General features: G+C 36.4%; 1 protein-coding gene across 3 annotated transcripts; it reads right to left on the bottom strand.

Annotated features, from left to right (window-relative positions):
* Positions 1-21,220: 21,220 nt before the first annotated feature.
* On the bottom strand, positions 21,221-111,900 carry LOC119827261 (complement factor H-like). 3 transcript variants are annotated; one of them, XM_038348731.2, is made up of 22 exons: positions 111,709-111,899; positions 98,691-98,876; positions 98,276-98,381; positions 95,756-95,832; positions 93,710-93,901; positions 82,136-82,306; positions 79,405-79,578; positions 75,332-75,526; positions 74,777-74,953; positions 65,669-65,851; positions 64,323-64,499; positions 50,642-50,815; positions 49,738-49,920; positions 49,469-49,648; positions 46,983-47,159; positions 43,820-43,999; positions 43,420-43,629; positions 42,631-42,804; positions 41,844-42,020; positions 33,773-33,949; positions 29,912-30,094; positions 21,221-21,904 (listed from the first exon to the last, which is right to left on the bottom strand). In XM_038348731.2, the coding sequence occupies exons 1-22, from the start codon at positions 111,764-111,766 to the stop codon at positions 21,687-21,689; spliced, it is 3,729 nt and encodes a 1,242-aa protein (XP_038204659.1). In that variant the 5' UTR covers positions 111,767-111,899; the 3' UTR covers positions 21,221-21,686. The 3 variants fall into 3 exon arrangements, with proteins under 3 accessions (XP_038204659.1, XP_038204660.1, XP_038204661.1); XM_038348732.2 differs by having other exon boundaries at positions 43,820-43,996; positions 111,709-111,898; XM_038348733.2 differs by lacking the exon at positions 74,777-74,953 and having other exon boundaries at positions 111,709-111,900.
* Between the last annotated feature and the right edge of the window lie 25,443 nt (positions 111,901-137,343).

Below are 137,343 nucleotides of genomic sequence, written 5' to 3'. Positions count from 1 at the left end.
ATTCTCTTTTTTGAGACCGACAAGGTGATGTTTGATACCATGAATGCTAATTCTCAAAGAGGAGACTTTCAGGGCAGCTCTAGTTCAGGGTGCTTTAAGTCAATGACGAAGTAATTGTATCTTCAACAATATGAACTAATCTTTTTCCTTTTGGGGGATAATCAAATACAGTCAATAGCACTAGTTTATAATATTTTGAATACTGTAAGATAAGCCTAACCAAAAACTCAAAAGCGTGTGCATCTCTTGCCTATTATTTGTGTGTGTGTTAGTTGGTTTTAGTTTTTAAATATCCTGTAACTGTGTCCTTGATCATCTTCTGGGGAGGAACTGGCCTTTGGTGGGTTTTATGAGGGTCATGGTCTGGAATGGACTGAGTGGGGCTTGAGTGGAGATTCCCAGCATATATGTCAGGCATTTCTATGATCCATTTATCAGTTGAAGGACTTTTAGGTTGTTTCCATTCACGTGATGCTGGAGCTGAGAGTCCTACATCTTGACTCACAGGCAAGAGGAAGTTGACTGTCACACTGAGGGAAGCTTGAACAAAAGAGACCTCAAAGCCTTACCCCACAGTGACACACTTCCTCCAAAAAGGCCATACTTCCAAACAGTGCTACTTCCTTTAGGGTCTACTTTCTTTCAAACCTCTACATTATACTCCCTTTTCCCAAAAGTTGCGCAGCCATGATATAATGCAAAATACATTTAGTGCAATTTCAGAGCTCCCTGTAATAATAAATCACAGTTTAAATTCAAAGTTTAAAGTCTCTCCTGATATTCATTCAATCTCTTAACTGTAACTCTCATTAAAATCAAAATAAAAAATCAGATCTCGTATTTCCAACATATAATGGTACAGGATATACACTACCATTCCCGAGTTTAGGGAAGAAAGCACAGTGAGGAAATCCTGGATGAAAGCAAGATTGAAAACCATCTGGAAAAGCTCCAAACTTTGCATCTCCGTGTCTGATATCAAAATGCTCTTCAGATCTCCATCTCTGTTCAGGTTTGACTGCACTGTTTTATTTTCTCTTGGGCTGGGTTTACTCTCTGTTAGCAGCTCTCCTTGGCAGGTATAACACAACTCTGGCATCTCAAACATCTTGTGTTCTCCAAGGCAAATCAGATTTCAACTTCACAGCTTCACACAATTTTCTCTCTATACTTCCTCAGTCCAGGAACACCCATGAAACAAGTTTAGCCTTAGTGGCTTTATTCCATAGCTCCTTTCTTCTATCCTTATCTTTAAAGTCAGAACCATGCGGCTGAAGCTGTCAAGTTCTGCTGCTTACTAGTGCTGGAATATGGCCCCCTCCTTTAATTACACCTTCATCAGTTTTCTGTTTTTCACTGCTTAATTATGACTGTTCTGAAACTTGCTTTGTATACCAGGCTACCATGCCAGCTTTAAACTCAGAGATCTGCCATCATATCTTTCATTAAACAAATCAGAAGGCATTTTGGCAAAACTCATCTTCACAATGTACAAAAAGTTTATACTTTAGAATTTCTCCTTTTTTGTCTAATTAAAAATTATTTTAACTTTAACATAAAAACTATATATTATATTATACTTACTTGATAAAAACAGTTATCAAGTTAGAATTACATTTGTAATATTCAGTCCATTTGTATTTGGAAAAATTAGAAAAAATGCTCTAGCTCTATTACCTAGCTCTATTACCTATCTTATTATAAATCTTATTATAAAGATTTATACCTAATATAATTTTTATCATTACTAAGGAAAAGTATAAGTTAGCCTTTTACTCCCTCGAAGGCCCCAGAAGGGAATAACATGACCTAAGGACAGGGACAGCTAGCTGCAAGGACATTCACCCAAAATTTTTTTGTAACTTGGGCATTCAACTTTGGTCTACAAGCATAGTATTATCTGACAGACATTTCTGAGTAATAGGGAATTTTGAAGGACTGTCATATCTCATCCTTGCAAAGTTTGGCACTATTTTTACATATTATTTGTCCAATTTGGACAATATATTAACAGAAACTGCCACAAGGACAGTTTCTTTGACCAAATGACTAACTTTTTCATAAAGAAAACTCTTTACAGAGGTTCTTTGATGCCCACTATACTCTTTTGAATTAAATTGGTGCTATAAGAAGCAGATGTGTCTCACTGTCATAAAAAGTGTTAGACTATTAAACATATTATATGCCATATTCTGTTAGGCTTTGTAGTGTCTGAAGGCCATCTATCTATCTAAATATATCTGTGTATGGCCTACAAAACAAACCTAACATCTCTACTATTTTGACTATTGTAGATGACTTTTAGTCTGTATTTCTTAGTTATACATTGCATTTTTAAAAGAGCTGCACAAATACAATACCTCAATTAGGAGTAGAAAAATACATACAGTGTAACAAAATTAACTTTAAATTTGTATTGACAGGCAAAAATTCATACCAATATAAAATATTTTGAGATTAATGGTTGTTTTATGGATTAAAGTAGATTCAATATTCTGCCCTTTTATCTCATAATTTCTATATCACAACCCCTTTTTCCCTTTAGAAAGAGATCTTTGAATTCTTTTGTTTAGCTTTGTTTTACTATGAACATTTTATGTCTTACTTTGAATTCTTTAGTTTGGCTTTGTTTTACTATGACCAATAACAACTTTTGACCAACCCCACTCTAAAAAATGACAAAAATCTATAATTCATTGGATTACCCCAAACTACCTATACCCCATCTCTTGGGAATGTGTACATCATTCTCTATGCTGCAGGAGCTCCTTCTGCTCCTTCAGCCAATAGCCTTTGAAATACCAGCCCACTGGGGCGTGGTCTCTTTCTTTTTAAAAAAACAGCGGCAGTGCTCCTCTCGCTCTCTTGCTCTGGACTCTGGTTCCGGCTACTAGATTTCTTTCCTGGTCGTGTAGGATGGCATTCTGTAAGTTTTTTCCCCTCAAATAAATAACACTTTTAATAATAATTCCAAACTGGTGTGGGATTTTTTTGCGCTTTATCTGGCACCCAACATTTGGTTTCAGAACCACTCCTCCCATCCCCTCACCCCTCCCACCCACCGGCTCAGCTGCCTGCCGCCAGCTCGGCTTGGCACGAGCCCTCCCTCAGCTGTGGCCCTCCTCAGTGAGTGGAGTCAGTAGCTAAAATTTCCATGCCTCCCAGGATCCACGGGCCCAGACAGTCTCTGCCTGCCTGGTTTGATCTTTTCTGGGCAGTTGCTTTTCTAAGCACAGTGCTTGGGCAGCATGAGTCAGAGTGCAAGCTGTTGCCACATCCTGAGGAAGCTTTGTTTGAAATCCCCACCAAAGCGTTTGCATTTGCACCATTACCCTTTGGACACTGGGTGGGCAGTCAGCCGTTCTCACAGCTGTTTCATGATTCCCTGTATTAGGTCAGAGCAGAGTGGGTGCCTGGAGTGAGTGGTGCTGTTTATCAGCCACTGGAAGTTCCCTGGATTTTTGTTCTTTGTGCCTGGACTCTGGGTTTTTTTTTCCTCTGTGTACATCTAACTTCTTGAGTACCACAGGATCTATCTTGACACGGTTCCATTGATTCCAGTTGCGACTTGGAAACAGTGCCACCTGCTGGTTAGCACGTAAAATGGCAGGTTTCGTTTTTAATGGGACTCTAGCCAAGGTTTTTGCTGAAATCACACGAGGCCTCTATGACCTTGGAGGTACCTCAATTTACTGGTTATTAGGTTTCAGTTTTCTTCTCCATATTATGTCATTAAGGAAGTATATGGTGTTAATTGATAAGATTAATACCATGATAGGCAAAATTGACTCCATATCGAAGGGTACTAGGAACTTACCTGAAAGGGTCCACGCTGTTGAATTTGACATTCAGAAGTTATCACAGAGTTTTAATAAGGTAATACAGAATACACCTCCAGAATGGCAACTTACACAATATCCGGGGGGCAGTTCAAGGAGGAGATGTTATCTTTGAAAGGAAACATTAAGACCTTGGAATCACAGGTGTAGAATGGGGACCAGAAAATTAATACCATAGGGAAATCACTAGAAATCTTTGAAGGTCAGGAAATTCAGGCTTTATAGGAGATAATGATTAAGAGATTTGAAATGACTGAGGAAATTATTGGAGCTGATGAACAGGATGAAAAGACACAAAGGCAGGATACAATGCCACCACCAGCTGTCAGAACTGGTTTACCCACGGTTTTAGCAACATACCCTGTAATTTATTCTGACAAAGTATCAACTTCTGAAGGCTCAAAGGGAGCCAAAGAAGGTAGATGGATGCCAATAGGACTGAATGGTCTAAAATAAATTAAGTGTGCCGTCATTACTTATGTCTTGCACTCTACATTTGTTAAGGAAATAAGAACTTGGGCTTCTAATGTCAGGGCTACACCCCATTATTTCTCATAGTTAGCATCCGTGGTGTTGAAAGGTGGCCCTTCCTTGATGTTTGGAGTTCATTTCAGAGAAGAATCCAAACATATGGAACAGCAAGGAAGAACAAAAGGTGTAGAGGTTTCACAGGATCAAATTCTTGGTGTAGGAGCATGCACTGATTCACAGGTCCAAGCTCTTTATGATGAAGAGGTACAAACATAGACTGCAAAAAGATAATTGGGTCTTTATAGTATAGATCGGCACCTATGGATGAATGGATCCAGCATACTATGAATTTTCAGATCTTTAATTACGATGATAAATCTTGGATAGGAGAAGTGATTTCCAAAGCAATGAGGGGACATCAACCTGCCAAATGTTTTAATTGTTGTAAATTAGTATATCTGAAAAGGTATTGCAGGCAAGGAATTTCTAGGAATAAAACCTCATCTGGGAATGGCAGGAATAGGAAACCTCAGCCTTCAGGAATATGTAGGAGGTGTGGTAAAGGATGACATTGGACCAATGAATGCAGATCAACAACAGACAGACAAGGCATCCTTATACCGTTGGGAAACTTCTTGAGGGGTCTCTCTCAGGCCCCCAAGCCAAAAGTGGCCCTTGAATAACAATCAGAAATTCTAAAGTTAGCATAACATACAGATTCTAGGCTTCTCGTGTATTTTATATATTTATAGGCTTTTAAAAAATATTTGCTTTCAAAAGACTTTACTTTCATTTTTAAACTTTTTTTATTCTATACTTGTATATATATCCTTTCTCATTTCTGCCCCAAGCTATGTATATTTTTAAACACATTGTAACCTGTTGAGAAATTTTGAGATCAGTCCTTTGTCTGATGTGGGGTTGGTGAAGATTATTTCCCATGCAGTAGGCTAAATTTTTGTCTTATTGACTGTGTCCTTTGCTTTACAGAAGCATATCAGTTCCAGAAGGTCTCATTTATTTATTGCTGTTCTTGTGGTCTGTGCTACTGGGGTTATATTTAGGAAGTGGTTTCCTGTGCTCATGCATTGAAGGCTACTTCCTACTTTCTCCTCTGTCAGGTTCAGTGTAGCCGGATTTACATTGAGGTCTTTAATCCATTAGGACTTGAGTTTTGTGCATAGTTATGGATATGAATCTATTTTCATTCTTTTACAGGTTGACATCCAGTTGTGTCAGCACCATGTGTTGAAGATCTTTCTTTTTCCATTGTATAATTTTAGCTTCTTTCTCAAAAAGCAGGTGTTCATAAGTGTGTGGATTAAAATCCATGTCCTCAATTAGATTCCATTGGTAAACATCTCTGGTTTTATGCCAATACCAAGCTGTTTTCATTACTGTAGCTTTGTAATAGAGCTTGATATCAGGGATGGTACTGCCTCCAGCATTTCCTTTATTGTACAGGATTGATTTGGCTATTTGGGGTCTTTTTGTTTTTTTGTTTTTTGTTTTTCCATCTAATAAAGTTGATTATTGTTCTTTCATGATCTGTGAAGAATTGTGTTGGGATTTTGATGGGGATTGCACTGAATCTATAGATTGCTTTTTATAGGATATCCATTTTTACTACATTGCTCCTTCCTATCCAAGAGCATGGGAGATCTTTCCATTTTCTGGTTTCTTATTCAATTTATTCTTCAAAGACTTAAAGTTCTTGTCAGATAGGTCTTTCACTTCCTTTGTCAGTGTTACCCCAAGATATTTTATGTTATTTACGGCTATTGTGAAAGGTGGTGCATCTCTGATTTCCCTCTCAGCTTCTTTATCCTTTGTATATAGAAGGGGCACTGATTTTTTTGAGTTGATCTTGTATCCTGCCACATCACTGAAGGTATATGTCAGTTGTAGGAGTTCTCTGGTAGAGTTTTTGGGGTCACTGATGTACACTATCATATCACCTGCAAATAACGAAAGTTTGACTTCTTCCTTTCCAATTCAAATCCCCTTGATCTCCTTATATTGTCTTATTGCTATTGCTAGAACTTCAAGCACTATATTGAAGAGATATGGAGACAGTGGAAAGCCTTGTCTTATTCTTGATTTTAGTGGAATCACTTTGAGTTTCTTTCCACTTAATTTGATGTTAGCTATTGCCTTGCTGTATATTGCTTTAATTATATTTAGATATGATCCTTGTATCCCTAATCTCTCCAAGATCTTTATCATGAAGGGGTGTTGAATTTTGTCAAATGCTTTTTCAGCATCTAATGAAATGATCATATGTTTTTTTCCTTCAGTTTATTTGTATGATGAATTACATTGACAGATTTTTGTATGTTGAATTAGTTTTGCATTTCTGGGATGAAGCCTACTTGATCATAATGGATGATTTTTTTTTCCCCGCTAGCCATCTTTATTTATTGCAGAATTCAGATTTGGTGGGAGCTGGGGCCAAAAGGTTTGCTGGGGAACAGGCCAGGTTGGCCCCTGCCACACTCCCAGGAGATCCAGTTCCATGCTGGCTTCACTGCCCCTCCTGGCAGCAGGGGCCTTAAGGGCAGCACGTAGGGTTCTGGATGTCATCTGGACAAATAGCCTCCTCTCGGGAAATGGCCTCCCTCAGACCTTGCAGTTTGTTGAGCAAGACAGTCAGGGACCCTTTCACAGATTCTCCAGAAGATGCAGCTGTTGGAGACTCGGGATCTGGGGACCCTACAAGCTGGGAGCTGCACGCAGCCGACTTCTTATCCATTCCTGAGGGAAGTACAGCTAACAGGCGCTGCAACATGAGGTTCTTGTCCCTCTCCAGCTCCTGCACTTGCTGGGCCAGCCACTGCCCTCCCTCCTTGCAGGCCTCTGGATGATATTTTTATGTGTTCCTGGATCCAGTTTTCCAGTATTTTATTGAGAAGTTTTGCATCAATGTTCATGAGTGAGATAGGTCTGTAAATCTCTTTCTTGGTTGTTTCTTCGTGTGGTTTTCGTATCAGGGTAACTGTAGCCTAATAAAAAGAGTTTGGCAATTACCCCTCTGTTTCTATTATGTGGAACACTTTGAGAAGTATAAGATATTAGCTTTTCTTGAAAGTTTTGGTTGAATTCTGTACTAAAGCCATCCAGCCCTGGGCGTTTTTTGGCTGGGAGGTTTTTGATGACAGCTTCTATACCTTTGCAGTTTATAGGTCTATTACATTGGTTACTTGGTCTTGATTTTATTTTGGTATATGGTATCTAACTAAAAAACTGTTCATTTCTTTTATATTTTCCAATTTTGTGGAGTAAAGGTTTTTGTTTAGGACCTATGGATTCTCAGAATTTCTTCATTGTCCATTGTTATGTCCCCCGTTCATTTCTGATTTTGTTAATTTGGATGTTCTCTCTTTGCCTTTTGATTAGTTTGGATAAATGCTTATCAATTTTGTTCATTTTCTCAGAGAACTAGCTCTTTGTTTCATTGATTCTTTGTATCATTTTCTGTGTTTGTATTTTGTTGATTTCAGTCCTCAGTTTGATTATTTCCTGTCTTCTACTCCTTATGGATGATTCTGCTTTTTTTTTCTAGAGCTTTCAGGTGTGCTGTTAGGGTGCTAATGTGAGCTTTCTCCATTTTCTTTATGTGGCCATTTAGTGCTATGAACTTTTCTCTTAGTATTGCTTTCATAGGTTTGAATATGTTGTGCTTTCGTTTTCATTGAATTCAGGACAGGTGGTGGTGGCGCACGCCTTTAATCCCAGCACTGGGGAGGCAGAGGCAGGCAGATCTCTGTGAGTTCGAGACTAGCCTGGTCTACAAGAGCTAGCTACAGGACAGGTTCTAAAGCTGCAGAGAAACCCTGTCTCGAAAAGAAACAACAAAAAAACCAAAAAAAATTTTCATTGAATTCAAAGACATGTTTAATTTCTTTCTTGCCTTCTTCCTTGACCCAGGGTTGGTTCAGTAGTTGACTGTTCAGTTTTCATGAGTTTGTAGGCTTTCTGGGAGTAGTATTGCTCTTGAATTCTAACTTTACTCCATGGTGATCCAATAAAACACAGTGGATTGTTCCAACTTTTTTTGTATCTGTGGATGTTTGCTTTGTTACCGAGTGTGTGATCAATTTTAGAGAAGGTTCAATGAGGTGCCAAGGAAAACATACATTCTTTTTTGTTTGGGTTGAATGTTCTAAAAATGTCTCTTAAGTACATTTAATTCATTACATCCATTTGTTCTCTTATTTCTTTGTTAAGTTTCTGTATCTTTGACCTGTCCATTGGTGAGAGAGGAGTGTTGAAATCTCCTACTATTAGTGTGTGGGGTTTGGTGTGAGATTTAAGTGTTAGTGTTTCTTTTACATATGTGGGTGCTCTTGTGTTAGGGGCATAGATATTCAGGATTGAGACTTCATCTTGATGAATTGTTCCTGTTATGAGTATAAAGTGTCCTTCTCCAACTTTTATGATTGATTTTAGTTTGAAATCAATTTTGTTAGCTATTAGAATAGCCACATCTGCTTGTTTCTTAGGTACATTTGATTGAAAAACCTTTTCCCAACCCTTTACTCTGAGTTAGTGTCTGTCTTTGAGGCTGAGGTGTGTTTCTTGTGAACAACAGAATGCTGGATCCTGTTTTCATATCCATTCTCTTTAGCCTGTGTATTTTTATTGGTGAATTAAGATCATTGATATTAAATTATATTAATGACCTGTGGTTGTTAACTTCAGTTATTTTTCAGTAGTAGTGTATGTGTGTTTCTCTTCTTTGGGTTATCAAAGATGCTGGTGGTGGGTTATCAGATTTCTTTGTTATTGTGGTATAGTTAGCTTCCTTGGACTGAGGTTTTCCTCCTAGTATTTTCTGAAATGGTGGGTTTGTGAATACATATTATTTAAATTTGTTTTTGTCATTGAATACCTTATTTTCTCCATCAATGATGAATGCAAGCTTTGCTGGGTATAGTACACTGGAATTGCATCCATGGCCTCTTAGTGTCTGCAGCATATCTATCCAGGACCTTCTGGCTTTCATGGTTTCCTTTGAGAAGTCAGGTGTAATTTTAATAGGTTTACCTTTAAATATTACCTGACCTTTATCCTTTGCAGCTCTCAATATTCTTTATTCTGTATGCTTTGTGTTTTTATTATTATATGGTAAGGGAATTTTTTTTTAAATCCAATCTATTTGGTTTTCTTTAAGGTTCTTGTAACTTCATAGCAACAGCCTCCTTTACATTGGGAAAGTTTTCTTCTATAATATTGTTGAATATATTTTCTGTGCCTTTGACCTGGAGTTCTTCTCCTTCTTCTACCCCTATTATTCTTAGGTTTGATCTTTTCATTATGTCCCAGATTTTCTGAATATTTTGGGTTAAGATTATTTTGGCTTTAATGTTTTCTTTGACCAATGATACTATTTTTTAATAGTATCTCCAGTGCCTGAGATTCCTTCTTCGATCTCCTATATTCTGTTGGTTAAACTTGTCTCTGTAGTTACTCTTTGTTTACCCTGATTTTTCATTTCCAGTATTCCCTCGGTTTGTGTTTTCTTTATTACCTCTGTTTCAGTCTTCAAGTCTTGAACTGTTTCCTTCACTTGTTTGATTGCTTTTTTCTTTGAGGGATTTATTAATTTCTTCCAGCTTTTTGTATGTCTTTGCTTCCATTTTTAAGGGAGTTTTTTACTTCCTCTTTAAAGATCTCCCTCATTTTCATAAAGTTACGTTTAAAGTCATTTTCTTCTACTTCTTCTGAATTTGGATTATCAAGTCTTCCTGTTGTGTGGTTTCTGGTGTCTCTTCCTTCAAATGAGGCAGGTAGTGTCTTGGCTTCTTGGTCCAATCCTTGCTGTGCCTGTCACTTTGGTCCACTCAGTATTGGAGCAGACTGTGTTACCATGGAGCTCACAGGGAATGATTGTTTTGGTGTGGGGTGGGTTGAGTGCTAGCAGGAAAACTTCCTGCTCACAGCTAGAAAGCCCAGGGAGCTGGGGAGCTGACCCTGTTTTTTCTCCCACATGGATGTCCTAGGGAGTTGGGCATCCAGGGCCATAGGACCACTGTTGACTCACCTCTTAGGTCTACTCATTATTGGAGCAAGCTGTGTAGCAGGATTTTACAGAGCTTGCAGGGCTGGGGCATCCATCTTCAGCCTACTGGCCCAGAGTAACCAGCAAATGTTTCCATGAAGCAGGAAATTTCAAAGACAGTTCCACCTATATTAGCAGTTTGCCAGTTGCTTTTTCTGTATTGTGAAGAATGTCTCGTAGACTATTTCATGAAGCAGGAACCCTGGTGGATCATCTCACCTATAGGCAAGTTCAGCAATCATTTCTCTGTGGATTCTGCATGTCTATTTCATCTAACAAACTCCACAAGGAGGCTCAAGCATGCCCATCTTTCTCTTGATGTAGATTGGTGCTACAAGGAGCAGATGTGTCTCACTGTCGTGAAAAGTCCTAAATTTTTAAAACATTTAAATACCATATTCTGAAGGTCTTTGAAAGATTTGAAGAATACCTATCTAACTGAAATATCTATTTATACATCTAGAAAATCTAACCAACATGACTATAATCTTGACTATTATGGATGACTATTTATTAATTTGTATTTTTTAATTATACATTACATTTTCAAGTGAGCTACACAATCACAAATGCCCCAATCAAAAAAGAAGAAACAATGAAAAAAAGAAGAATCAATCAAAAGCAGAAATAAACAGATACAGTATAACAAAATTTACCTTATATTTGTATCAATAAACCAAGATCCATACTAATGCAAATTATTCATATCTATATCATATCCCCTTTTAAAGGTAAAAGAATATTTATAAGCAATATTTGGGAATATGTATGTAGTTTTGTCCATACTGCTTCCTGCAATTTGGGGGCACTGTTAATCAAGTCTTTCATGATGTATCCCATGTGCTAGGTTCATTTCAGTCAGCAGTTGGGGGAAGTAATTTTTTGAGCGTGTTCATGGCAACCTTTCATGGGGACATGGTTTATCAAACCATATTTGTCTGGAAGTAACCAAACAAAGAAAAGAAAAGCCTCTTTTTCAAAACAACATATCCTTAGACTCAAATTTTAGAATCAAAATACCTTTAGAACCCATATGCTGGTTTAGCGTAGCAGTTCATAAAATGAAGTATCTCTCTGTACTTAGCTCCTTCACAGTCAAAAAATTTAAAGAAAACACAAAATATACATAACCCAGACTCTCTGTAAATTATCCATTTTTACGTGGCTTCTTTTTATTTATTCCTTTCAATCTATGGCTATCTGTACTCTGTCTCTTTAAAGACTTTACTCTATTTTTAAAGGATTAAATTTATTTTGACTCTCTATACCCTTTTGCTCTCTCCCAAGCCTATATACATTTATCCAATCCTGTGATCCATTCAGAGTTCTTTTAGGCCTGAATCTGTCCTTATTGTGTTGCAAGGAGGACCCACTGCTTTTTCATCCTGGCCATTCTGCTAGCTTAGCCCCTAAATAACCACACAGAATTTGTATTAATTAAAACACCGGTTGGCCCATTAGCACTAAGTTCTTATTGGCTAATTCTTACATCTTAATTTAACCAATTGCCACATGGCAGTGGCTTACTGGATAAAATTCCAGCTTCAGCAGATTCATGATGTCTCTCTTACTCTGCTTCCTTCCTCCCAGAATTCAGTTATATTTTCTCTGCTTACCTAATTTCTGCCATATAAGGCCAAGGCAGTGGTTTTTTTATTCATTAACCAATATAAGCAACACGCAGAGGGACTCCCACATCATTATTGCATTATCTGTAATTCTTCACTGTCTAGGAGTGCTTTTGCTTTGCTCTTTTAAAATGGTAAGCACTTAACAATCTAAGGTGTGATAGTCCTTGGTTAAATACAGGTACTGCCCGCTTGCTCTACCCAGTCTAGCATGGTGGAGCTACTTGTGCCTCTGAAAGCCAAGCATACTGCCTCACTTCCAAGCAAGGTGTGAATGATCAGTGGAGCACAAAGAGTATAAAGCAGCACAGGAGTTCATATTATGCTGTCAGTGTCTCAGAAGGTAAGAGGAGGCTGAACAGAGTGCTCATTTATATGTACCGGGGTTCAAATTCATGTCCTCATGAAGTCAGAGTTGTAATGCTATAATTAATGTAAATCTTTAGATGGCAGGTGTTTTGGATTCGGAAAATTATTTTTAAAGACTATTTTTATTGTGTAGCACATGATCTATCCTGGAGAATGTTTTTTGTTTTTGCAAAGGATGTGTGCATTATTTTGTTAGGCAGCATACAATCTGCATATCTGACAGGTTCACTCAATTAATTTCATTATTAATGTGAAATGTGCCACTTTGCTTTTACATGGTTTTGAAGTAAATCAATTTTGACTATTAAGAAAATATGTCTAACATATCCTTCAAGTCTAGTATTGATTTGTGTTTCTGTTTATCTGACCAATTCACACTTAAAATAGTGCTAGAGAAGAACACAGTGGGTACTATACCTATGTTTACTTCTTCTGTCAGGTCTACAAATATGTTTCTTATATTAAGTTAGTTAAACACTTACCTAATTGATATATGTGTTTAGAGAAATGGCTTTTATCATTACACAATGACCTTCATTTTCCTTTTTCCTTTATTAGCTTTTTTTGGAGCCTGTCCTGGAACTAGCTCTTGTAGACCAGCCTGGTCTTTAACTCACAGAGATCCACGTGCCTCTTCCTCCCAAGTTCATGTGCCACTACCATCCATTGCTTTATTAGTTTTTAAGCTCTATTTTGTCTGATGCGAGTCACATCCTGTCTTTTGCCTCTTATGTCCATGCACTCTGTGTTTTCATTCCTCTGCTATGTCTTAATGTGGTTTCTCCACAACTTTTAAATGATGGTGGAGAGATTGGGTGCTTAATAAAAGGAATTCCATGCTAGTTCAGAACTAAGAAAACAGATCAGTGTTTAGTGTTTATTAAAGGGTAGACATACAAAGTCAGGATTTCTGCTTGAATGTGGATAAAGATCAGATCTAAAGCAAACCAAACAGCCAAAACAGGGTACTGGGGGCAGGCAGAGAGAGGAAGGAAGGGGGCCAGACGTGCTTCCACATCCAGGTAAATAGTCCATAAGGCCATGACCCAGTAAGCGGGTAGGTATTAGCTGTTAACATTCTCACAGAACCTCTCCCTTTTATTTAAATAAGAGAGTTTGAAACCTGCTATAAAACTATATTCAATAAGAACAGATATTCTATTCTTACTAGTTTAAGTCTAGTATAATAAATAACTTGGCCAAGTAATGAGAGAAAAGTAACTACATTTATCTAGTCTTCAACCCTATTGAAGATCCAAGAAGGGAAATAACATTACCCAAGTAATTAGGAAGTATAATCAGACAAATTCCAAAACATGCAACAAATCACAGAGACAACTGGCTACCTGGGAAATCAACCAAAATCATGTTTGCAATGTTGAAACAACTAACTTTGGCTAAGGCCTAGAATAACTGACAGATTATTTTTAAAGGCAAGACATTTTCAAAACTGTCTTACCCTGTCTTGGCAAGATTTAACAGTTCTGCTTATCCATTTCTGGATACTATGTATTCTGTCAGTGGTTGCGGTATGGGCAGTTCCTTGCCCAAAGGCCTGTTTTGCCAAGAAGAAGAAAAGCTGCAAGTGGAGTGTCTTTGTTGCTCGACAATCTCTCGGGGATAGTTCGGTGTTGCCAGGAGCAATTGTGTCTCATGATCACAGAACTCTAACTTAAATTAAATGCCATTTTCTACAACTCTTTGTAGAGGTTGAAGATTATCTATCTATACAGAATATAATCTCTATGTATCTAAAGAACCTGATTAGTCTAACTAAAAGTATGACAAGCATAGATGACTATTGATCTATAATTCTTAATACCTATATAACTTAAAGACTAAGACAATAAACAACTGTGCAATAAATGAGGACAATGACCTCCAAATGTAAACAATGTATAAGTATCTTGATCAAAGGTAGAAATGTACACTGCAATATGGTATATATATATATATATATTATATATAAATACATAAATAATATGTAAGTATCTTAATCAGAGGTAGAAATGTACACTGCAATATGGTATATATACATAAAAATGTTTTAAACAGAGGTAGAAGCATGCATGCATATAATATTCAATATAATTTAACTTTGTATCCATATACAAAAATCTATACCAATGTAATTGTCTATAAACAATAACTCACAAATATCGATCTATTATCCCATCATCCAATTTTTCCTTTTTTTGATTTTCAAAAAGATCCCCGAGCTTATAAAATTCCTCCCTCAACCATCAACTGTATACCAATTATAATAAACACCTAAATGATGTCCCTAAGTCTGAGGACAGACTTTGCTGGGAGAGGGGACGTCGTCCTCTAGAATTACTTACAGCTGTCATGGGGGTGATGTTCTTTCTAGGGGATCCTGTGAAGGTAAAATGATGGTTAAATTTTAAGATTAATGTCTGGTAATATTGCAAATAGTCTCTGAGTATTTTGTGGAGGTCTGGCCAGAATGTTGTAAAAGATGTGCACCATTTCAGCTAACCAAGTTGAAACCATCTGGTACCCCAAAAAAGGTCTTGTAGTAGTGGTATCAGTATTATGACATCATATCAACCAGGTGGAGTTTTTGTTATGGGGCCCCAACTTCTTCCTGGAAGCTTCAAAGATTATTGCAGGAAAATTCCTTGTTCATTGTGGAAAACTTAAACATTAATTATATAGACATGCACAGACATATATATTTAATGATAGGTATGAAGAAAAGCAAAGATGTTTTCTAAATTCTTTTTTCCTTCTGTCCCATATTATGGCTCCTGATATGAGACAGAAACTCTGAGTTTTTCTCTTAACAACAGGCTTGGAATTAGAGAGGGACTGAGCCAGAGTCCAATTCCAAAACCAGCTCTTTATACTTATGAATAGAAATACACAAATGTATATATTTTTTGAACATTTTTTTACCTATGGAACATAGTTGATTTTCTTATTTATTCTTATTGTGTAGTAATGTTTACCATCTGTCTGTATTCAAACATCAGGGTAATCCAGGCACTGTGTAAAGGTATAGTGAAGAAGCAATCCTTTAAATCAATTACTATAGGAGGCCATCCTTTTGGCAACAGAGAAGACAAAGGAATTCCAGACTTTATAGGGCCCACAAATTGAATTACCATGTTGACATCCCTATATCTGTCACCATTCTCCATTTACCAGATTTATTTTTTACAACAAACACAGGAGAATTCCAAGGGGTAGTTGATTCCTTAATATCAAGCATCTAATTGCTTCTGTACCAATTGTTCTAAAGCCTGCAATGTATCTTCATTTAGAGGTCATTGCTTAACCCATATTGGCTTCTCAGTTAGCCATTTTAAAGGCAGGGAGGGCTGTTGGTACCTCTAAAGGTTTAAACGTTAGCTTTATGTTCTTGTATAGCCTGAATGGCTGGTGACCTTTGTGCATAGTGCCTTATTACATCCTTCCCAGAATTATGAGTTCCTGGGACTGCAGGAATGTTAATCTGTGTATTCCATTGCTGTAGCAGGTCATGGCCCCATAAATTTATTGCAATATCAGCTACATATGGCCTTAGCATTCCTCTTTGACTTTCTGGCCCAATACAGTCAACCCATCTCGTGCTTTGTTTAACTCGAGATATAGTTCCAATTCCTAGTAATTGACATCACTTAGAACCTTATGATCTTTCACAGAAGGTTCTAGAGATTTTAATTTTCCTGGTGTGACATATCCTCCACGGTTACTGGAAACAACTGGGCCACTCTTGATTTGGGGGCCTGTGAGAAGTCCCCCAAGGAGTTTCCTGATGGTATCAAGTTGCCTTGTCTGTCTGTTGTTGATCATCATTTATTGGTCCAATATTGTCTTTTACCACACCTACTACATATAACTGAAGGCTGAGGTTTCCTATTCTTGCCATTCCCAGATGAGATATTATTCATAGAAATTTTTTGCCTGCAATCCCTTTTTAGGTGTCCTAATTTTCCATAATTAAAACATTTGGCAGTTTGATTACCCCGCATTGCTTTGGAAATTGCTTCTTCTACCCAAGATTCATCATCATAATTAAACGTCTGAAAATTCATGGTATGCTGAATCCATTCTTCCATAGGTGCTGATCTAGACCGTAAAGTCCAATTTATCTTTTTAAATTCTAAGTTTGTGTCTTCAAAATCTAGCAATTCAAGAATTATTCATCTAGCATCTGGTTCTGTTACTCTTATGTGCAGAGCCTTAATTATTCCTAGCAAAAAGTCAGTATAGGGTTCTCCCTGTCCCTGCCTAACCCTGGTATGATGTGGGAAGGTCTTCTGTTTGAGTTGATTTTATTGGTTAATACAGAAACTGCCTGGCTCATTTGATTGGCCAGCCCTTAGGTGGGCGGAGTAGACAGAACAGAATGCTGGGAAGGGAAGTTAATAAATTGCCCTGCCTTTCCTCTCTGGGACAGACCACCATGCCTTTCCTCAGAGAGAGAGATGCTATGAAGCCAGCTACCAGGTCAGACATGCTGAATATTTCCCAGTAAGACACCGCTCATGGTGTTACATAGATTATTAGATATGGGTTAGTCAAGATGTGAGTAAAGGCTTTAACTAATGGGCCAGACAGGGTTTAAAAGAATACAATTTGTGTGTTGTTATTTCGGTATATAACTCCCCCTTCTCCCCTAGTTCTGGTATTCTATCCCAGGCATTCAAGGCTGCTTTGTGGCATAGGGACAATACCTCTTTGTCATAAAGAGCTTAGACCTGTGGATCAGCAGATGCTCCTATGCCAAGAATTTGATCCTGCGACGCCTCCACACACCTTTCTCTCTCTTGCTGTTCCATATGTTTGGATTCTTCTCTGAAATAAATTCTAAACATCAAGGAAGGTCCATCCTCTAACACCACTGGTGCTAACTGGGAGAAATCATGGGGCATAGATAGCCCTGACATTAGAAGCCCAAGTCCTTATCATTTCCTTAACAAATGTAGAGTCCAAACCATAAGTAACGACAGCTTCCTTAATTTCTTTTAGATCATTCATTCCTATCGGCATCCATATACCTTCTTTGGCTCCCTTTGAGCCTTCATAAGTTGACGCTTTGTCAGAATGAATTACAGGGTATGATGCTAAAACCATGGGTAAACCAGTTCTGACAGCTGGTGGTGGCATTGCATCCTGCCCTTGTGTCTTCTCACCCTGTTCATTAGCTCCAATAATTTCCTCAATCATTTCAAATCTCTTAATCACTGTCTCATGTAAGGCCTGAATCTCCTGACCTTCAAATATTTCTAGTGATTTCCCTACAGTATCAATTTTCTAGTCCCCATTGTGCACCTGTGATTCCAAGGTCTTAAAGTATCTTTTCAAAGATAATATCACCTCCTTAAAGTGCTCCTGGATATCGTGTAAATTACCATCCTGGAGGTATATTCTGTCTGTTACCTTATCAAAACTCTGTGATAACTTCTGAATGTCAAATTCAACAGCGTGGACCCTTTCAGGTAAGTTCCTACTACCCTTAGATATGGAGTCAATTTTGCCTATCATGTTATTAATCCTATCAATTAGCGCCATATACTTCCATAATGATATAATATGGAGAAAAAAACTGAGACCTAATAACCAGTAAATCGAGGTACCTCCATATTCATGGAGGCCTTGTGTGATTTCTTCCATTGTGGTAGCAAGGAGTGTGGCAAAAGTCCCATTAGAAACGAAATCTGCCATTTTACCTGCTAACCAGCAGATGGCGCTCTTTCCAAGTTGCTACTCTAACCGATGCAGCAGTGTCACAATAGACCTTGTGGTAAAATCTGCCCTGATATTTGTTTAAAAACTGGGGAAAAATGAGTCACTTGAGAGGCTAGATGTAGTACACAGAGGGAGAAATCCCAGAGTCCAGGCACAGAGTACAAAAACCCAGGGAGCTTCCAGTAGCTCATAAACAGTGCGACTTGCCACAGGCTCCTGCCCTGCTGCTCCACTGGGGATCAAGGCTCTGACCCAATGCATTTGGTTGTGACACAGCCGCTCGGAGAGAGACTGACCTTGCACCCAGCGTCCCTATACTGCATTCGCTGGGACAAAGAGTCATGCTGCAAATGCTGCAGTGGTGGTGCTCAGCTCTGTTGTGGCAGGGATTTCAAACAGTGCTTCTATTTTAGCTGCTAGTACATCCCAGGGAGTTTTACAAAGAGTTGCCCCCGGGAGTAGTTAGCGACTAGCAAACAGCACATCGCTTTTAATCACGCTCCAACTCTCATGCTGCAAACTCTCTGGTAATGGGTATTTTACCAATAAAATACCGTTTAGGAAAAAGCAAATCTGTCCAGGCTGTGTGAGGGCTCAACCTCTAGCCCAGAGGGCGGGGGGTTCAAACCCACGTGGCGCCAAGTGATGGCGGAGAAATTGGGCGCTTAATCAAAAGAATCCCACACTAGCTCAGAACTAAGAGAACAGTGTTTATTAAAGGGTAGACTTACAAAGTCAGGATGTTCTGCTTGAACGATAGATGAAGATCAGATCCAAAGCAAACAAAACAGCCAAAACGGGACTTCAGGGGCAGGCAGAGAGAGGAAGGAAGGGGGCCACATGTGCTTCCGCATCCAGGCAAATGGTCCTTGAGGCCACACCCCAGTAGGAGGGTAGGTATTAGTTGTAACCTTCCTACAGCATATAACTGTGTCTTCCACAACACCTTCATGATGATAAAGCTAATGGGTTTTACTGGTGATTGGATTGGTAGGTTCTTTCCTCTCTACTGGGATTACTTCCATTGTAAAGAAACCAGTGTTTCCTTGCCAAAGTGCTGTCAGGAAGATGCATCCAGGAAGGAGAAGGCGAGTCAGACACCAAATCTTTTTTTTTTTTCTTTTTCTCATTTTTTTATTCAAGATTTCCATCTCCTCCCCTCCTCCTCCCTCTTCCCTCCCCTCCCTGCCACCCATACTCCCACTCCACCCCTCTCCAAAGACAAAGAGCCATCAGGGTTCCCTTCACTATGTTAAGTCCAAGGTCCTCCCAGCTCCCCCTAAGTCCAGGAAGGTAAGCAACCAAACTGACAAGGCTCACAGTGAGCCCGTCCATGCTGTAGAGTTCATGTTCATTGCCATTGTCCTTGGTTTCTCAGTCCTCCTCCACCGTCAGCCATATTCAGAGAGTCTGATTTGGTCCCCTGTTCCATCAGTCCCATTCCAACTGGACTTGGTGGTCTCCTGTTAGATCTGTCCCACCGTCTCAAGGGGTAAAAGCACTCCTCGCGGTCCTGGCTTCCTTGCTCATGATCTCCCTCCTTTTGCTCCTCATCAGGACAAAAAATTGGGAACATGTGGGTGGGGTGGGATGGGGGATGGGGGGATGGGGAGAGAAAAGTGTGAAGTGGAGGATGGGAAGAGCTTGGGGGAATAGGATGGTTGGGATATAGGAAGGGTGGATATGGGAACAAGGAATTATATATCTTACTTAAGGGAGCCATTCTAGGGTTGGCAGAGACTTGACTCTAGAGGGGTTCCCAGGTGTCCAGGAAGACTCCCCCAACTAGTTCCTTGGGAAGCTGAGGAGAGGGTGCCAGAAATGTCCATATCCTATTGTCATACTCATGAATATCTTGCATATCACCATAGAACCTTCACCTGGCATTGGATGGAGAAAATGACAGAGCCCCACATAGGAGCACCAGACTCCAAATCTTATGTGATTATCTTAGATATACTGTCCTTTAGATTCTAAAGGACATTTTTAACATGAGTGCTTTTTAAGTTAACACATGTGGTTTATGGTAATTTGTTACAGGGTGCTGACAGACAACTATCTTCACTAGTGTTAAATACAATTACCTTTGTGTATTATTTTTACTAATAAGTATTTCCTTGATGTTTGAGTAATCGGTCTGGCAACAATCCAAATCATGTAATAGAAAGGTATAAGATAATATGTTCAATTTTCACCTTGTTATTTATAGCTATATTTTCATCTTAAAGATCCCAAACATTTGAAAAGTTAAAAAAATATTTAGACATCCTTTTCTTAAAATAGCCTATTTTTATGATTTAAAACCTATTATGTTAGTGATAGAGGTACTGAAATATAAACTTTAAACTCTACTGTTTACACAGGAATTGCATCCTGCATAGCCAAGGTACACAGAAAATACTGTCAGTTTAAATCCCTTTTAAATACCCAAGGTTCTATTCATCATAATAAACCAATATGGAGCTTTTGCAATGTTGCCTGATTACCTTGATCAAAAGGAGCTATGATGAGTTACTAACACCCCTTTTCACAGTGCCTTATTACATACATATAGAGAACCCAGGAATAAAGATAAAATCTTAGCAGTATTTTCTGAATAATTATCACTTTTTCACTATCATAAACTTAAAATGTACTTCCACTGTAAACTAGAAACTGTCTTTTTTTTCTTTTTTTTTTTTTGAGACAGGGCTTCTCTGTGTAATAGCCCTGGATATCCTGGAACTAGCTATTGTTGACCAGGCTGGCCACAAACTCAGAGATCCACCTGCCTGTGCCTCCCGAGTGCTGGGATTAAAGGCGTGCGCCACAACCACCTGGCTAGAAACAGTCTTTAAAGATATTAAGTAGAAACCGTTAATACTATACATTTTAAAGATAAATACAGAGGACTTTTTTGATAAATTTGATTGTATTTATTGTTATTTTCCTTCATTAATTTGGGCATAATGTCTGGATGCTCTTATTGCTCCTTTATGAATTATTATAGGTTTATATAGGTTTTTATAAAGAGGTTTTATAGGTTTATATCACTGACAGAATACTAGGCCCAGTTCAATTTTAACTTCTTTGTATAATTGCTTGAATATTTTAATGTGTTAAATTAACATGTTCAAAAATTCATACACAAAATGTTTCTTTGATTTATTTATTAATACAAAAGCAGTATGTAGCAATTCCTTATATTCATAAGTAATGTTAAGTGTGACAGTTTGATTATTAAATATTTGTGAGAGAATACTAATTTGAAGATGAAACAATATGCTTTGTTTTCACATTGAATCAGAACCTTTGATCAAAATATATTGAAGATTGGAGTGATTTTGAAAAGTTATAGGTAGAAATAGACACTGAAGTACTTGCATCTATTTTCTTTCCATTGGTTATTGTGCTACTATATACCACATTCTGGTTTTTAAGGCACATAAAAGTTTTTAATGCACTGTTTTGCATTTATGGCAGTTGTCTCTCAGGCTCCAAATTAATCACTATATATCAACACGAGTTTATACTTATGAGAAGAAATGAGTTAAATAATACTTCAAACACAAATTGAAACTCTATTAGAATATGCATGGATATTTCTAAATAAACAAAGGTTCATCCCCAACGCCAACTTGCTTTTATGCAACTGGGATAATTGATGTGACCATCAATGCACTTTGTACGAAATGGAGGTGATTCATTTGCCTTTTTATATCCACTTATACAATCAAATTCTATATAGTCTCCTGATTTGGAATAGAGCTTCTGATCTCTTATCCATTTGTAAGTTATGTTGTGTCTTTTTGTGATCTCTTCTGATATTACACATGCCTCTGAAAGAAAAATCAACAAGAGTTTATCAATACATACACTTATATAGACTCAGTTTTCAAGTCCAATTCCTCAAAGTTTTTAAAAACCTCTGTTCAACAATCACGTAGAATTAGTTCACATTTGATAGCAAATAGTGTCAAAACAATGTTTTTAATGAGATAGCTATATTTCAACAAAAAGGATTCCTAATATCAATGAAAGAAGACACTTAAAATTCAGAACATCCATGGTTGTTTGCATTTATTTAGGTATTGGGCAAAGGTAAAAAATTTGAACCTTGACCTGTACATGATATTTAGACCTAACATTTAGTGAGATGAGTATACTGAAAACTACTGCTCTTACCAAACCAAATCATAATTACAATCATAATATTCATCATTCAATCACAAAGCTACAACTATGAATAGTTATTGTTGTATTATGAATTTGATTTTCATAGTTTTAAAATTATATCTATCAAAAAACCACACTAGACAAGTGACTAACCTGCTGAGAAAGCAGCTCCTGCAACCACCACCTGGGACCCTGGCCTTCCTTACACTGCTAGAAAAGCAAGAGGACTTAATATTCAAGTTCATGCTGTCTCCAGCCTTTAGTGTTGCCATCCTCCCCCACAGTGCATCTAATCATACATTACTGTAAAGGCTGGGACTAAGTGCTACAGAGTGGTTACCAAATTCTCCAAACCACCCTCCAGTGCAGCATCTGATCTCGTACTACTGTCTAGTCAGAGGCAAATTCTACTGATCATTCTATGCTGAGGTTTCCAGGAAAAAAAAACCTTGAGAGTAGCAAATTTGTCCATCAAAGATCCCGAGAAAACCTGCATCATCTTCTATGAGCCACCATACACAGTGTAGGAGTTTGACATAACAATCACACTGTACCCTATGCTGTCTCTACCACCTCACCTGAGCTAATAAGTGTCCCAGTTTCATTATAATTCACAGAAATCTTGGTTCACATTGTGCCCAAAGGTGTTAATTACAAATAATCCATAGGTCCTTCAATAAATTTACTCCTGCACTGTAGCTCAAGATACATCTCCAGTAGAAAAGTGTCTGTTAATGTAGTGCATGAAAAATTGATCATACTGATGTGCAAAGACCACAAGAAATATGAAGAAATAGAGGGAAACAAGACCTAAGAATAATAGGGCCAGAAGAAGGAGAAGAACTCCAGCTCAAAGGCACAGAAAACATATTCATAAAAATCATAGAAGAAAACTTTCCCAACTTAAAGAAGGATATGCCTCTGAAGGTACAAGGAACTACAGAACACCAAATAGATTGAACCAAAAAGTTCCCAGTCTATGTAATAATCAAAACACTAAACATACAGAATAAAGAAAGAATAGTAAGATCTGCAAAGGAAAAAGGCCAAGTAACATATAAAGCCAGACCTGTCAGAATCATACCTCACTTCTCAGTGGAAATCCTGAAAGCCCGAAGGTCAGGCATTCTCTATACACTAAAAGACCACAGATGCAAACCCAGAATATTATGCCCAGCAAATCTTCCAATCATCACTGATGCAGACATCAAGATAGTCCATGACAATACCAGATTTAAACAATACCTATCCACAACCCAGTCTTCCAAATTGTACTAGATGGAAAATTCCAACTCAAGGAATCTTGTTGAACCCACAAGCACACAGGCAACTGATAGATTCACACCAGAAAACCCCAAAGAAGGAAAACACTGAAACTCTACCACTGAAAAATAACAAGGATTAACTTACTGGTCATTAATATCTCTTAATGTCAATGGACTCAATTCCACCTACAGAAAAACACAGACTGACAAGATGGATATGAAAACAAGATCCACCCTTCTTCTGCATATAAGAAACACACCTCAAAGACAGACATTACCTGAGTGTAAGGGGTTGGGAAGAGATTTTCCAGTAAAATGGACTGGTGTGGGACAAATGTCTATATTCTGTCAATTATATTTTAAATAAACACTGATTGGCCAGTAGCCAGACAGGAAGTAGAGGTGGGTCAATGAAAACAGGAGAATTCTGGGAAGAAGGAATTTCCTTCTGCAGTTCTAACCTGATCAAAGAAGAAGCAGGATGTGACTGCCTTGCTGAAAAAGGTACTGAGCCATGTGGCTAACACAGATAAGAATAATGGACTAATATAAGTTATAAGAGTTAATAAGAAGCCTGAGCTAATGGGCCAATCAGTTTATAACTAACGTAGGCCTCTGTGTGATTTCTTTGAGACTTAATGATTGCGGGAACCCAGCAGGATAGAAACCCTGCCAACAATGGACCTAAGAAACAAGCGGGTGTAACTATCCTAATATCTAGCAAAATAGAATCTCAAACGGTTGAAAGACACTTAAGGAAATGTTCAACATCCTTAGCCATCAGTGAAATTCAAATCAAAATGTCTCTGAGATACCATCTTATACCAGTCAGAATGGCTAAGATCAGAAACATGAATGATAGCTTATATTTGACAAGATGTAGAGTAAGATAAAGGACGCATCCATTACTGATGGGAATGCAAACTTGTACAGCCACTTTGAAAATCAGTATAGCTTTTTTTTGTTTTTTTTTTTTTGTTTAGTTTAGTTTTGTTTTGTTTTTAGAAAATTGGGACTCAACCTAACTCAAGACCAAGCAATAAAACTCTTTGGCATGTATCCAAAGAATTTGCAATCATACTAAAAGGAAATTTGATCATCTATGTTCATAATAGCATTATTTTGAATAACCAGAAACTGGAAAACCTTAGATGTCTTCAACCAGGGAATGTATAAAGAAAATATGGTACATTTACACATTGGAGTACTACTCAGTGTTAAAATATATGACATCTTAAAATGTGCATGCAAGTAGACGAAACTAGAAAAAACCATTCTGAGTGACGTAATCCATTTCCAGGAAGATGAGCACAATATGTACTCACTCACAAGTAGATATTAGACATAAAGCAACAGACAACAGGCCTATAGTCCATGACCCCAGAGAAGCTAGGTAACAAGTAGAACCCTAAAAGAAACATACATAGATCCCCTTGGAAAGTGGAAATAGATAAGATCTCCTGAGAAAATTAAGAGCATCAGGGTGAGGGAAGAAGGAAGGATGACAGGGGAGATGGAGAATAGAAGGGGAGAGGAAAGGAGAACTCGAGAGAATGGGTGTGAAAGGTCCTTCTGTCTATGTGTTGCTTTTATTGGTTAATGAGTAAAGAAATTGCTTTGGCCTATAGCAAGGCAGAATTTAGATAGGCAGGCAAAACTAAACTGAATGTAACAGAAAGAAGGCTGAGTTAAGGAGAAGCCATGTAGCCCCACTGGAGACAGATGCCAGATACTGGATGAAACTTTACCCAGTAAGCCACAGCCACATAGCGATACACACATTAATGGAGATGTGCTAGTTTAGGATTTAAGACCAAACCAATAAGAAGCTAGAACTAATAAGCCAAGCAGTGATTTAATTAATACAATTTCTGTATGGTTATTTTTGGTCTGAGCATCCAGAAACAAACAAGCAGACTCCTACAACAGAACGGAATGATCAAAGAAGGACAGAGAGGGATATCAAAGAAAGAGATATCTTGAGGGAGGCAATATGGGCTATAAAGAAACCTGGCCCTGAAGAAATTCCCAAGAACTCACAAGGATTACCCAAGCTAAGACCCTAAACAATTGTGGAGAGGGTGCCTGAACTGGTCTTTCCCTGTAGTCAGATTGATGATGATCTTAAATGTTGTCATAGAACCTTAACCCAGTAACTGACAGAAATAAACATAGAGATCCACATCAGGGTACTGAGCTGATCTCCCAAAGTCCAGTTGAAGAGAGGGAGGAGCAATAATATGAACAGAAGGGTTAAGACCAAGATGAAGATACCCAAGGAAACAGCCAACCTGAGCAAATGGGAGCCCACCAACTCTTACCTCACAGTGAGGGAACCAGCATAGGTTCAGACTAGGTCCTCTGTATGTGGGTGACAGTTGAATGGCTGGGGAAGAATGTGGGGTCACTGACTGTTGTATGGCTTTTTGGAACTCATTCTCTTTGGAAGGATACCTTGCTAAGCCTAGTGGGGAAGGCCTTGGTCCTGTCTCAAGGCAATGTGCTAGACTTTGGTGACTTCTTATGAGAAGCTTTACCCTCTTGGAGGAGTGGATGGGGAGTAAGGGGAAAGTTAGATGGAGTGGGAGGAGAGGAAGTAGTAGGAACTGGGGTTGGTATGTGAAATGAGAAAAGATATTTTTATAAATAAATAAATAAATAAATAAATACATAATATTTCTGTAGTAATTCTTAGAAAAGGTCCACCAGAATCAACTTTATTGTCTCCAAGAAAGTAAGGATAATGCAACCCATATATATTAGCATTGAACTGCATTACATCAATGGGGATGAATAGTTAGTTAAGAGATCATTTCAGTAGAAACAGGGAAAGCATCTGAGAAAACTTGATGTATCTACAAGGCTAAAAATGAGTGAACAGTTTAAGCATATAAAAGAGAGTACAACAGATCCCATAAAATGTTGGTACACCTGATATACCATTTCCTTGCTATATGTAAAATGTACTGAAAAATTGACTATATGCATTGTTTGAATGGTTTCCTCCAGTACCAGATAGGAACAGATGCAGACACACATAGATGTACACTATGGAGAGAGAGAGAGAGAGAGAGAGAGAGAGAGAGAGAGAGAGAGAGAGAGAGAGAGAGATTAACTGAAGATCTCTATTAAGTCCCTCACCTGAGAGCTGAAGTAACTGCACAGAAAAGGAGTTGGAAAGATTGTTAAGAGTTAGAGGGGATAGAGGACAACAGGAAAACAAGATCCTGAGAATCAACTAAGCAAGGCCTATGTGAGCTCACAAAGACTGAAGCAGAAAACACAGGGCCGACATAGGTCTTAACTAGGTCCTATGCATATTTATTATAGCTATTAGCCTAGTATTTCTATGGGACTTCTGAGTATGAGAATGAGCAGATCTCTTTTCTGTGTTCTTGGGATTCTACTTCCTGTTGGGCTGCCATGTCCAGCATCTATGAAAATTTTTACTTCATCTAATTATATTTCAATTTGTAATGCTTAATTTTTATTTTCTAGAAGCTTGTTCTTTTCTAATGAGAGACAGAAAGGAAGTAGATATTGAGGTTAGGTGTTATGAAGAGGAACTTAGAGGAGTAGAAGAAGAGGAAACTATAATAATGATATATTGTATTAAAAACTATTTTCAATTAATAAAAATGATTATGTGATCAGCAATAAAAAGATAGTCTCTCTAATTTTGCTACAGTATCAGAATTTGAATTATTATAATAAGTAAGAAGATAAAATATACAATTATTGAATTAAAAGTCAAATCATTCTTACTTGAGCAATATATCTTTCTATATATGGTAAATCTTAGAGACTTATCCAAAATATGAAAATTGAAACCAAAACTGATTAGGTAGTTCATTCATTGTCAGTATACAAAATTGTCAATATTCATTGTTATTATATGAAAATAAGTTCTTTCCTGTAGACCAATATTTTTTGTGAACTACCAATAAATGCAATCTCATTATCATTAACATCAAAAACTTAATTTAGCAATAAACTTAAAACTGAAGTACAAGACTTTAACCATAACTATTAGTTAACTGGTGAAAGAGACATAAAAGACAAAAATGGAAAAATCTTGTATGTTAAATTTTTGGGAGACTCAATATCAGTATTAATGTAAAATGTACATGATTCCCATGCCAATTAGCATACTCCATGAAACCCCATTGAAATACTAATACCATTTTCATACAAATGGATGGAGGATCCTAACTCTTCAATGGAAGTACAATAAAAATGTATAGACAACTAGAACTTGAATAAAAATAAAAATCCAGGAGATATCACAATACCTTATTTCGATATACACCAAGAACCCCTCAGTAGCCAGAACACTTGGATGAACAATAAATTGAATGAGAAAAGAGATTTGAAAAATTGAACTATGTGTCTATATTTAGTTTATCTTAATAGAGTTTCCAACGTATGTTGGAAAACTGATAGTATATTCAATAAATGATACAAGAATAATCACTATCCACATGGAGAGAATTGAAATTTGATTCCTATGTCTCCTTCTTGGCAAAAATCAACCTAAAGTTAATTAAAGACATAAATGTAAGAACAAGATGTTGAAACTACAAGGAAAACAACAGAAAAACACTTCATTGGGTTTGGACACTGAATGTTTAGATGGGATCCCAAATCTCAAGGCAAAGAAAAACCCTTGATGAATGGAGTTTATCACAATGAAATGCTTGTGTATAGCAGAGAACATAATCAATACAATAAAACAGTGACAGCCTATAGAATTGAAGAAAATTTTTGTGTTATTCATTGTCAGGGGTTTATAATTGCTTCATATCTCAAAAATACAAATGGAATTGAAAATATTTTAAAAACAAAAAGAAGACTACCAAAATGGGGTAAAATGAAGAGATACTTCTGATAGGAATAATATACATGTGGGTGAGGGGGGGGAAGATGCTTAATATCATTAGCTTTCATTTCACTGCCAGATTTCCAACCTTATCACCCATGTATAATGGCATTGCAGAAAGAAACCCTAAAAAATTACAAATGTTCATGACTGTGTAGTGGAAAAGAAACTCGAAATCAATAAATGGGAATATGAGTTTGAGTAGTTACTATGGACAATAATATGGAGTTTCCATATACTATTTTTAGATCTCTCTTTTTGATATATACCCAGAAGAAAAGAAACCAACCTAATCAACTTGCATATATATGTTTATTGCACATTGTTATGTCATAGTAACTATGATGGGATAACTGTCTTTGTCCCCACCAATTGATGAACTTATAAAGATAACATAATATATTTGTATCAAATATGGTTTGATATTGTTTTAGTTAGAAAAAGAAATTGAGGGATTTTAAGTGAAGTGAGCCAAACACAGGAATACAAGTCCTCCATGTTCTTTCTCACATGATGAAAGAAAAACTAAAATTCCTCTAGACTGCCTGACAGTGATTAGTAGGAGTTAGATCATTTATCTAAGGGAAGGGGAGCTTCTATGAGGGACATGGGCTTAATAACTGCAAGGCCTGTACAAGTGTAGAAGAGTGGTCTCTGTATTGAATGGTTTTCTGTGTCAAACTGACACTTGACACAAGCTGGAGTCATCAAAGAGAAAAGAATTTCAGTTGAGGAAATGCCTCCATGACATCAAGCTGTAAGGCCTTTACTCAATTAGTGATCAATGTGGGAGGGACCAGTCCATGGCCATCCTGGAGTCTAAAAAAGGCAGTCTTAGAAAGCCGTGAAAAGTAATCCAGTAAGCAGCACCCCTCCATGGCCGCTACATCAGCGCCTGCCTCCAGGATCCCGTCCTGTTTGAGTTCCTGTACTTACTTCCTTTGATAATAGGTAGAAATATGGAAGTGAATAGGTGTAGCCTTGTTAGAAATGTTTCTCTGGGTGTAGGCTTTAAGGCTTCAAAAGACTAAGCCAGGCCCAGTTTCTATAGCATCCTGCTACCTTCAGAGTCAGATATAGAACTCCCAGCTATTTCCCCAACACAAAGTCTGCTTGTGTGCAGCCATGCTCCCCCCACATGATGATAATGAACTAACCTCTGAAACTGTAAGCAATCCCTACTTAAATGCTTTCTTTCATAAGAGCTGCTAGGGTCATGGGGTCTTTTCAAAACAACAGAACATCAACTGAGTCATTAGGTAGGGAAATATTATGCTGCCACCAAGTTTTATGGGCATCAATACATGTTAGTAAAACACAATAATAAAGAATAAGTTACATAATTATATTTGTCAACTATTTCTATATAAAAAGAATCTAATAATCTTGCTTTCCTCACATGTGATATTTGGCAATGAAGCACTAAGCAACAGAGTGCCTTTAATCTGTGGATGTTCTTTATTAAGAGAAATATATACATATCATGAAACTGAATTTCCTATGATCTATGAGAAAGAGGTACTTACGTAAACATTTTGGTGGCTCAGACCACTCTCCATTTCTACATGTTATTTTGCTTTCACCCTCCAGTAGGTAATAAGACTGGCACCGATATTCTACAAATGATAATGGTGCATATACTTGTAATGGGAAGGAGGTGATGTCTCCATTTTCAATAGGTGGAGGACGCCCACATTTCCCCGTTGAATCTAAGAATGAGAAGAACATTTGAATGTTTGAGAGATCAAATAAAAGTACAGGCTTAAATAAAACCAATGAAAGCACACTTCCAAACAAGACTTTAGTGACTTATGGCTACAGAAATAATTCCTTAAAGAAATTTCAATAAAAAAACCCTTAGAGTTACAAGTTCTTCCTTCTTACCTAAAACACTTACTGAAGTCAAGAAAGCATGTCTTTTCTGAAGCCTTCCCGTGTTAGTATATGTCTTAACAGCTCCTAAACATACAGACTCCAGTGAAGTCAGGCAGGATTTATTGGCTTTAAAGCACTGGAATATCTATTGTTCTATATATTCCTAATCTTCATTATCATTTTTAGAAATATATTTATCGACCAAAATTTAAAGCTTTTAAAGTTACAAAAGAAAAATGAGGCATTCTTGGTCCCTAATAGAGGTAAAGTAAATATAGTTGTCTATATGACTATACTTTTGCTAGTTATAACAGAAATTCATATACATAATATTTTTAGTAGGCAAAATAGGAATAGGGAGACATTGAGAAGTATAATTAAGAGATTCAGGACTCAACTAACTGTACAATACTGTGTGATCTTTCTTTCTTTTCTGTACTGCTGATTGTCCTGCTGAGGTCACAGGAGAAGACTGAAATGAAGTACTAATATTTTTCCAGTTGAATAAGATCACAACAGGAACATCATGACACTGAATTGAACTCCAACATTGTTTAGACAAAAAAAAATTGTTCCAGATCCAAACAAAATATTTCTGTGTGGAGGAAAATGAAAACAAGTTGGTCTTAAAGCAGCATGTACATGTTTTAGAGATGATTAAACTCAAACTGTACAAGTCCCATGAAGTCCATGAGGATACATATATTGAAACTGCTTAAAGAAAACATCTTGAAACACAACTTTATGAAATCACCATCCACCCTGGATTGAGATCCAAAAGAAAGTAACTCTCCCTCTACCACCATGAGGCCATAGGAGGTAAAAGGAGAGGAGTGTCAGCCTTGAATTCTACGTCTGGTGGAGCTAGCCTTTTGAATTAATAAATTCGACATTAATTAAGACATCAAATTAAAGAAAGTAAAGAGGATTTATCTCCAAAGAGAATTCCTCATAAAAACTAAGTAGGAGAATTCATCACAGAAATAAAAATAACAATTAAAATTTTAGGAGAAAAGTAACTGGTAAAAGTAACTGGCAAAATAATAGATGTCTTTCTGCTAATAAAATTATGTTTATATTTGAGATGAAACCCAGCATTTGAGAATGGTACTCAAGATATATAACAAGAAATCCTAAAGAAATTTTTAAGTAAAACATAGAAAATGGGAACCATAAATAGATTTTAAAGGTAAGTACAGTTTCCAGTTTTTCTTAGGAATATAAAATATCTGCATCAGTAAAGGATATCAAAATGTAGCATGAATTATAATTGGTCTTAATAATAAAAACTTGGAATCATATATCAGGGCAATGCTAAAAGAGCAGAAAAGTAATTGAGTCAGCCACTAGTTCTTACCTCTACTGAATCCTCAGATTGAAGATCCCTATGCATCCTCCAACTGAATGTCCTGAACACCCTTCTCCTCTGGCCCTATAGTCCTCTCCCTGTCCAGCCATATCACTCCTGACTCCACCTCCCTAGTGCTGTGCTTAAAGGAATATGATACCAACTGCTGGGATCAAAGGTATGAGCTTTGTTTCTCTTTTAGACTGACTCGATCTCATGTAGCCTAGGGTGTCCTTGAAATAACTGAGATCTGTCTGCCTCTGTCTCCCAACTGCTGGGATTAAAGTTGTGTGTCACCACTACGTGGCCTCTATGGCTAACAAGTGTGGCAATTTCTGCACTCTGATCTTCAGGCAAGGTTTATTTGTTACAGCATATAAAATATCACCAGAGGCAAGCACGTAGAGATCGCATACTTAAATTGTGTACTCAAAATCAAGAAAAGAAACATGACAAAATAAAATTTTTAAGAACCATTCTTCCAAAGCAAGGGGAAGAAAGGAGAAATAGGACTGATAATCAGAGAACAAAGACACAAATTGACAAAGGAACAGAGATATTAACTATACTAGAACTTGCTTCACATGCAAAAGATCTGAATGCAGAGATCGAAGTCTCTCTATAGATATGATGTAAATATGAATCAACAATATAGAGTTCATATTCAATAAGTGACTAATACAGTTTCAATATTGAGATTTGGTTTCTTTGGTTTTACTTTTAAATTTTGTTTTTGTGGGGAGGATGTTAGGATAGAGGGCAGATACAAGGGAACAGGGAGATGAGTGGGAACAGAATGTGCAATGTAAAATCCACAAAAAGTCAATCAAACATTAAAAAAAAAGAAATAAGGAATCTAATGATGAAGAAAATATATTTAACTACATGAAAATATTTTATTACACTACTCATTTGCAAATTTCAAATATTTCAAAGTAAATATTTTGAAAATCTTTTGTCCAACCTCATATAAGTGTATTTTATACATTCAATATTTAATAAATAAATGAGCGGCTTAAGATTTAAAGTGACAATTTTTTCCTGTGTGGCAATGTTCCTAAAATCTGATAGAATCTTTGTTGAAAAATTTCAACAATAATTCTTCAATAAATTCACCAAAAGAATTGAAACTTTATCAATATTGTTTTATTTTCACTTTCCTATTATTTTGGTTGTGAGCTTTTCATTTAATGACTGAGCCATCTTTAAGGGACATCTGCCTCACACTACATAAATCACAAAGAACCAAAGAAGGGACTGCCTAGAGAAATAGAATCAGTTCCTTGACCAGTCACCATAAAAGAGGCTTCCTCCAAGAACAGATGAGAGTGGGTGCAGAGACCCTCACTCAGACATTAGGAGTTTTCTAAATTGGTGGTCTATATTGGATCCTTCACTTGGAGAATGGGGAAACCAAAGAAAAGGAAAGGAAATATTGTAGAAATCAGAGTAAATGAAGGAAATCAGGAGAACATGGTCCATTGAGTTACCTAAGCAGAGCTAACATGAGCTCCGAGACTGAAGCAGCAAACATGGGGCCTGCATGCGTCTACAGGAGGTGCTTTGCATATACATTATGGCTGTTAGCTTGGTGTTTTCCTAAGACTCTAACAGTGGCAATGACTGTCTCTCTAACTCTTTTCTTCCTATTGAGTTACCTTGAACAGTCTCTATATGAGAGGTTTTTGACTTGTCTTATTTTATCTTGTTTTGTCCCATTTGATTGTTATCTCTTGAAGGCCATTTTCTTTCTGAAGGGAAATGCTGAGGGAGTGGATCTGGAGGAATATGTTGGGGGAGGGAGCTCAGAGGAGGATGGAAGAATGTAATAAATTGCAGAAGGGATGTATTGTATGAGTAAAGAATCTATTTTCATTATTAAAAGAAAAAAAAGTTAGAAAAATGATTCTCATAAAAATTACTTTACTTTATCTTCACTAATTTACAGTAACCAAATTACTTTACTAAATAAGCATTGGGGCTTAGTGATGGTAGCACATACCATTAATCCCAGCACTCAAGAAGAAGAAGCAAGTTGATCTCTGTGACTTCAAGGCCAACATGGTCTACAAGAGTTAAGTCCACGACAGGCTCAATAGCTACAGAGAAACCCTGCCTCAAAAAACAAACAAACAAAAAAGCATTGGGAAATATGATGACCTACCTTTGCATTTTGGTGGTTCTGTCCAAATCCCATTTTGACACATTACTTCTACTTCCCCAAATATTTCAAAAGGTTTATTACATTCATAACGTACTCTCACACCAGATGAATATTTAGTCATGGCCCTTGTTACTATAGTAGCATTTTCTACATGTGGTGGATTCCTACAGGAATTATCTTAAGAAAAAAATAAAGTATCATTAGCTATTTGTTCATCTTAAATACCCAATCAACACATAAGATTCCAAATGTATTTCTTATATTTTTGGTTGTGAGCCTGGCCTTTAATGGCTGAGCCATCCCTCCAGGCTGCAAATGTATTTATTAATAGATGAATAGATATAAAATATGGTACATTCACACACACACACACACACACACACACATTGAATTCATCAAATTCACAGGTAAATAGATGAAACTAGAAAAAATTATTTTGAATGAGGGAATCCAGACTCAGAAAGACATACATATGTATTTTCTTATATGGATACTAGCCTTTAAGTCAATGATAGATAAGCTATAAACCATAGAATAAGAGATATTAGGTATAGAGCAAAAAACCTGGGGAAGGAATAGTTTTCATAGGATGGCAAAGTAGAGTATATAGTTATAGGTGGAGAAGGGGAGAAAAGGAACAGAATACAGGAAAGGTCAGCTAAAACTAAGTATTGTTTGAAGGCTATTATGGAAAAATAATACAGTAGAAGCTTCCTAAAATGCATACAAATATGAAGGCAATCTGTATGAAACAAACAACAACGTGGGGAGACAGAACCCCAATGAACAACCCTTGACATCAAAGAAAGCTTCCATTACCGAAATTGGGTTAAATCTGGTTGAATTAGTTCCCTTAGTTCCCAAAGAGATTACATGAGAATGTTCAAAATATCTAGGATGTTGGCAAGTTTTACATAAACTGGAGGCAAGGCTACATTATGAAAGATAATACCTTTACAACTCACTGGATACAGCAAAGTTGAGCTGTAACTACATATAGCAACTTCAGCCCTACAGGTTAGTGTCTTTGGTAAAGGAAAGTACTTTGCATGTTACTAAAGTAGAAACATAAATATCACCCAGCCACAAACCCTTGATCTATGATATTCTGCCTGCATTGTATGATAGGAAAATAGAGATTCCTAGCTTGTTAGATTTATCAAGGAATATCTAATATGAATTATGGGCTACTCCATGAGATAAAACCCATATGTGACACTGCTTGGGTGACCAAGCACCTGAGATCAGATAGCCAGGGACCTAATTCTACTGAGAAACCAAATAACTCTTGTAAAAACAAACAAAATAAAACAAACTATAGCACAAATTCTAATTGATCTTAATAACAAAAATCTGGAAACAGATATTGGGGTTCAAGCTGAAGACCATAAAAGCAAAGTAGCCAACCAGTAGTGAGCTCTTCTCTCTACAAGATCTTCAGATTGACAAGAGAGCAAGTTCTGTCTTATCCCAACTTATATTATTCTCTAGTGATAGTGGTGTGAACTACCACCGCCTGACATCTGTGGCTAACTAGTATTATTAGTTATTAACTAATGTTATTAGTTATTTGATAGAATAATTAGTTATTCTATCTTGATGAGTCAAAATTTTTATACCTAACATACTTTCTGTCATAACTTGCCTTACCATACAAAACTATCTTTTTATATCTCTCAGTGTTATATGCTTTGTACTTCTTTAGTAAATTTCTTTTCCAGGTCTCATAAACAAGAAAACTGTAACTATAACTATCAATTCTTCAACGTTCTCAGAGACCAGAGACTGAAATAATAGTAATTGATAAAGGATGAAGTGCAAGAAAGTGACTTCAAAAAAAATGTGAGCAATGACAGAAACAGCTGGCTGCCTGGACATCACCCAAAGTTTCTCTGCAATGTTGGAGCACTCATCTTAATGCTATCTGCCTAGAATATTCTTCAGACATTTCAATGAAGCGAATTTTTTTGAAAAACTGGCCTGCATTTTTTGAGAAGGTTTGGCAGTCACTGTTTATTGTCTCCTGCTTGTCCAATTAGGACAGCATACTGTCAGCAGTTGAGACAAGGGCATTTTCTTGCTTTGTGGCTTACTTTTGCAACAAAAATGGTAAACTCTATGTGGAGTTTCTTTGATACCCATCATCTTTTTGGAAATAGATTGGTGCTGCTAGGAGCAGACATGTTTCATTGTCATAAAAAGGAAAAGAATATATGTTATTAAAACATTTTAAATGCTATTTCCTGTAGATCTCTGAAGTGAAGATGACCTGTCTATTTAAAATATATTTCTCTTTGACCTTTAAAACATACCTAATATGACAAGTTTGATTGTAGTAGGTGACTAATTGCTAAACTGCATTTCCTTATTATCAATTAATTGATCAATTTCTACATTACTTTGTGCCAGAAGCTGGCAGACCTGTATAGGATTAGATATGTGTTATGTATATGGATTATTCCTATTTCTGATTGCATCCTGTAACTGAATAAATAATAAAGTTAATTCTGTGTCATCTGGTAGAAACTTGGTGATTTCAATATGCAAAACAACTCTTTCTGCATATTGAGAATTGGTGTTAAGAGGTTCTTTAAAATTCTTAGAACCCTGAGAATAGCATGTAATTCTGACTTTTGGACAGAATCATAATGGCTTTGATCCACTTTACTTAAATTTTCTGATTTGTAACGTGCTGTTCTTGATCTCTTTGCAGTAGTGGCTCCGGCTATTGGTGTTTCCACACAATGTAAGGATCCAGTTAGTTGTCTTTATAAGTTGAATTCTCTAGTTTTTGAGATATTTTATGTTAATCTGTCTCAAAAATTACTATAATCTCTTTGCAAGTGTTCACTTTGCCCACAGCCTTGGCAGCGCCAGTGGATGCAGGGGTGATGTTCTGGACAGCGCCATGGCCGTCTCACCACAGCTTCCCAGAGGGGCTATCCACAGTCTTCTGGGTGGCAGTGATGGCATGGACTGTGGTCATGAGTCCTTCCACGATGCCAAAGTTGTCATGGATGACCTTGGCCAAGGGGGCCAAGCAGTTGGTGGCGCAGGAAGCATTGCTGACAATCTTGAGGGAATTGCCATACTTGTCATGGTTCACACCCATCACAAACATGGGGGCATCTGCAGAAGGGGTGGAGATAATGACCCTTTTGCCCCACCCTTCAAATGGGCTCCAGCCTTCTCCATGGTGGTGAAGACACCGGTCGACTCTACAATGGGCGTTGGCATCACCCCATTTGATGTTGGCGGGATATCGCTCCTGGAAGATGGTGATGGCCTTCCCATTGATGACAAGCTTCCCATTCTAAGCCTTAACTGTGCCTTTGAACTTGCCCATGGGTGGAGTCTTACTGGAACATGTAGACCATGTAGTTGAGGTGGATGAAAGGGTCATTGATAGCAACAACGTTCATTTTGCCAGAAGTGAAGGCAACCCTTGTAACCAGGCATCCAATACAGCCAAATCTGTTCACTCTGACCTTCACCATAGTATCTCTGGAATGAGGCTGGCACTGCACAAAAAGAAGTGGCTATCTCTAGAACAGGGAGGAGCAGAGAGCACCGGGGAGGGCATCAGTCCATATGTATAGAAACCGGGGCAGATATGCTTTGTTTCTGGATGCTAATACGAGAAATGTTGGACTTAAATCCAGAATAGCAGGAGTTACTTCCTTCTGAGCTAGTTAGAAGGGAGAGGATACCCTACTCGCCACTGTAGGAGTTGCTAGATGCATTTACAGAACTGAATAGTTATAATCAGTCAGAGCCTAATGACTTAGAGAACTATGAAGAGGAATCTTCCTTTCCCTCATTAATAATCATCAATGCTGAGAGACAGGGACATGATGTTGAGATTCAGAAGGAGCTAAAACGCTTGAAAAAGTTGGTAACCTCACCATCGTGGAGACCAGAAACTCTGGATCCAGGACACTTGCCAGAAGAGTAATTCTCTTCCTACCATAATAGCTAGTTTAGATCTGCCTACAGTACAAAGACCTCTGAAGGCAAAGCAGACACCTAACATTAGTAATGAATTTTCTTTACAAGTTTGTGATTTAAAGTTCTTGTCATACAGGTTTTTCCACTTGTTATGGTTAGAGTTATTTTAAGATATTTTATGGTATTTGTAGCGATTGTGAAATTTGATGTTTCTCTGTTTTATTTCTCAACTCATTTATCATCTGTGTACAACAGGTGCATTTAGACTGTTTTCAGATTCAGGTTAAGGCAAAATAATTCTGCTTTGAACATAGTTGTGCACATATCCGTATGGTATGATTGAGTGTCTTTTGTGTATAGGACCAAAAGTGGCATTTATGAGTCTTAGATTGCTGCCTAATTTTCTGAGAAATCACCATAGTGGTATCCAAAGTAGCTGTGCCAGTTTATACTTCCTATGGAGCTATGGAGGACTTTTTCTTGATCCCACATTTTCTTAAGCATAAATTTTCAGCAGTGTTTTTAATCTTGACCATTCTTACAGGGGTAAAATGGAATCTCAGAGTTTTTTAATTTGCATTTCTCTAATGGCTAAGGATATTGAGCATCTTTTAAATGTCCTTTAGTCATTTAGATTCATCTGTTGAAAGTTCTCTGTTTAGGTCTGTACCATATAATTTTATTGATTATTTGTTCTTTTGATGACCAATTTCTTGTGTTCTTTGTATGTTTTGGAGTGGATTAGTAAAGATCTTTTCCCATTCTATAGATTGATGTTTAATCTTGTTGATTATATCATTTGTTTTACATAAGATTCTCAGTTTCAAGAGATCTCATTTATTAATTGTTTCTTTCAATGTCTGCCACTAGGGCTGAGTTTGAGATGTGTCAATGCATTTTAGTGTACTTCCAACTTTTTCTTCTGTGAGGCTCAGTGTGATTAGTTTTAGGTTGAGGTCTTTGATCCATTTGGACTCGAGTTTTGTGCATAATGACAAATATAGATCTATATTTCATTCTTCTACATGTTAATATCCAGTTATTCCAGCATTATTAGTTTAATATGCTTTCTTTTTTCCATTTTCTATCAGCTAGACAGACTTACAATTTATATTTAAAGGAAGATAGTTTACAAAATTTTAATTAGGCATACAATGGCTAAAGCCTATAGATTGTAGGGTCTGAATTATATAGGCCCATATTCCTACATAGTCTGGTGATCATAGAATTATGAGTGACCTTCAAGACTCAATTTGCACCTTGACACAGAAGGTGATTGCCTAGCCTTTTGATATTAAAATTAATCAGATACCATCATAAACACGTGGTCGGGTTATACTAATGTCGTTTTGCTCCTTCTGTTGTAATTTAGAAGGTTGCCTGGAGAAGAGGTGTTTTTCAGTCCAAGTGGCAAAATGAGCATGGGCATGGATGTGACAAAATTGGCATAGATGTGACCTACATCAGTTCCATTGCTACCTAGGAAACAGAATGATAATGAAGTTCCCTCTCAGTTTACGTTTTGACATTACATCTGTTTGGATAATAAACATAGGTGATCTTCAGGATTTGAACAAATGCTGAGACTCTGACCTGATATTGTCATGTGAACTGTGCTTCATTTATTCCCACACCTCCACTCTGGTACGAGAAATGGTTTATATCTGGGATGGTCCCTAATGATACCCAAAGATACTCAATCATACTACAAGGAAATTTGTTCATCTCTGTTCATAGCAGTATTATTTGTAATATTTAGAACATAGAAATAACTTAGATGACCCACAACCAAAGAATGCATAAAGAAAATGCGGCACATTTACACATTAGACTACTTCTCAACTGTTAAAAACAATGATATCTTAAAATTTGCATACAAATAGATGGAACTAGCAAAAACCATCCTGAATGAGGTAACCCAGACCCAGAAAGATGAACATGATATATACTCACTCATAAGTGCATACTAACTGTAAAGCAAATGATATTGAGCCTATATTTCATGATTCTAGAGAAGCTAAGTAACAAGGTGAACCCTAAGAAAAACATACATAGATTAACCTGTAAAGGGTAAATAGACAATATCACCTGACAAAATTGGGAACATGGGAGAAGGGAGGGCAGAAAAAGAGGAGGAATGTAGAAGGGGAAAGCAGAAGACAACTTGGAGAAGGGTAGTCGAGATGGAGGAAGGACAGAAATGAGAGAAAGGAAAGAGATATTTTCATTGAGGGAGCCATTATGGGGCTCCCTGGCACTATAGAAATTATCAGGAATACACAAGGATGACCCCAGCTAAGACCCTAAGCAATAGAAGAGAGGGTACCTGAACTGACCTTGCCTTGTAGTCGGACTGAAGAATATCTTTTTTTTTCCAGACAGGGTTTCTCTGTGTAGCTTTGGTGACTGTCCTAGAAATAGCTCTTGTAGACCAGATTGGTTTTGAACTCATGAAGAAAGATCTGCTTGTCTCTGCCTCATGAGTGTTGGGTGCCACCACCACCAGAAAATATCTTAAATATAACATAGAACCATCATCCAGCAACTGATGAAAACAGACTCAGGGACTCACAGTGGAACAATGGGTTGAACTCCCAAAGTCCAGTTGAAGTGTGGGAGGAGTGAGAATATGAACAAAGAAGTCAAGACCATGATGGTGACACCCACTGAAATAGTTTACCTAAGCTAATGAGAGCTTACCAACTCCAGTCAGACAGTGAAGGATCTGGCATAGGTCCAAACTAGTCTATCTGAATGTGGGTAACAGTTTGTGTGGGTTGGGCAGACTGTGGGACCACTGGCACTTGCACCAGGATTTATCTCTACTGCTTGTACTAGGTTTTTGGGAACCTATTCTCTTTGGATGGATACTTTGTTCAGTCTTAGATATAGTAGGGAGGGCCTTGAGCCTTCCCCAAGGCAATGTCCCATACCATTTCTGAGAAATGGAGGAGATGAGATAGAGGGGTAGGTGGAGGGTGTGAGAGGAGGGGAGGGAGTGAGAATTGGGATTGGTATGTAAAATGAAAAAAGATTGTTTTTTATTAAAAAATAAAGTAAAAAAAGAAATGATCAAAATGACAGCAAGGATTATCAAAATGATAATTAATAGTATATCAATTCCAGTTGATTATCCCTCCATTTAAATCATGCATTATATACATGATTTAATTAATTGCACAGAGACCTAACTTTCTCTATTGTAATTGTACTTCCAGTTTTTTAAAGTGGAAAAAAACTGTCTCTTTTAACTAATTCCTGACTTAATGAATTCCCAATTTTCTCACCAAATCTGCTGCCACTGATGAATGAGATGTAAGATTTATTGCTGCTGTGTAGAACTGTAAAACCTGACTGAGTTTTAAGGTAGCTACCTAGTTTCGTAGCAGCCCAAGAAGGAAGTTCAGGGAAAACCCATGACCAAACTACTAGGGCCGTGACCTTGGCCATGTGTAGATATGTCCTATGCTAGTGGCAAATGGGACAGTATGTGAGAGGATCTCAGAGGAACAGATGGAGCAAAAGACATAATCAGGATATATTATGTGAAAAAAATGTTTTCAACATAAGGGGGGAGGACAATGTTTCAAGAATAACATAGGTAGAAGAAAATGATGACCAAACAAATTATCCTAATATTCTAATGGATTAGAAAAGATGAGATATAAACAAGACCATAGTTGAAAGGTGATTTTTTTTTTTGTTTTTCGAGACAGGGTTTCTCTGCAGCTTTTTTTTTTAGAAAGGTGATTCTTTAACAATGTATTTATAAATGCTTACAGCTACAGCAATCGTTTCCAGACTGAGTTTACACAGAATCTATGGAGGATGTTATAGTGAACTCAATTTCTCTCCAATAGATGTTTTTTTCTATGTAATATCTCTAGGATGAGCTCTTCAGTGTTAAATTTACATCTATAAACCTTGTCCGAATATACTGATGATTTTGGCCATGGAACCACTCTGAAGATCATCACTCTATTAGCTTAGACATTGTGTTTTTAAATTCCAGTTTCATCATGCTTTTAAAAGCTAACCTTTGCCCACTTTTAAATTTCACTAGACCTTTTTCATTAGTCCTTTAAATCTTTAACGAATACATTTTGAAGGTGCATCAAACTACCTTTGCATATTATCTCTCCAATCCACTTGCGATTAACACATGTCACGCTGTTGGACCCACTAATATGATAAGAAGGTTCACATTTGAACGTCACTTGTTCACCTGACCTATATGAATTCTTTTTCTCTTCTGTGGGTATGGCATTTTCAAACCTGGGTAACTCGTAACAATCAGTTTCTGAAAGAAAAAGAATATACCAGGTTTTATTTTCAGGAAATTCTAGGATATACAATATATAAAAGAATAGTTGGCTTCGTAGATATAATAAATACTACAGGTTTCTCATTGGATTTAGCTACATTAAATTGTTCTAAATTTTTAAAATAAATGAGGTGGAAATGACACTGGATACAGAATACTGATGTATATAATTCTTGAGATATTTTCACTTTTGCTTCAGTTTTTCTCCCATATGAAAATATGATATATTTCTACTTTTTAGGTTCACCAAATGTAAATTTAGTTTATATTTTATAATAATAATTATAGTTATTATTTCAAAATGTTAGAGCATATGTAGTTGTAACAGCTAAAACCATTACTGTAGTATTGAACATTTTGAACAGAATGTTCTGGAAGTCTGAGGATGCTGATAGCTCAGACTACATGAAGTGAAAATGAGTAACAGGGCTCAAAGATCAAACTATGTTTTACCAGTACTGTGTTTATCTGCCAGCATCCAGCAAAATCTTGTGATATGCTTGAATTACAGCTTACTTTTTTATTCATACCATATGTAACTTGAAGTACATAATCTATTACACAAATAATGAAAATAAAACTATACTTTTGCACTCTGGTGGCTTGGGCCACTTTCCTCCTACACATTTAATAAATTCTGGTCCATCAATTCCAAATCCTTCAAAACAACTGTATGTAACCTCTTCTCCATGCTGGTAACTGTCTCGTACATAAGGCACAAAACCATAATCGATTGAAGGTGGAGGTCCACAAGGAAGTCCTGAAAATGACACAGTGAGAGGAACAGAGTGAAATTATTCCAAATTGCACTAATTCGGAAACTTGCATTTATGTGTTAGGCCTATGTTTAGTAGTACTAGAGGGAAATGTTAGCAAGGAAGATGTGCCATCATAGCAGAGGTGGACAGTGTGTCTGAAGTCCACCTTCTTTTTCCTTGTATCTGTTAAACTTATTAAATACTGAGCAAGAACTTAACATAAACATTTCTGATAAAAGATGAGTGACAAAAGGAATTAAAAAAATAAAAATCTTGGGAAACATAGCATTTACTCTTGGGGGGAGACACTGAGGAGTTTAATAGCTGGTGACAAATTAAACAGTACAACTCACATGAGGAGTTGAAGTCAGTAGATATGCATCATATTTAAAAGGAGAAATGCAAGAGTAAAGGTAGATTTCAAAACAGCCAGTACAATTAACAAAAGCAGGATAGATTGAATTATGCAAGCATAAATTTATGGAAATATATATATATATATATATAAATGATTATATATGTCAATATAAATAATTCTTTCTTTGGTTTTGATGAGAGTAGATTATTGTTAAAAGACTTGTTCTAAAACCAGAATTGAATTTTCATGCTGCTCTCACCAACACAATGAGGTGGAGCACTCCACTTCCCCATGTGGCAGGTTACACCATGTTCTTCAGCCATTCTAAATCCATCATCACAAACATAGCTGAGTGTAGTGCCGTGTTTATAACTTCTGGACTCAGCTGTGTCTCTCCTTTCTTCTGATGGTCTGAATAATTTAATAGATCCATGGTCTATTTCAGGGGGCTGAGAACATGGAATTTTTGCTACATGAAGAACAGAAATTAAATAATGAAGCATAGATTCAAAAGTTTATGTTGGAAAATAAAAACTAATGGCTTCGATTATATCTCCACAGTTTTTGTTAAGCTCTATTTTTTCCAATATCCCCCATTAACTTGATTTCTCTTTGGTATTTAAATAAAGAATGTCATATAATAAATCATAGCTACTCACCAACACAGCGTGGTAATGACTGCCACCTTCCATCTCTACACACCATCTCTTCTGTGTTCTGTATTATGTAATTATCTTGACAAATAACAGATACTTTTTCTCCATCCAAGTATTTCACTGTGGTTTCCATCACTTTGGCATTTGGAATCTGTGGTGGAGGAGGGCAGGAATCTTTCTCTGCTTCCCCAAAAGTCAGAAAACAAGAGTGGCTGACTAAATATAGTATTGTAAATCAATGAAGCAATATTTTTATAAAATTGCAAATTAATTATGACCACATAATTGTTGGGGATTATTTTCAGGGTTGTTACTTTTGTTTATGCTGCATTTGATTAACTGAAGTCTTTGCCTGTCTAAAATACCTGATGGTCCTAATAAGGAGATGAACGGCCAATAGCAAGGCAGAAGCAAGAATAGGTAGGGCGGGCAGGCAGGTAGTATAAAAGGAGAAATTAGGAACACGAGGTGCAATGTGAGAAGAAGGAGAGGAGGGCATCAGGAGCTAGCCACCTAGCTACACAGTAATTCATGTAGAAAGAAGTAAAGTATGATATACAGAAATAGAGAAAGATAAAAATCTAGAGGCAAAAGGTATTCACGATAATTTAAGAAAATCTGACAAAAATCAAGCCAAACTAAGGCTAGACATTCATAACTAATAATGAACCTCTGTGTGATTTATTTGGGAGCTCAGTGGTGGGATCCTCAAAAAAACTAAAAGAAAAAAAATCACACAGCACATAACAATTATGTATATTTTATATTTTTCACCTTGTATAGTAATTTAATAACTATTCTTGTCTTCCTTTGAATTTTTCTCATTTATTTGTTTTTTAAATGTTTGCAGTATTTTTATAGAACTTATTTCAATTTATTCTAGCATTTATGATGTTTTAAATGAATTTATAAACTGAAATATATTAAATTAAGGTTACATGGAGATTTCTGTAGAACTTTGTGAGAATATCTTTGATGTAATAATTTGGATTAGGTTAGAAGTTTTGAGAGAGTGTACTGAAGAAAGTGATACTTACGTTTAGTTAGTATAGTAGTGACTTTTCTCATAGTTGTAACAAAATACCTGACAAAAGCAACTTTAGAAAGGAAGTAAAAAAGGATTTGGCTTAGCTCATTAAGAGGGAAGTCATGGCAGCTACAGTGTGGAACAGTTTGTCATACTGCATCTATAGTCAGGACATACAGAGATTCTAATGCAGATGTTTGGCTTCCTTTTCCTTTTTACTTATTCCAAGATCCTGACTATAAAATGGTGATGCCTACATTTGTTGTGAATCCTCCCACCTTAGCTCATCCAAATTAGAAATGGTCTCTCAGTCATGCTCAAAAGTGCTTTTCTTAAATGACTGTAGATTCTGGCAAGTAAACAATAAGTATTAATCATTACACTTTGATTAACAATTTGGCATTGACTCTTGGTCATGAGAGTATAGAGTATGTTCACAAATGGCTCAAGGTATGTTATTCAAAATGTCAACTCTTCTGAACTGGTTAGAGATGTGGAAACTGCTGTCATGCATCCAGGATAATGAGCAGTTAGCACTGGTATTGACACTATTTGAAAAGTTTTGTATAAGTCACTACAAAATAAAGACATTTCAGATTTATCTTTCAGACTCATAACATCATAGTTTGCTTTACTAGTGATTATTAATAATCATTTTTATTTTGCTTAAGTAGGGTGGAAGGACTAGAAGGAAATGAATGTTTGTGTAGTAAATATATTTTTCTACATTCTTTAAACAACTAGCTAGCAATACAGAAAAGAAAAAAATATCACCTTACTTCATACTAATCAAAATGAAATCAGACAGGATTAAAAATGAGAGACAACCACGGAATGGCATGTGCCCTCCATTACAATGTATACAATAGTTTTAATTTTGAAATCAAATACTTTCAGTGAATTTTAGTCTTTAAGAAATAGTTTAAGATATTGAGTGAGGCAGGCATTCTAGATAACAGTGATAAATACATATAGAGAAGCAAAACTAGTGAAATCAACTCATTGCCTATTTATTTGGAATTGGGGGTATCATATGAGTCAGAATTTTCTAAGTAAACAGGTTTATTGTTACCAGAATAAATAAATTGTTAAATTGATAGTACACATAACTGTACAGAATTGCATGGTGATTAAGCATAAGCATAGGAAGCAAACATTGCATTTATAGTGATAAAATGGTTAGATATAATGGAACTCTGTGAGTAAGGGACCATTAAGACAAGGAGGTAAGTTCCTGTTGATTAAGTTTGCTTGTATGCTTTAAACTACAGTTCACTAACAAAGGTGATAACAATCTCTAAATCATCTTATGTATTAAAAAGTATATTTCCAGGATGTCTGTTATGATACAGTATCTTCTTTCGTATATGACAGGGTATTTGAACCCATGAAATCTGAAAAGCATAGTCACTTATACAAGACCTTCATGATAGCAATACCAGCTGACATGTCAATGTGGATAAATAAAAACTTTACAAGCCCCTTCTTCTACATCAGAGGTTCACAACCTGTGTTTCAAGTTACCTTTCCATCAAGGTTGCTTAAGACCTTCAGAAAACACAAACCTTTATATTACAATTCATAACAGTATCAACATTACAGTTATGGAGTAGCCATAAAAGCAATTTTATGGTTAGAGTCAACACAACATGAGAAACTGCACTAATGGGTCTTAGCAATAGGAGGGTAGAGAACTACTGACCTAGGTGAAGAGTTACAGGCAATTAATGTCTATCTAGAATCAATTTTCTCCACGGCTGGGTGAGCCAACAAAATTCTTAGTCCTAATCACATATTCATAGGGAAAACAATAAAGAGATTCATCAGCCTGAATTCATATATACAAGTTATATATATATATATATATCCACATTTATATATGTGTGCATGTGTATATATGTATATTACATATATGTGTGTGTGTTTTTGTGTGGAGAAAGAATCACAAATTGAACAGGAAGTACAAGGTCACAGGAGGTGTTAGAGTGGAAGTGGAGAGGTAAAAATGATAAAAGATACAGGATTTACATAGGAAATTCTGAAGAACAATTACTGTTTTTTAAGAACTCAAGGCTACAATTATCACAGGTGAGAAAAGACTGGAATAACTACTAGAAGACAGTGCAAACAAGAGCTTACTTGTACAGTTTGGTTCAGGAACCCATCTTCCATTGATGCAGATTGACTGTTTATCCTCCTTCTTTTCTTCACATTTGTAACTCATGCTAAAATTATGATTAAATTCATTCTTATTGGTATAAAGTGCTTTCACATCAATTGATACTGGTGCTTTACACTTCTCCAGTTGATCTGTAGCTATGTGAAAATAATTTCAGGAAAAAATAAAAACAATTACAAGAAGTGAGATAGTTGTAATATTAAAATAACTACAGAGTCAATGTACATGGTACTATGATTTATACCTATAAATTGTGCCAATTAAAATGCTAAGGTCACCATACAGAGTGGTCTATGGTGCTAGAACTAGATCTAATTCCAAGTTTGCTACCTCTCAGAAACAGTGTTTCAATAAGAGATTTGGGTACTAAGCAAATACAACAGCATAGGAAATCATTGTCTCAGATGCTCTACGTAGGAAATAATTATGACATGACAAGCTTTGACCCCCTACTTGAAAGCTGTGAAATGTTCACATCTGTTACTTCCTTCTTATCTTAATATTAGTCCATAATGTTAAAAATATTAAAATAAAAACATGAGCTGATAGATTCTAATAGGTTGGTTAGTTTGAATTACCTTTTTTGATATATGTGTTATTAGAAGAGAATATCTAAGATATATTGTGTATAAAACAATTATTTGAGAGCTAGATTTGTATAAGATATTAGATGCTTGTAGTCACCATCTCTTTCTTTTTTATTCTCTTCATAAGAGTCTAGAAGAAGTTATTTCCTAAACTAAATCATCCTATAATAAAACAATACTATGTCATAAGAATAAAACTGTTTGGCTCTGTTATGACTTAAGTAAGGGTTATATATACACCTTTTAATATATTGTTTGCTATAATTACCAACTTAAGATGAGAGTCCTTTTTGAATTTGAGAAAATTTCAGTATAAGTACTGGGTAATATTTGTTAGTAATTTGAAATGAAGAATGAAATGTTTATGGATTAGAGTAAGTAAATGTAAGTTATTAGCCAAAGTTCTATAATTTTCTTTTAAAACAATACTTAAAATATTTACCAGAGTACTTAAAAAACTCAAAACACCTGAGAATTAATCCCTTACTTAAGATTGGTTCATAGGAAGACAAAAAATTGCTGTAAAGGGAAATGAAGACAGACCAATCATTGGGGGAGGGGAGGGAATGGTGACTCTGTGATTGATTTGTATCATAAAAATCTCTTATTTGTTAAGAGAAAGCTACAAACATGTAGAAGACTAAGAATGTATATTGGAAGAATAAAATGTTTATACTGTAAGCTTACTACTGTTGTATCACAGCTTGCAATAACTGAGGGGGTCATATGAAGGTCACTATAGGCAGACTAACCATCAGAACAAAATCTCAGAAATCTGAAGAAATGATAAAATATAATTTTGTAACAGAATATATTCCTGATATGTCTGAATTTTATGCTATATGAATGCATTTGTTATAGTTTTAAAACAATTGTGTGAATGTTTTAAAGTACTGAAGATATAGATATAAAAATATTTTTTAGCAAAAATATAATGATTCATTGTAAAACCATTGATTTATATAGCAAACTGTTTTTGAGTTGATTGGTATTCTGTGTATAGAGAACATAATCACTAAACAACACAGGTATAAATGTCCTTTCCAAAGGAGCTCCATGTTTCTCTGGCATTAACCAACACTTAAAGTTCAAATGAAGAGTAAATATTGGGTATCAAGGATATTCTGAAGTAATGATTTAGGAACACTCTACGTAAAATCTCAGTTTCAGAGAAAAGTAAATGTAGGCACCAAGAAGCTTTTAGCTACTCATTAAATGTTCAGTCACCAAAATAATGTGGAGGGTAATTACAGAGTGACATCACCAATGGAATAATGTTGTCTACCTAACCCCAAGAGCTCTCTCTCTCTCTCTCTCTCTCTCTCTCTCTCTATATATATATATATATATATATATATATATATATATATATATATAGACAATGAGAGGACCTATGGCCCCACCTTAATCACAATGGCTTTAGCTTGCAACATGAGAAATAGACAGAAGCATAATAAAAGTTCTGGGAGAGGAAAGTTTGTTATGGGAGAGTATGAAATGGGTGCTCTACAAACCTGATTTCTTAGCTGTCCATGATATAAAAGGAAAGTGCCATATAACAGCAATGCTATTTTGTAACATTATCATATCTTCTTGGGTATTATTAGTTACATTTTACTTACATGAAAATTTATAACTAGCAACTGGATTTAACCTAGGATAAATAGCCATTTATAGATAATATTAATTTTCATTCATTGATAAACACAAATAAGATTATAAATAATAAAAGTTTGGATACATATTGTTTAAGACTAGATTGTTCTAAGAAGATTTCTAACTAAAAGTATATATGTAAATATCACCGTCACCAAAATATTACACTTTATGAAGTATCAATTTGAGGCACATAATCTTACCAAAACACTGGGGAAGCTGGGTCCACTTTCCACTAATGCATGAAACTGAACCATGTCCAATCATTGTGAAATTTTCTGTGCAGTTGAACTCCACTGATTCTCCATGATAGTAGGGAGGGACAAAAAGCTGCACAAAGCCATGCTCAAGTTTAGGAATATCTGTACATGTTCTCTTCTCCTCTGTAGATAGATGTTTCACAAATGTGTATTTATTATTAAGACATCACATGAAATGCAAAACAGTGTCTAAGTATTAGTATTTTCATTACCGACACACGTTGGCAAAGTTGTCCAATTTCCATCCATGCACTGGATTTTATTGGGTCCCTTCAGTAGAAATCTAGGCTTGCAATCATATTTCACCACTTCACCATGGCTGTACTGTTCTTTCTTTGTTCCCATCAATTCCCCATTGAGAAGTTCAGGAGGTTGATCACATGATCTCACTTGATCTATTGCAGAATATTGTATACATCTAAATAAAAATGCTCATCTTGCAATTTAAAAATCTAGTTAATGAAAAATCTTCTAAGAATTTATTCACCATATCACTTTTTATAACATTTTCTTAAATCAATTTTATAAATATTAGGTTCACATTTCACTGTTTTAACGTGTCTATTGAATATCATTGAAGCATATTAAAGTGGTACAATTTTTGGTAAACCTGATACATTGAAAGTGCATGAAAACCAGTCAGCAATTGTAGTTTTTGACAATTATAGTGATTCTTCTCACTCAATATTTTTAACATACAGTTATCCATTTGTAAAAAATATTCACACTGTAGAAGGCATCTGATTAATGCATTTTATTTTTTGAATAAATGATATTGAATTAAACAAAATCTGTTGTGATACAGTTTAGACATTCTCTATGCAATGTGAAGATAATGCTTAATATTCCAGTATTAATGGAAATACAGACAAAATGAGAGATATCTTTGTACTCTAAGCTATCATATCTACATGTTTAAACACATTGGTAACAAATTTTAAGTTAGCCTGGAACTAGCCATGTAAATAACTGTGTATTAGTCACACAACACACAGCTTGATCATTGTTGTCTATGAATATGCTAAAAATTGTAGATACAATGTAAGACTGGGAGATATTATGAGAAGAAAACTAAACCTCTGATTTTCATTCACCAAATGTAAAACAGATACTGACCTTTACATGTTGGAAAACTAGGAGACCATCCAAAGTAGTAACATTGCACTGAATCTGGTCCAACTCTGCGTCCCCGTCGGCAAAAAATTTTCAACATATCTCCAACTTTATATTTGTCTTTATTGGGACTGACAGCCAAGTGTTGGTCTAGGAAGGGAATACTGCATTCTCTTTCTTAAAAAGTAAAATAATTAGAGTACATATTTAATCAACAAATAATTTTATCTCTCTCCTGTATATTCTCAGAGTAACATTAGAAACTCTCCTCTTTGTGAAAAATGCTCATATTGCATATTATAGCTCCTCTGAATTCATATCAAATTTTGAGAAATGTATGTTGCTATAATATATTAAAGAATTGAATAATTAACTTATTTTTACTAGATCTGGAAATCAGCAAAGCATTATTAATGTTAAATTCAGAACTGTCCTATTCTTACCATATAGAATCATTTTTTCTTTTTTGAAATTAAGGTTATATAGTAAGTTTATGACATATTCAAAATATATTTCAGTTTAATACACTTGAGATAGTAGAACAAGTAAAATAATTTCTTTATTAATTTTTCTTTTTTATTGATTTTATTGAGATATACATTTTTCTCTGCTCCTCACCTTGCCTTTCCCCTCCCCTTTAGCCCTCCCCCATGGTCCCCATGCTCTCAATCTACTCAGGAGATCTTGTCTTTTCCACTTCTCATGTATATTAGATCCATGCATATCTCTTTTAGGGTTCTCATTGTTTTCTAGGTTCTCTGTGATTGTGATTTGTAAGCTAATTTTCTTTGCCTTATGTTTAAAAACCACTTATGAATAAGTACATATGATAATTGTCTTTCTGGGTCTGGGTTACAGAAAACAGTCTGCTATTGGCATAAAAACAGACAGGAGGACCAATGAAACTAAATTAAAAGACCCAAATATTAATCCACACACCTATGATCACCTAATTTTTGACAAAGAAACAAAAAATATAAAATGAAAAAAGAAATCATATTTAAGAAATGGTACTGACGTACCTGGATATTAACATGTAGAAGAAAGAAAATAGATCCATATCTGTCAACATGCACAAAACTCAAGCACAAATGGGTCAAAGACCTCAACATAAAGCTGGACACACTGAACCTTATAGAACAAAAAGTGGGAAGTACACTTGAACGCATTAGCACAGGAGACCACTTCCTAAATATAAACCCAGTAGCAAAGACACTGAGAGAAACAATTAATAAATGGGACTTCCTGTAATTAAAAAGCTCCTGTAAAGCAAAGGACACAGTCAACAAGACAAAACGGCAGCCTACAGAATAGGTAAAATAATTTCTAATGTATCTGAAGTTAGAAAAATAAAATTAGTATATTTAAAAATAAAAAACCATAAGAAATATGTACAAAACCATAACATTAGTTGAGTATTTAAATATTTATGACCCACTAAGTTATTTTGTTGTATTTTCAATTTTTATTATTAACTGTTAATCATTCTGACTCAAATTAAGAATATGAAACATTCTCCATTACAATAAATTTTTTAAAAAAATGTTGACACTGTTAACTGTTAGAAACATTTTTGAGTACCAGTCCATCCATCTGGAGGGGTAAGTGTATCCCCACCTGGCTGGCCGGACACCCTTGGAAGGGAGCATAGTCACCCTCCAATCCCCTAAACTCTCTGGCCATTCAGTGGGGCTTCACCCTGGCTACTGGCTTTTTCTATGTACCCACCCCTGCTTGCCCCCGCACCCTTTTCCATCTGCGGAGTCCTAGGATCCCCTAACTCAGCCTGATTTAGGGCTGAGGGTCTGGGGACACAGTGGTGAGTGCAAGGCTACAAGGGTTTCTTTGTTCCACTCAGCCGGCGTCTACCAAGCCTGCCGTTTTGTCTGAGAGGTCCTTCCTCAGCAAGTGGCCCTGATCCAGTACCAGTAGATCCATCTGGAGGGATCCACCACCACAGCCTACTTCAGGGTGGAGAGGATCTGAGAGCTAACTCCAGTGCTGAGGAGACCTAAGAGAGGGCAGACCAAGAAAAACACCCAAGTACACCGTTAACCACAACAAAGATCAGACCAAGCTGCCAAGACTCTCCTAACAGCATTTGAAGGAAGAGATAGGCAGGCGCCCATGCAAGAATTCCTCTAACAATCTGAAAAGCAACATGATAACACCAGAATCCAGTGAATATACAACAGGAAGACTTGAACACACTAATCCAGAAGAAGTAGAAGAAATAGACTTTAAACGTAACATCATGAAAGTGATAGAGACCATTAAACAGGATGTGAAAAACTTCTTTAAAGATATGGATGAGAAGACTAACAAAAAGAAGAAATTAATAAATCCCTAAAAGATATCCAAGAAAACCAAGAAAAAGCAACCAAACAAGTAATGGAAACAGTTCAAGACTTGAAAACTGAAATGGAGGCAATGAAGAAAACACAAACCACGAGATGGCAGGATATGGAAAATCTGGGTAAATGAATATAAACTACAGAGAAATGTATAACCAACAGAATAGAAAAGATAGAAGAAAGAATCTCACATGCTGAAGATACAATAGAAGAAATAAATGCACTGATCAAAGAAAACAGCAAATCCAATAAATTCTTAACACAAAACATCCAGGAAATCTAGGACACCGAGAAACGTCCAAACCTAAGAATAATAGGGATAGAAGAAGGGGAATTACAGCTCAAAGGCCCAGAAAATATATTCAACTAAATTATAGAAGAAAACTTTCCCAACCTAAAGATGGATATTCCTATGAAGGTACAAGAAGCATACAGAACACTGAATAGACTGGACCAAAAAAAAGTCCCTTTGCCATATAATAATCAAAATACAAAACATACAGTATAAAGAAAGAATATTAAGAGCTGCAAAAGAAAAAGGTCAAGTAACATATAAAGCTAAACCTATCAGAATTACACCTGACTTCTCAATGGAAACCATGAAAGCCAGAAGGTCTTGGATAGATGTGCTGCAGAAACTAAGAGACCATGGATAAAAATCCAGATTGCTATGCCCAGCCAAGCTTTCTTTCACCATCAAAGGAGAAAAAAAGATATTCCAGGATAAAAACAAATTTAAACAACACATAGCCACAAACCCAACCTTACAGAAAGTACTAGAAGGAAAATCACAACCCAAGGGAGCCAACAACACCCACAATAACTCAAACATCTAACAGACCTCCACCAGCACAATTCAAAGAAGGCAAACACACAAACTCTACCACCAAAAAAAATAATCGGAGTTAACAATCACTGGTCATTAATATCACTTAATATCAATGGACTCAATTCACCTATAAAAAGGCACAGGTTAATAGAATGGATATGAAAACATGGTCCAACATTCTGCTGTTTACAAGAAACACACCTCGACAAAAAAGACAGACATTACCTCAGAGTAAAGGGTTGGGAAAAGGATTTTTCAAGTAAATGGTCCTAAAAAACAAGTGGGTGTGGCCATATTAATTTCTAACAAATATGACTTCAAACTAAAACCAATCAGAAGAGATGGAGATGGACACTTTATACTCATAACAGGAACAATTCATCAGGATGAAGTCTCAATCCTGAATATCTATACCCCTAATATAAAAGTACCCACATATGTAAAAGAAACATTACTAGAACTCAAAGCACAAATCAAACCCCACACACTAATAATAAGAGACTTAAACACTCCTCTCTCACCAATGGACAGGTCAACCAGACAGAAACTTAGCAGAGAAATAAGAGAACTAACAGAGGTAATGGATCAAATGGACTTAACAGACATCTATAGAACATTCCACCCAAATAGCAAAGAATATACCATCTTCTCAGCATCTCATGGAACCTTCTCAAAAACTGATCATTGTACTCAGTAAAAAAGCAAACTTCCATAGATAGAAAAAAATTTAGTAACCACCTGTGTCTTATCGGATCACCATGGAATAAAGTTGGAATTTACGAATATTTCTACCCCCAGAAAGCCTACAAACTCATGGAAAGTGAACAGTCAACTACTGAACCATACCTGGGTCAGGGAAAAAATAAAGAAAGAAATTAAAGTCTTCCTTGAATGCAACAAAAATAAACACAACCATACCCAAACCTATGGGACATGACAAAAGCAGGGCTAAGAGGAAAGTCCATAGTACTGAGTGCCAACACTAAAGAAACGGGGAAAGCTCACATTGGAGACTTAACAGCACAGCTGGAAGCTCTAGAAAAAGAAGATGCAGACTCACCCAGGAGGAGTAGAAGACTGGAAATAATCAAACTGAGGGCTGAAATCAACAAAATAGAAATACAGAAAACAATCGAAAAAATCAAAGAAACAAAGAGCTGGTTCTTTGAGAAAATCAACAAGATTGAAAAACCCCTACCCAAACAAATAAAAAGGCAGAGAGAGAACACACAAATTAACAACGTCAGAAATGAATAGGGGGACATAACAACAGACACTGAAGAAATTCAGAGAATCATTAGGTCTTACTACAAAGGCCTATATGCCATGAAGTTGGAAAATCTAAAAGAAATGGACTTGTTTGTAGATAAATACCATATACCATAATTGAATCAAGACTAGGTGAACAATCTAAATAGACCTATAGGTCATGAGGAAATAGAAGCTGTCATAAAAACCTCCCAACCAAATAAAAGGCCAGGATCAGATGGTTTGATGCAGAATTTTACCAGAACTTCCAAGAAGAGCTGATACCTATAGTCCTTAATGTATTTCACATAATATAAACAGAAAAGTCATTGCCAAACTCTTTTTATGAAGCTACAATTACCCTGATACCAAAACCACACAAAGACTCAACCAAGAAAGATAATTACAGATCAATCTAGCTCATGAACATTGATGCAAAATCCTCAATAAAATACTGGCAAACCAAATCCAAGAACACATCAAAAAATTATCCAATATGATCAAGTAGGCTTCATCCCAGAGATACAGGGCTGGTTCAACACATGAAAATCTATCAATGTAAGTCATCATATAAATAAACTGAAAGGAAAAAAACATCATTTCTTTGATGCTGAAAAAGCATTTGACAAAATTCAACAACCCTTTATGATAAAGGTCTTGGAGATGTTAGGGATATAAGGATCATACCTAAATATAATAAAAGCAATATACAGCAAGTCAACAGCTAATATCAAATTAAATGGAAACTCAAAGCCATTCCACTAAATTCAGGAACAAGACAAGGCTGTCCACTCTCACCATATCGCTTCAACATAGTGCTTGAAGTTCTAGCGAGAGCAATAAGACAACATAAGTAGATCAAGGGGATTTGAATTGGAAAGGAAGAAGTTAAACTTTTGTTATTTGCAGATGATATGATACATCTGCACATCAATGACCCCAAAAACTCTACCAAAGAACTCCTACAGCTGATAAATACCTTCACTGATATGGAAGGGTACAAGATCAACTAAAAAAAATCAGTAGCCCTCCTATACATAAAAGATAGAGAAGCAGAGAGGGAAATCATAGAAAATTCATTTTTCATGACAGCCACAAATAGCATAAAGTATCTTGGGGTAACACTAACCAAGAAAGTGAAAGATCTATTTGACAAGAACCTTAAGGCTTTGAAAAAAGAAATTGAAGAGGACACCAGAAAATGGTAGGATCTCACTTGCTCTTGGATGGGTAGAATCAACATAGTAAATATGGCAATTCGACCAAAAGCAATTTATAAATTCAATACAATCCCTATCAAAATCCCAACAAAATTGTTCACAGACCTTGAGAGATCAATGATCAACTTTATATGGAAAAACAAATGACCCAGGATAGCCCAAAACAATCCTATACAATAAAGGAATTTCCAGAGGCCTTACCATCCCTGACTTCAAACTCTATTACAGAGCTACAGCAATGAAAACCACTTGGTATTAGCATATAAACAGAGACATCGACCAATGGAATCGAATCGAAGACCCAGATATTAACCCACAAACCTATGAACACCTGATTTTTGACAAAAGAGATGAAACTATACAATGGAAGAAAGAAAGCATCTTCAACAAATGTTGCTGGCATAACTGGATGTCAACTGTAGAAGAATAAAAATAGATCCATATCTATCACTATGCACAAAATTCAAGTCCAAATGGATTAAAGACCTCAATATAAATCCAGCCATACTGAACCTGATAAAAGAGAAAGTGGGAAATAGACTGCAACACAGGGGCACAGGAGGCCACTTCCTATGTATAACCCCAGTAGCACAGACAATGAGAGCAACAATGAATAAATGGTACCTCCTGAAACTGAGAAGCTTCTGTAAAGCAAAAGACACTGTCATTAAGACAAAAGGCATCCCCTTGAATGGGAATAGATCTTCACAACCCCACATCAGACAAAGATCTGATCTCTAAAATATACAACTCAAGAAACTAGACATTAAAATTCTAAATAACCCAATTAAAATGGGGTACAGACCTGAACATATAATTCTCAACAGAAGTTCAAATGGCTAAAAGACACTTAAGGCCATGTTCAACTTCCTTAGTGATCAGGGAAATGCAAATCAAAACAACTTTGAGATACCACTTACACCTGTCAGAATGGCTAGAATCAAAAACACAATGATAGCCTATGCTGGAAAGGATGTAGAGTAAGGGGAACACTCATCCATTGCTGGTGGAAATGCAAACTTGTACAACCACTTTGGAAATCAGTATTGCAGTTTCTCAGAAAATTGGCAGTCAACCTACCTCAGGATCCAGCAATTCCACTCTTGGGTATATAGTCGAAAGATGCTCAATCATACTACAAAGACATTTGCTCAATTATGTTTATAGCAGTATTATTTGTAATAGCCAGAACCTGGAAACAACCTAGATGCCCCTCAATGGAAGAGTGGATAACGAAAGTGTGGAATATATGCACTCAGAGGTAAAAAAACAATAACATCTTGAATATTGCTTGCAAATGGATCGAAATAGAAAACACTGTACTCAGTGAGATAACCCAGACCCCAAAAGATGACTATGGTATGTACTCACTCATTAGTGGATTCTAGCCATAAAAAAAGGACATTGAGCCTCTCGTTCACAAGTTTAGAGAATCCAAATAACAAGGTGAACCCAAAGAAACACATATATAGATCCTCCTGGAAATTGTAAACAAACAGGATTGCCAGGAAAAAGTTGGGAGCATGGAGGTGGGTTGGAGCTGGGATTGGTGAAGGGGAAAGGGGAGAGAGGGAGGGAGAAGGGTGAAGGGAAAGACTGGGGAGAGCTGGGGGGAGTGGGAGGGTGGAGATGGAGGAAGGGCGGATATAGGAGCAGGGAAGAAGATATCTACATTAAGGGAGCTATTTTAGGGTTGGCAAGAGACTTCGCTCTGGAAGGTATCCCAGGTGTTCATGGGGAGGTCTCCAGCTAGGTCCTTGGGCAGCAGAGGAGAGAGTGCCTGAACTGTCCTTGCCCCACTATCACACTGATGATTATGTTGAATATCACCATAGTATCTTCATCCGGCGATGGATGGAGATAGAGACAGAGACCCTCATCAGAGCAATGGACTGAGCTCCCAAGGTCCAGTTGAAGAGCAGAAGGAGGGAGAAGATGACCAAGGAAGTCAGGACCATGAGGGGTTGTTCTACCCACTGAGATAGTGTGCCTTATCTAATGTGAGCTCACCAAATCCAGCTGGACCAGGACTGAATGAGCATGTGATCAAACCGGACTCTCTGAATGTGGCTGCCAATGGGGGCAGACTTAGAAGCCATTGATAATGGCACTTGGACCTGTTTCTACTGCATGTACTGGCTTTTTGAGACCCTAGTCTATTTGGATGCGCATCTTCCTAGGCCTGGATGTAGTGGGGAGGGTCTTGGACTTCCCACAGAGCAGGGTACCCTGCCCTCTCTTAAGGAGGGAGAGGGAGGGAGGAGAGGAAGTGGGGAAGTGGAAAGGGAATGGGAGGAGAGGAAGAAGTATAAATTTTTGAATGGAAAAATAAAAAAAGAAAATGACATTTTGCTTTCAAAATGAGAATTAAAAATGTCTTAATTCTACAAGCTGACATCCAGTTATGCCAGCACCATTTGGTAAAGATGCTTTCTTTCTTCCATTGTATACTTTTAGCTCCTTTGTCGAAAATCAGGTGTTCATAGGTTTGTGGATAAATATCTGGGTCTTCGATTTGATTCCATTGGTCAACATCCCTGTTTTTGTGCCAATACTAAGCTGTTTTCATTACTGTAGCTCTGTAATAGAGTGTAAAGTCAGGGATAGTAATGCCTCCAGAAGTACTTTTATTGTATAGGATTGTTTTGGCTACCCTGGGTTTTTTGTTTTTCCATATAAAATTGATTACTGTTCTCTCAAGGTCTGTAAAGAATTTTGTTGGGATTTTGATGGGGATTGCATTGAATCTATAGATTGCTTTTGGTAGAATTGCCATTTTTACTATATTGATCCTCCCAATCCAAGAGCAATGTAGTGAGGAGCTGTAGGCAGACCTGCTTTTTAGCCTACTTGGCTAGCTTTACACCCGAAATAATTACACGGAAACTGTATTCATTTAAATACTGCTTGGCCCATTAGTTCTAGCCTCTTATTGACTAATTCTTACATTTTGCTTTAACACATATTTAGTAATCTGTGTAGCACCACGAGGGGTGGCTTACCTGAGAGATCTAAACCTGCGTCTGTCTTGGAAAGGAGAGGCATGGCAACTGTCTGAGCCATCTGCCTCACTTCCTTCTTCCTCTTCTGTCTCCTCCACCCACCTATGTTCTAACCTATTAGGCCAAGTAGTTTCTTTATTAATTAACCAATGGAATCATCAGATAGATAGAAGACACACCTACATCAGAGCAAGGGAAATCCTTCCATTTTCTGGTGTCCTCTTCAATTTCTTTCTTCAAAGACTTAAAGTTCTTGTCAAATAGATCTTTCACATTCTAGGTTAGAGTTACCCCAAGATACTTTATACTATTTGTGGCTATCATGAAAGGTGATGTTTCTCTGATTCCACTCTCTGCTTCTTTATCCTTTGTGTATAGGAGGGCAACTGATTTTTGGAGGTGATCTTGTATCCTGAAAGTAGATCCATTTCTAGAACCATGCACAAAACTCAAGTCCAAATGGATTAAAGACCTCAATATTAATCTGACTACACTGAATCTGATAGAAGAGAATGTGGGAAGTAGTCTCCAACACATGGGCACAGGAGACCACTTCCTATGTAGAACCCCAGTAGCACAGACAATAAGAGCAACAATGAATAAATGGGACCTTCTGAAATTGAGAAGCTTCTGTAAAGCAAAGGACACTGCCATTAAGATAAAAAGGCAATCTACTGACTGGGAGAAAATCTTCACCAACCCCACATCAGACAAAGGTCTGATCTCCAAAATATATAAAGAACTCAAGAAACTAGACTTTAAAATGCTAATTAGCCCAATTAAAAATGGGGCATTGAACTGAACAGAGAATTCTCAACAGAAGTTCGAATGGCCAAAAGACACTTAAGGTCATGCTCAACCTCCTTAGTGATTAGGGAAATGCAAATCAAAACAACTCTAAGATACTATCTTACACCTGTCAGAATGGCTAAAATCAAAAACACCTATGCTGGAGAAGATGTAGAGTAAGGGGAACACTCATCCATTGTTGATGGAAATGCAAACTTGAGTGATCACTTTGGAAATCAGTGTGGCGGTTTCTCAGGAAACTGGGAGTTAACCTACCCCAGGACCCAGCAATTCCACTCTTGGGAATATACTCAAGAGATGCCCAATCATACTACAAAAACATTTTTCCAACTATGTTCATAGCAGCACTATTTGTAATAGCCAGAACCTGGAAACAACCTAGATGCCCCTCAATAGAAGAATGGATAAAGAAGGTGTAGCACATATACACTTTAGAGTTCTACTCAGCGGTAAAAAACAATGACATCTTGAATTTTGCATGCAAATAAATGGAAATAGAAAACACTTTACTGAGTGAGGTAACCCAGACCCCAAAAGAGGAATATGGTATGTACTCACTCATAAGTGGATTCTAGCTGTAAATAAAGGACATTGAGCCTATAATTTGTGATCCTAGAGAAGCTAAATAAGAAGGTGAACCCAAAGAAAAACATTGTTATCTTCCTGGATATTGGAAATTGACAAAATTGCCAGTCAGGGGTTGGGAGCACGGGGGTGGGAGTGAGGTGGGGATAAGGGGAGGTGGGGAGAGAAGGGAGAAAGAGAGGATGGGGAGAGCTTGAGGGAATGGGATGGTTGGGATGGAGGAGGTGTGGATGTGGGAGCAGGGAAGTATATATCTTAATTACTGGAGCCATTTTAGGGTTGGCAAGAGACTTGACTCTAGAGGGGTTCCCAGATATCCAAGGAGATGTCCCCAGCTTGTTCCTTGTACATCAGAGGAAAGGGTACCTGAACTGGCCTTGTTCTATAGCCACACTGATGATTATCTTGCATATTACCATAGAACCTTCATCTGGCGATGGATGGAGATAGAGACAGAGACCCACATTGGAGCACTGGAATGAGCTCCCAAGGTCCTAATGAGGAGCAGAAGGAGGGAGAACGTGATCAAGGAAGTCAGGACCGCGAGGGCTGCGTTCACCCACTGAGATGGTGGGACAGATCTAATGAGAGATCACCAAGGCCCGTTATAATGGGACTGATGGAGCATGTGATCAAACTGGACTCTTTGAATGTGGCTGACAGTGGAGGCTAACTGAGAAGCCAAGGACAATGGCACTGGGTTTTGATTCTACTGCATGGACGGGCTCTGTGTGAGCCTTTTCAGTTTGAATGCTCACTTTCCTGGACCTGGGGGGATTTGGGAGGACCTTGGACTTCCCATATTGTAGGGAACCCTGACTGATCTTTGGCCTGGAGAGGGAGGGAGTACGGGTGTGGTTAGAGGGGAGGGGAGGGAAGTGGGAGGAGGGAAGGATATGGAAATTTTTAATAAAAAATAAAAAAATAAATATTAATTAAAAAAGAAACAACCCCCCCAAAATGTCTTAATTCCAAAATAAAAAATAAAAGAAACAATTTATTTCTGTTTGAAGTCTCGCATTTTTACTACTTTACAAAATTAAAGATTGCAGTTTTAAAAGCAGGGTTGTACAGAAAAGAAAACTCCAACTTTCAAAAATTAAGTGTTAATACACACTACTAGCAACAAAAGTGAAAATTGTGCTTAAAAAGAAATATCTAAAACAAATAACCAACATCATTGGCACTGGTGATAGAACACACAAGAATGGTACATATTAGAGTGTCTGGAAATATTCTCCAAATAATTCCTTTCTTTTAATATTGAGGTTTTTTTTTTTAGATCATCTGGGAAGAATCAACCTTTATAAGACTCACAGTTATTAAAAGTCTGGGGTCACTCAGATATTCACAATAACCATGAATAAATTTTAATAAAAAGAGGATTTTTCTTTATTTACAGGTTTCCAGGGATTTAGCACCAGGCCTACACAATATCTATGGGAATTTATTGTGTGATAGTTCATCCAAGATTAAAATATCCTATCCTGCAAAGAAACTCCTCTAGGAGGAAGGTAAAGAACTCTAAACAGCTTTAATAAGTCCCTGAAACTGACCAGATTCAGTAGGCCCTTTATGCCCAAGAAAACAAGTTGATAAGTCATTGTCTGACAGGAAAAACTGCAAAGGAGATACTCAGACAATGTAGATGCAAAATAGAAGACTTTGAGACCACATCAACTGACTGGAAGAAACAAAAACCAGCCCAACTCCTGACAAGGGGCTTAGTTCAACTGAATCACTTGGAAAACAAAACAATCTTATTCTCCAACCTGTTGAGCTGCTGCAGGCTGTGCAGAGTACTCCAAGTTCCATGCTTCTGTGAGCTGTTAGCTATGCTAGATGGGCCTTTGTGATGCAGCTATTTTATTTTTATTTTCATTTTCATTTCTACTCCTGCCAGTAACTCTTCACCCATATTTCAACAACCCCAATAAAACTCACTGATTATCAAGTTGGGCTTCGGTAGTATCTGTATGTTGATCTGTCCTGAACTCCTTAGTAGAGATGGGTGGGTGGATGCCAATATATCACCTCCACAGGAAAACTTTTGTCACATACATAAATAATCTCACAGTATTTTTAATTTTAGTTTTGGAATGCTAAGACCAACCCTAAGGTCTTGGGATAGCCAAGTATTGTCAAAATGAACTAATATCCCTGCCCTTGCATTCCGTTTTAATATTGTGTTGCAGAAATCCCTGATTTCATAACCTTGAACTGTTTATAATCAGAGAGAAATTAATGATTATTATTTGCTTAATTTTACTTCTAATTATTGGGGGGCATTTGATCTTTTTGCTTGCTTATGATAGGTCTTCATATGTCTCCCAGACTCTTCACAAATTCAAGATGCTCATACTTTTACCTTCCAAGTTCTGGGATTACAGATCTTATTTCACTGTTCCAGCTGTAGATATTCTTAATGATTTATATTTGATTTGGTCCTTTATACTGCAAATCTAATTTTTAAATTTCTGCTGCTATTGTTTCTGAAGGTATTCTGGCCAGCCCAGGCATGGCAAACATGGCTCTGGCAGGCCTTGCCCTTCTCCCAATTCCTTCTGCCTTGGTTATAAATCATTAGATTACTTTCATAAACTAGCCACCAATGTCTATTCTCTTATTTGGTCACTTCCTCCTCCTGAAGCTAACTACCAAGGTCCAGCTATCAAAGTATTGAAGACCAGTGATCAAAAGCTCACCCAAATTAATTAATCAAGCTCAAATTAAACACCTCATCCTGAAAGGTTTAAACTTTCTCACTTTTACAACTGAATTTACATTTCAGTACTCTGAGAGGGACAAACAGGTGTCTCTCCCAACAAAGGGCCATTTATCAACAAATTACATTCAGGGATTAGGGAAAGAGCAAAAGGCCTGAGTCAATGTTTCTAGGATAGTTTCTGTAGCCCCTTGAAATTTACCCAGGTATGTCAATTTTGTCCATCTCTTTCCTTTCCACCCTTCAAATTTGCATGACCTTGTCCATACTTCAAATCATAATTTTAATAATGGAAACCTCATTTAAATAACTAAGAGCATGCCTTTAATGATAATGAAACAATTATACTTAATCAGAGATACTTGATATACACATGTCATACAAAAGATTAATTAATTTAATATGTTTTGCTTGTTTGTTCATTTATAGACACAGAGAGTGAACATGAAGTCCAACATGTCCTCAAACTTAAACTCTTGTTCCACAGTCATAAGAATCACAAGAATGTGATATCTACAACTGATGAATACATTATTTTAAAAACAGATTATCACACCGCTGAGATGGCTCAGTCAATGAGAGAGCTTGCCTCCATACTTGGTGACATGAGTTCAATCCCTGGGACTCATATGAGGAAAAGAGAGAGCAGACACACAAGTTCTCTGACATATTCACGTGTAACATGGTGTGCACATCGCCATAGGCATACACGTGTGCTCATGAAGCTCATAAAAAATAACTGAATGCAATGAGATAATAAATATAAATATGATCAATCCTGAGTCCTCAAACAAATCCTTTCTCTTCCAGTTTACATTATATAAGAAGAAAGATTCTAGAAAATTCATTTTTAAGTAACAAATAAATATTTATTTTTTGCTTTATAAAAAATTAGAGGAAATATTACTCACCATAGCATGATGGTTTGTCAGACCATCCATCATAATTACATGTTATGGAGCCTTTGGTTTTTTTATGTCTGTTTTCATATCCAACGTGGCATTCATAGTTTAATTTGTCATTGAGTTTAAACCATGTGCTATTATTTTTTGTTCCAGAATTCTCAAATACAGGTCTATCACAAGACTCTAATGTAAAACAAAATGGAAGATTTCATTTCTATGTGACAATGGAATATCTGACCAATTCTCATGAGAACAGAGGAAATTACCGGTTGATATATAATGACAATACTGTATAAAAATGCCCTTAGAAGATCAACAATTTTCATGAAACAGTTATTAAAGAAAAAATGCACTCCTATTAGTGTTTATTGTCTCAGTTAAGTTTTATTAAACTTTATTTTAAAAATGGTTTCTTGGCTCATTTTTCTTATGTTAATCATATACTGTAAATAACTAGGCAAGGGAGAATATATTTAGATTTAGAGAATTGCAATAGAATTTTGTGAATTAAGGTCCTATATTTAGTACTTTATATGCAACATAGAATTTAGAAAAGTAAATTAGTTAAATTTAAAACATGTGCATTTATTGTATTATATCAAAGCATCTTTTTCTTTCACAATAAGAAAATCTAAAAAGTCTTGTTGATTATAATTTAATATACATGAATATTACATGGGAATAATTTTAATTGTTTTTTCTTTAAATAGATCCTGCAATGGTACAACAAATGAAAACTAGAAATTAAGAAAGCATTAAGCATCTTAAATTACTAATCGTTTAAGTTATATTGAATAGGTATTGAAAAATAGCACTGGCTAGCTTTCTGATAAGTAAGAGAAGCTGAACATATAATTATTCCTAGAAAACTGTCTATGGTTAACTGCAGGTCCTAAAACACCAAAATTTTCAGCTACCTGGAAACACTTTTTGCATTCCAGTATCATGATATTTGGGAAGAATTTCCAAGAGAGAGATCTAAAATGGACCTAAGCAGATAATGTTAAATATATATTATAAGATTATCACATATTTTGAGATTTAAATATGGATATAGATCTTCACTTAAAGCTTTACCTTTATATCTAGGAGCAAAGGCTTTGATATGCAAGGTAGAACATCTTCTAAAGAATCCTTCACTAGATTTAAAACTTTAGGATATTTTAAAGCACTGAAATAGGAAATGAGCAGATACTCTACAATGCAAGAATAAGTCCAAAAGGAAAAAAATGTGAATTTTTTTTCTTGAAATTATAACTCAGCATGAAATAACATCAGCCATCTTAAAGGAGAATAAAGCTAAACCCTTATACATCACCAGTATAATGGTAGCAATACATTGAAGTACTCACTAAAGCATGAGGGTTGAGCAGACCATCCATTTTGGAGGCACGTAACTGTTCCTGATGTTTCTCCATTTGCTGTCACATATCCCTGTTTGCACCTAAACTGTGTTTTTCTATTTAGGTCATATGTAAGATCAGATTCAGAAAGAAATCCATTCTGAATTTCTATTTTTGACTTTGAACATGTCTCTAAAAGGGAAAGAAATAAAAAAAAAAAGATTGAGTATGTTCTCAGTAACTTAAGGGTTTACAATACAAAAAAATATATTAAAAATACCCATTAGTCACTTGTATATGAAGACTTGGAAAAATCCAAATCAATCACATTACTGAAGCAGGAAAACAAATCATAGGTTTATAGATAACATATTATCTTGTTTGAATTTTTTCTAACATAGCAAGATTTAAATCACTTATAATTCCATCTAAAATATGTTAATTATTTTGTCCAAGTGTATACATATTTCTACAGAGAGTCAGAATTCTGAACAATATTTTTTTTACCTGCCGTTTCTTTAAACTTGAGAATAATTGGCTCTCTTATGCACTTAGACATATTTGCCCAAGTAGGGTTTCTGGGATTGGGTGAAAATCTTGTAAAATCTATTTACACAATTGTTACAGACTCCAGTGACAAGAATTTGAAATGCTTTTGTAACCTCATGCCTAATATACAATGGATATGCAATATTCAAAGAAGATCACGAGAAACAAACAGAAAAAACTTAATCTTCTCATGACAAAATGATTTCCCCTCAATCTTGAATAACTGAACTGGAAAGGATAAACAAAAAAATTTTAATTTCATTTTTTTCTATCAGCTGAATAATATTTCACAGGTAAATGTATTAGATAAAATATATTCCATAAAAAAGTAATTTAAAAAGAAAGTATAAAAGTTTATTTCCAGTTACTAAATTTCTTCTGAGAACACATTTGCTTATTTTTGGATAAGTAGGAAACCAAAGAAGAAAATACTAAATATTTTATATAAATGCCAATTAAAACATTAGATAATATATTGGAGAAACAGAAACTTCATCAAACAATTCGAAAATAATAAAAAATAAAATTCACTAATGATTAAATCAATGAATTTTCACTTTGTTAAATTTGAAAAAGAAGTAAATACTAACATAGGCAGAAATTGTAAAACCCCAAAAAGGTAAACAGAGATCATACAGAAGTCAAATGAGCGAAAGGTAATAAATTATGATTTTTGAAAAAAAATGTGATAAAATTGCAAATAAAAGAAAAACAAAATGCCGGACACAAAGAGGGCACGAATAAATATAGTTGAAAATTACTAATGCCTGCTAGTAGGAGACAAGGAACACAGAACTAACTAGAATTCGAGAATAGCAAGAGATTAATGAGGTCTATGATCATCATAAAGAGGTCTTGTTTATTTATTTGGTTTTTCAAGACAGGGTTTCTCTGTAGTTTTGGAGCCTGTCCTAGAAGTAGCTCTTGTAGACCAGGTTGGCCTCAAACTCACAGAGATCTGCCTGCTTCTGCCTACTGAGTGCTGGGATTAAAGTTGTGCTCCATCACCACCTGGCTCAAGGGGCTTTATATATGGAGGCAGTTTTCAGAAAATATTACAGTGAGAAAGATCCTGATTAGAAAAAAAATGGGTATTTTACTGAATTTAAGAAACAAAATTACTATTCCTAAAAAGATTGGAACCAATGGACCTGTGGCATTAAAAGGCAGAGACGAGAGGAAACACTTAGCAGAATTCAGCTGATCTCCATCGCGATCCTCTCTCTTCTCTAGCCAGATGTCAGCATACTACAACACAGTACAAGAGTCTGTGATGCACAAGAACAGAAGAAAAATGACCACAAAATTTTGAGTTCAAAGGTTTCCAGAACACCAGCAATGTGAGATATTCAAGTTAGAAAAGTGGAACAGTTCCTTTTGATCACCCAAATCATTCAGTAAGATCTCTGAGGAAGTTTATTGACATTCTGAACACACTAGTTTGGAAGAAAAAGCTCCCAAACCAGTCTAAATAAGTTTCAAGAAAACAAAATAATCAATCAAACTCAGCTTCCAGTCATGCAGATATCCAATCCCAAGCACTAACAGCAAGTATTTTTAACAAGGTACTGCATATTTATTCAAAAGATTGTGGTGGATTTGAAAGAAAATACATTGTGGCAAGATCTTTTCACCAACAAAAATTCCCAGAAAAGCATTTGGTAATGCTCACCAATGCATCTAAGCATCAATGGATAAATCACATAAACAAATCCATGGGATACAACAAAGAACATGGAGGAAGCTGGTCACCAGACACATTTTGCACATTGAAAAGGACAGTAGCCCCATATCAATTACCTGAGACTCTTTTAAGACAATAGAAAAAGAAAAAAAAATAAATTAAAGTGGGTATAAAAAGATCCTTAAGTTAATAACATTTAAACAAGTTTAGCAGAGAATAGTAGAAATACCAATATCAGCAACGATGGGAATAATATCATTTATTTTTACCTATTTTAAAAGACCAATTGGAATATTATGGACATCCATGTCAATTAATTTGACAAGTTAAAAATTAATGGAGTTTAAAATTCACAGACTATACATCTCACTCAAGAAAAATATTTAATATAAATATAGTTACTTCAATATGAAAAACACATACTACCTAAACATTTACAGAATAACAAAGGACATTTCTGCTTCATACAGCATAACAGTCCTATAAGGAACTGAAGGTCTTACTAGATATACTGGCATATTGTAATCATCAATAGAAAAATTAAATTATAATATATCAATTGTCTCTAATTTTATTCCAGTGAACCTTTCTATATTCATAAGCAAGATCATATTAAAATTTACATGACAAGGGACAATAACAGTGAAACAATTCTTTTAAATGTTCAATTATCTAGATATTTTAAACCTAATGTAAATATTTTAAAATATGTAAATTAATAGAAATATCACACTTCTCCAATGATAGATTACTACAATATTTACTTTAGTTTAATGTTTGAATGTTTTAAATTAAATTGTTCAGAAAGAAAGGAATTGAAAATTTAATACTATAAAGTATTAACTCTTACATGATGCAGTAGTCACTAAAGATACTTGTGATGTTGGTGAATGTACAAACACACAGAATAGTGGAAGAGAAGAGGGAGTCAGTAACAACAAACATAAAGAACTAGTACATATTTAGGAATAATTAATATCTATTTCATGGTAGAAGATAATCTTTGATCAAATAAAACACTGACATTTAGACATTTAAATGAAAAATAATAAACTTTTAATTTTTTCTCACACTGATATAAAATTAACAGAAATGTAAAATATTAACTTCTATGAAAACATCTGCTTTTGACATAAGCAATAACATTTAGATGATGGAAAAAAAGAAAGAATAATTGAAATTTTTTGGTATGTTGGATAGCATCAAAACGCTTAGTATCATTGACAAATAGAGCCATAGCTCAGTGGGGGAGACTTTGTGTCTACCTCCACTTAGATTTTGGAATTTTGTCTGACTTCAGCTGTGCAAATCTTGCGCATGATGTCAGAGGGAGAGGATTGGCAATGTTGCAGTGGATGGACACACACCCAAGAGTGGAGGGACAACACAAATATTTTTTTTTTAAAAATGATAAATTGGGTGGTTGGGAACAGGAGGCAGATATGGAAGGAATTTGGGGAGGGAGGTAAATATGACCAAAATATGTTTTGTGAAGTTCTCAAAGAACTAATAGAAACAAAAAAATGTGAAAAGTAAACATTTGCTCCTGAAAGACAGACTGTAAGTAGAGCTGTAACAATGAGGAAATATTGTGAAGAGCACTAGCCTACAGAAGGCTAACAGCCACAGTATACTAAGTCATCTCAAAATTGAGCAGAAACAAAACAAAGAAGTAAAAAGTAGGCAACATTTTGAAGAACCTTTCTCAGAGAAAACATGCAGATGGCAAATGAGCAAAAGAAAGGATGTTTTCAATTATGTTGCCTGAGGTCTGAGATGCCAACACGAAATGCTTAGAATCTCAAGATAGGAAAAAGCTAGTTTCTCAAAATCTGCATGTGTGAATATGGTAGTCACAGCTGTAGAAAACTAACATCTGTCTACAAAGGATCCAGCAAATTCATCCTGCAAAGGGAGAAAAGCAAGTAAAGCCCTCTCCAGCTGTAAAGCTTATAAAACCCAATAACTAGCAGAATAAGACATTGTTAATTGTGAAATAGTGATATATATATATATACATATAAATATAAATATAAATATAAAATCATATAAATACATATAAATATAAAATCAGTAGTAACCAATGACTGTATAATTGGATCTAAGTCCCAATAAGCAGGAATTCATACCTGGTGCAATCAATGTAGCAAACTACTCTAGAGGAGAACCTATTACTACCACTTCATTAAACCAGTACTGTTTCTAATGGTAATGTAAATACTTATACCTGTACACAAAGATATGTGTTGCCCTTGTTAAGGTCCATGAGATGTCCTATAAAAGACCACCCATCATGCGTGCAATCAGCAAAAGCAGTTATTAAAAATTACCTACATGTAGGCATCTGACCACCTGACAAAGCAGCAAATAGCAATACTGAGAGAAGCTTCCCGACTCCTTTTTAATGGTGTTAGAATTCCAAGGAGGATAAATTAGTCTAGGGGTTGATTGGTGGATTGTTATGGGTTGTTATAGGATTGATAGGTGGCTGTAGTGGTTAGGGACTTTCCAGAGACAGGATAGGAAAAGCTATCTTTAGCAAGCAGAAGGCTGTGGGTCACCTGCTGATTGGTGGCCCCTCAATTATGGTTTTCGTGAGAACTGCTTGAGCAGCTCCAGACTGTTCTAGTAAACTGAGACTAAGGCCTGGTCTCTGGCAGGGCTACTAGCAACCTGTCATCATCCCAGTCTATGTCCCCGGCACTCTCATTCCTACCCATTATCAAAGAAGCTTCAGTCTTTGCAACAAAAAAGGAGGTTAATACAGAAACACACAGCAGGTCTAAATGCAGACAACAACTGACTGTGGGTTGACAAACTCCAGTTAATTAATCTTCAAGAGAATCGGTATACCTCGGGCTTAAGTATATTATAGAAGAAGTAACAGAAAGATTGTGAAGAGCCAGAGAATCAGGATGTCCACTATGACACAGTGCCTTTCTATGACAAGGAAACTGCGCTCACAAAATTTCATAAGGTTGTTCAGCACAAGAGAAGTAGACATGCTAATACACATCGAGAAATTCTCATGATCTCAATCCCTAGATGAAGAGCTATACTTAATTAATGTTTTCTGGCAGAGGAAAATCAATCTTCTCTTGAAATGATCCCACCCAATAAGTTGTTCAATCTCAAGTGACCAGGCCAAAATATAAGTACATTCAAGCAGCCCTAAATGGACTTGGTAGGGTGTATGTGCGTGTGTGCACATGCGTGAGCATACATGTGTGTGAACAATTATATTTAAAAAAGAAGAGGTCATGAATTTGAGAGGGATGAAAAGAGGGGACTATATAGGAGAAGAGAGAAAATAAAATGATATATACAGTACTTGCTCATGAGAGATGAATTTTGATGAAATTTCAATAAATTAACACACCTCACAACTCTCACTAGAGGAGCTTCTATTTGTAGTTGATTTTATGTAACACACATACTTAGAAGTGATCAACATACAGAGAATAAGACTGGAATATTCAGCCTTATATGGGATATCTTTACCACATTCTCTATTACCATGTCTCAAGGAGCAGAAAGAGTAGAAGGACCAGAAAAGGTACATGATTACCGGGAAGCAGTATTTTTCAGACGCAGCAAGGAAAATGTACATGTGAGTTCTGAGTGGTTGCGAAAATGGGTTCATTCAAGATGTAAGAGCTAGCTAGAAATATTCCTGAATCATTGGCCAGTGTTGTAATTAACATAGTTTCGGTGTGATTATTCGGGTCTGAGCAGTAGGGAAATGAAAGAGCAGTATCTGCCTACAGTTGGTGGTGGGGAACACATGATTCCACCCCTATCATCTGATGGCAAAGGGAGAATGATTTTCTTTATGAGCATACCCCTGGTAAATCAGCTACTCTTCAGTGTAATACCACACATGCAAGAATAGAAACAGCATAAATTGTGTTTCATGGATTATTTTTAAGAAGAAAAGAAAGCAGATGGAGAGATGGCTTAGTAGTTAAGAGTACTGGCTTCTCTTCCAGAGGACATAAATTCAGTTTCCAGCAACTACAAATTGGCTCAGAACCATATGCTATGGGATCTGATGCCATCTTCTGGCCTGCATACATGCATGCAGAGAGAGCCCTCATACACATAAAATAATAATTATTATTTAATTAATAAATTAAATATTTAATTTAGGAGGAGAAGAAAAGAGGACACACAGTTCAGAGGGTAGTAGAAGGGACATATAACAGAGAATAGTTGGGGATAGGTGAATATAATAAAACATTTTATGAATTTTCAAAGACCTATAAAAAGGGAATTCTCAAAAAATTAAAATTGTTTTTAAATTTCCTACATAAGCAAAAATAAATCACAATTATTTACTTGGGCCTCTGAGTGTCAAAATAAAGTTACTAGAAATAACCACTAGAAACTCATGAGTCATGTCATGGTGCAGGAGAATTGTCTGTATTCTGTCAATCATGTTTTAAATAAACGCTGATTGGGCAGGCAGGAAGTATAGGTGGGAAAACCAGACAGGAAGTATTAATGATGCAATGAGAACAGGAGGATTCTGGGAAGGAGGAAGTTGATTCCTCCCAGTCCTGCACAGACCACCGAGAAAGCAAGATGTGACCTGCCAGCTGAAAAAGTTATGGAGCCATATGGTTAAAATAGATCAGAATAATGGGTAATATAAGCTACAAGAGCTAATAAGTAGCCTTAGCTAATGGGCCAATAAGCTTTATAACTTATAGAGATCTCTGTGTGATTTTCTTTGGGGCTAATCAGCTGTGGGGAACTGGGCAGGACAAAAACCTCAACAAGCAGGCCCCATTCCTGTTACAATGTGATACAAGAAAATCTTCACAAACTTGATAAAGGAATCATACTCTAGATATGGAAAGGGTTATAAAATAAATTATAAAAGAAATCATGCGACTAAAATGGAATATTCTTAGATAATTACTATTTTTAGCCACTAGGAAGATAAAATTAAAGTAAATAATACACTCCTAGTCTGAAGTCTTTAGATTATAAAATCTCAGTCTCCTGATTTTTAGAGGGAAAAAAGTCAACTGAAGCTTGTTCCTTGTTGTTATGAATAAAATATGTCCCTATGCCATATTTTACATATGCCATAAAATCCATATGCCAGATTCTTACAGACTGAATTAAGCACATGCCAAATTACTTATAAATATCAGTTTTAGATATTTATCAAAGAATTACATTATCAATTTTAATCCAATGACATATCTTTAAATTTTCATATACGGCTCAAAAATTGTTAAGATTTAAAAGCGAAAATGTTTCTTAAAATGATATGTACAACTAAATTATTATGTATCTATGCAAAGTTATTGCTCAACAATAAAAGTCAGTTAATTTACAAGTCACAACTTAGAAGAATGACACTGATATACTTCTGAAAATCATGGAATTAAGTTTGAAAACATGATACTTAAATCTACTGATATAAAGAAGTAGAAACACAACACTACAGTAACAAAAAGAAATGTTATTACTTATGGTGGTAGATTGGAAAAGAAAGAGAATAAGAGAAATTCCTCATTAGATTAAGACTAGTTTAACTTGATGGGTTGTATTCATATAAGCACACTCATTTGTCAATAACACTGACCTGAACTCTAAACATATTTGAACTATTCCTGAATAGAAATAATTTTTCACAGGTGAGTCCTGTGAAAGTGTGTATTAAACTGTCAGTTGTTTTAAGATCTCTGAATTTCTTGGAGAAATAAAGCTGAAGCAATTTATCTGGACAGGATTTTTATAAAATGAAAAGACACAGAAATATGAAAAATCAGTGTTTTCATATAGATCAGCACTATTAACAAAGACACTAGAAAGAATTCATAAAATTAAAAATATGAGCAAAACCAGCATGGTGGAAAGGCTATCAAATAAGAACTCAGTAGAAATGTTAAACAGTTCACTAATATTAAAAATTTAAATTTAAAATTTTAATTTAATTACTGAATATACAATTTCTTAGAGATTAAATATATAATGGACAGTACCAAAAAATAATGCAAACAAAAGTTTCTCATCAACAAAATGGTACAATAGAAGGCAGTTGACAAACATTCAAAAACAGATTAAACCTTTAAATATGATTATATAATTAATTATCTTAAAATTATTCTGCAAATTCAAAATAATGTCCTTTAAATCTAACCAAAGTTATTTAAAAGATGTTGAAAATCTATATTAAATAAAGAATACATGCAACTCTGATTGTTAGAATTCTTAATATTGGAGCAAACTAATAACAAATGTATTGACTTAAAAAACTACCCCTGAAAATTGTTTTTTGCAATTTGGCTTAGAATTATATTTCTAAAACCCAAATGATAAGGAAAGAATCAAATATGCACTATTATGTTTATCATTTTATAGACATTGATTCTGAAAATAAGGTATGACACCGCACAGTCACTTAAAGAACATAGAATATGAAGTAACCATCAGTAGAAATCTATTAGTCCAGAGATTGGAGAAAAACATAAAATCTAGAAAATACACCATATCTCAGAATTTCCTTCCCAGTTACACATTACAAGGGATTCAATGGCAATTATCAATTCTTTAAAATGGCATGTTACTACTTCAATATATGAAAGATGTGTGTAGCTATTATCATATTTGGTTAATTTTAAACTATATTTTAAAAATTATTTTGAATCCAATGACAAAGGGATTTCAAAGTTTATAGAACTATAAATTCACCAAAGTTTACTCAGTATTTTGTTTTAATGGCTGATAGTTGTGTTTACACTGCTATATACTTGCCAAGAATCCATAGTATTCACTTATACACATTCAAAAAGAAACATTTTGACACAGTTAATATACATGGGATGGGGAAACAAGAGCATCTTGTGATCTCAGAGATGGGTACTTACTGACACGGGTGCATTTGGGTTGAGGAGACCAGCCGTTCTCTGTGCATGTAACTGTGTCCTGATCATTTGGAAGACTGTAGCCAGAGTAACACCGGACTGTTACAGACTGATCCTGTATGTAGTTTCCTCTCTGTTGTAAAAATTCCCCATTCTTTATATAATGGGTTTCACATAATCCTAAGGACCATAAATTTACTGTAAATCTTAAACTAAAAACAAAAAACACTCATTTATTTTTTCAAAAAACTAAAGTTTATCTTTACAATAGTTAAATAAGTGTGTGTGACATTCAAAAATGAAAACAATACCAAATGTTTCAAAAAGTAGCATTATCTTTAGTTTTGTAAAAATATGCAAGCAATAAAGGTATTCTCATAGTCCCTATTTTTCACATACATTTTATGAAGAGCTATTCATAAAGGACAGAAACTAGTCTTTTTGCTCAAAAACTCTTCTGTTTCTTAACAGAACAGACCCAGCTGTAATTATGTATGCTATCTTCTCTTTCCACTCTTTGACAGAAGTAAACATAATTTAATATAGACATTGACTTACTGAGGCATGGGACTGCAGGCTCCCACCCTTGTACAGTGCAGCGAATTTTTTCCCAGTCTTTTCTTGAAGGAGTCACAAATCTTGGTTTGCAGTGATAGTAGTACTCATTTCCTATTTGTGCTGGGAAGTAGGGTTTGTACCTATTTTCATTATATAGTTCTCCATTTTTGATTTGTGGAAAATCACAAGGTTGAACTTGCAATAAAAACAAAAAGACATAAAAACAAAAAGACAGAAAAACACTCATATCAGAGATAAACCACTCAATCCATGAATTAGTTTCTAATAATTACAATAACTGCAAGTCTAAGAGTGTTCAGAGAAGGAGACAGGTAGAATCCAGACTGCTGAGGTATGTGAGGATGTCTTTCCTCAGGAAATCAAGTTATGCCTCACAGGTTACCAGAGATATGGGTCAGGGATATTTGTTAATATCCAGTATGATAATTGAATATTTATAATTTTTATCAGAACTGAAATATAATGTGATTAAATTGCAATGAACTATCTTTGTAAATTCATATATATGTTGTTTGTTGCATTAATGAATTTATATGTAATGTTTCATTAATTTTTTTCCTCATCATGTTCTTATTTATAAATAATAAATATTTTAATATCAGAATAGTATAATTGATATAGGAGGGTCTTCTTTCTATGTATTGCTTTCATTGGTCAAATAAAGAGAATGTCTTGGCCTTTTGATAAAACAGCAGCTTAGATAGGTGGAGTAGACTGAACAGAATGCTGGGAGAAAGAAAGCAGAGTCAATGGCTCTCCTCTTCGAGATGGACATATGTTAGACTCATCCCGGTAAGCCACAGTCACGTAGTGATATACAGATTATTAGAAATGGGTTAATTAAGATGTGAGAGTTAGCCAAGAAGAGGCTAGATATAATGGGCCAGACAGTGTTTAAATGAATACAGTTTCCATGTAATTATTTCTGGTAAACTAGCCAGGAGTCGGGCAGTGGTAAGTAGCCCACCGCTCCTAATACAGCATATAATTTTCTATGTAGTATGATTCTCCTTCAGGGACCCTCAGGTGGTATGTTAAAGAATTCCTCCAATACATACCAAAACACAGAAATCACTTATAGCTTCCTTGTTCACACACACACATTTGTTGAATGGTTTATAAATTTAATTCTTTTTATCTTGAGTGTCCTTTAAAATTTGAGAATTTTACTTTTCATAGGACATCAAGAAATTAAATTAACTTGCTGAGATTTCTTTTAAAGGGTTCCAAAAGGAGACATGGTTTAACCTAGGAATATTATAGCCTTTTAGATACATTCCTCTAACTTTTAATTAATCTTCATTATCATGTGGGCAAAGACAAATCTGTCTTTGTCTCTTTTATAAGTGATTCATCAAAACAAGTCAATATTTCTCAACGTGATGACCAGCAGTAGTCAGTACTTAGAGCTGCCCCATTAGAATATTACACTTTTCCAGATGCAAGTTTTGACCCCTTCAGCAATGATGGTTTTGTTCATCACACTTTTGATTCAGGCTACTCACAACATTGATTAATATATTTACTAATTTTCAACTGCTTTAAGTAAGTACTAGCACAGTTCATCTTTTGATCTATCATAGGATTTCCTAATTATTATTGATAAATTTCATCCTAATTCAGATTCAAAATGGCACAAAAGATCAATTTGTAGATTTTCTTCTAATGAAGATTCATGATCACCATGCTTTGTATTGCTCCAGTTTTGAATTTATACTGTTTTTTCCCTAAACTGAAAAACATTTGATGAAAAAAAATGAGTAATTGGACAGGCCTGAGAAGAGAGCATTACACATTTTAAGTAGAAAAGGTATTTAATGATATTACAGGGAGATTTGTCATTTTATCCAGCAAAACACCAGAAATTCTGCTGTGAAAGAAACTCAGATTCAGATATATTTAGGCAACAGACAGACCAGGTACCTTTGGGGAAATCTGCATTGTGGGTGTTGGGTTTGAAGTTCACTGCAGTATACAGATTTCACGCATGTATTTGTAAACCAACTCAAAAGTCCATGGCAGGTGTGTCATTAGCAACAATGACAACAAAATAACAGAAATAAACAATCATTGGTCATTGATATTTCTTAACATCAATTGACTCTATTCCCCAATAAAAAGATACAGATTAAGAGATAAACTTTAATTTAGGAGCCATTCTTCTGCTGCATACAAAAAGGACATCTCACCATACAGGATGCAAAAAAAGTATTCCAACAAAATGATCCTAAAAGGCAAGCTGGTATAGCCATTTTAATATTTAACAATATAGACTTCAAACCAAAATTAATAAAAAGAAATTGAGGATACAACATACCCATCAAAAGAAAAATCCCCCAAGGTGACATTTCAATTCTTGATATCTATGCTCCAAACACAAGGACACTTACTTTTGTAAAAGGAGTACTACTACAGCTAAAATCACATAATGACCTTCATACACTGAGAGTTGAGGATTTACATACCCCATTCTTACCAATGGACAAGTCATCCAGGCAAAAATTGAACAGAGAATACTGGACATAAAAAGCATTATAAATCAAATCTCCCTAAAATACTTTCAGAATATTTCACCCAGAAATAAAAGAAGATACCTTCTTCTCATCTACTCATTGACCTTTCTCCAAAACTGGCCACATACTCAGAAACAAAGCAAGTCTCAATAGATACAAGCAAACTGATATAACTATATGCATCCTATCGTGGAGTAAAGGTCAATCTAACAACAGCAGAAACAACAGAAAGCTCACAGGCTCATGCAATCTGAACAACTCTCCGTTGAATGGTTACTGGGCCCAGGCAAAAATAAAGAAAGAAATTATCAACTTACTAGAGAATTCTATGAAAAGGAATACACAGCATACTCAAGCTTATGGGATACAATGAAAGTAATACAAATGGAGAGTACTTAACAGTAAGTGCCTAGATTAGAAAGTAGAAAAATTTCATATTAGCAACATGACAGCACACCTGATAGCTGTAGAATGAAAAGAAATAAGCACACTCAACAGGAGTAAAAAACAGCAAGAAATAAGCAAGCAGAGGCTGAATTCAATAAAATGGAAACAAAAAAGACAGTACAAAGAATAATTTAAAAAAAAGAGTTGGTTTTTTGAGGAAATCAACAGGATACAGAAACCTTTCTCCAAACTAACAAAAGGCAGGCAGAGAATATTCAAATAAACAAAAAATCAGAAAGAAAAAGGGAAATATAACAATGGACACCTAGAAAAATATCGAATCATATAGAGATATTTTAAAAAAACATGAACTCTACAAAATTGGAAAATCTAAAAGAAATAAAAAAATTTCTCTATAATTTTACCAAAGTTAAATCAAAATTGATTAAATAGCCGGGCGGTGGTGGCGCACGCCTTTAATCCCAGCACTCGGGAGGCAGAGGCAGGCGGATCTCTGTGAGTTCGAGGTCAGCCTGGTCTACAAGAGCTAGTTCCAGGACAGGCTCTAAAAAAGCTGCAGAGAAACCCTGTCTAGAAAAACCAAAAAAAATAAAGAAAAAAGAAAAAAATTGATTAAATAAACAGTTTAAATAGACCTATAAACCCTATAGAAATAAATGCAGTCTTAAAAAATTAGAGGATTGTTTTAGAGCACAATTCTAGCAGACATTCAAAGAATTAATAATATTCCTCAAATTATTCCACAGAAAAATAACATTGCTCAATTCATTTTATGAGGCCAGAGAAACCCTGATGCCCAAACCACATGAGACTTCAACAGAGAAAGAGAATTGCAGATCACATTCCCATATGAATGTAGATGTAAAAAGAGAGAAGCCTTGGGTCTGCTGCTGGAGAAAGACTCACGGAAACTTTTCTGGTAGGCCATGACCTCGTGGTGATGCACAGATTAATAGAAATGGGTTAAATTAAGATGTAAAAGTGAGCCAATAGTAAATTAGAGCTAATAGCCCAAGCAGTGATTTAATTAATACAGTTTCTGTATGGTTATTTTGGGAGTCTGGGCAGCCAGGAAACCAAAAAGTGGCCTCCTACAATAATTATGGGGATTCAATACATAAAATAGCTTACAGGTACATCTCGGATAAGGGATCCAGCCAGTACTTGTACACTTGACAAGAGTTTCCCGGGTTGCAGGAGAGAAGCCTTCTTTACACCTATATTCGATTTCATCACCAGCTCTGTGTTTAATCCTGTGAGGTGTGTAGTCACCATTTGCAAGAGAAGGAGGATGACATATCCTTTCTGAAAAGAAACATATGCAAATAATGAGGAATTTATTTAACTTTTTTTTTTAGTTTTTCAATACAGGGTTTCTCTGTGTACCAGTCCTAGCTATCCTGGAACTATCTCTTACATACCAGGCTGGCCTCGAACTCACAGAGATCTGCCTACCTCTGCCTCCAGACAACTGGGATTAAAGTTGTGTGTCACCACTGCCCAGCTAGAGGAATATTTAATTCTCATTAAATTGAAGAATATGAACATTAAATGGCAGATACTATTTACTTGCACTGATAAATGTAAAAATGACATTGAAATATCTATGTCACATCTACTTATGCTTCACATATCAGTACGGCTTCCTCTCTCTCCGCATGATGGATTTGTACCTCTATGGTGTGGGACAATTGTGTATATTCTGTCAATTATATTTTAAATAAATGCTGATTGGCCAGTAGACAGGCAGGAAGTGTAGGCAGGACAACCAGACAGGAAGTAGAGGCAGGGCAATGAAAACAGGAGTATTCTGACAAGAAGGAAGCTCTTTCCCCAGTCCTGTCCAGACACCGAAGAATCAGAATGTGACCTGCCCTGCTGAAAAAGGTACTGAATCTGTGGCTAACATATACTAGAATAATGGGCTAATGTATATTATAAGAGCTAATACGAAGCCTGAGCTAATGGGCCAATCAGTTTATAACTTATGGAGACTTCTGTGGGATTCTTTGGGACCTAACGAATATGGGAACTGGGAAAAACAGAAACGTCAAACAAGCAGGCCCTCATGTTACACCTCTCTGGTAAAAATTTTTCTTTCTTGAAGCCATCACATGTAGTGCTTCTTGATTCCATAACCAGCAATAACTTCATCATATATAATGTTAACAGTGTCTTGTACTTTCTATTTTTTTGATTGTCATTGTTAGCCTCAGACTTTCATTAGGCCTATTTATTAATATTCACAATTTCTTGCTTCTGGAACAGTTGTAAAGATTTCTCAGCCCTTCCTAATTGAAGTAAATGTATCTTCTGATTTACATGGAACAACATACTGAATTTGGAAGCTATGTCTTTTGTTTTGCAGAAAAATATGGTTAGAAGTTGATTTGAAATCCCTAGTCTGGTTACAAATATCTAGAAGGAAGTTTTATATTATCTTGTTTGAATTTTGATCACTTATGAATTCCAAGCTTCTTGTGACTCTAACTGTGACAAAGTGTGTTTTCAGCTATGTGGTGTCAGGGAGATTGAGGTTCTGTTCACTCAGCAAAATGAAGCACATTGTAAGAGATTTGCATGCTTATATAAGTTACTGCAGGTCTCTATATTTATATTATCAAACTGTTATTTACTGTCTTGTGAGAGTACCCTCCATTAACTCTCTCCTTAATGATAAAGACCTTCAAGAACACAGAGTTAAACATTTAATATTTGACTTGTAATTTTGTTTGAGAAATATTTAAAAAGAAAATTAAATGTTGAATCTCCCTTTCCTTCCCTTCCCACTCTCTCTTTCAAAAGAAGCAAACCTAGGATGTGCAAAGGCACACTTGGGGAACCATACATACTTCTCAGATTAAAAACAAACAAATGCCAAGGAAGAGGCTTTAGTTAAGTGGTTAAGTGGCCGAGAAAAATATGGAAGCATTAGGCTTCAGCGTAATAGTCATTACACACCAAATTATATATATGAAACAAAGTTCAATTCCCTATGTTGTGTTTTTTTTTTTCTGAGACAGACTTTCTCTGCAACTTTGGAGTTTGTCCTTTAATTAGCCCTTGTACACCAGACTGGCTGTAAAATCACAGAGATCTACCTGTCTCTGCCTCCAGAGTGCTGGGATTAAAGGTGTGCTCTACCATGCTGGGCTCTAATTCTTCATGCTCTTTATTCACTGGAGGCTGAAATAACTGTTTGAAAAGTTCTTATGTGCAAGAAAATGACTTAATAAAAAATAACATTTTATGGGTTATATTTTGATCTTTTAGTGGATAAATGGTCTAATTAGGAGAATACCTGGAATTAAACATATGGAAGTGGTTTAATGCCAGAGGACTACTGCAGATACTGCTTCTCTGATTAGAAATGATAAATGCCATGAAAACAAATGGTTAGACTCAATGCTATCAGCTGAACATTGATCTGTGTGGTTATCTGTTGTAGAATATTTTTTTACATTGTGTGAAAATGTGTCAATGTGATTGGTTTAATAATGAACTGAATAGCCATTAGATAAGCAGAAAGCGATTGGGTGGGACTTCTTGGAACAGAGAGGAGTTGGAGAGAAGAAAATAGTTGCCAGCAGAGGCAGAGAGAACAGACAAGCAGCAGGAGATGTAAAAGCCATGAATCACACAACAACATGTACATAAATAGAAACAGGCTAAGTTATAAGAGCTAACGGAATAAGACTAAGCTATAGACTGAGCTTTCATAATTAATAATAAGTCTCCATTTCAATTTTTTTGTGTGTGAGCTGACAGTCCAAAGAAAAGTCTAACTACAGCCTTCATTCTTTTCCACTCACTGGACAACTTCTTAAATAATAAAAGACTTAGAAAATAACAATAACTTTACCTTCACAGAAAGGCTGAGGACTCCATCCAGAAGCTGTGCAGATGGCATCCCCTCTTTCTCTGTACACAAAACCTTTCTGACATTGATACTGATACCTTTCATTCTCCTTGTAAACTGTTTTCTTAGATAGAGATTCTATATTTTCAGCGTTTGGTTCTGTGCAGTAAATTTCTAAATGCAAAAGAGTAATTGTATTATGTTTTCTGTGAAAGAAACTCTGCTGGGCAAGATATATTTTCACAATGACAGTGTTTGTTTCCGTTAGGTCAATCAGCCAAAACCAACCAACTAAGCAACAATTGCTTTGACTTGACTGCTTTCCTAATCATGTATCTGCTGTTTAAATATTCATTTTTGAAAGTTAAAAGTGTAATTAATTGTTTTTAGCATTATGGTAAATTAGCCTCTTGAAATAAATGGCCATATATAACAGCTCTTGTGAAAATGAAAATGGACACAGCCTTGCAGGTTAATATTTTCATTGAATAATCTACAAAATAACACATCTTATGATTATCCACAGTAATTTTCAGGACTACACTTTTTTGAAAAAAATCTATTAAAGTCATGTTCCATTTGATCTTTGAAAAGTCATAGACTTCTGTTTTTCTGTCTTCACCATGCATACGATTTTCCCACAAAAAACTAAGGACAGAAACCTTAAGTGAAGAGTCCAATAAATAAATAAATATGGATTCCAAAAATGAGGAATATATATATATATATATATATATATATATATATATATATATATAGTTGCAAGTCTGGGAGAATGAGAACAGACCATCAGCAGCTTTTCTAGCAGATCAAGGATCATTCACTCACAGGGAGCTGTTTTCTCAGATGTTTGGGAAGCTTAGGTCATTTTACGACTGGCTTTTTCATTTACAAGACGAGACCGCCCCCCTATAAATTTAGAATGGTGTCCTGGCCAGTCCTGATAAACGACAGACGTGAACTGAGCTAACCTTTAGGAGACAGAGATAAGGTGACCTTTGGGTCAGATACTGTCTCCGTTATGGACAACTGGCACCACAGCAGGGTATTTTATGGGATACATCTGGTCAAGAGATTAGCTGACCGGACTAAGATCTCAGACCTCCTTATCACAGCTGTCAAATTGATGAAGTATACCTTGCGAGAAAACCTGGGAACAGACAAATGGGACTGTCCCCAAGATTACCCAAGCCCCTACCAATAGAATTACTGTTACTAAGCCCCCCCCCATGTAACCTGTAAACCTATAAAAGCTGAATAAAGAGTTGGATCGGGGTGATCAGTTGGTGAGACCTGCTGATTCACCCACAGACGCCTGTGAAATTAATAAAATAACCTCTTGCTAATTGCATCTGTTGGTTCGGGTTATAGAGTTAAGGGGGAAATCGCCACCCTTGAAAACGAGGGTCTTTTCTTGAGAAGTCCTGGCCACCACTTTTAACACACTTCTCTTAAAATATAACACTCCAACTTTGAGGTACTGGCAACTGGTCTCTCAAAGCCCCTTCCCCATCTTTTTTTATTTCATTTTGTCTTATTTATAACTAAATAAACGTTCAAATAGTCACTTCAAAATTTTTCATCCTTTCCCAAATCAAGCTGAGTTATTTAAGACTTGTATAAACAGTAACTGTGTTGGTCTATGCTCATTCTCTTACTGACTGCTCTCCTCTGTTCAACTGTTGAGTAGCAACTTCCTCTAAGATAAAACATTCCACCTAGGAGGGAAACTCCTACTCAGTGGTTCTCAGCCTTCCTAATGTTGCAACCTTTTAATAAGTTCCTCACATTATGGTGACCTCCAACCATAAAATTATTGTTGTTTCTACTTCACAACTGTAATTTTGTGACTTGTGAATTGTAATGTTAATATCTGATATGCAGGTGGTTTTGTGACTCCTGTGAAAAGGCCATTTGACCCCCAAATGGGGTTATGACCTACAGGCTGAGAACCATTGTTCTGAAGGGAAGTAAACCATCCGATTTTCCAAGGAAGTTCATTAAGCTTGAGGAGAAAACAATTTAAATGCTCAGGAAGTCCTTGAAATTGAGCACATTGATTAGGCTCCTACTTCCCCATGCATACAAAAGCAGTAATGACCACTATAAAATAGTTTTGCATCAGATGAGCTTCGGAGAAAAGCTGCAGATCATTGTGCATTGTGCTCCAACTTTGCAGCTTTTGTGAGCCTGCACTCATGCTGGGGTAGGCTTTAGATGATGCCCCTTATCTTTGGTCACTTCTACCCCTGGAGCTATAGTAAACTCTTTAGTTCACAAAGCAGACTTTGGTGGTAGATCTGTTGTCAGTTTCCTATCTGAAGTACACAGATGTTTGTTCTAATCTCAGTAATAGGGTTATGTAGCAACATCCTGTAGTGGGGCTTCTGTAGCAGCTGATGAGGCTCAGGACATCACTGTACCTTAGACACCTTGGTGTCTTTTCACCTTTGCCCCCATGGCCTACTGAGATCTGCTATGCTTGCTTTTTTTTAAAGGTATTTGCATCTGAAAATACCTTACTATCTCTTGAAAACTAATCGCAAGGATAAAAATTTCCTAAAATTCATTAGCCAGAGACATTGAATTATAGGCACATAAATAACACCCATGCACCTTCAATGTGTAGAGTATGTGGCACACTGAATGTACATATCAACATTATTTTTACAAAGAATTAGTGTTGTTAGAAAGACTTGTTAACACCTAATGTCCTGGAGGAATGAAATGACCTAATTACAATCTCAAAACAAAGAAAATTAAAAAAAAAAGAAAGCATTGCTTTCTTTGGTGTAAGGTAGACAATGCTAAAAATAGTGAAAATATTGGAGATGTTAGATAATATTAAAAAATATACCACAGGTATTGCGGCAGGAGCTGCTTCCGCTCCTTCAGCCAATAGACTTTAAGATACCAGCCCGCTTGGGCGTGGTCTTGTTTGCTTTAAAAAGCAGCTGTAGCCGTGTGCTCACTCTCTTGCTTCCAGCTCCACTTCTGGCTACTAGACTCCTTTCCTGATCGCGAAGAGGGCTATTGTCTGGGATGGTGATCTGTAAGTTTTTCCCTTTAAGTAAATAACCATTCTATTAATCATAATTCCAAACTGGTGTGGAATTGTTTGTGACTTATGCCTTATCCGACACCCGACATTTGGTTTTAGAACCCTCCCTTCCTCCCACTCAGATGCCTGCCACCAGCTCGGTTTGGCATGAGCCGTCCCTCAGCCAAGGCCTGTGCCCTCTGCGTGGTACCAGCAGTTCAATATAAATTATGACACAGTGGCTTTTCTTGCTGCAATTCTTTATATTTTCTCTTTACACGCCTCAGATTGGCTTCAAGACCCCATGCACCCTATCATTTGCCTCCCCATGTGGATTTAAACTCCATGCCTCCCAGGCTCCACAGGCCTGGAGAGTCTCTGACCATCTGGTTTGCCCTTTTCTGAGTAGTTTTTAAATTTCCCTTGCATGCACAACGCTTAAGTGGCGTGAATCAGAGCACAAGTGGTTGCCAAAAGCTGCAACCCCTCGGGGTGACTCCATCACATGGAGGCATACGTGGCTTCCAGTTTGCTCTTCTCTACCCATGGATTCTGGGTTTCTGGTTCTGTGTATGGAATTGATTTAATTACATTTACTTTGTTGAGCAACTCATATTTCCCAGTTTTTAACAAATACTAAGGCAGACATTGAAACAGAACCCCGTTTCCATCACCTTTGCAGTGGTTCTAGGAGTGACTCGGCAACATCACCACCTGCTGGATAATAGGTAATGTGGCAGTTTTCATTTCCAATGCAACTTATACTGCTTTCTTTACTAATACAATGGATTATATCATGCGAGATTTGGATGACTATGGGGACACCTCAATTTACTGGTTACTTGGCTTCAGTTTTCTTTTCCATATTCTATCATTAAGGAAGAATATGGCACTCCTAAGAGTGATACAATCTTTATGGACTAATAATGAACGGCTAGTTGAAAAGATTAAAATTATTGAAAATCAGAGGTTATCTGAACAAGTGAATACTGTGATAGGCAAAATTGACTCCATATCCAAGGGTACTAGGAAGTTACCTGAAAGGGTTCAGGCTGTTGAATTTGATGTTCAGAAGTTATCACAAAGTTTTGACAAGATAACAGACAGAATGTACCTCTAGGATGGGAATCTACATGTATCCAAGAAAAGTTCTGGGAAGACATGTTATCTTTGAAGGGGAAAGTTGAAACCTTGGAATCACAGATGCAGAATGGGGACCAAAAAATTGATACCTTAGTGAAATCACTAGAAACACATGCAGATCAGGAGATTCAGGCTTTAAGAGAGATGATGATAAAAAAATTTGAAATAATTGAAGAAATTATTGAAGCTGGTGAACAGAGTAAGAAGGTACAAGGACAGGATACAACATCACCACTGGCTGTCAGAACTGTTTTACCCAGGGTTTTAGCATCATACCCTGTAATTTACTCTGAAAAAGCATCAACTTCTAAAGGCTCAAAGGGAGTCAAAGAAGGGAGATGGATGTCAATAGGAATGAATGATCTAAAAGAAATTAAGCAAGCTGTCTTTAATTATTGCTTGCACTCTGCATTTGTTAAGGAAATGATAAGGACTTGGGCTTCTAATGTCAGAGCTACTTCTCATGATTTCTCTCAGTTAGTGTCTGCAATATTAGATGATGGACCTTCCTTGATGTTTGGAATTTATTTCAGAGAAGAATCCAAACATATGAAACAGCAAAGAGCAAAAGGTGTGCAGGTTTCCCAAGATAAAATTCTTGGTGTAGGAGCATATGTCGACACACAAGTCCAAGCTCTTTGCGACAAAGAAGTATTTTCCCTAGGTCACAAAGCAGCCTTGAATGCTTGGAGTAGAATACAAGATCCAAGGAAAAGGGTCGAATCATATACCAGGGTTAGGCAGGGACAGAAAAACCCTTTATTGACTTTTTGCAAAGATTAATTAAGGCTCTGTAAATAGGAGTAACAGACCCAGAAGCTGAACAAGTAATTCTTGAATCTCTGGCTTTTGAAAATGCTAACATATAATGTAAAAAGATAATTGGGCCTTTAAGGTCTAGATCAGCACCTTTGGATGAATGGATTCAGCATACTATGAATGTTGAGACATTTGGCTATAATGATGAATCTTGGGTAGGAGAAGTGATATATATCTCCTCTGGGAATGACAAAAATAGGAGACCTCAGCCTTTAGGTATATGTAGGAGGCTGACCTTGGGCCAACAAATGCAGATCAACAACAGACAGACAAGGCAACCCCATACCATCGGGAAACCCCTTGGGGGGCCTCTCACAGGCACCCAAGCCAAAAGTGGCCCAGTAATTCCCAGTTACTGTGGAGAACATGTCTCACCAAGAAAATTAAAAACTCCAATGTCTGCTGTAAAAAACAATACTGATCTAAATGATGGGTTACATGTGGAGGATGAGTCAAAAAATCCAGTAGGACAGAGTAAACATATATTTTGGCAGATTTCCATTAATGATCAAAGACCAAAGCTGAGAGTCTGAATAAATGACATTTTTATTGAGGGATTATTAGACACAGGCATGGATGTAAGTATCATTGCTTCAGAATCTTGGCATCCGAATTGGCCTCTTCAAGAGGTAGATGTTCGGTTCCTAGGAATTGGAACCCTATCTCATGTAAAACAAAGCATAAGATGGGTTGAATGCATAGGGCCTGAAGGGCAAAGAAAAAGACTAAGGCCATATATAGCCAATATTGCAATAAATTTATGGGGCCATGACCTGCTACAGCAATGGAATACCGAGATTAACATTCCTGTAGTTCCAGGAACTCATAATTTTGGGAAGGATATAATGAGGTATTATGGAAAAAGGTCGCCAGCCATTCAGGCTGTACAAGAATATACAGCAAATAGCAAACCTTTAGAGGTACAAATATCCCTACCGTTAAAATGGTTAACTGAGAAGCCAATATGGATCAAGCAGTGGCCTCTAGCTGAAGATAAATTATAGGCTTTGGAACAGCTGTTACAAGAGCTGTTCAAGAAGCTCACCATATTGAAGAATCAACCAGCCCTTGGAATTCTCCTGTGTTTTTTGTGAAAAAGAAATCTGGTAAATGGAGAATGGTGACAGATCTAAGAGCTGCCAACAAGGTAATTCAACGTATGGAGTCCTCTACAATCTGGAATTCCTTTGCCTTCTCTATTACCCAAAGCATGGCCTCTTATAGTTATTGATTTGAAAGACTGTTTTTTCACTATACCTTTACAAGAAAAGGATAGAGAAAAATTTGCCTTCACAGTGCCTACTTATAATAATTCTCAGCCTACTAGGAGATATCAATGGACTATCCTCCCACAGGGAATGCTCAGTAGTCCCATATTGTTCCAATATTTTGTAAGTCAGCCATTGGAAATAATTTGTAAGCAATTTCCCAAGTCCATAATTTACCATTACGTGGATGACATATTTTTATCTGATTCAAATAAAGATACTTTAGAAAGGATGTTTGAAGAAGTAAAGAAAGTCTTGCCTAAATGGGGATTACAAATTGCTCCCGAAAAGATTCAAAGAGGAAATTCTGTTAATTACGTAGATTACAGAATAGGTTTACAGAAAATTAGGACACAAAAGTCACAAATTAGGAGAGACCAGTTATGGACTCTTAATGACTTTCAAAGATTGTTAGGAGACATTTCCAGTCTACAACCAGCTGTTAGGATAACATGTGATCTAATAGTTCATTTAAACAAAACCTTAGATGGTGATAAAGATTTGAATAGTCCCAAAAAATTAACAGCTGAAGCAGAAAAGGAACTGACAATGGTTAAGGAAAAATTACAGGAGGCACATATGAATAGGATGAACCCAAATCTTAGTTGTATCCTAGTCATATTGCCTTCCAGAATTTCTCCTACAAGGATTTTGATGCAGAGGAAAGATATTATTTTAGAATGGATATTTATACCACATAAACCAAGTAAAAACCTAAAAACTTATGTGGAAAAAGTCTCTGAATTAATTATAAAAGGTAAACTGAGACTTCATCAACTAGCAGGTATAGACTGCACAGAAATTATAGTGCCTTTTACTACTGATGAAATAAAAAAGTTATGGGAAGACAATGAACCATGGCAAAGAGCTTGTGCTAATTTTGGGGGGGGGGGGAGAAATTAATAGCAACTATCCCAAAAGTGATAGACTTAACCTCATAAAGAGAACTTCTTGGATTCTTCCTCGAATTGTACGTGATGCACCAATAGCTGGAGCCCATGCATTTTACACTGATGCAAATAAATCAGGGAAGGCAGGTTACAAACCAGAAGTATTGAGTAAGGTGGAACAAAGCCCTTATAATTCTGTCCAGATGGCAGAATTATATGCTATTCTTATGGTGCTAAGGGATTTTAAAGAACCTCTTAATATAGTTATGGATTCACAATTTGCAGAAAGAGTTATCTTGCATATTGAAACTGCTGATATTATACAAGATGATACAGAATTGACTTCATTTTTTATCCAGGTGCAAGACATAATCAGGAATAGGCTTTGTCCTATGAACATAACACACATCCAATCCCATACTGGTCTGCCTGGTCCTCTAGCAAAAGGTAATGCTGAAATTGATCAATTATTGATTGGAAGCATGTTGCAGGCCTCAGAATTTCATAAAAAATCACGTCAATAGTAAAGTTTTAAAGAAAAAGTTTTCTATTACATGGCAACAAACTAAGGAGATTATAAAGAGGTGTCCTACTTTCTCTTTCTATAATCAAACACCATCACCTGCAGGGAGTAACCCAAAGGGTATTCTAAGGAATGAAATCTGGCAGATGGATATGTTCCACTTTGTGGAATTTGGTAAATTAAAATATGTACACCACACCATAGACATGTATTCAGGTTTTCAATGGGCAACTGCTCTGAGCTCAGAAACGTCTGATTCGGTAATCACACATTTATTGGAAGTTATGACCATCATGTGTATACCTGCACAAATAAAGATAGACAATAGTCTAGCATATGTATCTAAGAAAATGAAATGTCTTTTTGCTTATTATAACATAAAGCACATTACAGGTATACCAAATAATCCTACAGGCCAGGCAGCTATTAGAAAGATTAAATCATACTATAAAGGTTATGCTGAACAAACAGTAAGAGATGGAAAATACCCCCATAAATAGATTGCATAATGCTTTATTAACCTTGAATTTTCTTAGCACTAATGAGAAAGGAACAAAGCAGCAGAGAGGCATTAGATAATGGAAAAAAACTTCTGAATTGAATCAACCAGTATATGTCAAAGATGTGTTGACTTCACAATGGCAACCAGGAGATGTGCTAGTTGGGGAAGGGGTTTTGCTCTTATTTCCACAGGAGATGAAAAGATATGGATACCATCAAAATTAATAAAGATTCACTTTGAAAAGGAGAAACCCATTGAAACAGAGAAATGACAGCTCATCCACACTGGTGATAACCATACAGGTGGTAAGAAAAGCATTTAGGATGAGGGCAGGGTCCTGTTCTTGTCTTTGCAGGAAAATACTCATCTTCAAAAATTCAAGAAACTCCTGATGTTTGGATGATGACAGGTAGAAAAATAACTATCCAATAAGGATCATCAAGAAAATCAAATATGGTTCGTAAGTACAAATGATACAATGTATACATTTATATATATGTATGTATATGTTTATGAATATATAGAGCTGGTTTTAGATTTGGACAATGGCTCTGTCCTTCTTTAAATCCAAGCATGTTGTTAAAAGAAAAAACCCAGAGTTTCTATCTCATGTCAAGTGCCATTTGATGTGGGACATTAAGAAAAAAGAATTTAGAAAACATCTTTGCTTTTCTTCATATCTATTTTTGTCTTTATCATACCTTGCATTGAATATACATGTCTGTATATGTCTATATAAATAATATTTAAGTTTTCCACAATGAACAACGAATTTTCCTGCAGTAATTTTTGAAGTTTCCAGGAAGATGATGGGGCTCCATAACAACAACTCCACCTGGTTGATATGATAGCATGATACTGATAGCACTACTACAAGACCTGTTTTGGGTACCAGCTGCACAAGACAGTTCCAACTTGGTTAGCTGAAATGGTGCACATCTTTTACAACATTCTGGTCAGACCTCCACAAAATACTCAGAGACTATTTGCAGTTTTAAAAGACATTGATCTTGAAATTTAACCATTATTTTACTTTCACAGGATCCCCCAGAGAGAACGTTGTTCCATGACAGCTGGAAGTAATTCTAGAGGACAACATCCCCTTTTCTAGTAAAGTTTGTCCTTGGGTTTAGGGACATCATTTAAGTGTTGATTATTATTAGTATACAGTTGAGGGTTGAGGGAGGAATTTTATAAGCCTAGGGATCTTTTTTCAAAAAAGGGATAATTGGATGATGGGATAATAGATTGGTACTTGCGAGTTATTGCTTTTTAGACAATTATATTGGTATCAATTCTTATATATTGATACAAAGTTAAATTATATTGACTATTGCATGCATGCATGCTTCTACCTCTGTTTAAAACATTTTTATGTATTGAGATATATATATTTAGTATTGATATATATATATATATATATATATATTTACCATATTGCAGTGTACATTTCTACCTCTGATTAAGATACTTATATATTGTTTATGTATTGATATATATATATATATACATATATATATATACCATATTGCATTGTATACTTGTACATTGTTTACATTTGGAGGTCATTGTCCTCATTTATTGCACAGTTGTTTATTGTCTTAGTCTTTAAGTTAGATAGATATTGAGAATGATATAGATCAATAGTCATCTATGTTTGTTATTTATAATTAGACTAATCAGGTTTTTAGATACATAGAGATTATATTCAGTATAGATAGATAATCTTCAACCTCTTCAACGAGCTGTAGAAAATAGCCTTTAATCTAACTCAGAGTTACGTGGTAGTGAGACACTATTGCTCCGGGCAACACAGATCTATTCCTGAGAAAATGTTGAGCACCAAATGTACTCCACCTGGAGCCTTTCTTCTTGACAGAACTGGCCTTTGGGCAAAGAAATGCCCATACCTCAACCACTGACAGAGATACAGAGTATCTGTAAATGGATAAAACAGGACTGTCATATCATGCCAAGACACAGTAAGATAGTTTTGAAAAGTTTCTTGCCTTTGAAAATGGTATGTCAGTTAAGTTAGGCCTTAGCCAAAGTTGGTTGCTTCAACGGTGCAAATGTGACTTTGGGTGATTGCCCAGGTAGCCAGTTGTCTCTGTGATTTGTTGCATGTTTTGGAAGTTGTTTGATTGCACTTCCTAATTACTCAGGTAACATTATTTCCCGTCTCAGATCTTCAATGGGGTTGAAGACTATATAAATGTAGTTACTTTCTTCTCATGGCTTGGCCAAGTTATTTAAGCTAGTTAGAATAGGATATTTGTTCTTATTGCATATAATTTCATAGTAGGTTTAGAACTCTCTTACTTAAACAAAAGGGGGAGGTGCTGCAGGAGCTGCTTCTACTCCTTCAGCCAATAGACTTAAAGATACCAGCCCACTTGGGCGTGGTCTCATTTGCTCTTTAAATATCAGCTGTAGCCCTGTGCTCACTCTCTTACTTCCAGATCCAATTCCGGCTACTAGACTCCTTTCCTGATCTTGCAGAAGGCTGTTGTCTGGAATAGTGATCTGTAAGTTTTTCCCCTTTAAATAAATAACCATTCTATTAATCATAATTCCAAACTGATGTGGGATTGTTTGTGACTTATGCCTTCAAGGTATGGTGCCATGTACCTATGTTCTCAGCACTCATAAGGCAGCTTCAGGAAAATTAATGTAAGGTAGAACCTACATGGACTGCATATCAAGTTCAGACCAGCCATGGCTGTCTTTGTGAGAAGCTGTCTCAAAACCAAAGAAACAAAGAACAAAAAGAGAAAAGAAAGAAAAACAAAAGAGAGAAACAAAAATCAAAGAAATATTGATTCACATTTTATTGTATCAGTTTACTATAAGTCAAGGTTTTATTTAGTGGATTCAATTCAGATAAATAAAACTAACAGTAAACTTGCAAAAATGTGTTTGTGTGTGTATGTGTGTGCACGTGTGTGATATCACTTCTTAATAACATTAAAATTGTAATTAATGTCTTAAAAATTAAAACCTGCAACAAATATATAACTCTTCCTAATAATATTAATTAAAATTAATGCCATCATGGAGCATGATTAGAAACATATAGTAAACCATTGGATTCCAAAACCTTCATAAAATTCTGCTCTGAAAGTCAATTTTATACCACAGAACAGAAATGCTGAATTAGACTGTGAATAGCAACACCAGGTAGTGACCTTTGCTTACATATTAACCAAGTCATGCAGCTACAGTTAAAAAAAAAAACCTTCAGTCAATTATAGAGAAACAGTCATGATTAATAAGCATCAGAGTAAAGTAATTCTGTTTTAAATAAAAACATACTTAAAAAGAAATGAACATTTTTCCTAAGGATAGCTAAAAGTATTCAAATACCAAGCAGATAAATATGTACATCTTACCCACACATCTGGGCTTCTCATTGCTCCAAAGGCCATTTTCTGAACAATGTATTTCTTTCTGTCCTTCAACCTTGAAGCCTGCATTGCATTCAAAGCGTACCACATGTCCAAAGGAATATTCCTGGTCTGGTTCTACAGCACCGCTCACAATTCTTCCATTCTCCGGGTCTGTCACTGGCAAGCACTTAACAACTGAAAATACAGGTGCCATTTTCACTGAGAGAACTGAAAGCTTCTACATGTGTATATGAATTAAAACACCAACAAGATAAGCCTGGAGGAATTTACTTAAATGTTTTAGAAATATTTATGATTGTTTGCAAGAGATAAAGATCATTTAACATAAGTAGTTTGGTTATCAGTTTCTGTGGGAATGGGAATAACATCAAATAATAGTTTGAATTTTCATGATTGCAAATGTCTCTTAACTATTTAAAAATATGAGCTCTGGAACAATCACATACAAATGTTTTACTGATGGCATGCCACGGAGCATTCTAATAAGATGGAAAAGCAATGAATTTTTAAGTTATTTCTTCTGATGGAGAAATTGTTCTTAATTTTCCTTTCCTTTCAACCTCGGTATTCACATTTTTATTTTTCTTAAAATTTCTCTATTGCGAAGGCACTCAAAGTTTATGTTTCCTTAAGAAACTTTGGATGCAGCAGATATTCTAACGGTGTTATGACTTGTCTTATGACTCAAAGATACTGACTCAACAGACCATTCCATGGTCCAAAGCTCAATTTTAAACAAGCATATGAATGTTTGCTCCCTGGAACAACTTCTGATTTCCTCACATTAAATTTCTATATTTTCCCAGGCATGAGAATGTCCAGTGTGACCACATTCTCTTTCTCTCTCTCATTTCACCCCCACTGGATTTTCTTTCTTTCCTTTATTACTTACTATAGAAATAGGACCTAGCATTTAGATGGGCCTCTGCTAATTCCATGATAACTAGAGAACTGAGTACAAGCAAAACATGTACTTCCCTGTTCTTGCTGTTTGTGCTGCATATGAACAGGAAGCTAAGAGAGTTCTTTCTTTTTAAGTCCTATTTTATTTATTTAGTATGTATGTATGTATGTATGTATGTATGTATGTATGTATGTATGTGTGCCCCTCTGCATGTATGTCTGCATGCCAGAAGAGAGCTTCAGATTCCATTATTGATGGTTGTGAGTCACCATGTGGTTGCTGGTAATTGAACTCAGGACCTTGGAAGAGCAACCAGTGCTTGAGTTCTTTCTTAATCCTTACTTTTCTTTTTCTTTTTTCCCTTAAAGTTCAGGCTATGGGAAAGCCTTCATAGCAGCATACTGCTGAGAGATGTTTCAGTCTCATTTTGTACCTCAGTGAAGGCCTATGTTACTGTAACTGGATGGTTATTATGGGAAACATTCTTCATGAATATAGCTTTCAAGCTCTGATATTTTATTAATCTGGTGATGGTTGTACATATTATTAATGTTTGAACTATAAAATAAAAGTTGGCTTTGGAATTTCTAACCATCAGTACATTGATCAAAAATCATATCAATCTCATTTTATTAATCTCATTTTATGTTTATTATATTGTTTGAAAGTTTTGAGGGTTTTGTTGTTGTTGTTTTGCTTTTTTTATGACCAAGTTTCTCTGTATCTTTGGAGCCTGTTCTGGAACTAGCTCTTGTAGACCAGGCTGGCCTCACTCTCACTGAGATCCACCTAACTCTGCCTCCTGAGTGTACCACCACAGCCCAGCTGAAAGTTTGAGTTTTCTTGATGACCCTTGTTTGCTGATGATCAAGTCCATGACCCCAAGGAATCTATATTAGCCGTGAGAAATTTACCACCCTCTTGACTTAGTACTTAGTACACTGAAATACAAACTAGTACTCTAATAAAACAGCTATTTCTGTTTTATACTAGAAACTATAAAATATTATAAGTAAGTAAGACATACTGAAAAATAAACTTCAAAAATATTTTTCTGTAAAATGTGGAAAAATCTTATCTAATGTAGGTGTTTAGTCATACATGTAAAACAACTTTTTGTTTACCTTCACACAATGGAATATCATTGACCCACCCATCTGCATCACATTCACGGTAATCAATCTCACCTAACAGTTGATACCTAAAAATGAAAACAAAAAAATGTATTGAGACATCATGTATTTTTACGTACTTTTAAGCTCTTGACTGTTATGGTTGTCCTCCATTAAGAACTTTTTAAGGAAAAAAATCTTTCTCTTTCTTGTATTATTCTCATATTGTTCCTAATTATTAATAGAAAGAAACACTTCAGCAGAATGCATTAGTCAAGGAACTTGGATTTAAGGTTTACTTAATGCTTGTTGTAGAGGAGATGGAATAATTGACTATAAATGTGATCTCTAGCTCCCTTATGTGCCCTCTTCTGACAGCAAAACAAAATTCCTTGTAAAGGCTTTCTATTCACAGCAGAGGCCAACCCATTATGCTATGCTCCTTCAGACATTCTGTAAAATTCTACACAAAACTTTCCTGGACCTTTCATGGAGGGAGGGAAGAGGAGGAGATAATGGTTGCCCATGTAGATCCATACAGAAAAAACCTTTTTGTGATGTCATCTCAAAATCACCTACATGAAGAACAATAAAGTGATTGTTCATAAGGAATCATCCTTCTGAATAATATGTAACTAAACTTACACCCAACAGAGAAAATGAAGACAGACATATAAGAATCAAAAGGTTGAGCAATAAACAGGGATGCACTAAACCTGCTCCATTCGTAGTTTTTAGTTCTAGGTTAAAAAAATAGACAAAGTATTCTCCCATAAAAATTTAAATTAATGTGAACTACTTTACCTACTGATTCTACATGGTGTGAGAACTTTCATTGATAAGTGTCAGTAACTTGACCAACAGATTTCCGTTGGTGATTGAAGCTCAATATACAAAGTTATTGACATAACAGGGTTCTATCAGTGTTTGCTCTTGATACAGACAAGCTGAAAGAGGCAATAATGAACTCAAGAAAGACAGAGTCAGAGGAAAATATCCAGTTCATTTTTTCACCAAATTGTAAATATAAGTTCTGAGACTATGGAAATCAAATGAAGAAAACATATGAATTTTGATTCCCATTTTGAGCACAAGTGTGAAACCCAAATAAGGGAGGCTAGCCTGGGATGTAATATCTCAAAGGTGAACAGCGGAACAGCCTGAAAAACTCATGCCAAGGCAATCCTTGTTGGCTTGTACAATAAGGTGAGAGGTGATGAATGAAAATTGGGATAAAAATGAGTTTGAAAAATCTCCTTCAGGTCATGGGCAAGGAGAAGATAAATAAGAAATGAGTATCTGATGAGTACTTTCAGGATCCCAGGATTTTTTTAAGGGTTTTAAATGTAGGTCATATTTATATCCCCTGCCTATGCCATGATGCTGATGGGAAGTTTCCACTTTTGTCAGAGAGGGATAGAAATGAGTTAATAGTTTATGAACATTGAGTATTTGAGTTTGGAAATGTTTTAGAGCTAATTATAAATCTGAAAAATTTAAACTGTTAATAGTTTATATCTTTAAGTTGGGAAATAAAGGAGGAAAATGAAAAAATTCCATTCACAATGTTTAATTTTATTTATACTTATTTTGCATAATACTATAGAATTCTTAATTTTCCCATATGAACACTCAAAATAATCTGTGGCAATAGAGAAAAATTATAGAAGACTCAGTAATGATTTCAGCCTTGATACCCAGTAGCTGGTCAGAGTGTAGAGTCAAAGATTCTGAAAAAAAAATAGCCTTTGGGTTCCATAAATAAAAATAATTTGCATACTACTAAGCTTTAAAATAGACAGACATTTCACTCACAAGTAAAAGTCTTGCTTTCTTGGTCTGTTTGTGGGGCCCAGTAATAGGACCAGGATCTCTCCTGGTGCAGGAGCTGGCTTTTTGGAACCTATTCCCTATGGTGGGTGCTTCACTCAGCCTTGATGCTGGGGTGGTGGCAGCTTGGTCCTGCTTCAACTTGTTATGCAGTGCTTTGTTAACTTTCATGGGAGGCCTTACCTTTTATGAGGAGTGGATGGGGGCGTAGAAAGAAGGTGGGGGAGGAAACAGAGGAGAGGAAAAAGTGGAAACTGTGGCTGGTATGTAAAAAAATAAATAATTTAATAAAAAAGGTAAAATAAAAAAGTCTTGCTTTCTTTAAATACTGTAAAATCTTTTCAAGAGGGTTACCATATAACATAGTTGTTTTCAGAATTCCTATTGCCCCATTATATAAAATTTTCCCATTTCACATAATATTGTTCAAATAATAGAATTTAGTAAGATATTGCCAGCTGAACACTTTTGTGTGTACTGACTTAACACTCCCTTATTTCAACACTATGCCAGAATAATCATAACTCACCTAACTTTCTAATGTTATGAAGATAGTATGGCATTCAAATAAAATTACTCACATCATAGCTTTATGTATGTTATTCTTTAAATGTTGATAGAAAAAAATAGTCTCATTAAAGCACAAACTTGTAGACTTTCTACTTGCAATTTCAATGACAAGCCTTAATATTGACAACATACCCCTCATTGCAGGTATAAACAACCTTTGCACCAAACTCAAACCCAGTTCCAACTTCCAGCCTAAAGGACCCAAAGGGTGTGTCTCCAGGATGCCCACATGGCTTTTCTAAAATTAAAATAAAATAAAGATTCAGTATTAGAGTACAGTCCATTGAACACACCTAATTTAGGAGTTGGAGGGGGGCACATTTGAATATCATTGAATAGAAGGGAAACTTAAAACAGCAAAGAGTATTTTTAAGTTGAAGCTAACTGCCTAATTCCATTTTTGATTTTGGAGGATTACTACATTTTAAAATGATTTTTCTATATTTTAGTTACAATAGGGATATAATTTTATGGTGTTACAACACAAAACATGCAGTACATTCTAAAATAAGATTTATTTTAAGGTTCTCATACATGGAGTACTTACTCCGACATATCCTGGATGGGTGTAAAGCCACCCATTTTCCACTCCTGCATACTTTAACAATGGTCCCAAGTGTTCGGTATCCAGGGCGGCATTTGTAGGTAGCCTGAGTGTTTTCTGGATATGATTGTTCAGACCAAGAACCTGTTAGAATTTCTGTATTTTCTTTTGGTGGAGGACCTTTACAATCTACAATACAAACAAACCAATATTTGAAATACCTATTTACATAGATACAACAAACCTTAAATATAAAAGCAAATGGTGTTGTCAACAAAGACAATTTTTAAAAGCTTCACATTTGGGGGAAAGTAGAATATTAAGAACTGCTAGTGAAACACAGGGTTCACAGAGAGTGGTCTTACTGGTATGTTCTGATGTAGGTCCTCTGCATATATGCTATGGGTGTGTATCTTGGTGTTAGCAGGAGTTGGGGATATCTCTGACTACTTTGCCTGTGCTTGGGATCCTTTTCCTTCTACTGGGTCAATTTGTCCAGTCCTGATATGAGTGAGGGATTGTGCCTAGTCTTATTGTAAATTGTTATGCCATGTTCAGTTGATATCCTTGGTAAACCTGTTGGTGTTTGTTTTTTGGGAGGGAGGGAGCTGTAGGTATAGATCTAGGGGAGAGGGAAGCTGTGAGGAATGAGGAGGGGAGGGATGGGTGAAGTGGAGCTAGAGGAAACTGCAGTCAAGATTTAATGTATGGAAAGCATATTTTTTTTTAAAAGGAAGAAAAGAATGGCTAATATGACGAAAGTTGAAGCAATCTCAAGAAAGGGGACTGAAGCCACAACTCACACTGAACCTGAAAATGTGTGCTCTGTCTTAGTCAATGAGGACTGCTAGGACAAAAAGTCTACAGGTTGGGAAGCTTAAACATAATGTATTCCTAACAAGTAATGTTCTTTGTTCCCAGCAGGTGAGGAGTGGGAAGTGGAGTGGGGGAATAGAAAGGCAAATAATAATGGAATGAAATAGATTTTGATGCATTTTCTCTTATTTCTTTTTTAGGACTCTATTCTCATAACCTCATCTAAACTTAATTACATTCCCAAGACCCATCTCTGCTTCAATATATTGGTTTGGAGAGAGAACAAATACAATGTCCACATTAAGTCAGCAATTATATCACTGAAAGTACATCCAAGAGATGCATGTGCAGGTGAACTCAATTTCATTTGTGGTAAAGATCATGACAATGTGGCTTATATTCAGAATTAGAAAGTACAACCTAAGCAGTTGAATTAATAAACATTTACAAGCATGTGGTAAGTATTACATCAACATAAAACATATTTAGATAATGGATGTAAAACCATAATATTGTATCAGAGATTCTAGGATTATTAATATCAACATAAAGTCTAAGAACAACATTGTATATGTCATGCAGTCATACACAGGCTGTGAAACAATGAAGAGCAAAAATGTAAATACAGCTTGGAGGAATTTGTTGTATTTGGAAGAGATAAGTGGGGATCCTCTGGGGTGCTGGGAATTCTCTGTGTCTTGGTGTGAATGAATAATAATTAGTAATATACTATATTCATAGTTTATTCATTAAACTATGTGTATGTTATATAATATGTGTATATTATATATAATATAAACATGTGTATTATATAATTTAAACTTAAAATTAACAAAATATCTGTGTGTTCTATTATATTTACTTTTCAATAGATTAACTAAGGATAGTATATTAAAAGTGGGAAGAAAATTAATAACTAAGTTTGTACCTCTTATTTGATTTATTTATTTTTCATTTTCATCTTCTGGTTAAGGGCATGGAGATTTAAACACCTAATAACTTTTCCACGGTATCTGAAAGTGGCAGAATGGAAACTGAACACAAGTTTTGAAAACAGGGGAGCTTATGTTTTTCAACCATTTCTTATGGTTTGGGGTTGGGAAGTAAATTCGAGGTACCGTGCTTTCTTATTGAGTTTTATAGGAGAAACATTTTTGTTTATGTTTCTAACAGAAAAGTTCAAAAATATAGGAAAAGTTTGAGTTTACAGTGAAAATAAGTGCCCATGTTTAATATTTTACTGCAATAGTTGTACCTACATCCTTCTATGTACCAATCCTTTTGCCTATTTATTATTTTCCCAAGAGCTGGAATTATAGCTATGGAATGTTAGCGCTATGGAATAGAATTGTTTTTAATGATGCCTGTTGGTTAATTTTATAATAAATACCCTGATGTTTAAATGCCTGTGTTAGTAAACCCAAAATGTTGGTTCCTATGGCAGATTACAGTACTTTTTATCGATTATATATATATATATATATATATATATATATATATATAATTATTACTTTAATTGCTAGATTCATTTTTTTCTGATTTTGTATCAATTTACCACTCTGTTCTAAACTTCATCTTTTACAGACAAAAGAATAACCTGAGGCAAGTTCCACCTAGAATTTATCTATAGGACATCATTATACAACATGAGATGAAATAAAAGATGGCTGGAGCTTATAGGAGAATAAAACATTTGTTTAGGTTGGCAGGTACACATATTTTCTTTGAGTATTTTCCTAATGTTTAGAACTCCTGCCTTAGTGAACTTGTGTAATAAATTACAGTACATTAATTTTTCATCATTTCAGTAACTAAGCTTCTGTACACTAGATGGCGCAAATACCCCACCACCACTACCGCAGAAAAATCTTGGTGCTTCAAAATGAGAGCTCTGGCAATTAAAAATAATGCTGCTATGAACATAGTTGAACAAATGCTTTTGTAGTCTGGTTGGGCATCTCTTGGGTAAATTCCCAAGAGTGGAATTGCTGGGTCCTGGGGTAAGTTGATCCCGAATTTCCTGAGAAACCGCCACACTGCTTTCCAAAGTGGTTGCACAAGTTTGCATTCCCACCAGCAATGGATGAGTGTACCCCTTATCCCACAACCTCTCCAGCAAAGGCTATCATTGGTGTTTCTGATTTTAGCCAATCTGACAGGTGTAAGATGGTATCTCAAAGTTGTTTTGATTTGCATTTCCCTGATAGCTAAGGAGGTTGAGCATGACCTTAAGTGTCTTTTGGCCATTTGAACTTCTTCTCTTGAGAAATCTCTGTTCAGTCCAGAACCTGGAAACAACCTAGATGCCCTTCAGTGGAAGAATGGATGAAGAAACTGTGGAATATATACATATTAGGATACTACTCAGCGATAAAAAACAATGACATCTTGAATTTTGCAGGCAAATGGATGGAAATAGAAAACACTATTCTAAGTGAGGTAACACAGACCCAAAAAGATGAACATGGGATGTACTCACTCATAATCGGTTTCTAGCCATAATTAAAGGACATCGAGCCTATAATGCGTGATCCTTGAGAAGACAATAAGAAGATGAACCCAAAGAAAAAAAACATACAGTTATCCTCCTGGATATTAACCTTTACCTGGCGATGGATGGAGATAGAGACAGAGCCCCACATTGGAGCACCGGACTGAGCTCCCAAGGTCCTGATGAGGAGCAGAAGAAGAGAGAACATGAGAAAAAAAGTCAGAACCGTGAGGGATGCGTTCATCCACTGAGATGGCGGGACAGAACTAACGGGAGATCACCAAGTCCAGTTGGAATGGGACTGATGGAACATCCGACCAAACCGGACTCTCTGAAAGTGGCTGATGGTGGAGGCTCACCGAGAAGCCAAGGACAATGGTGATGGGCTTGGTCTCTATGACAAGGACGGGCTCTGTGTGAGCCTTGTCAGTTTGGTTGCTCACCTTCCTGGACCTGGGGGATTGGGAGGACCTTGGACTTAACATAGTGTAGGGAACCCTGATGGCTCTTTGGCCTGGAGAGGGAGGGAGTGGGGGTATGGGTGGAGGGGAAAGGAGGGAAGGGGAAGGAGGAGGGGAGGAGATGGAAATTTTTAATAAAAAAAATGAGAAAAAAAATGAGAGGTCTGTTTAGGACTGTACTCCATTTTTTTATTGGAAAAAATGTGTAGCCCAGGCTGGCCTCGAACTCGTGATCCTCCTGCCTCTGCCTCCTTCAGCAAATCCTACCGGCATTGGGATATATATCCAAAGGATGCTCAAGACGCAGTAATACTACTTTTGGGTATATATCCAAAGGATGCTCAATTGTGCCACAACGACATTTGCTCAACTATGTTCACAGCAGCTTTGTTTGACATAGCCAGAACCTGGAAACAACCTAAATGCCCCTCGACTGAAGAATGGATAAGAAAAATGTGGTACATTTACACAGCACAAAAAAATAATGACACCTTGAATTTTGCAGGAAAAAAATGGATGGAGCTAGAAAATATTATTTTGAGTGAGGTAACCCACACCCAGAAAGACAATTATCACATGTACTCACCCATAGGTGGTTTTTAAACATAAAGAAATGAAAACCAGCCTACAAACCACAATCCCAGAGAACATAGACAGCAATGAGGACACTAAGAGAGACTTACATAGATCTAATCTACATGGGAAGTAAAAAAAGACAAGATCTCCCTAGTAAATTGGGAGCATTGGGGACCTTGGGGGAGGGGTGAAGAGGGAGGGGAGCAGAGAAAACATGTTCAGAGGGATGATTCATCTCCAAACCCCTGAGAAGGGTAAGACTTCTGCTTCTAGCTCCCAGTGAATGAGTGAACTCACCTTTCTTGTGCCTACATATTTATTCAGATTCTGAAAAAAAAGCCAGATCCTAGTGTAGGAAGTAACACAGTTGACAGTTCATGTTGTTTTCCAAAACTGCCTGTGTTGATTTTCTCTTTACTTGGCTGAATTTGTCAATTTCTAATATTTTTCAGAAAAGTAATGAGTGTGCATAGGTTTGACTATCTGAAAAGAGGAGTCTGTCTACTTTAACTTGAGGGAGATAATTCTATAATTTTTGAAAGTTAAAAGCAAACATCTGCTATTTTAGCAATCATGATTTGCCATTTTTATATTCAAACTTAAAGAGCTAGTATTCACCCACAAACCAGATACTATTTTTTATTTCTAATGCTAATATTTCTCTTAATGATTATTTGAAATGTTTTTGCAGAAATGAAATAAATCTTAATGAGTTTTTATTTTTTATAAAATGTATCACTTGTACCCATATTTTTGGTAGATTAAAGTAAGAGGAAGCCTTTCATTCATTTACTTTAGCATCTAAAAGGATTTTCAAAAAGTATCACTTTAAAACTATTTTCTCTTAACAGATCGTAGAATACACTATAATTGAAAACTAAAGTTATTTAGAAAAAGTAAAGTAAGTGAATAAAATGGAAATATCAAAAATAGATATTTTCATTAAAGTTCCCATCTGCCTCCTTATTGATATAAATTCATACTAATTTTATGCATATGAGTTAGTGAGAGAGTTTTTTGTTAATTAAAAACATTCAAATTGATTTATAAATAGTGCAAGACTATAAAGCTTGTAATTTTTTGAACAAAGAAATATCAGCTGTAATAAACTACTTTAAAAAAGAAACTACAAATATTTAAGTTCAAATGACATTAACAAACATTGGAAAAAATAAATTTCAATTTCTAATGTATACAGGGATGACTATGTAGTTATTTGTAAAAATGTTAACTTTGAGGACAAAATAGATCATTAAGGCTACATAGTGAACCCTTGAAGAAATCAGCAGAATCAGCTGACGTTTATGTCATCGTGAGGAGGAGGCTTGAAATCCATTCAGTCAACACTTCTGAATGGGCACTGCTTGGACTGCAGTCTCCTAACAGCAAGTATGGTTCCCAGCACATGGTTGTCTTTTTGCAAAAAAACTTTCAGTATATATTGAATGTTTCTGTAGGCTTGAGTGGTTGCCTCAAAAAGTAGCTTAGCTGCAGGATGAAGCAAATAAACCTTGAAATTTAGGCAGCACCAGTGCTGAGTGTTTTCAGTAGGATCCTGAGGATAAGAACTAAAACAAAAGGGAAAACAACTTCTTTTGAAACCCTACCCCTAATTCTTGCAGAAGTTAAGGCAGCCTTAATTAGATGTGTGGAGTTGAGTTCCAGTTTTACACAGCTTCTTTATTTCTTTCTGTATAACTGATGCTCTCACCAACCATTAGCCTCCCTTCTGCCATTGTCTGACGAACTTCTATTCAGTGTTCAAAACCTGCCTGCATGAGGCTCCTTGCCTGTGATCTCAGCACGTTGGAGAAGGGAGATTGTGAGTTGAGGCCAGTTTGTGCTATTTAGCCTGACTCTGTTTCAGAGAAACAACATAAAATGAAAACAGCAAAAATATCTCTAGACAAATGTCATCTGTTATCCTCTCCCCCTCCTGACCCATTCTAATTATTTATTTTTAATTTTACTTTTAAATTAATATGCAAAGGGTTGTATTTTATTTTTGTTCCCAACCCTATCCCATGAGACAGGGATTTTCTGTGTAGCCCTGGCTAACCTGGAACTCCTTTGAAGATGAAGCTGTCCTTGAAGACACAGAGATCCACATGATTCTGCTTCCCTAGTACTGGACTTCAGGAATTCTCCATCCCACCTGGCTCTTCTTATGGCTGTTCAAAATAGTTTTATTTTATACTCTCTACTGCTTATTCTGTTGCTTTGGGCTCTTCTTCATGTCACGTGTGTTTTCATAGCCCCTTCCTCCACATTACCCTTTCCATTTCTAGTTCCATGTCCTCAGAATTCCTACCCATGTATGTACATGTGTACATATACAATACACCAAACAAATATTAAGTGTCTGCATTAAAACTAGCTTGCAAATAAGAAAGGGAACATGCAGTGTTTGTCTCTGAGTTTGGATTCATCCATTTTCCTATTAATTTCCTAATTTCTAATTTTGTGCAGATGAACAAAATTCCATTTTGTATATATAGCTCATCTTCCCAACTTTCAGTTTCCTGCTTTAGCGATTTTATAGTTTATAAGATGAACTTCAATATTTAAATATTTAAATACACTGCTAATTCTTCTCCTGTCCCCTAAATTACTACCTCTTGGAAGGTATGATTATACCACACAGTATGTAGAAGTCATTGAAAAGTGCACTTGAATGAAAGAAAGAATGAGCACAAAGAAAACTGTAGGAGCATTTCCAGGATGTATGTTCATACAACCAATATGCAAAAATGCCACCAAGAGTGACAAGTGGGAAACTTAAAAGACAAGATCTGGAAGAGAAATAAAGGATAAGACTTGGAAAGAAAAAAAGACAAGGGAACCATTGTCTGGTGAACTTGAAGGCCCGTTGTCTGCACTGACAACTTTTCATCTGTCCATCTCCCAAGTGTGAATCTATGTTGCAGTTTTTTTAGTCAGGAATTCCTTGCATTTAGCTCAAAGTGTAAAAAAGTTCTTAGGAACCTTGGAAGGAGTGTTTCTATACTCATCCTCTGTGTATTGCATTTCCAGGTGGCACCATTTGTGTGAAACTAAGCTTTCTAAGTTAAAATGCCAGTCTCTGAAACTATTTTCTTTTTCTTTCATTTTAACCAAAATATAACAGTTTTCTCCCAATTACCTGTGTAATTTTCATATACTATGTTCTGAGAAGAACTGAAGTTAAGAACTAGGTAAGCCACCCATCCGTCAACTGAGCACACACAACTTGGTTGCCAGCATCTCCTCACATGATGAAAGGTAGGTGTGATGTGTTTGTGTGTGTGTGTGTGTGTGTGCGTGCGCGCGCGTGCATGCGTGTGTAGGAAATTGGTAAGGACTAACTGGCAATCAGAGACAGCAAACAAAAATGGATTAATCTGGGCGGCGGGAAAAAGAGTTCAAAATTGAGCAATCTAAGTCCAAAGATGAAGACTATTTACTATGTGATAATTTCTACCTCAGAATAATTCTAGCTCACAGTACTTAAGAGTTTCAGTTTAAAATAATATTCAGTAAAGGACATGCACATTTCTAGAATATGACTGTGCTGAAAGTAAGCAAGGTTTGTCTTCACAATCCTGTGAGCAATTTCTCCAGCCTTTGACAACTGAACCATTTCACACTGAAATGCTTCCTGTCTCAGAAAGACTTTGTCCTCACCTCTCCCTAATTCTCTCAGTGAAATTTTACAGTAGCACAGACTATCACTAAATTTAAATACTGTTCTTTTCACATAAATTACAGGTTGGTTGTGTTGGTGTGGTACTATAAACATGTCAAGTAATTTAAGAGTTGCAGAAGAGAAACATGGAAGACAGCCGGAACACAGCACAATGCCGAATAATACCAGTTAGGAAAATACAACACTATTCGTGAAAACATGGGTTTTGAAGGTAGGGGTTACTTGTCCCACTGAAATTAAAACCTAGTTTAGATAATTAACTACTATTACCCATTTTTCTAGTTTACACAAAGATCTATAACACTCACATACTCTCTTAGGATAGATTGCGAAGCAGCAATGTCAACAAACCTGGACCTCTGGCTCCTGGGGCCTGAGGGACTACCATGGAGGAGATGAATAAATGTCTAGATTGTACAGGGACCTTACTGCACAGGGCACATGTTTTCCTGACCTCGTCTCTGTAGTCTCCTTTTTCTGAAAATTTTGAATTCAAGGCTCAGTGAAGAATGTCTATGCTGTCTTCTAGGTCACATTTCTGATTTTTTAATTTCATATATACTTTAGTCTTTTTAATTGAGCTATACATTTCTCCATGGCTTCTGGACACTTTCCTTAAGGAAATGTCGGAATCTCCTTCTTTCCATAGCTTGTGATGAAAAGACTACTTCCCTTTTGTTCCACTTCTCAGATTCAGCAGAGGAAGGCTCTGGGGAGAAGTAAAAAAAAAACTGCAATAGGCCCAGCGTTGCTTGTGTAATTGTAAAGTGATAGCTTTGCAAGTGTAAGGAGAATATTTAATTTGCAATAGGTGCTTTGGTTGTAGTTGTGAATTCTTTCCCTTATGCCCAAACAAGAAGTCCAAACAAATACCAAGGACGAATGACTTCAGAGATTTTAATATATCTTCTGGATTTGAAACTATTATGATATTCATAGTTTAGACTGCAGCAGTAAGTCAAATTGTCCAGTATAATTTGAAATAAAAGAAATATTTAAAAGGTACATACATGTAAGTCCTGGCTTATCCTATGACAGGGTTACAAACCCCTGATATAATAAAGGAGCATAAAGGCAAAATGCCAAGATTGGTTTCATGTGCAAACTAAACCATTTTCGACTCCTAATTTTAATATGTATCCACATTATTTTCTAATTTACTACACAAATTCCTATTTCTTTTTACTATTATTTCTTTTAATTATAATATAATTGCAACAGTTTTTCATTCTCTTTGCCCCTCCCAAACCTCTCATATATCCCTTCTTTCTCTCTTTTAAATTCATGGCCTCTTATTTTCATGATTGTTATTACCTGCATATATGCAGGTAATACATATATTTCCCTAAATATAACTTGTTAAGTCTGTGTAATGTTACTATGATGTATATTTTGAGGGCTGGTCATTTTTTTTTAATGAAAGATTTTTTTCTTTTCCTCTAGGAAGGGGAATTATTGATTGCTTCTTCAGAAGGTTTTCAACAATCTGAAATTTAAAAGAAATTTCCCATTCTTCTAAGGAAGGACCAGCAACTATCCCTGTGAATTCAGTTGAGAAATGGTGACAGAAAACCTGAGCAGGTGTTTCTGGATGTTGAATTCCAGTAATTGGAAGGCTAAGTCTGGAAGACCAGGAGTTCAAGGCCAGCTTAGACCATAAGGTGAAACTCTATCTCATACAATTAAAGTGAAGACATAAAGAAAAATGGCAGATGCAGATTTCAGTTAAGATATGGTGGCCCGATGGTGGTGGCACATGACTTTAATCCAAGAACTTGGGAGGCAGAAGCAGGTGGGTCTCTGTGAGTTTGAGGCCAACCTGGTCAACAAGAGCTGTACAGAGACATCTTTTTTTTTTTTTTTTTTTTTTTTTTTTTTTTTTTTTTTTAGAAAAGATGTGGCGAACTCTACGCTACAAGTTGCCATGGACTGTGGACATAGAGTGAAGGAAAAAGTATGAGCACATTCCATATAAATTCTTTCTCTTAAGAAAAAAGCAGAAATAATTTACATCACAGTTGCCTTTTTGCCATTATATCATTGCATTTTAAATAAAACCATAAATAACTTTTCCTTCTAATCTCTAAGGAATAACTATTATTAATTCATAATTAATATATAACATCAATTTTTTCACATCAAAATCAAATTATGTTTAAAAACATTTTATCTTACACTTAAAATAACATAATATAGAATTAAATGAATTTTCCATTCTATGATTAAAATCTCTAAGCCCAAAAGGACACTTTTGTTCTTTAAACCTCCAGGATTAAAGAACACCTATCTCCCATGCTGGAAGTTTGCAGTGGTTATTTTGTTGCGTTTCACACAGGTTTAATTGGTTTGTTTCAGCAATTCTGGGCTATGAACTAATTTCATACAATATCCAATTGTGAGAGCAAATTCTTTACTTGGAAAGCTTGGGTATAATCCATTTCCCAGAACTGAAAATACACAGCTTGATTGAGGAACTCTTATCTTACAGGTTGTTCTGTAAATCTTACCCAATTCTGAAAAGCATGTGATTTTGCAAGAAGCAGCATTTACTGTTCCTAGCAGGTAGAAGTGTAAATGCAGGCAGGTACTGTACTAAAAATGTATTAGGCAGTCCTTGACATATGGAAAAAGGAAGACAAAAAGAAAACTAGATTCATAGTTATTCCTTTTTAGAATGTTTGTTAAAGTTGTACTTTTGGGTTTTTTTGTTGTTGTTTTTTAATATGGGCAGGTGTGATATCCAGTTGCCATGCTTGTGTATAGAAACTAGAACGGGGCTTGTAGGAGGCCTTTACTTCCTTTAACTGGGTCCCACAGATTTAACTCAAATAGCCAGATTCTGTGGCAAGCGTGTTCATTAACATGTTTAACCTTCGTGCTGGCCCAGTTAACAGTGGTTTGGGAAGAATATTGGTCTCATCAAGGGAGAAAAGATTTGTGAAATACTTGAGTCTTCTTCCAGGCACAGAAAGCGTTAGGATAGCATTTTTTAATCAGTCCAAAAGCCATTGTTTGATGTGTGGGATCGAAAGAAAAGCAAATATTGAAATGTATATGTAAGTGTTTTAATATTTAATCCAAGATATTCTGCATGGTGAAATTCCTGTTAAATTGATAGGCTGTTGAAATTGTTTACTTTTCAGACAGACCCAGGCTACTAGCCAAGCTGAGAAGGAAGATGAGCTCTGTGTCCACTAAAAGTCCATGAATCTTCTCATCTCTGTCTCTTCATTGTGTGAACTTTGTGAATATTATGAGATTACTCTACATAATGCTTTAGATATTAAACTCCTTCTTCATCTCTTACTGTAAAGCCCTTGGAACAGTAATGGGGACAGTGCAGCCTAACTCAGCAGTAAGAACGAGCACCACACTTCAATACATGAAAAATCATATCCAACAATAACAAGAAAATCAGCTGGATCCAGGGTATGAGAATTTTAAATCATTAATATTAAATTATCATTTATACTGCAAGGCACTTCCTTTTAATATTCAAATTCCACTTAGTGTTTATATAAACAGCTTGATTTCACTTGTATCATTTCTTAAGATTTAAGAATTAGGTAAAAATTAACTAGATCTTTTTTCATTATACATAGCTTCAAAAATATCTCAGTAAGTAGTATGAATGTAGAACATTAAAATATAAGACAAAAGCATTGAATTACGACAAAAGAAAAGGTTGAGTTATATTTAATAATATCAACACTGCTTTAAAATCTTAGCCAATATAATTATATTTCATTTTAATAATACTCATATTTTCATATATAAGGAAATGAGTACCTTAGTCTAAAAGGTGTCTGATATAAGACTTATAAGCTAAAATTCAAGGAATAATATTAGAAAATATAATTGAAATTGAATTAAAAGTGAAACATATTAAAGACTCTTAAACAAATTTTTAGAATTTGACTAAAAGATAAAACTAAGAAAACATATCTGTCTTTCTTATCTGGAGAGGTAAGGGTCCAGTCAGTGAGTAGAGGCCATGGCAAAGGCTCAAATTGCGAAGTTTTGGCTAAGTGAAACGTCTTGGAAACTGATTAACGTTGTGTTATTCACTGGATATAACAAGTGCTAAGTCAGGTATGGCAGTCGCTAGCACCTGTAACCTCAGCACATGGGGGCTGACACAGGAGGACTACAGTGAGTTCATGGACAAACTGGCTGCACCCTATTTTAAAAAATCCGAAATGGAAAAAAATAGTTAATTGAATGCTTATCACATCACTAGTTACCTACCATGATCTAGGAAAGTGAACCCCTTCATTGGATAAAGTGACTAGTTTTGATGGAATTGAACTGAATGATGGACTTGGAGCTTCTGCTATTGACATGGGGGAAGTGCCAACACTCACATTACCCAGTCAACAAATGGCTTTCACAAGCTCTATGTTCCATACATACTCATGGGGACACAGAAACCAAATAAATAAGATCTTACACATATTATATATACAGGTTATGCATCAAATTTTATAATCTTTTTATTATCATACATGCTGTTCTTTATGTGCAAAACTTTAAAGCCACAGCAGTATCAGTTGTTAGTAATGATTTCAGGAAGCATTAGAATTATGCCTGAAATAAATCCACTCACTAAAAACTTTCAAAAGCTTTCACTAAGTACAGGCATTTACATATTTCTCACTAGTTTTACATGAAGTATTTCAGGGACACTCACGCAAAGAAGGGGTTTGTACTTCATGATGACTACAAGCTAAATGACTATACCGAACTATGCACTGCAGAAACATGTCTCAAGCACTGATTGTGTTTTATATTGGGAGGAACTATCAATTATGGCAATCAAATGAACTGCTTGCAGCTTTTAAACTTACCACCAAAAGCCATTAAGCTACAGACCAGTAATTCCTTCACATTTTCTAGACTTCATTTGAATGATTGCTATGAGAAATAGTATCTGCAAATGTTTTGTAGTGCGGCTCATCCAGAAGGGAGAAAGACACTCTGTTTAAAACTTACCTTGTGCTACACAAACAGTCCATAACATAAGCCAGATAATTCTTGCTGATAGTCTCATGCTTTGGATCGTTCTAGGACGCAGAGAAGTACAGCACCATCCAGTTCTCCTCTGTTAAGAACTGTGGTTAGTGCAGGGAAAAACTTGCTCCAAAGGGAAGTTGAAAGTCTGTTTAAGAAATCAGGATTACTAGATGCTCCGCCTACCCTCCTCCCCAGCAACTTCTGCAAAATAAGCTAAAAAGTCTAGCTAGCGGCGTGGGCGTTTGATCCCTGCCCTTGCTGTGCCCTGCCTGTGACCTGCTGAATTGTTCTTGTAAATGCCAGCTTGTTTTCTTTGGAAACAAGTTCAGGTTTCTCGGAATGTGAGAAGCAGGGTCTGGTGGTTGCCTCTGGATTTCATAACGACACAACAGAAAGCAGTGAAGGCCCTTTTAAAACTCATTTAGGCAACTTCACTTAGGCAAGGTTTTCAGGACCATCAGCCGGGACCAGTAAAGAAACTTTGCTGAGATGATCACACAAAGAAGGGAATTGCTTTTCCAAATTCACGAAATAAGTCTTCCAAGGAATTCTTTTTATATGTGTGAGCCAACTTTTCCATGCTTCCTTGGATATAAACTAAAAACTCAAAATCAAGCATTTGAAATGCTAATTTTCTAACATTGAGATATCGTATGGTAAGAAATGTGGAGGTACAAAAAGTGTCAGTAGCGTGTTGCTGCAATGAATCAGAATCCAGGCAGATAATCAATGCCTAACTGCCAAACTTGCTACCTCTGCCTTCATTTCTATCTGCTTGCCTCTCCCAGTTTCTACCCACAGTCGGTGTCTCCAAGAACGTGGACTGTATTTGTCTGTACTTAGTGCATGTAAATAGGGGAGAACAATTTACTCCTTTGTTTAGCTAGAGTCCTTTTCTCAGAACTTTATTTGGGGCATCCCATTGTAGGACACAGCTCCTGCTTGTTAATTTTTGTTCTATGCAGTATTCAATTTGAATATAGGACAATTTTTAGTGATTCCTGTGCATGTTAATGATAGAATCCAGCTAGGAAGTAATACAAATAGTCCCATGATGTTATACCGTGTGGGGTTTTTAAACTGTTGCTCTATCAATCATATACATGGGTAAACTGAGCACAGGACATTTAAACATTCTCTTAAGGCCACAAGAACTTTCTAGAGTGGTATGCTAAACTCAGGGCTCTAATACCCACAATCATACATTGAATCTATACAGATAGATATTTTCCGATGGTTTGCCTCCTAATCTGGTGTGTAGAGACTCAATTGTCCATAGCTATTAGAAGAGTGTTTTGCCTTGTGGGTGTGACAGCACACATAACAACAGCAACTTAAGGAAGAAAAGGTTTGTTTTGACTCACACTTGCCATAGACAGCAGGGTAAAGACAGCCAAAGGATCAGAAGCAGCTGGTCACCTAGCAACCACAGTGCGGTTGCAGAGAGCAGTGATAAATGCTTGCTCAACTCTCTATTTCTTCAGTCTGAGACTTCACCCCACAGGAGATAAAAGAACCTCATTTCAGAGTGCTTAATGCTAATCATGTCACAACAGCTACCTTAACGTCCTAAAGTTTTGTTCATTTTAACAGACAAAATGGACAGAATGTTTGTAAACTTTGATAATACTAAAATTTACAGACATTATAAATCATGGCTGATGAAATTCTGACTTTTCTAATATTTTGATAACAAGTAACAAATTTTAATCAGCTATACAAATTAGATGTTTTTCTCTTTATCTCTAGTGAAGCCATTAATAAATTGAGGCTTATAGCAAAACAATCAAAAATATATAGACAACCAAAATATGAAAATTAAGAGCATCATAAATCTTATTATGTAAATCATATTCATATTGTATTACTTTTTAATTCTTATTCATCATTTTTGCAGATTCAAATCTATTTTATTCTATTATTTTCCAAATATCATTGAAAAAGTAATTGTACAAGTCACCTCGTGAAAAACTGGACTGAGAGTAACTCCTGCTGGTTCTCACCAGAGAAATTACATATTTATTTGAACACTAGAAGCCAAAAAGGTACAATGGCAAAAGGAAAGCAACTTTAACACATGGATCTGGCATAACTGTATGTCAACATGTAGAAGATTGCAAATATATCCATTTCTATCTCTTTGCATAAAACTCAAGTCCAAGTAGATGAAAGATGTCAACATGAAGCCAGTTACATTGAACCTAATAGAAGAGAAAATAGGAAGTAGCCTTGAATACATGGGCATAGGAGATAACTTGCTAAATATAACATCAGTAGCACATACAGTGAGAACAAAAATCAATAAATGGGACCTCCTGAAACAGAGAAGCAAGACAAAGCTACAGCCTACAGAATAGGAAAAGATCTTCACCAACTGCCACATCTGACAGAGGGATGATCTGTGGTATAGAAGGTTCTACTGACCATGTGTTGCTTTTATTGGCTAATGAATAAAGAAACTTTCTTGAGCCCCTGACAGAGTAAACAGAGGTAGGCAGGAAAAACTAAACTGAATGCTGGGAGAAAGGAAGACAGAGTCAGAGAAAAGCCATGTAGCCCCAACGCAGACAGATGCCAGAAATTTAGCCAGTAAGCCACAGCCATGTGGTGATACACAGATTTATAGAAATGGGTTGAATTAATATATATGAGTTAGCCAATAAGAAGCTAGAGCTAATGGGCCAAGCAGTGATTTAATTAATACAGTTTCTGTGTGATTATTTTGGAGTTGAGTAGCCGGGAACCAACAAAGAGTCTCCTAACAACAGTGCTCCAAAATATATAAAGAACTCAAGAAACTATACAACAAAACACTAAATAATCTAATGAAAAATGGGGTGGAGAGATAAACAGAGAATTCTCAACAGAAGAAACTCAAATGGTCAAAGGACATTTAAGGAATTACTCAATATTCTTAATCATCAGGAGAATTCAGATCAAAATGACTCTGAAATACCATCTTTCACCTGTCATAATGGCTAAGGTCAAAACTATGAGGAAAGTTTAGGCTGGAGAGGATATGGAGCAAGTGGAACACTACTTCCCTGTAGGTGGGAGTACAATCTTGTACAACCATTCTTGAAATCAGTATGGTAGTTTCTCAGAAAATTGGGAATCAATCTACCTCAATACCCAGTGATATCACTCTTGGGCATATACTCTAAGGATGCACAATCATACCACAGGGACACTTGTTCAGCAATATTTATTGCAAAATTATTAGTAATATCCAGCACCTCAAAACAACCTAGATGCCCCTCAACTGAAGACTGTATGAGAAAAATGTGGTACATTTACACAATGAAGTATTTTGACATCATAAAATTTGCAGGCATATGGATGAACTAGAAGAAACCAGATAATCCAAACTCAGAAAGACAAACACATTTTGTACTCACTCATAAATGGATAGAAGACATAAAGCAAAGCAAAGGATAACCAGACTACAATTCACTGCTCCAGAGATTTGGGAGTATGGGGGTCCAGGTGACAGTGTGGAAGGGGAGAAGGGAGAAAGGAAGAGAATAGGAAAACGATATAGCTCAATAAAAACAATTCTAAAAAGTGACTGGATAGTTTCTATTGTGCAAGCTGTTGTCTGGAGACAGATAAAGGGTCTTGAAGTCCTAAACTGCAAGTTTCACAGAATGGTAAAAAAAAAAAAGACAGCTGTGCTGAAGGCACTCAGTGACATGTATAAGTTATATGTACAATCGGTTTTTCTTATTTTAATAATAAATTTCATTTTGTCTGTTATTTGAGACAGGGCTTCTCTGCCGCTGCTGTCCTGGAATTCACTCTGTTGACTAGGTTGTCCTCAACTCACAGAGATCTACCTGTCTCTACCTCCTGGGTATTGGATTAAATGTGTATATCACCACTGTCAGGCTTTACTTAACAATTTTTAAACTTATAATTTATGATAATTGACCTATAATTTTATCTATATATCTATTTTAAAATTTTTAATTTGATTTTTTTGAGAATTTTATATATGAATACACTGTATTTGAATGATTTCTACACCTCTCTTCCCCTTGCAACTCCTCCTATGTCCATCCTGCTCCTCTCTAATTCTTGATCTCTTCTTCTATAATCACATCATATATGTACACTTATGTTTATATATGTATACACTCAAAGTCTACTGTCTCTAATTAATGTTGCTACATATATTTGTGTCTAGGGATGATCACTCAGGATTGAGAAAAATGACAGGAGTGCTTGTCACTGAAGACAACTACTTCTCCCAGTTATTGACTGCTTAAAATTTTTTATCTAAGTGTGAAATTTTTCTCAGTTCACATTGTCATTTTGTTTGGTGTCATCCTGAGAAGTTCTTGTATAGGTAAACATAATGTTAAATTTATAGGTGCACCAACCCTATCCTGATTCTCTGTCTTTTACAATCTTTCCATACCTCTTATGTGATGTTCCTTGAGATTTGGTTATAAGAGTTGTGTTTCCATTGAGAAATCAGGTGTAATTCTGATAGGTTTCCCTTTATATGTTACTTGACCTTTTTCCTTTGCAGCTCTTAATATCTGTTCTTTATTCTGTATGTTTTGTGTTTTGATTATTATATGGCGTGGGGATGCTTTCTTTTGATCCAGTCTATTTGGTGTTCTGTAGGCTTCTTGTACCTTCATAGGAACATCCTTCTTTAGGTTGGGGAAGTTTTCTTCTATAATTTTGTTGAATATGTTTTCTGGGCCTTTGAGTTGTAATTCTTCTCCTTCTTCTACCCCAATTATTCTTAGGTTTGGTCTTTTCATGGTGTCCCAGATTTCCTGAATGTTTTGTGCTAAGAATTTGTTAGATTTGTTTAGTTCTTTAATCTGTGAGTTTATTTCCTCTATAGTATCTTCAGAGTCCGAGATTCTTTCTTCCATCTCTTGTATTCGGTTGGAAATACTTGTCTCTGAAGTTTCTGTTCGTTTACTCAGAGTTTCCATTTCCAGTCGTCCCTCAGATTGTGTTTTCTTCAATACCTCCATTTCATTTATCAGGTCTTGTACTGTTTCCCTTACCTGTTTGATTGCTTTTTCTTGTTTTTCTTGTTTTTCTTGGGTATCTTTGAGAGATTTATTTATTTCGTCTACCTTTTTGTTTGTCATCTCCATTTCTTTATGGCAGTTTTTTACCTCCTGTTTAAGGTCCTCTATTATTTTTATAAAGTACTGTTTAATGTCGGTTTCTTCTATATCTTCTGGGGTAGGGTGTTCAATTCTTGTTGTTTCGGGATGTCTGGCTTGTGGTGATGTCATGTTGCCTTTCATGTTGTTGGAGGAGCTCCTGCATTGGCGCCTTAATCCTCCTGGATATTGGAAGTAGACACGATCGCCAGGCAAAAATGGGAACTTGAGGGTTGGGCAAGACTGGGCCAAGGGAAGATGGGGAGAGAAAAGTGTGAAGGGGAGAGCGGGGGGAGCTCGGAGGAATGGGGTGCTTGGGATATAGGAAGGGTGGATATGAGAGCAGGGAAGCATATATCTGAATTTAAGGAGCTACCTGAGGGTTGTCAAGAGACTTGACCCTAGAGGGGTTCCCAGGTTTCCAGGGAGACGCCCCCAGTTAGTTCCTTGGGCAGCTGAGGAGAGGGAGCCTGAAAAGGCCAGTTCCTATAGCCATACTGATGAATTTCTTGCATATCACCATAGAACCTCCACCTGACGATAGATGAAGAAAATGACAGAGCCCCACCTTGGAGCACCGGACTGAGCTCCCAAGGTCCTGATGAGGAGCAGAAGGAGAGAGAACATGAGAAAGAAAGTCAGGACCGTGAGGGAACCTCCAGCTGGCGACAGATGGGGAAGGTGACTGAGCCCCACATTGGAGCACTGGACTGAGCTCCCAAGGTCCCGATGAGGAGCAGAAGGAGCGAGAACATGAGGGAGAAAGTCAGGAACGAGAGGGGTGCGTTCACTCATGGAGACGGTGGGACAGAACTAATGGGAGATCACCAACTCCAGTTGGAATGGGACTGATGGATCATGCGACCAAACCCGTCTCTCTGAGTGTGGCCAACAGCGGGGGCTGACTGAGAAGCAAAGGACAATGGCTCTGGGCTCTGATTGTTCTTCATGGACGGGCTCTGTGGGAGCCTTCTCAGCTTGGTCGATCACCTTCCTGGACCTGGGGGGAGTTGGGAGGACCTTGGTCTTAGCATAGAGTGGGGAACCCTGATGGCTCCTTGGCCTTGAGAGGGAGGGAGGGGAGGTATGGGTGGAGGGGAGGGGAGGGAAGGGGGAGAAGGAGGGGAGAGAAAGGGGAGAAGGAGGGGAGGGAGGGGGGAGGAGGAGGGAAGGAGATGGAAATTTTTAAATATAAAAAAAAATAAACCATGAGAAAAAAAAAAAAAAAGAGTTGTGTTGTATGTGTATCAGTCATGCTGGGAATCACACAAACATTTATTCTCTGCATTTTTGATTGGGTGATAAACTCTATCTGCTGCACAAAGAGAAGCTCCTTTGATGAAGGGTGAGAGCTAAACTTACTTATGGGTATTTAAGGGCAAATATTCAGAATATAGCTGGAAGCTGTATTAGTTTGACAAAATAGCAGTACTAGGTTTTTTTCTATAACCTCTCTAGCTGTGCATTCTTGGGTAGGTTGACAGTAACAGGCATGAATTCCCTCCTATTGATTCACTCTTTCTTTTCTTTTTTAAATTGATTTTTGTTGAGCTCTACATTTTTTTCTGCTCCCTCCCTGACTCTCCCCTCCCCTTCAAGCCTCTCCCAAGGTTCCCATGCTCCCAATTTACTCAGGAAATCTTTTTTTTTTGTACTACCCATGTAGATTAGATCTATGTATGTCTCTCTTAGGGTTATCCTTGTTGTCTATGTTCTCTGGGATTGTGATTTGTGGGATGGTTTTCTTTGCCCTCGACCGAAGAATGGATAAAGAAAATGTGGTACATTTAAACAATGGACAACTACACAGCAGAAAAAAATAACGACATCTTGAATTTTGCAGGCAAATGGATGGAGCTAGAAAACATTATTTTGAATGAGGTAACCCAGACACAGAAAGACAATTATCACATGTACTCACTCCATTCTTCAGTCGAGGGCACTTAGGTTGTTTCCAGGTTCTGGCTATGACAAACAATGCTGCAATGAACATAGATGAGCACATGTCCTTGTGGCACTATTGAGAATCCTTTGGATATATACTTAAAAGGGGTATGACTGGGTGTTGAAGAAGGCTGTGCCTAATTTTCTTGAGAAATAACATTACTGACATCCAAAGGGGCTGTACCAGCTTGCATTCCCACCAGCAGTGCAGGAGTGTTCTGTTTCCCTCACAAATTCTCCAGCATAAATTGTCATCAGTGGTTTTGATTTTGGTCATTCTTACAGGTGTAAGATGGAATCTCAGAGTTGTTCTGATTTGCATTTCTCTGATGACTAAGGATATTGAGCATTTCCTTAAGTGTCTTTCAGCCATTTTAAATTCCTCTGTTGAGAGTTCTCTGCTTAGGACTATACTCCATTGTTTTTTTGGATTATTTGTTCTTTTGATGACCAATTTCTTGAGTCCTTTGTATATTTTGGAGATCAGACCTCTGTCTGAAGTGGGGTTGTTGAAGATCTTTTCCCATTTGTAGGCTGTCGTTTTGTCTTGTTGACGGTGTCCTTTGCTTTATAGAAGCTTTTGACGATCTTACCAGAAACAATCCACAGACTCACTCTTAAGTCCACTGAGACAGCTTTTGGTTACTCCCATAATGTCAGTGACACTGTTGTACTATTTAGTGATATGTTCCCGAGTCAGTTGTTCTAAGCAGTAATTGGTTAAACATATTATAAAATATACAACAGTACCCAAGAACATTTTTTTGAAATAGGATTTCTGTAGCTTTGGAGCCTGTCCTGGAACTAGCTCTTGTAGACCAGGCTGGCCTCGAACTCACAGAGATCTGCTTGCCTCTGCCTCCTGATTGCTGGAATTAAAGGCATGCACCACCACCGCCCGGCTTTTTGTTGTTGTTGTTTGTTTTTTTCCCCTAAGGACATATTTTAAAAGAAAAATGTTACATAGAACCAATACCTTCTGAGGTGGCAGCTTTGCTCTGATTTGTAAACTAATGTGCATAACAACAACTACTGGTGCTTATTTGAAATAAATTTAAGTTTACATTAATTAAGAAGATAATAGATGGAGGCTATTATCTCATGCATCCAAGAGGGTATCTAGCCCATGAATGAGAATCACATCTAGTAGAGTAAGTGGTAGACTATACATGAACAGTATACTGTACCAGGCTCTGAGAGGAGAGAGGCAGAGAGAAGGAGAACAGGACCGAGAGAGGTACAACAGAGAGGGAGCCAAGAATATTAAGCAAGAAAGCCAAGAGTATTCATGGCTGAAATGGCAGGGTTTCATTCATAGGGATGAGAAGCTGGCAGCAGAGATGCCAAAAAGTTGGAGTTTAGGGTAGGGGCAGAGTGAGAAGTGTTGAGAAGAGCCACAGGTACTGAGTGAGGGGGGGGGGCAGCATGTGCTTTGGTATGTATGCTATTAGGCACTACAGTTAGCGATTTGACTTTGGTTCCTTTTGGACCTGACATTGAGGTGAGTGGTCATTGAAAACTTGTTGAAGATGCAAAGAAAGAAAGAAAAACTGAGAAAGCAGACCAAAAAGTGAGGCAGTCCAGAGTCCATTTCCAAAGGCCAAGTACTTTGCTTGAGTCAGGGAAACTGCAGAGTGGAAACCAATGTTTAAAACAAAGACAGTGTCTAGACATTTTTAATATGTTTTTAGTAACGAGACAGTAAGAGAGAGAAGGAGGGGAGAACAAGATATAAAAATTGGATTCACATACTGTCCCTCTGCATGCAGGGGGGAAATGTGGAAAGCAAAGGAGCCAAGAAAGAAGCAACAACTCAAAACCACAATCTCCAGTGGATGTGTTCTTCAGAAATTAATAATCCTACTAGACCAGGATCCTGGAGTTCACATACCATATAAGTGACAAGAAAATCCTTTCTTTTAAATAGTAAATCCCTCTCTTGTCAACAGTCAACTGCATCAATGGCAAGAAAGACAGTTTTTAAAAACATGCTGAGTCAACAGCTAGGCATCTACAGAGGCAATGGTTCCTGGTAAATTGCTTATTCTGGGACCCAGCACAAGTGTAATTGGACCAACTTCTGAAACCCGGTCTTCAGAATATCTCTAGGTAAAAAGGAGAAATATTTTGAGTCAGACCCCTACAATTTTATATAAGGGGGAACTGATATAAGCATTAGCCTGCATCAGAACCCACAGATAGCTGCTAATCTGTTACCTACTTATACATGAGGAGCCAGAAAGAAGGACATACTTGTGTCCATGTGAAAGGTATTCATAAACACACTGGCAAGACATTCTTTTGGCTTTGTGGGGGCTCACCACCCAGTTCCCAAATAAATTCCACATGGAGGCTTATTTTTAGTTATGAAGGCCCTACTTGTTTTTTTTTTGTTTTTTTTTTTTGCCAGCTTCTTTTACTTAAATTATCCCAACTACCTTTTCTCTGGACTTTTATCTTCATTTCTGTATACACTTCTTTACTTCTTATTCCATGGCTTGTTGTATAACTGGTTGAGTAGACCCTGATGTCCCTCTCTCCTTGTTCCCTATTTTCTTCCAGATTTCTCCTTCTATTTATATATACTCTCTGCCTACCAGCCCCACCTGTCTTTGCTCCTGCCCTACTATAGCCATTCAACGCTTTATTAGGACCATCAGGTGTTTTAGACAGGCAAAGAATAACAACTTCACAGAGTTAAACAAATGAAGCACAAAAAGTTACACATCTTAAAATAATATTCCTCAATATTTCCCTTTTTTCTTTCTAAAGAAAAATGAAGAATTTTACAATGTACTGAATTCTAATTAGTATCTGAGAATTTAAAGAAAATATTCCATAATCTATCCTATCTTAGTAAATCCAAAATTTTATATGTAACTTACTTTCTATTATATCTAAGAAAAAATGAAACTATAACTATCTAGTCTTCAACTCAATCAAAGGCACAAGAAGGATATAATAGTATTTTAAAAAATAAAAGTGCAAATGCAAATGACTTCCAAAAGCTCTAGAAGTGACAGAGACATCTGACTACTTGGACCCCAAGCTCCTTTGCAATGTTGTGGCATCTCCCTTTAACCTACAAGCCCATAATATCTGGCAGACTTTTCAATGAAGCAGAAAATTTCAATGATTTTACCACCTTTATTGGTAGTTTATCAGTCACTTTCCTCTGTGTCTTGCAAAATGTTTGCCAGTTTCTTCTGTGAAACATGAACTCTGAAGGACCATCTTGCCTTGTTTTGGAAAAGTTTGCAGCAGCCACTTTTCTGTGGGTTCTGTATGTCTAGTCTGCACAGCACATAACAGAAGTCAAAAGCAAGAGCAGTTTCTTTGCTCCATGGGTAACCTTGCCACAATGAAAGCAAATTCAGTAAGGAGTTTCTTCAATATCCATATCCTTTCGGAAGTAAATTGGTACTGTCACAAACAAATGTGTCTCATTGTCATGCAAAATTTTAAATTAGCAAAATATTCAAAATGTCATATTTTATAGTGATTTTAAAAATTTTGAAGACATCTATCTAAAATATATCTCTATATCTTCTGGAAAACATAACAAGCATATTTACAAATTTGACCTGTGTTTCTTGATTATCCTATATAATTCATAATAATAGTTTTCAAAACTAGAATTTTGCCTTACATTTTTAAATTAACTGATTAGGTACAATACTTTAAACAATATATATATATACATATATATACATATATATACATATATATAATTTTAATGTATAATATTTTGTAACAAAAATAAACTTAAATTGGTATCAATATGCAAAATCCTTTAAACAAGGGTAGAAACGTATATATAGATATGCAGCGTGCTGAAATAAAATTATCTTAAATTTTATCAATATACAAAAGTCTTTTAAGCAAAAGTAAACACATATATATAGTATAAAAAATTGACTTTGAATTTATATCCATATATCAAAATCCATGCCAAGATAAAATTTCTGAGGTTAATGGTTGTCTTTTTTCCCCTATATTCCTATATTCCCCTAATATATAACAAGCATTCATTGTTGTGGGAGGTCCTTCTGTCTGTGTGTTTCTTTTATTGGTTAATGAATAAAGAACTGCTTTGAGCCTATGGCAGGAAAGAACAGAACTAGGTGGGGAATGCTAGGCTGTATGCTGGAGAAAGAGAGGCAGAGTCAGAGAGAAGCCATGTAACCTGCCAGAGACAGATGCCAGAATTCCAGCTCATAAGCCATAGCCATATAGTGATATCCAGATTAATAGAAACAGGTTAAATTCATATGTAAGAGTTAGCCAATAAGAAGCTAGAACTAATGGGCCAAGCAGGATTTAATTAATACAGTTTCTGCATGATTATGTTGGTTCTGGGCAGCTGGTACAAACAAGCAGCTCCATACTACAATTCATGATCTACAAAAAAACCAAAGACTACCCATAACCCACTATTGGAAATATGGACATTGTTTACTATAGACTGCTTCCTGCTGAATGTGGGTGTATTATTTTTAGGGCCCCAGAGAGAAAATTGAGATAATGGCCATGTCTTAGAAATGCCAGTTATAACTTTGCTGATTGATATCATCTGTCAAGATTCAGGAGGTCTCCCCTGATCAAACGAGATCAAACCAAATCAACCTAAAATGTATCCATAGCCTCCTGTTTCTTGTGGAAACAAACACAAAACTTCTTCTCCAAAGCATTTTTTATTTGCATTTGACAAATATATTTTTTTGATTTTTTTTTAAATTAAGGAATACTTAAAATATTGAGGCTGGTTTATTCAACAGTCCCTTTTCCAATTTCAGGTTTCTTAGCAGCTGTCCTTTGACTACAGTCAAAAAATTTAAAATCAACACAATACTATATGAGATCTTGGTTCCCTGTGTTTCCCACCTATATGTGACTTTTTCTTTTACATTATTTTAGTGTCAAGACTTCATTATGTTTAATCTATTTATTTCTTTCTATGATTGCCATGTGTGGGATGTCCTTTTATCTATGTGTTGCATTAACTGGTTAATGAATAAAGAAATTTCTTTGGCCTGTGATAGGGTAGAATAGAGATAGGCAGGGAAATATAAACTGAATGCTGGGAGAAAGAAGGCAGAGTCAGGTGATGTCATGTAGCCAACAGAGGGGAAAGACATGAGCTGCCAACTGGAACTTTGCAGGTCAGCCACAAGCCTCATGATAAAATATAAAATAATGGAAATTGGTTAATTCTAGATGTAAGAGCTAGCCAAATAGAAGCTAGAGCTAATAGGCCAAGTGGTTATTTAATTAATACAGTTTCTGTGTGATTATTTCAAATCTGGGAAGCTGGGAATGAACAAGTGGTCTCCTACTAAAAATTGGTGTCAATGTGGCCAACTAAATCCAGTTAAAACCGCAAAGGGATTGCAATGGAATTCTAGATGCTAAAATACAAACTTTAGCTGCATTTTTTTCCTGAATGGGGTCTGCTTGCTGGTGACATGTGGCAGCTCCTTTAAAAGAGATCTTCCTGATTCAGTGGTAGCAAAAACAAAAACAAAAACAAAAAAAATAAAAAAAAATGTGCTGTTTCAAAACTGCAGCATCCTTGTTCACCAGCACAAATGGCTCTGATTCTTTCGTGAAGTCCAGCCAACAAGCATTTAAACAGGGTCTGTGAGCAGAATACTACAGTTTATTTATTGACAACACAGACTGGCTGTGTGCCTAAAAATGGGATAATGTACATGGCTCTCAGAGGAAGTGAACATGCCTCCACCATGTAGGACTGGGTAGAACAAGCAGGCAGGCTCATGTTTGCCCTCACCACACCCACTTAGAATTTAAAAAAGGTGCTTGTGATCAGAAAATAATTACACAATAAAGACAAATTCAGATTAAATTCTAATAATTAATTCTAATGGGCCACAGTATTGGATAAATGTACATAGGCTTTGGAGAGAGAAGAAGAAGCTTATAGAGAGTTATAAAAAGTGGTTTTTACAGTTAAAACAAAGTCTTTAAAGAGACAGAATATAGATAGTCATAGATTAAAGGAGTAAAGATGATCAAGTAAATATTAATACTTGATTTCTTACAATAGAGTAAGAAAAGTAAGCCAAGTAAAACTGGAATATATGCAGAGAGTCTGGAATATGTATATTATGTGTTTTCTTTGAATTTTTTGACTGTGAAGGAGCTGAGTACAGAGAAACATTTCATTATATGGACTGCTAATTTAAACCAACATACATATTTTAAAGGTATCTTGATTTCACTATTTTGGTCTAAGGATTTGTTGCTTTGAAAAGAGGTTTTTCTTTTGCTTCCACGGAGGATGAGAGCCTGTGTAATTCATTCAGACTAGTGTGATTTAATGGACCAAGATCCCCTAAAAAGTCACTATGAACACCCCCAAATATTCCTTACACTACAAAAAGTAGGCAGTTTGGAGAGAAATATACTCAAATTCCCAAATATTGTTTATAAATGTTTGTTTCCATTTAAAGGGGACATGCTATAGAGATTTGTATTGGTATGGATATTAGTCTACTGATAGAAATTTAAATCAATTTTGTTATATGTATGTTTCTGCTCTTGATTAAGGATTTGTGTTTGTGTAGCTCATTTAGAAATGTGTAATCAAGAAATAAAGGCTAATAGAGAGTTATGTGTAAGAGTCAAGCTTATAATCATGTTAGGTTTTCTAGATATATAGAGATATATTTCAGTTAGATAGGTATTCTTTAAATTTTTCAGAGATCTTCAAATATGGTATTTAAAATGTTTTAATAACTTAGGACTTTTCATGACAATGAGACACCTCTGCTCCTGAGAGCACCAATCTACTTAAAGAGGATGATGGGCATTGAAGAGGATTCTTATGGAGTTTGCTAGCCATTTGGGCAAGAAACTGCTGTTGCCTGGACTGCTTGATATGCTGTGTGAACTGGACATGCAGGGCCCACAGAAGAATGACTGCTGAAGTCGTGTAAAGAAGGTGAGATAATCCTTTGGGGTTCCTGCTTCATGAAAGAGTCTGCAAGACATTCTTACAGACACAGAAAAAGTGACTGACAAACTGCCAATTTAGGCAGAACTGTCTTTGAAAATTTCTTACTTCATAGAAAAGTTTGGAAGCTACGATGGGCCTGTAGGCTGAAGATGGATGCTCCAACATTACAGAAGACCTCTAGGTTACTACTGTCCAGACAGTGAGATGTCTCTGTCAATTCTAGAGTTTTGTAAGTTGCTTGCAATGTACTTCATATTAACTTAGGTAATATTATATCCTTCTGGAGTCTTTGATGGAGTTGAAGAATAGATATAATTATAGTTATTCTTGCTTGATACCTGTTTTGTTATAAGTGATTTTACTATGTTAAATTTAAAACCTTCCTTTTATTTAAACAGAAAAGGGGAAATGGTGTGGAAAGTCTTTCTGTATACTTGTTGCTTTTGAGCAGTCATGTTGTCAGTTTATACAGAAATCACATTTAGAAAAACATCACATTTAGAAAGCATCATAACTGACTGTAGATAAGGCTACTGCATGGAGACAGTGTCTGAACCTGGCCTCAGATGCCTATCTACCAGTTCTCATAGTTTCTAAAGTCACTGTTTTCCTCTAAGTATGATGCTGGATATTTAGTCAAATCCTTGAACACATGGATGGAAGAGAACCCTGGAGATTCTATACAGAATTTTTATAATGTATAATCAAAGGCAACCCTAATTTTAAGGATAACCTGTGACTCAGTTTACCCTCTCTTTGGTGGTTACAAGACTCTGCTGAAAATCACAGGGTAGTCTGAGAACTAGAAGGAAAATCCCTTTGGCTACAGATTGGGTAAATATTTTTCTAGGCAGCTCTGAGTGCTATGAATGCTAAAACTCTAGATGAGGCCTGACACTGTCACTATCTAGTAACCTCCAGTCTACCCTATACATATACCACACTGTAAAATTATTCTCTTTTCTTTATAAAAGATATTGAGAGTCTGTATATAAATTTTTTTTGCTGATATCATTTTATCTTGTAGAGGCTTTCAGCTAAGAAATTGCCATAAGGTCCAGAAAAGACTCTGGATTTTGAAATATTTATGTATTGGAATGGGTAGAATTAACAGGACTCTTGAGGTTGGAATGGATGCAGTTTGTATTAGGAGATGACCATGAGACAATGGCAGCCAGAAGTGAAATATGAAGGTGCTTCAACTAAAAATGCCCTCCTCGCTGTCACTGTTCTATTGCTGTGTAGACGTACCATGACCACCACAATTCTTATGAAAGTAAGTATTTAATTGGATCCTACTTAACAGTTTCAGAGGTTTAGTCTATTATCATCTTTGCAGAGAACAAACAAAGACATATTGGTAGAGAAATAGCTGAGATAAACAGGCAAGAGGAAGAGAGAAACACGATGCCTGGCATGGGCTTCTGAAACTTCTAAGTCCGCTATTAATGATACATGTCCTCAAACAAGGTGTGGCCTCTGGTTCTTTTGGGAGGTCCTGCACTTAAATTGGGTTTGTGAGCAGCATGTTACTAATTGCTTATTGGCGACATGGACTTGCTATGTTCTTGGAACTGGGGTGGTGAACATGCCTCAGCCATGTTGGACTGGGTGGAGTGATGATCAGACAGGGCTGTGGAGTTGGTTCTAACCAAGCCCACTTAGTATTTTTTTAAAAAAAGTTGCTCCTGGTCAGAAAATGATTACAGATATGCAATAAAGACAGATTCCGACAAAAATAAGACTCTGAACTGGTCATAGTGCATTTTAAAAATGTGCATAGACTTGGGAGAGAGAAGAAAAAGAGTATAGACAATTATAAAAAAATAGATTTAAAAAATAAAACAAAGTCTTTATAGAGACAGTAAAAGTAATATAAAAGAGTACAGACAGTCATAGATTAAAGGAGTAAAGAAAAATAAGTAATTTAAAGGTAAAATATACAAAAAAGAAATATATTATTGTATTTTCTTTGAATTTTTTGACTGCAGATCTGTGGATGCCTTTTAGGCTAATATGGTTTGATGGAACAAGGACCCAAAAGGTCTCCTCACACCCCCAAGATACTTTGCTGAACAGAAAACAGGAAGCAGTTTGAAGAAAACAATGCTCAAATTTGCAAAATGATTCTTCATAAATGTTTGCTTTCATTTAAAGCGTCATATGATAAAGAGATAAATACTTTGCATTGGTATGGATTTTGGTCTATTGATACAGATTTAAAATCGATTTTGATTACTGTGTATATATATATAAATATATATATATATATTTCTGCTCTTGTTTAAGGTATTCTGTGCAACTCATTTAAAAAGGTAACGTATACTTAAGAAATACAGATTAATAGATAATCTTCTGTAATAAAATTTTAATTATGTTAGTTAGGCTTTCTAGACATATTCCCATTAGATAAATAATCTTCAACACTCCAAAGACATAGGATATGGCATTTAAACGGTTTTAAGAAATTAGGCATATCTCAGTAGTGAGGCATGTCTGCTTCTGCAGAACCAATTACTTCAAGAGGATGATAGGCATTTAAGAGACTCCTTATAGGCAAGAAAATGCTTTTGCCTGGACTGCCTGATAACATGCTGTATAAACACACAGGCAGGGCCCACAGAAAAATGATTGATTAACTTGCCTAAAGGTGAGATAGTCCTTCAAAGTTCCTGCTTCATGAAAGAACTGCCAGACATTTTTCAGAACACAAAAGAAAGCATCTGATGAATTTTGCCATTACAAATGCAAAACAGATCTTTAAATTTCCTGCTTCATGGAAAAGTCTGTCAGATATTATGGGACTAGAGGCTGAAGATGAATACCCTAATATTACAGAAGAACTTTGGGTAACTGTTCAGACAGCAAGATATCTTTGTCAATTCTAGAACTATGGAAGTTTCTTACAGTGCACTTCCTTTTTACTTAGGTAATATTATGTCCTTCTGGAGTCTTTAAAAAGTTGAAGAAAGATCTTCAAAACCTGTTTGCTCCTTGAAAGGAACTGTTTTGGCTCATCTCAAAATGCCTTATGTTCTTTTGGTGGGAGAGATAAAATATCCATGAATGGAATGACTGTATTTCTCAAGTGGACGATCATACCTGTGTACTTGTGTTAAAAAAAACTTTCTTTTGTAATGTTACCAGTGCATGTAAATGATCCATGTTTTGATGACAAAGGGTTACAAATAATTGAAGAAATTAAGAAAGCTTAGGTAGACAGAAACATGTTTTTGAATTAGATGTAGCAGGGATTTTAGCTCTTGTTGTTGTGCTTACTACTACTTCAGTTGTTTCAGTGGCTTTGTCTCAGTCTATTCAAAATGTGGGTTTTGTTCATCAATTATCCAAGAATGTTGAAATGTCCTGCTAATTTTGAATGGATTTGTGCTATATTTTCTGTGTATAATGAAAGTGTTGAATGGGAATTCGGCATGATTCCAATGAATCCTTAGATTTTGCTAAATTACATCAAGAGATTTTGGACTTGAAAAAGGCTAAAATAGATTTAGATGAATCAAAGCAGTTGAGGATATTCTGGAACAATTTAAAAAGACTGTTCCATCATGGTCAGCATTTACTTCACTTCTCAGTGAAGTAAGCAGTTGTTGGATTTTATGTTGTTTTTGGCATAGTTTGTTTACCTATAGTTTTCAAGCTGATTATGAACTCACTGAGTAAAGTGAGCTCGGAATTTCATGGAGTAAAACTCAGCACCACAGACTTTCAGTCAGAGACAGGAGAGTTTTCTTTGCCTCTTTTCAATCAAAAACAGGAGATGGAACTCTAAGATCAATTTTCCCATGACGGGTAAGACTAGAGTGCAGTAAGGAACCCCCAAGGCAAATGCAGTTTTCTGAGGGACTCTAAAAGGTCCTTAAAAATATAATGAAAAGGGAGAATGTGTGGGATCCCACATGTGACTCAGTTTCCATCTGGAGTCATTTCTGACTTAAGTCATTCAGTTCAAGATTGCCTGGTCTGCTTTTTTTCAATAACCTTGAGGGCTATGAGAATCTCCTGATTTAGCCCAGGAGAAAAAAATTCTCTAACCAGTAGAAAGTATACTGCTAATATCAAACCTCAGGAACATCAAGATAGAAAGTAAGGCTGCTTCCAAATAGCAAGCACATGTTGGAGAGAAAGCTGCTTACTCAAGGACAGGAATGGTCTTGTGGTTAGATATTTACTGACCATCTGTGCTGTGCTTTGTTCTGCTTCTGTGTATAAGCAAGTTCTGAAATAAACTCTGGGCTGTTTGGCTACTTAGGTATGACCAGACAGACCTCCGGATTCTATCCTGTCTTCCGTTTTTCTCATCTGACTTTTCTCTGGCCTTGAGAATCTCCTATCCAGGAACACTAGCTGACTTTGTAGGAATGGGGTCCTACAGGGTATATTTATCTTACTGTACTATACATTACTACCTCTGATCAATACATTTGCATGTTGCTTACATTTGGAGGTCATTTGCATATTTGTTTAAATATTTTTTAATATTTAATATGAACCCCCAGTTTTTAAGTGTTACAGGTATTAAGAATTATAGATCAATAGGCATCCATTATTGCCATACTTATAATTAGACTAATCAGGTTCCTTAGATTCATAGAGATTGTATTTCACATAGATAGGTAATCTTCAACCACTTAAAAAACTGTAGAATATAGCATTTAAATAACTTAGGATTCTGTTGATGTGAGACATGATTGCTTCTGGCAGCACAGATCTATTCCTGAGAGAATGTTGGAGACCAAAGACACTCCAACTGGAGCTTGTTTTCTTATCGGAAAAACTGACCTTTGGGCAAAGAACTGCCCCTGCCTCAACCACTGACAAAATGACTGGTGTCCAAACTGGACAATAAAAAGACTGCCAAACCATGCCATGACAGGGTAAAGACGTTTTGAAAATTTTCCTGCCTCTGAAAACGGTCTGTCAGTTACCCTAGGCCTTACGCAAAGTTGGTGACCTCGATGTTGCTAATGAGACTTTGGGTGATTGCCCAGATAGCTAGTGGTCTCTCTCATTTCTTGCACATTTTATAAGTCACTTGATTGTGCTTCCTGTTGACTCAAGTAATATTATTTCCCTTCCCAGGTCTTTGATGGGGTTGAAGATTAGATAGTCATAATTACTTTCCTCTCATGACTAGCCAAGACATTTCTAATGTAAAACTTAGATTCCTAAGCATAGGATAACTATTGAAATATTTAGCATATATGTTTTGCTTGATATTGTTTATGCTGGGTTAATTCAAATTTTTGTACTTGATATATTTTCTTATTGTATATAGTTTTGTATTGGGTTTGGAGCTCTTCTATTTAGACAAAACAGGAAGGTACTGTGGGAACCCCTTCAGCCAATGGCCTTTGGATTGCTGGCACACTTTGAGCATGGTCTCTGGTATATGTGTAGACATAGGGGCATGTGTGAGTTCCTTGGCTGCTAGATTCACTTCCAGGTCTCTGATCATGCAGAGGACTTCTGATCCCTGCTTTTTCTGTGAGTCTACAACTAAATAAATAAAAATTTATTAAGCTCCATTTTGGGCTCGTGTGGGACTAATTTATTATAAACCTCAACAGGCATCCATGCTGGGATACCACTAACACACACCTGACCTCAGCAGCTGTTTTTAGATATAGAGGAAGATTTCACATCCCTTTTCTTGTTTTCTTGTCTGTAAAGCCAGAACAACAATGTCGAAGCTGCCAAATTTGACTGCTTTCTTGGGGGTAGAACTTGGTCTTGATCTGTTATATTTGCACTAGCTTTCTATTTTCCATGTTTTTTTCTCACTGCTTTTCTTTTATTCCTTTCCACACATTGGAAACTTAGAAGGGTGGGGATTTTCCTGATGTTACCACTCCCTACATTTGATTTAACACCAGGATTTTCTTTAAACTTTTTATCTCCTTGAGCAAGAGACTTGCTCCATTATACTTCCTGGTGCTCCCCTTCTCCTCAAACTCTACATTTTGCATTTTTTTTCTTGCTAAACTTATTCCTCTTCTTTATAGATCTGCATAATCATGGACACCAAGAACTACACTACCAAGTCAATACTAAGGTGTCATGAAATCTTCAAAAGTATTTGATGTATCCTCAAAAATTTTCTGGACAAGAGAAGAAAGCAGCAATGTTCTTTTCCAAAATATCAGAAGAATGCTCTCTAGGCCATTTACAAATATTCCTCTTCTCTGAAACATCTGGAAACAAGCTGTCATAATCTACACTGTTCTCAGCACCACTGTCTTCCATGTTCTTACTTATGTGGTCATTAAACCCAACTCAAAGCATTCATTGCTTTTCTAGTGAAAAGTACAAAAGTTTTCTAATTCCTCCAGCAAGAAGCATGGTCAGGCGTGTCATAGCAATACCCCACCCAACTTCTGTACCAGTTTCTGTCTTAGTCACTATTCTATTTCTGTGAAACGTCACCATAGTAAGGTAACAGCCCAGTAGAAAATCACCCTGTTGATGGCTTGCCTTCAGTTGAGCCCCAACACTTGGAAATGCCTGTTCTGTGATTCAGCATTAATTGTTAAATAGTGCTTCAGAATTAACAAACAAGCAATATTTCTAGCTGTGTTGTACTTTTCCACTAGCTTAGTGCACATGCCACAAAGACCCTGTAAAAACCTATCTCCTTCCCCAGCCCACTGCTGTCTCTCTTCCAATTCAGAGGCAGCTGACATTCTGTTCTTCAATCCAATATGTCTTTTGTGTGAGGTTTGGTTTTATTTTGCGGGGGTGTGACTTTGTGATATCCCTTGCCTCCTGACTACCAGGAAGATCTTGAATCAGAAAAAAATATTACATTGATTTCATGATTCAGATAGAGTTTCCCAGTGCCTGTGTTTCCCTTTCGGGTCTGAACCATACCTTTGTCAGTCTATCTGAAACAGACTCAACTTTTGATTCACCAATTATCTTTGCATCCACCAGTGGTAAAGCATTAAGTTTCTCCATCAGTCAGTGTAAATGCTTCCCTGAGCCAAGGAAGTGGTCTTTGAGTGTCTAGCACCCCGCTGGTACACTTGGATGCAGTTACCCCCAGCCATTGGCTTCATGGCTATAGCTGGTCTCTCATCAACCCCATGCACCCCTGTGACACTTGGAGCTAAAATATTGCAGTTTCTAAAGAAGTTAAAGGAACAACTAAATGATTACAATCCTTTCTTGGGCCACTCCATTCCTTTTCTGTTCCTGTCCTTATCCTTATCCTGTGGATGAGACTACTTTCTATGCCTGAGCTTGGATTTTCTTCACCCTCTGGCAAATCTTTGGGCATCTTGAAACCCTGGTATCTGGCTTCACCACTTGAGTACAATAAAGACCCACTAAAGGGCTTGGTTCTCATTCAGTCCTCCCTGAATCCAGAGGATACCATCGATTACAAGCTCATTAAGTGATTTCTTTAAAATAGAAAAGAGGGGAATGCAAATGCATGGAAATAGAAAACAGTTTACTGAGTGAGATAACCCAGACCCAAAAAGATGAATATAAACCTTAATCTGGCAATGGATGGAGATCGAGACAGAGACCCACATTGGAGTACGGGACTAAGCTCCCAAGGTCCGGATGAAGAGCAGAAGGAGGGAGAACATGAGCAAGGAAGTCAGGACCACTAAGGGGTGCATCCACCCACGGAGACGGTGGGACTGATTTAATGGAAGCTCACCAAGGCCAGCTGGACATGTGATCAAACCAGACTCTCTGAATGTGACTGACAATGTAGGCTGACTGAGAAGCCAATGATAATGGCTTGAGTTTTGATTCTAGTGCATGTACTGGCTTTTTGGGAGCCTAGTCTATTTGGATATACACCTTCCTAGACCTGGATAGAAAGGGGAGGGCCTTGGATTTACCACAGGGCAGGGCACTCTTGACTTCTCTTAGGACTGGAGAGGGAGAGGGAGGGATAGTGGGAGGAGTAGGAGGGAAATGGGAGGAGTGGAGGAGGTGGAAACTTTTAATAAATAAATAAATTTAAAGAAATAGAAAAGCGGTTGTGATCTTATACCACCAATCCCTCCACCTTCACTAAAAAATTCTAATATACTAGCCAATCTTACATCCTCACATTTTATGATATTTATATGATTCTTACCAACAACCTTCTCCTGGAGTGGTTCAGTCATGTCTGGGACCAGGCTAGGGTTTATGCAGATGAAATTCACCAAACTAACCCGCTGAGGTAGTGCCAGATTATGATCCTGAATGGAACTACAATACAATAGGGATCATGTAAAATTTGCCTCCAGGCAGATTTCAGGAAGGCTGTTCTTAAAGAAGTATATTTTAAAAAGGACCCATCTCAACTCTTAGACCGCCTTACAAAGGCTCTCTTGCAATATGTCAGTCTTGATCCTGAGACCCCCGATGGAAAGAAGCTTCTCATGACTCACTTCTCTCAGAGTTTACATGATGTTAGGGCCAACCTTAACCATCTAGAGAAGAGACCCCTCAGTTCCTAGGCAGAAGTCTTAGTTGTGATCTTCAAAGTTTTCCAGGGATATGGTTATTTGATGGAAAATGGACCCTAAAAGGAGTGTCACTATTAAGAGGGATGGCTTTGTTGGAATAGGTATGGCCTTGATGAAGGAATTGTGTCATTGTGGAGGTAAACTTTGAGGTCTCCTATGCTCAAGTATTCCAGTGTCACCATCCAGTGTCTGTTGCTTTCTGATCAAGAAGTAACCAGTACCTTTTCTTCTTGAATTCCATGATGATAATGAACTTCACCTCTAAACTGTAAGTTACCACCACAATTAAATGTTTTCCTTTCTAAGAGTTATCGTGGTTATGGCAATCACATTTATGATGGAGTCTCTTCACTGCAATAGAAACCTTATCTGAGACAATGTGAGAGAAAAAAGTTCCAAAACAAAAATATCTGATGTTGTTTAAGGCCTTTAAGCTTATTATAGCAACTGTCCAGGTCTTCTCATCTTCTAAAGCCTCAGAACTTCCAGGTTCCTATTTCAAATCTAGTCAGTGGGGTCATGGGATTCAGGCCTGCCTGAGCCCTCATAAACCACTTTGACCACTCCCAAGGTGCCAATGACCAATGGAAGGGACATTGCACTGTTGACTGGCACCAATGTCCTTAGTGGTGTGGAGCCATCAAGCCCAGATTTTCCTCTAGCAGACCCCTTTGCCTAAACATGACAACAGAGGGGTCCTGGGCTTACATGGCTTGACCACTACCATATCTGACACAGAGCCCTGGTTACTCATCATGGTATTGGGGCAACCCACCCTCTTCCTTCAGGACAGCAGGGTTACCTATTTGGTCCCAACAGAATTTGGGTATCTATCTTCCCTTCTCATTCCCTATTATCAGGGTAGGGAAAGAGCCTTATCAAGCTCACTAAATCTCATCACTTAGTTGTTTCTTTAGGGGTTCTCCCTTTACCAACTCTTTCCTAGTGGTACCAACCTGTTCCATTCCTTTGTTAGAAGGGACCACATAGCCAAAGTGGGAACATCTATTTTCCTTACTCCCCTTATCCAGCTGACCCTAGGCTCATCACTCATTCCTCTCTTGCTGCACTCAAAATCACATAAGCCAAAATATGTTTTCCCTGGTCAACTTCCCAGGTCCATCCCTATGTATTGGACACTCAAGTATCTATAAGCTCAATATATTAGGTTTCTGTGGTTGTCTTCTAACTACAGATTTAGCAGTGCATCTCATCATGCTAAAGACATCTCTGTCCAATTTATACATCTCTCCGGACAGAGGAAAAATGTTCATGCTTTTTAACCCAAAGCTTTCTTATGAATCAAAGTTAGAAATCTGGTATCTGTCTTTTCCATAATTTGGGTTTCAGTAGAAATTAATAACAGTGGTAATGCTATTATGTCTAAAACTTTTACCTCTTTTTATAAACAAAAAATTCATGTAAATTTCAGAGAATCACAAGACTTGGATCCAACTATTATAGGTCAAACAGACTCAAGATAAGTTCAGGTTAAATTTCCCTACCTGCATATCTGAGAGATTTATTGTGCAGTGTGGCTTGTGATATTTCTTGTCTCCTGACTTTCAAGATGCCCTACCATCAGATGGTGTATGAGGGTTTTCTGTCTGTATGTTACTTTCATGGTCAAATAAAGAAACTACCTTGGCCTTTTGATAGGACAGCAGCTTAGATCAGTGGAGTAGACTGAACAGAATTCTGGGAGAAAGAAAACAGAGTCAGGTGGACGCCATGGCTCTCCTTTCTGAGACAGACATAGATTAGACTCATGCCAGTAAGCCACAGTCACATGGTGATATACAGATTATTAGAAATGGGTTAATGAAGATGTGAAAGTTAACCAAGAGGAGGCTAGATATAATGGGCCAGGCAGTGTTTAAATGAATACATTTTCCATGTATTTATTTCAGGTAAAGTTAGCCAGGAGCTGTGCAGTAGGAAGTGGCCCGCAGCTTCTCTTTATAACAGAGTGGCACCCAACGTGGTTAACTAATAGCAAGTAAAACCTGAGAGGGCTTTAAAAGGAATTCTAGACACAAATATATAGAGAGTTTAACACAGCTTTTTGCTCTTTGCTATGTCGTGCTGTAGAGAGATTTCCTGATTCAGCAAAAACAACAGAAAAAAAGCTGCACCATTTTAAAATGCAGCTTACTGGCCTCTGCCACTGGTGCAAACTCCAGCTATGGAGCTTTTCTGGGCCCACTCGTGGTCAGAAACAAAGTAGCTGAGACCGTGCCCTTGGCTCAGCTCTTCCTGCCTGGGCAGATGGCAGAATCAGGCTTGGGAAGGTGGGAAAGCATGGCGGATTTCTGCCGCCATACAGAGAGATGTTTCCAGGCTGTGCAGTGCTCTGCATGGCAGATTTGGCTGTAACTCAGATAGAAATAGTTTCTGTGCTGTATGTTCAGTCTCAGAGTTAAACTGCTGAATGTGGCTCCTACCTGGCAGCCACAGAGCTAGCAGAAATGGTACATTAACAATTTTGAAATTGGAGAGAGATAGAGCCAACATCGAGAACAGCCCACCACTCTGCAACTCAGAGGCGCAACTGATTCAGAGTCACAAGTGGCTCCACTATGTTGTACTGGGAGGGGCAAGCCCGCAGTACCTGTTTTTGTCTAGGAATGCCACAGTTTAGATTCTTAAGTGCTTAGCAATTTAAAACTGCAAAGCAAAAATGTTCCTGTACAGTAAAGAACTACAGATTCACAATAGGATAGATTCAGACATTAAAGACCTCTAAATGGGTGATAGAGTTAGATAGACATATGCAGGCTTGGGAGAGAGAGGAAAAGTGTATTAAAAAGTCATAAAATAAAGTTAATGCAAAAAGGGTAAAGTCTTTAAAGAGACAGAATACAGATAGTTGTAGATTAAAAGAAATAAAGAAAAATAAGTGACGCAAAAATGGAAAATTCAGAGAAAGTCTGAATTCTATGTATTATTGTGTTTTCTTTGAATTTTTTGACTGTAAAGGAGCTAAATACAGAGAGACATTTTATTGTGTGGGCTGCTAAGCTGATCCAACATGTATGTTCTAAAGGTATCATGACTTACAAAT

The sequence above is a fragment of the Arvicola amphibius genome, chromosome 12, assembly GCF_903992535.2.
Source record: "Arvicola amphibius chromosome 12, mArvAmp1.2, whole genome shotgun sequence".
Classification (NCBI taxonomy): domain Eukaryota; kingdom Metazoa; phylum Chordata; class Mammalia; order Rodentia; family Cricetidae; genus Arvicola; species Arvicola amphibius.
The sequence above is the reverse complement of the archived record's forward strand: the minus strand, read 5'-3'. Positions and strand labels throughout refer to the sequence as shown.

Bases quoted from the DNA above. Each gene is read 5' to 3' on its own strand.
- LOC119827261 (XM_038348731.2), bottom strand. From the start codon at position 111,766: ATGAGACTATCAGCAAGAATTATCTGGCTTATGTTATGGACTGTTTGT. The intron at 95,833-98,275 runs GTATGTTGTCAA...TTTCATTTTTAG, and splicing joins GTTTATACCTGCAATGAGGG to GTATCAACTGTTAGGTGAGA. The intron at 82,307-93,709 runs GTAAGATGTACA...TTTTGCATTTAG, and splicing joins TGAGAAGCCCAGATGTGTGG to AAATTTACTGCACAGAACCA.